Source organism: Heloderma suspectum, chromosome 10, assembly GCF_057233095.1.
Source record: "Heloderma suspectum isolate Gila_16-S chromosome 10, 16-S_ref, whole genome shotgun sequence".
NCBI lineage: Eukaryota > Metazoa > Chordata > Lepidosauria > Squamata > Helodermatidae > Heloderma > Heloderma suspectum.
In genome coordinates, this window is record NC_139467.1 from 11,115,666 (window position 1) to 11,259,844 (window position 144,179).

Below are 144,179 nucleotides of genomic sequence, written 5' to 3' on the forward strand. Positions count from 1 at the left end.
CCCAATAACAAAACTCAGCCATTAGGGGCGGGGGCGGAATTGTGAATAATTGTGCCTCTGAGCATGTGCAAACTGCCTCTGTTTTCGGGCGGGCGCGCACCCCGCCGGGTAATGAAACCAGAGCACCTGTAAGCTTAAATTCTCGCTCGCATTCTTCCCTAGTTCCCAATAGCTTCTCTCCCGCCTACTACCACGTTCCTTTCCTCTCCCCACTTTATAATGTCGGATTGTAAGCTCCTGGGGGCGGGGACCTGTATAATAAGGCATCCAAGGCAGATGGTATGTCTGCCAGGCAGTGTGCCCCAAAGCCTACCTTTTAAGAAATTAAGCCAGACTCTCTGGAGTTCAGTCCCCTGGAACATGTTTCCAGTTAGGGAGTTGAATCCTGGAATGTGTGAAGTAATGAAAAATAAACATCAGGTTCTCTGAGCATGTGTGAAGTGCCTTTCTCTCACTACCAAATAACCAGAGACTGTCTCTATCCATTCTGCATGTCAGAGATTCAATGTTCTTCACATATATTACCTCCAACATCTAATTTTGTATGCCTCCTTTCCACAAAAATGGCAGCTAAAGCAGTTTACAACACAGAAAAACAGAATAACAATAATAAAACAGTGACACATAGCAATATAGTTGTTGTTATTATCAGCATATCAAAACAGCTCAATTTTGAGCATCCAGTTTTGGTCAACCAAAATTATCAGAGGGCTGGAGTAACTCCCCTTACAAGGAAAAGTTAAAATATTTAGGGCAACCTCACTTAGAAAAAAAGATAAGTAGGGTTGAAGGGGAGACATGACAGAGGCATATAGAATGATGCACCATTACTTTTTTTAAAAAAAGAAAAACCAGGATCTCCTACATCACATCTAGTTGAGTTCTTCTACCATGTTCAGAGTGGCAATTCAGCTTCATAAGAACCCTGCAAGTTAGTTTAGACTGAGAGTCACTTGGTCCAGTCCAGGGAGCTTCATAGGCAAACAAGGGTTTTGAGTGCGATTCCAGCACATCAACACCTGCCCCACACCTTGCTTCTGGGTGGCTGCCCCATGGCTATACAATGTCCTTCCTTGCCAGTTTGCCAGAGCAGTGCTGAGAACAGGGGTGGGCAACTGTGGCCCTCAAGATGTTTTGTCTTTCAGCTCCCATAATCCCTCACCATGCTCGCTAGGGCTATGGGAGTTGTAGGCCAAAATATGGAGGGCTGCAAGTTGCCCATCCCTGCTCTAGAAGCAGTGGGTCATTTTTTGATGGCTGGGAGTTATAGTCAAAGTGCTGGTCAGAGAGAGGAATCCTATGGCTGCTAGACCACGGCTAGATGGCCATAGGATACCTGGTTTGCCGGGAACCGACCTCAGAGCCTGCACTGAGCTCCCCACACTTCCATGCTGCCTCCGAAGCAGCGCAGATTAGCCCCATCCTCCGCGTTCACAAGAGGAGTGCAGAGTAGCCGAAAAGTGGTGTTCTGAGAGGCGTTCTGGGGTGGGGAGGGCAGAAATGACTGTACGACACATCCAACGTGTCATACAGCAGCCTCCCCCCCTGCTCAGCCCTCCTGCAGCTAGACAGCCGCAATCAGTTGTCTAGCCAAAAATGCAGGGTAGGAAAAGCGTGGAGGGAATGATCCCCTCTGTACTTCTCCTCCCTGCATTGGATAGGTGGTCGCCTCTGAGTTCGGAGGCAGCCGCCTATCTGAATAGGATTGTACCCTTAACCTTTAAAGCCCTAAATGGCTTGCAATCATGTTATCTGAAGGATGTTCACTCATAGACTCCAGCTGTATATTAGGATCTGATTCAGGGCTTCTTGGGTACCTGCCATTAAGATCAGTTAGATTGGTGTGCTCAGCAGGTGCTGGCTCCAAAACTGTGGAACTCCCTTCCTATTGACTGACACCTCACCCATACAAGCATTCAGGCAAACCCTAAAAACCTTCCTCTCCATTGTTGCCTTTAACAGAGACTGTGATTTGAATGTACCTGTCACGCTACAGTTTGTCAAAATAGTCCTTATGCTTGTTAAAGTGGCTATTATATCTTTCAATTTTGCCTTTGCTCCTGTTTGTTCATTGCTTTGTGAGAGCATAGCCCTAAAAAGCAGCTAAGAAATAATTCAGATGAACAATACTTAAATTATACCAGTCCAGGGCAGAGTAACTGGCTCTATTTTTATTTGAGTGTGTGTGTAGCCTTCATATTTTTCCCAGCAGTTAAATGATCAAGAACGGTGAGAACTCAACCTATAACAGAGTTAAGGCACTTTCCATATAAGTTTTTACAGTTTAGAAAAAAAAGACACAATCAGGTTTTTAAAATGATGAGCTACATGAAGAGAAGATCTCCCCCTCTGCTGACATTAGAAGTTGGGGTCACCCAGTGAAATTGACGGCAGGAGATCTAGCGCAGATAAAAGAAACTACTTCTTCACACAGCACATCACTAATGTGTGGGATTCACTGTCACTCAAGAGGCGGGGACAGCCACAATCCTAGATGGCTCTATAAAAGGCTAATACACAAAACCATGTCTATTAGCCATGATAATTACTTGGGAACGCCATGTTCAAACATTGTATACCCCTGAATAATGGATATTGGAGACATGGTTGTGGCCACTCTAGGAAGCAGGATTCTGGACTGGATAGGCCAGGATGGACAACCTGGAACCCTCCAGATGTTGTCAAGCTGCAATACCCATCATCCCTAGCCAGCATAGTCAGTGGTGAAGGATGGTGGGAGTTGTGGCCCTCCTGATGTTGTTGAACTACAAGTGGCCCACCCCTGAGATAGTCCTTTGGTCTGATCTAGTAGGGCTCTCCTTATTTATTTTTATTACATTCTTATCCCATCCTTTCCCTTCAAAAAGATCAGGGGTGGGGAGCCATCCTCAGGCCCAGGGGCCAGATCTGACCCTCCTGGGGTGCCCCAGATGGCCACCCCCTCTCCCTGGCCCCGCCTCCTTCTCCCCAATTGCTTGGTGTGCCCACTTTTGTGCACTCCCCCCCCATATTAAAATGTTGAAATGGCTCTCCAAAGGCTTAGTTGCTGGCCATAAGAGGTGTAAACTACAATATGCTGGCATTTTTCTATTTTGTCCCCCCTTTGACCACTCCCACCAATGAAATATGCCTCCCAGAGCTTCTCCAAAAGTGAATTCGGCCCTCAGGCTGAAGGAGGTTCTCCATCCCTGGCATATGTGGCTCTCTTCCCTCCCCCACGCCCGATATCCTCACATTGAGCCTATTCGGTAAGTTAGGCCAAGTGCTGGCAACAGGCCCAAAGTCACCCTGGGAGTTTCATGGCTAAGTGGGGATTTGAACCTGGGTCTCGCCAGGCCTAGTCCCACCTAGCACAACGTGCTGTCGCTTCCACTGGTACTTTGTACCTCAAGGTGGAGTGGTGAAACGAGAGTGCCCCTGTGAACTTTAGAGGCGACAAAACAAATTTGGCTTGTGGCGTTAGAAAAACGGCCCTCTTATTAGGCAGAGTGTGGCGGCTGCCTGAAGTGGCTGGTGTGTGCATGCATGCATGTTGGGGGGGGCAGTAGACTCCACAGCCATTCCTCCCAAGTCCTCAGCCATTCCCCTCTGTTGGAGGACAGCTCCGAACTAGCCTTCAGATACAATGGAACTACCGTGGAGGATGTTGTCCTGTTAGCAGCAGTGTTGAAGCAAGATTCAATTGCCAGCCCAGCTGGCTTCTGTATGTGGAGTAGTGGAGGGGGCATTTTGTCCTTCGCCTGAGGCTCCAACATGTCTTGAGCTGGCCCTGGGACCAATGCCTCATTGTTGTTGTTTTTTAAGGGATGTTTGGTTCAGACCAATTATCTGTCTTGCTCCCTTATTTTAAGTGCATGAGGACAGGCTGCAGTTGCTCAGTGGTAATAGATACGTATTCTGCCCATGCCCAGAGGTACATTTGCTACATATCACTTCATCATTTCTTTAAAGAAGGGGCATAGGTGAAAGCAATGGTGTAAGTAGGTAATTTTAGGCCCTGGACATAATGATCATATGGGGAGGGGCAGGGGCACTTTAGACAGCCCTGTGTATTAAACAACTAACATTTATTTTCTCCCCACCTCCCACCCAACTGTCATTCCATATGTCAGGGTTCCACCTATGACCTGGACCCCCTGAGCAACTCCTTAAGGATCTCTTGCCTCCTTCAGAGTCCTACCTTCCTTCTTTTAAACTTCCGCTTCCCAATAATGTGGGGTTTAGGCTGTAGACATGGGGTGACTGACACACCAGACATTTGGGGTTTAACCACAATAGTTTACTGGTAAATTTAAAGCAAGCAATCACAACTAGAGGTATTTACACAATCGAGCCGAGTGATACGAAAGGCCTCAAAAGAAAAGTTGCAAAATGTAAGTTCATTTACCGTAGCTGTACTCCTCTAGGCTGCTTCTTCCTTTCTCCGACTCTGCTCTTACTGGCTCTCTTGCTTTCTTTTTGTACCCTTCTGCCTCACAACCTAAAGTATTGCTTCAAACCTGATTAAATGGTCTCTAGGCCTGACCTTTTTCCTTGACTCTGTAGGCCTCAAAGCTTCACACCATGCTTTACAATTGCTTCTAGATTCCCAATGTTATAACAGGGGTGCAGGCCAAATCCAGCCCTCTGATGTCCCCAAGACCATGCCCCCTTTCACCCACGGATCGCTTGGTGGTTTCCTGGCTTTTGTGCAGTTTTTTCCCTCTAAAAGGTTGAAAGTCCTCTCCTAAGGCTGTTACTGACAGGAAAAGCTTTAAGCTAAACTATACTGGCATTTTTGGTATGCTGCCCCTGCCCCTTTTGCCTTGTCCACTACTGGAATGCACCCCCACCGACCTACCCCCAAGAACTTCCCCAAACTGGAATTTGGCCTTGGGGCTGAAAGAAGTTCTGCCCCCTTGTGTTAAAACAAAACAGTCTGCCACCCGATTTAAAAAAAAATACAGATTTGCATTTTAAACTCACTTAAATCACAGCACCGTCATACAGGTATAAAATGGAGTTTGCGTCTTCTGCCCTCATCACCTAACACTCTCTAGGTCATCATTTGGGGACCTTGTGGGCTGCAGAACCCTGCAATTGGGCCCAACAGCCGGTGCTGGGTGGGAGACAAAGATCAAGGGAATGGACTCCTAAGTGGGTGTGGTTAAATTAAAGCAAGAGAGGTGATGCTTCAAGATCAGCCCCTGCAAGAGATCCCCCAACCCAACTACTTTCAATTGTTTTCTCTTGTTTTAAAATTGATCTGCCCTGCACCATTCAGAATAAAGCAGGTTACCCACTTAAATGTTTTTTTTTAAACCACACATACATATTTGCATAGAATGGGAACACTGCAAATCATTGCAAATCCTCCAGTTTCTGTCCCAGGGCTCTGCAGACAGTGGCAGTTTCCAAAGTCCGACTGGAAATCCCATTCATATAGGTTGCAACAGGAACAGAGGACAGTGTTTTGAGGGAGAAGAAAAGAAAGGTGCTGAGAGGTGGCAGCAAGGAAGCCAAGCAAGAAGAAAGGAATGGAGAAAACAACTTGAAAGGAAGGAAATGCTATCTCTGCTTCCCTGCCTCCACACAAGATTTTTTAAAAGCAGAGCCAGCAAAGAGATTAGCTACAGTCAATGTGTATCCAGGATACATAAGAGAAAGACAGATAGGACAGGATCTGCAGTAGAAAGAAGAGGCAAAGAAAGTTAAAGCAGGAGACTTTTATTGGTACTATCCAGGGCTGGCCCAAGAACTTTTTAAAAACCCCTCCACCTAGTTGAGTCTCTTATGGGGAACCCTTGGGCACTTTCCCCTGTGCTCAATCCCCTTGCACAGCAGTACAGCTAGGTTTGCTACCTGAGTGAACTCTTAACGAGGAGCCGCTACCAAGCTTAGCTCTTAGATTAGCATTCCTGTGTGGTACAGATGTTGTGTCAAGTGTGAATGTGACAACCTAGGAGGGCACGTTAGAACATCTACCACTGAGAGGCAGTGTTGGTATAGTGGGTCAGATTAAGACTGGAGGGATCCAGGTTCAAATCCCCACTCGGCCATGAACCTTGTTGGGTGATCTCAGGCCAGTTGCCACACGGGGTGTTGTGAAGATACAAGCAAGGAGAATCATGTTCTTTGCCCCGGGTGTCTTGAAAGGTGGGATAACATTGTAATGAACTGTAATTATGCAGCAACCCTCAAGTAAAATGGCTAGCCCGGCCAAACTCTGCTATTTTTGAGTTGGTATCCGTTAGAATACCAAAGTCCATCCTGTTTCAATAGGTGTTTGTCAGTTGATTAAATGGGGTTTTTAAAAAGTGTTTTGGACCTGCCAGTACGATATCTGAACTACTGCTTCTTATTGCGCTGCTCTTTTATTCCATGAGCGGTCATCTGTTTTGTCATTTGTATTTCACACTGTATTTTTATGATTTGCTGTTGTTGAGTGCAAGTTGAGTACAACCTTGAGTACAATTTGTAGGAAGGCACAAAATATCTAAAAAACAAAAAGATAAATTACCAGACCCAAACTTTTGAGTTGCAGAGATACTGGTTTAACATTTCAATACAGAATCTCTCAGAGGAGATAAATACAACACAGGGGAGTCACTTGTTTCATTTCTGGTCCCTTGTGAAAAAAACATATATATACACAGAGAGGGAGAGAGACAGAAGCATAGATAACAGCTTTAGAATGCAGAACATGCCAGCAGAGAGTGAAGGAATAGGTACATGTACTTAAAAAAAGAGATTAAGACAGGATGCAATAAGCATCTTCACATATTTTAAGAGTCTGGCATTTACAAAAATCTTTTCTCACTGCTGCTGCTGCTTTCACACATCCCTGCTCTATTCTTGCACACACTACTGTATCTGCAGGTGTGTTGGTAAAAATTGGGCAGTCAGACTCAGACCATAGACACTTCTCATAACACACAGTTAATCTATGGAATTCACTGCCACGAGGGTTACGAATTTCCACTGCCATAAATTAGATGGATAGGTCTGCCCAGCAGCTAAATGGCCCTCTGTTCGGAGACTCTGCTAGCATAAGTTTGAGAAACATTAGAGCTACAGGCAGCCCTGGATCCATTCTCATCTTCTTCGTAAATCACATGATCAAAAAGAAAGCACAAAGGTGGGCGTTCAGTCTTTGATGAAATGCAGGTTTGCCCTCATACCGTTCCTTAATTTCATTTTCCCCGTTTTCTTCTCTCATTCTTTTGTTTTATTCTATTAGCAACCTGATTCTTGTATCACTTAATTGTCCTCTCACTTGATTTTATATGTGATTTAGGATAGATTATCCTAAATTTTTAAGTGAATCTCTTCTTTGTTAATATTGTATCCTTATATCAAGAGATATGGATTCTTCAAGCACAGGGAGTAGCCAAGAGAATATAACACTGGAAGGACAGATCTGATTTGCAATTGTGGGTAGCTCATGTCTTCTTTGTCAACAATTGAATTGGGTTTAAGTAATTTTTTTGATATAGCGGTAAAGAAGAGGATTTTAAAGCAATCCAGTCTAGTTTCAATTAGTCATTTACTTTGTGAGAATACATTTCTATGCTTTTTAAAAATATACTATCAGGTATTAGGTTTGTATTCCTAGTTAATTCAGATATTGTTGCTTTCTATTTGTAATGAACTGAATTTGGTATTCGTAATTTCCCTCTCCCCTTTTTTCTTGCTTGCAAAACTTGAAATAAGTTTGATAGCATTTTTTTTAGTTTTTGTGAACCGCCCAGAGAGCTTCGGCTATTGGGCGGTATAGAAATGAAATAAATAAATAAAATAGTGTATGCCAGTGATTCTGTAATATTAGACATTCAGAAGGGCTCCTCCACCCCCATCCCCGAAAACATCTGCTAGGAATGTGAGGGGGGATTACTTTGTCTCAAGCCCCCCTCCAACTCCACCCCACACACACTGTACCAATTAATGATGTTTAAAAGAAAAATACAAGGAAATGAGATCCTTCCTCACACTGGCGTAACAACACTGAAAGACTCTATCAAAAAGCACAGGAGAAACTGCTCTGTGGTCCCAGGAGAACAGAATGCGCATATATGTGTGAATGAAGGCAGATGTTCTTTGATCTGCTGCACATTTAAGGGACTGAACCCTCACAGCTGATCTCTTCAGCACCATGGCCAGCTCCTTGGCCAGCAAAACACCAGAGATAAAGCGCTAAGAGCTCTACCAAGAGCAGCCCAGTGGCATCACCTGTGCCCTCCAGGACCTACCTGCACCCACCCTATGCATGATTGTGTGGAGATGGCAGGCGGGCATGAATAAGAGAAATGAGAAAAGACATCTGGTATGACGGCTGCAGGCATACCAAGAAAGGAGATGCAGCTGGGACTCATTTGCTTCAGTGGTCAAGTACAGGGAAGAAAACAGCCAAGTGGAAGGATGGGCTAAAAGAGAAACACCAAGGTGGAAGAAAAACCCTTGCTGGAGAAAGCCCTCAAACTGTGCAATACAATCTGTAACAAACTTTCCACAAGTCCTGAAGACATTTAGCTTATATTTTACAGGCAGGGAGGACATTTCCGGCTCTCAAGGCATTTTATTCCTCACTAGGTTCTCTATTTGTCTGAGGATCAAATTTTACTCACCCCTTCCTCTCATTATCCATTCCTTTGGTGCCTCCCACTTGGGGGGAAGGAGGACCTTTGGCCCCTCCCACAAAGGGAGGAATCTCTATTCCCTCACCCAGATTTTGTGACTCAAGAGATACTATTTTCCCCTCAGCTGTTCCCTTTCCAAATGACCAGGCTCTAAAAATATCAGTATGATGGCTAAAATTATGAGTACTAACGATAGCTAGAATGAAACCTCCACATTCAGAGATAGTGGAATACCCCTGATTATCAGATGCTGGAGGGAAGACACCAGGCGATGGTTATTCCCATTGTGTCCTGCTTGTGACATCCCCTGGGGTACCTGGCTGCCTGGTGTTGGAGACAGATAGCTGGGTCATAGAATCATAGAATAGTAGGGTTGGAAAGGGCCTACAAGGCCAACAAGTCCGACCCACTGCTCGATGCAGGAATCCAACTCAGAGCATCCCTGACAGATGGCTGTCCAGCCTCGTCTTGAATGCCTCCAGTGTGGGAGAGCCCACCGCCTCCCTAGGTAATTGACTCCCTAGGGTCAAGCAGATCTTTGGTCAAATTCAGCAAGGCAATTCTTGTGAACAGCCCCACCTACTGGACATAATGCAAAATTGCAACCGCCAACCAAAGAAAATTTGATAGAAGAACTAAGGGCCTATAAGAACTACACATAGTTGATTAATCAGTGGGGGGCAATTTTATTTGGTTAAGACAAGATTAAATGTCACATTTTATTTATTTAGAGCCTATTTCAGTTATCCTGTGAAAAAACAGGTAGTGAAAAGAAAATATTAAAGCTATTATTGCCTTCCAACAACGTGTCATAACTTTTGCTTATTACATTTTACGTTATCCTCAAAAAGACACCTTATATTGAGAGTTACATGGAAGTTTTAGGACTTGTTGCCCATTTCAGAAACATCTTAGTTGGTTAATCATATACATTTCTGTCAATGAAGTGAATCTACTTAGACTTCCAAATAAATAAAAATAAGGATTACGTTTTTCCAGATAAAATGCAACAGCTGTTTTAAAAGAGAGATTTCCTCCAGCATGAGGGAGATGGAGGAATGCCTCCATCTTCCAAGATTGTGCAATTTTATTACAAATAATTAAGATTGTTTTAATCTGCTTTCCAATTAATTAAGAACACCTTTCTAACGGAACAGAAAATTCTAATCAGATTAACCTAGCTGAATAATCAACTAAACATTGCTGCCATAGCAAACTTAATAGATCAGTTAAAGCAGAAGATTAAAAAGTACTTAAGGGTGCACTCCTATGCATGTTTAGACAGAAAAAATCCTACAACTCCCAGCATTCTCCATTCTGGCGGGGAATGCTAGGAGTTGTAGGACTTTTTCTGTCTAAACAGGGATAGGATTACACCCTAATTAGTTGACAGCCTTACACAGTATCCAGCCCTACTCAAACATCACTGTCATATCCTACCCATACTGGAATTTTCTCCTCCCCCAATACAAAAACAAATGACACTTCAAAAATCATGAGCACTTTGATTTCTGTTTAATTTTAATACGAAATAACAAAATGCTCCCACAGCCATGGGGATAAATTCAGTTAGCAAGAAACCAAATAAAAAGAAGCTGTTATGGGTCACAGGGGGGAAGTATCTGGGTGATGGGGGCCAACAGCAAACAGGAAGAGAATCCCACAGTGAAGAAACCCAGTCAAGAGGTATTTACAATCCAGACTGAACCCTAGCAGAGAAACAAAAAAACATTTAGCATTAGAGGGGACTCAGCTGTAGTGACCGCTGCCATTGGGCATTCATCAGGATTGGGGGGTTGCCCAAGTCATAAAACAAAAGCCTAGTTTCATACAGCTGAGTTGGAAAGAACAAGCCACCCCAGGGGAGATGGAGGATCAGAGCCCACAATGATGTGGAGTGCCCAAGCAGATAACACTGCTGCTCTGGTGAAGTGTGTGCGTAGGAAATGGCACCCAGCTCATCACAGAATCAGGGAAGAAAAAAATGATGCAACCACGTTCCAGAAATGGCCAAGATATGGACACCAGAGCACATGGATAAAAGCTAGGGGGCAGGAGTTGTTGCAGCTACACCAAGGCCTCATATGGGGGAGCCAGAGAGCAGCAGCTCCCAGTCCACATAGGGTGACCAGCTGCTCCTCCTTACTCCCCCCAGCCCAACTCAAACTCCCCCAATCTGGACATTCTCCACCTGGATGTTCTCGAAGTGAACACCCCCATCGGTTGGATAGATTTCAATGGTCTCCACCACTGGGATGGTCTCCATAATGGTAACTGTATTGCCATAGACCTGCTCACTAGATGCCGAGGAGGCCGATGATGTTGCTGCTGCTGCTGCCGCCGCTGCCGCAGCAGCAGCAGCAACAGCCTCTTCCATGACCTCTTTCTCATGCTGCAGGCGCTGCTGCTGATGCATTTTGCGGTGCTTCCAGAGGTTGGAGAAGGAGCGGTAGGCCTTGCCACAGGCGTCACAATGGTACGGGCGCTCCCCTGTGTGGATCCGCTTGTGCTCAGCCAGCCGCACAGCAATCGTAAACGCTTTCCCACACTCGTCACATTTAAAGGGCTTCTCCCCGGTGTGCAGGCGTCGGTGATCCTTGAGGTGGGTGGACTGCCGGAAGGCCTTCCCACAATCCGGACAAGGATAGGGACGCTCGCCGGTGTGGATGCGGCGGTGAACCTGCAGCGAAGTGTCTGTGCTGAACAGTTTCTTGCAGTCGCTGCACTCAAAGGCCTTGGGGCAGGTGGGGCGGCGTGGCCGAGGTGGGGGCGGTTCAAGCGCCGGAGGCTCTTCTTCCATGCCTTCAGGAACTTGGATGTCCCCGTGCAACCGTTCGTGGGCTCTAAGTTGCGCAGTCGAGCCAACCTTCTTGCCGCAGACAGAACACTCGAAGTGACGGCTCATTTTCCCACACTTGTGCTCCTTCAGCTGCTCAGCGGTAACAAAGGCAGCCCCACAGCCAGATGTGCAGCGATGGGGCTGTTGGCCAGTGTGGCTCAGCTGGTGGACCTCCAGCAGACGGCGAAGCAAAAAGGAACGGCCGCAGGTCTGGCACTTGTAGGGATACTCCCCCGTATGGTGGTAGCGGTGCATGAGCAGGCGGTAGGGCCTGTGGAAGACGCTGCCACACTCCTGACACTTGTAAGGGTAGTGACGGCTGTGCACCAGGAGATGCTGCTGCAGGGTGGATGACTGTGTGAAACACTTCTGGCAGATGTCGCAGCGGTAGGGCCGCTCGCCTGTGTGCGTCAAGCGGTGGCGCTGCAGGTTGGCTGGAGAGTTGAAACTCTTGCCACACTCCTTGCAGTGGTATGGCCTTTCCCCGGTGTGGGTCAAGAGGTGGTTGCGCATGTGGGACTTCTTCTTGAACATCTTGCCACAAGTCAGACATTTGTGGCGGCGCTCCATCTTGTGGGCAAAGCGCTGATGGCGCGACAGCTGCGTCTGCTTGGGGAAGGTCTTGTTACACATCGGGCACTGGAACACGCTAGGGTTTTGCTCAAGGGCATCAACTGTGATGGCGGTGTTGTCCACTGCGCAGATGATGGCCAAGGGAACCACTTCCTGCTGCTCCTCCGGCTGCTCTGGGGCTTCAGGGGGCTCCTCCTCGAGAGGCTGCTCCTCAGGAGAAGATGCGGGCAATTCATCGGTCTGTGCTGAATTGGCGCTGTGGGAGCGCCGATGGTAGAGGAACTTGGTCATGTTGATGAAGGTCTTCCCGCAAGTGCAGCGGTACAAGGGGTTTGAAGAGTGAGTGCGCCGGTGGGACAAGAGCACCGCCTCAGTGCCAAAGCCCAGGCCACAGTCCACACACAGGAAGCGCGACTCCCCGCTGTGCTCCTCCCGATGTTTCTCAAGCGCGGCTGGAGATGGCAACACCTTGCTGCAGAGCGGGCATTTGAAGGCACCCTGCCGGTGGCTCCTCATGTGCAGCTGGAGCTTGTGGGCTGAAGGGAACAGCTGGTCGCACTCAGTGCACAGGTGCTCCTTGGTGGCCTGCTTCACTTTGCGGGGTGGCTGCTCCCCAGGGTTGTTCTTCAGCTCATAGCTGTGATCAGTAGCTGTGACACTGGGGGGTGCTGGGGGGGGCATAGCCCCATTCTGCACACCCACCAAGCTTGGGGGCGTCAGCTCCTTTGGCTCTGCTGGGCAGGGTGCAGACAGCTCCCTGGGTCGGGTCCCTGGGGGTGGTTGTATCACCTGGTGCGTGGCCTGGTGCTCCAGGAAGTCTGCAGTCGACTGAAAGAGCTGGAGACACTCACCACATTCATAGAGCAGCAGCTGCACAGTTCCACCAGAATCTGCCCCATCCACTGGCTTACGATATGAATGCTCTAGGTTTACTAGCGCACGACTCTGAGGAGGAGCTGGTGGCTCCGGTGGCTTGCGGTGGGTCTGACGATGGGCAAGCCACACATCCTGACTAGTGAACAGGGCCTTACACTCTATGCACTCATAGTGGATCTGACTGGAGCTCAGAGGTTTCACCAAGGGTTCTGGCTCCTGGGTCACCATCTTGAGGTGCATCTCCTGGTGTTCCAGCAACTGACTTGGAGACATGAGGATCTGTCCACACTCCAAACACTGGTACTGGCTTTCCTGCACGGTCACGGTCTGATAGAGACCAGCCTCCCCGCCTGCCACCAGCCCAGCCTCTGCCAGCCCAACAACTTCATACTGCTGCTCTTGGGAGCACAGGTGGCTCTGCTGATGCACCAGGGCTTCCTCCAAGGTACTGAACTGCTGGCTGCACTCTGAGCAGACATAGCGATGCTCCACGTATAACAGTGTTTCTTCAGCTGATTCTGCCATCACGAAAGAAGGCTCTCAGCCAGCTGGGAAGAACAAGAGAGATAAAGACAAAATTAAGGAGCTGGATGGTCTAGAGTAGGGCTGCAGCATTTGGTTGATTAATCAGGTTAATGGATTAAAAATATTGCTTAAGTGCCCCCAAGTAATCAAGCAGGTTTTTTTTTTCAAGAAATACATTTTATTTTTCATACAGCTGCTTCTAAATCCGAGGCTTCCAGCTGGCTACTTAGAAGCATTCCTTCTTTGCTCACACAGGGGAAGGAACGCCTCTTCTGAGATGGTGCCTGCGGTGACACATGAATTCATCATTTTAAAACAAAGAAAAATGCTTCCTCCCTGACTTCAAAACTATTTTACATGCAAAATGATATATTTGATTAATCAATTAAGGTTCATTAATCAACTTAAGATTTCTATTGACTGACCCTATCCTAAAGTATGCCTGGTGATGAAGCAGGCAGGATACAAGTCACTTACAGGTTCCCACAGCAAGGAGCTGCAATGATAAGAACTAAACCTGTAAGCAGCACAGTCCAATGCAGGTTTACCTAGAAGTATATTCCACTGAGTTCTATAGAGCTTACTTCCAGGTAAGTGTATATAGGATTGCACCCTTCATCAGTATATCAGTCACCTACATACATACATACATACATTGATTGATTGATTGATTGATTGATTGTATTTCTTAGCCACCTTTCAGGGAAGAAGCCCTCCCAAGGGTGCTTACAGCAATGATTAATCAGTTGGGAACAGTTTCTGAAGTAGTGGGACTGAGAGTTAAGGAGCACATTTGGATAGTTTGGAAGGCTACTTGGGTCTTAGTGCATTACTGCAATAGGGGATGGAAAATAAAATATGTCCTTCTCTTGTAACAATGAGTGATAGAACCTATCCTGTAGATTTGGCAATACAACATCAGGAACACAGGAAGCTGCCTTACCCTAGGTCAAATGATATGTCCATCCAGTGATGTGCGGTGGAAAATTTTCCAAATCAGAAAATTTTCCAGCACATTATTTTTCCACAGAAAAAAATCAATTTCATAAGTGCATTAGGTAAAAAATGAATGGATGCCAATTGCAAATACAGGCAAGCTTGGCAATTTCAAAGTTATAATTAATGTTTTTCAGGTGATTATCCCTAGCATACATATATGTCATTGAAATTATTACATGTCTATCGTGCCCAGTAGCTAAAGCTCTCTGGATGGTTTACAAAATATTAAACACACAATATAAAACACAATATAAAAACCATTTACATACAGAAGTTTAAACCCTGAAAAATAAACATCCTAGGACCAGTTAAAAACCTTACTGTATGCTGTCAAATGCCTGGGAGTTTGCAAATTCTGAACCGTCTTCAAGGACAGTCCCACACAAATTGCATTGCAGTAATCTAACTTGGAGGTTACCAGAGTGTAGGCTACTGAGGCCAGGTTATTCCTGTCCACATAGGGGCATAACTGGCCCACCAGCTGGCAGAAGGCACTCCATGTCACTGAGGACACCTGAGCCTCAAATGACAAAGATGACTCCAGGAGAAACCCCAAGCTATGAACCTGCTCCTTCAGGGGGAGTGCAACCCCATTCTGAACAGTTTGAGCACCTTCCATATATGTCTCAGAGTTAAGCAGTGGCAACTTTGTAACAAGCAATGAACTAATAAATAATGACAGTGGAATGAAAGGCGCTCCCAGCAACCCTAGTGCAAGAGAGTTGAACTCTGATGAAATCGATGAGTGGTTGTCAATATATCATGCACATTTCTTTGGGTTCCTAAAATTAATTAAGTGTTTCAACAGTTATCAGTACCTTAGGGGGTGGGGGTTTCCCTTAAATTTAAACGATGTACAGGAAGTACATGCTCATGTCTTTAATTTTTTTACAAGCATTCAAAAAAAAAAAATTCCGCATAATATAACATTTAAATCGCATTATGCATGATTTTTTGTTCTCAAATATTTTTTCCTCAAATATTTCAGGTCAAATAGTTGTGATGTACTAGGACAAGAAATTAACATGATGTACTTCTTTAAAGCTTTGTTGTTTATTAAATATAATAAACATGCTAAATTAGATCTCTCAACTTGTAGCCCTCCAGATGTTTTGACCTATGGCTTCCATCAGCTCTAGCCAGCATAGCCAAAATTGAGGGGTGATGCGACTTGTAAGTCAAAACATCCGGAGGGCCACCAGTTGACCACGCCTGCCTAGGGCAACAGAACAGTTTCCGATGCAAACTGAGAATTTACCTATGCAAATTCGCCTATTCAAAATTCAGACGTTGCCACAAGATCACCATGTTGATCTAACCCAGTACTGTCTACTCTGATTGGCAGCATCTCTCCAGTGTCTCAGGCAGAGGATTCTCTCATCACCTGCTATCTGGTCTTTTCAACAGGAGATGTGAAGCTTTGACTTCTGGCCCCTCTCCCAATATATATAAGGTTAATATACACATGCCAGATATTAATAATAGATCAAAGTGGCTTAAGTCTGTAACACAAAACATGTGCAATTGCATATCCTTCACAACACTAAATCATCCCTACATTGGGGGAGGGGGGAAAGGAGGGGAGGGAGGGAATCAGTGTGGTTTATCCAAAACCATCCTATTAATCATACTACATTTGTTCCAATTTTGTCATTGCTTAACATGCGGAATCCTATTTCCTTTTGCCCAATCCTACAGAGTCCACCAGCAGGGATAACATTAATTTAAATCTAGGCTACCTGAACCACTAATTTAAATCATAATTTAAAATCACAAAGAAAAAAAGCCCAATGTACATAATCGATTTAAACCAAATTTAAAGGCCAGGGTCCAAACAATCATCATGGCTTCTGCAGAGGGAAATACTCCCTCAAATTTCAAAATTTGTTTTGTTTCACAGAGTGCCCCTGTCTACACACTTGCTAATAATGTGGTAGACATCTACTGGATTTCCAAAAACTTTGGCAATCCTTCCTGAGAGTCTTCCTGGCCATCACAGAATAAGACAACAGGTGCTCTTGTGGATTGGTAAGTGGCTAAAGAACAGGAAGCAGAAGGCAGGAATAAGGGAAGCAGGCAATGGGATACCCCAAGAATTTCTACTGAGATGGAAACTATTTAACTCGTTCATTAGTTAGGTGAAACCAGGGTAAGCACTGAAGTAGCAAAGTCTGGGGACAATGATGGGCATTTGACCTGTCAAAAACGTTTTGCTCAAATATTATGAAATAATGATGGGCAAAGCAATCCAGTGTCCACAGGAGAGTGTTCTAGGGATCAAAGGAATCCCAGCCTCCCAATGCTGTAGATCTGACTGGTCCCCAAGATCTCACTGTTCCCCCCACAGTCAGTGGCTGCTTTTTTGAGGTTGCAACAGCAACGTCTGAAGAGCTTGGGGAGAGGGGAAAGGGGGAAGGATAGTGGGCAGGGAGGGAGGAGAAGAGGCCAGGATCCACAAGCTAAAGCCAGGATCCACATGCTAAAGCCTCACTGTCACTCATCCCGCCCACAATATGGTAGTCAGCTAGGTAAGCCAAGAGGATTGTTCTACCTAAAACTGTAAAGAAAAAGAGGAACAGGAGGAATTTTCATCTTTTCTCCTCCCACCCTGCCTAGTGCCTGCCAACAGACCATAAGATACATAGAGGACTCTGATCTCGGAGAGGTCTGTCTATTGAGGCAAGCCCTTAGGATTGCACGCTTAAGTATTTTTAGGGTGCAATCCTATGCAATCCTAAGGACTGCAACCTTAAAGAATTAACTTATTTAGAATATGGAATACTTTATCAACAAGTTTGATATTTATCCTAATTTACAAATACTAGTTTACAAAAACAAACCATTATTCTGAAATGATCATTAATATTTTATCATGGCTTCATGGAATATCTGACCACTGTCAAATAACAGCCCAACTACAATATTTATTTATTTGGATAACTAATCCCATACCAACTAACCAAAGATCTCAAGATGGCTTACAATATATTTTTAAAAGGTAATTGGACGTGAAGAGTTCCTGACAGGGTTGGGCTTCCTCATCAAGGCTGCTGCAACTGCTGGCATTTCTCACAGCTTTTGGCTCTTGGTGACAGATGCACAAGGCACTGGGAGGCAAAGGTATATACAAGCCTCCCCACAGTCCTCAAAGGTTCGAGCTGCCAGTTCGTTGCTTAACATCTGGGGCATGGAGGTCTCAGAGGAAATAACCAGTCAACTGATCTGTATACAAACTGTACTTGAGGACAAAGTTAAGTTTTTCAGGGTAGTGAAAACTAAAGTGGATTGTGGAGAGCTCCAAAAGAATCTCTCTGAACTGGGTGAATGGGCAACAAAAGGCAAAAGAGATGTAAGTGATACATATGAAGGCAACAAAGCCAAACTTTTAATAACAAAGGGATTTCAAAAGCAATTTGTGATACAACATGGAATTTATCTGTTCAGAGAAATTTTTATTGGAGTAGCCCAAGTCACTTGGAGGATCCTAAGCTCTCGATCCTAATCTAAATATCCAAATAATTCCAAAAACAAGGGTGTTATTGGCAGACTGGTGCTTTTCCATAAGATGGAGTGTAAATCTCTATGCCATTGGATTGCCAGAGTAATAAATATTCATCATTTTCCCAAATGATAAAAGCAGTTCATGACCTGCTTTGTCATAGTTATAATACCTAAACTCAGGAAAGATCATTTCCCAGTATAGTACAGTCTTTTAGATAGGAAGACAGGCTTTAACTCAGCATGTATGATAGAGGGTGAGTGATTTAGGGTGCAATCCTATTGAGACAGACGGTCACCTCTGGCTTCCTCTGACATCAGAGGCAACCGCCTATCCAATGCAGGGCGGCTGAAGCATGGAGAGCGATTCCTTCTGTGCTCTGGCTGCCCTGCAGTTTTCCTTAGATGCCTGATTTCAGGCGTCTAAGCATGGCTTCAGGGAGGGGGTGGGAACGGGGCTGGAGCCCGCATAGGAAGCTCTCTAGAACAGCTTCCGCAGTCTCCTCCCTTCCCCTCCCCACCCCCAGGAACACCCCCTTTTCACCCCTCCATGTTATGAACATGGACAGGCACGGAGGAGAAGCCACCGCAGTTCTCTGCATCTCTCCACCCTGGCTATGAGGGGAGGGGAGCACGGTTTCCCAGCTATGAGCTCATAGTGCTGTCTACGAGCTCGGAGCTGGGAAACTGAAAAATCCTATCTCCCCCAGATGCTGTCTAGGGGACATAGGACTGCTCTCTTAGTTTTAAGAAATTACAAATGTAGGTTTTGCTTGTATTACATTCAGATTTCATTTTAAATCAGATTATTTTAAAGTGAAAAAACACTGATTAAAAACCATGCATATAGATCAATATTCTTTTTTTTTAAATCACTGTTTCTTTTCACCAGCTGTCTGAGGCTCTAACCGCATTTGCACTGGCTTCACGGTGGATCTGGTTTCTCTCACATACCTTCCAGATCTAAGGCCAGCGAACAGCCCCAGAAGGGCTTGCTGCCCTAGAACCACATCCAATCTGGCTTGCTTCAACATGCACCAGGTCTTGTAGAAGACGATCCTTTCACATCTCTGAAAACTTGGGAGTTTAAAAGACTATAAATAAACAGATAGCAGGCAAGGTTGTAGATAATTCATTCATCTCACTTTAAGACTTACACCTCTCACCCCACACTTCAGTTTCCTCATTATGAGGTTGAGGGGCCTCCTTATGGATTGGCAGCCCACCCCACCCAGAATCGGGGGATTCCTCCCTTCCCTTAAACCATCAATTTTTACACTATGGAGAAAGGCAACGACACCACACTTCTCTTCTCCTGTGCTGGAGAGCGGTTCTCCTTTCTCCTTCTTCACCTTTATGGGCTGCATGTGCTTCCCTACACTTCACTTCTAAAGCCAAGCCTCCCCTCCTTGCCCCCCCCCCACCCACCACAATAAAGAACCTTGCAGTACAGACTAGAGGTGTGCTGAAGCATGACTTCGTGAACCAGAGCTCACTTCCTCAGATGCATCTCCTGGACTCTTTCTACCACTGTATACCTGTACCTCCCTTTCGTCCCCTTCCCCTCTGCCCACCCATCCTCCTTTACAAAGGTGCACGTGTTCCACCTGACCCTGCCCTCCCCTTCGACTCCCCTCCCCTCCCTTCCCTCCCCTAGGGGTCTGACTTTCCAATCCGTGCATGAAGACTCCACTCCCCCCATACACACCTTTGCACGGGGGGGAGGAGTAGAGTCTCTCCCTTTCGCTTACCCGCCACACACTCCTCTCTCGCACTGATGGCTCTAAATTCCCCTCCCCCACCCTTGCCGGGAGGGTCGCTCGCTCTCCCTCCACCACACCCCTGCAGGGGGGGGTCTACTCTCTCTTCGCTTCCCCCCCCCCGCCTTGGGTTCCCCCCTGCACTAGGGGCGCTCTCCCCCAGGCCCCCTCCCCTCACCTTTTTTCTCCCTTCTGTCCCCCACAGCCCAGCCTTCTCTCTCACCCTCCTCCCAAAACAAACCGTCTCTCCATTGGATTACAGCGCCCAGCCAATCGAGAGGAGCCTTACTCAAACGCTCGCCCAATCGGCGCCCTCGTTCCTGCCTAAAGCGCGAGACTTTGCCCGAACCCTTCGGGATCCGTATAGGGCGATTTCATACTGACGTACGCGCCGAGGCCAAAGCGAGGCTGAGCCTGTCGCGTTAAGGAAGGGGCGGGACGGGAAAGAAAAGCGAGGGAACCGGCCGGCTGGGCTGTACCACCATGAGATTTAAAGGGGGGGAAGGAGGAGGGAGTGGGAATGGCAATGGCAATGGCAGGTAGGGGCTTAACGCGATATTGACGGGACCGCTGAGCGGACCCGAAATATTTCAGTGGCAGGTTACGGCAGGGGTGGGGAACCTGTAGGCCTCCAGATGTTGTTGGACTCCAACTTCCATTAGCCCCAGCCAGAATGGCCATTGTTCAGGGATACTGGGAGTTGTAATCGCAACGACACCTGAAGCCCCACAGGTTTCCCACCCCCGGGATAGATAGATAGGAAATATAAAATATGTGTTATAAAGCACTTTATAAACACCCAGCATCCCCATTTATTTGTACTGCTAAAGGAAATCAACCCTGAGTGCTCATTGGAAGGACAGATACTGAAGCTGAAGCTCCAATATTTTGGCCACCTAATGCGAAGAGAAAACTCCCTGGAAAAGACCCTGATGCTGGGAAAGACTGAAGGCAAAAGGAGAAGGGGACGGCAGAGGATGAGATGGCTAGATAGCATCACCGATGCAATGAAGATGGACTTGAGCACGCTCCGGGAGAGAGCGCAGGACAGGAAGGCCTGGCGTGCTATGGTCCATGGGGTCACGAAGAGTCGGACACGACTGAACAACTGAACAACAACAAATGTGCAATCCTATGCAAGTTTAGACAGAACAAAGCCCTACAACTCCTTTTCTGTCTAAACTTGCATGGGATTGTGTCCAAAGCATATTAGAACGTTTCTTCTGGCACTATAGACCTGTGAGAATAGGGCACACAGCAGCATCACGGAAGCTCTGTGGGACTTGGAACACTTATTTCTGAGAAAATGTGTAGGAATGGGTTGCATGAGAGGGCCAGTGTGGTGTTAGTGGCTTGAGTTCTTTCCTCGCCAGAAAAATCAGCACTAAGCAAGTCACTCTCTTGTCAGTTTAACCTACCTCTCAGGGTTACTGAGAGGCTTTCACTTATAGTCATGATGGCTAAATGGAACCCCCAATATTCAGAGGGCAAGAGTATCTCTGAATACGAGTCATGGGAAGGGACAGCTTATGCCCAGCTTGGAAGCTTCCAGAAGCATCTGTCTGCCCAGTGTTGGGAACAGGCTACTATAGAGGGACCTTTGGTCTGAACCAGCAGGCTCTTGCTTTCTCAAACTACCGCTCTGAACTTTTAGCAAGAAAGGTGGGATACAGATGAGAAAGAATAATGATGTTTTATTTGATTATAATAAACTGGACTAGACTTGAATGACAGCAACCTTTGGCTGAAGTATGGTTTGAATCCACCATACCTGAGAACTCATCCTTTTATGTTCCATCATGACCTGGAAAGTCAACCAAGGTGACTCTTAAATAAATCTGTGTGCCCTGTTCAATATATGTGTCTACAACTCTGTCTCAGACTGTAGGGCTGCCAACTTCTGAACTGGCCCCCTGAAATTGTCCCTTTCGCTGCTAACATTTATCAGCAAGTGACCATATCTAGCCACCGTGCCACAGAAAAGGCTTCGCAGGCTGATTTCTACATATGAACTTCTGTGAAAGCCTCAGGAGCAAATCAACCTCATTTTTTTTATCAGCCTGGTCAACAACCTAGATCAGACTGTGATCCACTGGTGATCTACAAGTTCTATGCAGGAGCTCCGTGGAAAGGTTGCAAAACAATCCAGAATATCCGTGCTTAGCCTTGCACTCAATTAACTTTTTCAGATGATAGCACTCCAGGCCATTTTGACCAGCTTGGATTCTTGAATAGGCTAGCAAGGTCCTGGCATAGGGCAGTGATGGAGTCTACTAATTCTTCCCTAAAAAAATTACCAGTTAAAGAGATCATTCTCAACAGCCTGGCCTAGGCCCTTGATTTTCATAATATGGTGTTGGTTTTGACTGTGATGCTGGTGCTAAAGAATTTTTTTCTTATTAAAATATGAGTTGCCTATGTGCTTTGATTAGTAGAACAAAAGAAATGAAGTGGACTACCAAGACCCACATACATTTTTAAGTGGTCCACACCCAAAAAGAACCATTGACCTAGACTAAACCAAGCTGATGATCCATAACATCTACATTCTGAGAAGATAGAGGCCGGCAGGTCAGTGAAGATCACCTCAGGCTTCTGCTCCAACTGGACTGCCCCTCCCTACCTCTGCAGGGCTTTCGAGGATCAACTCCCCTGTGAGAAGGATCCTTATGAGTTGTTATTTATAATATTGTTTTATTATGGTTTTTATTAATGTACTGTTGTTTTACTTGTGAGCCACCTTGGTAGGATTTTATCCTGAAAGGCAGTATATAAACAAGTGTAATTTTTTAAAATGTTAATTGACTCCCTTCCTACAAATCTGTCTTTGAACCCCACTTTTTCTGTGCTGTGAAGGCTTTGGCTTTAGTCCTTATTCCCAACAGAAATGAAGCCTAAATATGCAGAATTTTCTCCATCTGTTCTCTCTCCTGCCACTGCTGTTCCCCCAACACACACACCACACAGCCCAGTAGTCCTTAGTCCCCAGCTGATGTATGAAGCCAGACTGTGCATCCCTTCAAGGCATCTGGCAGTTGGAGCTCTGGGTTCTTTCTAGCAGCTTTTAAAAATAACTATCCAAGGATGGCAAGGGTACACAGAGAGCTGAACAGGGGTCTGCATCTCAACTGTGAAATATCCTTTCCTGGAGACTCACCAAGGCCCGTGTTTTCAAGGAAGAGAATTGCCACCTTTGGGAGGGTGCTTCCAGATTGTGCAATTGCACTGCCTCATTTATGGATTTTTATCTTGGGTGCTGGGGGAACAGGACATCCAGATGTCATTATCTTCCATTTGTACCCCTCCAATGTTTTCCCACTGCTGCTTCTGTTTCTGTCCAGAAAAATATCTGTTACAAAATAAAAGACAGAATAGCTGCACAATGCCTTTTGATTTGTAGCACTAAGAGCTCTCCATCTGGAAGCAGCCCTAGTAACCAAGGTGCTGGGTAGGTTTGGTTGACCATATAGACAGACTAGGCAACTGCTGGGGTGGAACAAATCAAGAGGCATCCATCGTATCAGCAGAGTAACGGAAGCTTTTAGAGGCAAGAAGCCTTCAGAAAATGGAACAAAAAGGAGGGAACAGAAAGGAGCACAAACGGTGGCAAAAGAAATGCAAGCAGAAATGCAAGATGCAAAAAAGGGGAGGGGAAGAATTTGAAACAATCAAATCAACAACCAAAATTATTTGAATTAATCAGAAATGCGAAACCAGTTAGGGAGACAGTTGGATCGTTGGATGAGAGCCAGTGTGGTGTAGTGGCTAGAGTGCTGGACTGGGACTTGGGAGATCTGGGTTCTAGTCCCCAGTCGGCCATGGAAGCTCACTGGGTGACTTTGGGCCAGTAACAGACCCTCAGCCCATCCCACCTAACAGGATTGTTGTTGAGAGGATAAAATGGAGGAGGAGGAGGACTATGTACGTCACCTTGAGTTCCTTGGAGGACAAAAGGCGGGATATAAATGTAATAAATAAATAAATAAATAAATGACAAGCAAGTAAAATATGTGCTAAAAGAGGATAAAGAAATTGCAGAAAAGCTGAATGAATGATTTGTGTTTTTCTCCACTGTAGGAGATGTAGGGCAAGTAGCCATGCCCAAACTGACTTTTTGAAGAACGGTGTCTGAAGAACTGAGGCAGAGTGGTGACACATGAGATGAAGTTAGTGACAATTTAAAAATTAACAATTCACCAAGTTCAGATGGTATTAACCCAGAAACTCATAGAGAACTCAAATGTGAAATTTCATAGGGAAGTCAAGTGTGAAATTTGTGATAGTCTAACAAAAAGTATGTAATGTCCTTAAGATCAGCATCCATACCAAAGGACTAGAAAGTAGGCAATGCAACATCAAATTTGTAAAAGGAGGATCCAGAATATTATAGGCTGGTTAGTTTAACATCTGTTCCAGCTACATTGTGGGAAAGCACTATCGATCGATCGGAGGATTGTATATATATACAATCCTCCAGTGTGTGTGTGTGTGTGTGTGTGTGTGTCTGTGCCATAGCTTCAAGACTGTGAAACTTAAACAACTGAAACCTGGCATGCATTCGCATCAAGATACAGCTTATTTTAAAGGGAAAATGTGGCCTTTTGCCACTGCACTGATGAAATTTGGCAGCAGCAATTGGGGGGGGCACAAGGCAGGCCAGGGGTGCATGCTGCCGAAGTGTTGCCCAGGTCCTAAAGGATCTCTCCAAACTGGGGAAAAGGGCAACAAAATGGCACAACGTGTATGAAGTTATGCACACTGGGGCAAAAAAAATCCTCATTTCACATTACACTGATTGGGTCTGAGCTGACAGTGACTGACCAGGAAAGGGATCTTGGTGTAGTGGTGGGCAGCTTGATGAGAACATTGACCTAATGTGCAACAGCTGTGAAAAGGCAAATTCCACATTAGGGATCAAAAATAAAACTGCCAAAATTGTAATGCTTTTATCCCAGAGCCTTTCTACATGAGGATTTTATTGTGCACTCATGATTCCTCACTCATGGTAGTTTGTGGGTCCTTTACGCAATGTCATCATCCTCTAGGGTCTCTCCCATGTTTTGCAATCCTAATCACAGGTTTTTCCTAATGAGGGAAGTCTGGTATATCCTGAATGGCACCATGAAACCCCCCATGTAATTGTGCAATTCCACTATACCATAGCACCATCTAGTGGTTGTATAATGAAACATATAGAAAGACAGAGAAAGAAACCATCCAGAAAAAAGGCATGTGTAAAGGAGCCAGTCTTAATCCTGCAAAGAATCTGGAAGCAGAAACCTCAGTAAAGGTGCAGGTTCAAAGCCTCATGTAGAAATGCCACCAGTCTATGGTGTAAGCACACTGGGTGTGCTTCCAGACAAGGCTTGTATTCTGCATTGCTCTGCCCCATTCATGGATATTTACTGGTGATGGAGATGTCATTGTGTTCGATGTGTAACCCTCCTGTTTGTTTTCCCACTCCTTCAATCTTTTGTCTGGAAGCACCTTAGAAATACTGTGTTCAGTTCTGGTCGCCTCTCGAAAAAGTGCTGGAAAAGGTGCAGAAAAGGTCAACCAAAATGATCAGTGGACTGGAGCAACTCCCATATGAGGAACGGTTACATTTGGGGCTTTTTAGTTTAGAAAGACAACAAGTAGATGGGGTGGGGGCATGACAGAGGTTTATAAAATTATGTATGGTGTGGAGAAAGTAGATAGAGGTATGATTTTCTCTAGGTCAACAGTAGGCATGGTCTGGCTGGCACCCGTCAAGGGTCTACACCCCAGCTGTGGCCCACTGACAAGAGCCCCTTGGCATTGCTGTCTCTCTTCACCATCGCAACCTGCTTGTTCGCCTGCCTCTCACTCTGGCCCAGACAACAATGTTGCTGAGAAGGAGGATCAATAGATGCTGCTGCCTACTTGCCTGCTGGCTCTCCGCCTGCCAAGCAAGCAAGTGGTAGCAATGAGGAGAAAGAGCAATAGTAGCTGGGGACAATGGTAGTGAGAAGGCAGGTTCACTGAGGGAGGGGTCCATTGAGTGCGTCTTGTCCAAGGGCCCTCAAAAACCCAAAGCCAGCACTATCTTTCTCCCTGTCTCATAAGACTAGAACTCGGGGTCATCCAATAAGGCTGAATGGTGGGAGATTCAGGACAGACAAAAGGAAGTACTTCTTCACACAGACCATAGTTAAACTATGGAATTTGCATCCACAAGATATGGTGATGGCAGTTTTAAAAGAGGATTCGACAAATTCATGGCAGATAAGGCTACCAATAGCTACTAGTCATCATGGCTATCGTCATCATCATGGCGATCACTCGTGACAGAGTAAGATTGTCTTCCAAGAGTAGAGTTTTAGCAGTGGGTTTGCAGGTGGCTGTAAAGGCCGATTCTGGATCCACACAGCCTCCCACAGCGAGGACATAGATTTCCAGGTGGAAGGCGATAACGGTGAGGGTTTGCTTGATGTGCCTTCCGTTGAGCTCGTTTCTCCCTTTCGCCCTGTACTCGTGCTTCTTCAAAGTCCATAGCGCCTTTAATATAGGCTGACCTCCATCACGGCTATACGCTACCCCCAGGAAGATTGGCAGAATATCAGTTGCCAAAGAACAGTGGGAGAGAGATGTTGCGCCCCTCTCCTGCTTGTGAGCTTCTCAGAGGCATCTGAGTGGCCACTGTGGGAAACAGAATACTAGACTAAATAGGCCTTTGGTCTGATCCAGCAGGGATCTTCTTATGTTCTTGTACCAGAAATAAGCAATATGTGAGTTTCAGCTCTTACCCTGCACAGCCAGTTCCCTGTGCAAACTCAGATATCATCTTAGACACCGCAAGAGGTTCCAGTCTGAGCCACATTCTCACTTTTCATGGAAACACACCTGCCCTGGAGTTTGCAAAAAACAACCACCTTCTGACCAGCCCTATTCACTACAGCTACATGACAGGTAGACATTCTGTGGATGCAGCTTTCCTCATCCACCACTGCCTCTCTATATTAGATAAAGCTGTTCCTGTTCATTCTTTGCACAGAAGCCCTGCCTGTAAAAAGGTACATCCTAACCATACATGGCTTATGGTGGTGTTTCCAGACTTGCAGCAACTAGCATTGCCAATCATTGCTCTATCCCTGAAAACAACATGCAGTTGCAACTTGCAATTGACTTTCCACACTTTAGCGGGCAAAGTGCTTTTTCTCTGTGCAGTTCCCATTATGGTCCATCACACTAGTGGGTGTGACATAGCTGTGTGGCAGGAAAAGGTCTGCTCACCTGAACCCGTGACTTTTTAATCAATTCAAATGTTAAATTGGTGCTAACACATTTTTTTTATGTAGGTGCTACTGCACAAATCTTTCATGGTTTAAAGATAGGCAGAAAAAGTGCTTTAGCTTTCGTGTATTGATTGGGGGAAAACACACTTCTTAAATTGTGCCAACTGGAAAGGCAGCATGGTTTTTAAAATAAAATTTTAAAATTTGCACTACATGCATTCATGCCAAATATTTCTATTTAAAACAAAATAGGTGAAAAGGTATTTTAAGTTTAAAAGACTGAATTAAAAACAACAGCACACATGCTAATAAAATAGTGCCAACCAGAACAGTGATAGTGAAGGTGTGCCAAAGTGTAAATGCCCAGCAATAGGTTCATCCTCTCACTGCGCACATCAAAACCATGCCTCAGAAAAATTGGAAGAGTATCACTAAGAATTATCTTCGCCTGTGGTGATTGCACTACTCAGTACTGTGACTACTGTTTCATTTTTTGCAAAAAGTTTAATTTTCTGCAGTCTGAAGGAAGATGGAGGAAGCATGAGGAAAACACAGGATGACAATGATTTGCTGATGTCACATAGATGCCTCATAAAAAATGAGCAAACCAAGCATTGCAATTCTACACTAAAATTCCTAGTGTGGAAGTACCATAAGACTTTATTTTGATTTAGATTTCAGGTAGTTTTGATAGCTAGGGATAGGGTGCATACAGGTTGAGATTGAAGGTGCTTCCAGGTGAGGCTTTTTCAGACCATCACCATGTCTCATTCACAGAATTTTATGGGGGCTCCAGATGACATCTTCCACTTGAAATCCTTCTGCATTTTCCCAACGCTTCTTCCATCTTTTTTCTTAAGAAAATCCATTAAGGAGAAAAAGATGGCACAGTTGCACAATGCCTTGTCATTGGTAGTGCTAGGAGCCCTCCATCTAGAAGCACCCCAAGACATTTACACAACCAGTTTGATTTGCCCCCAAACCAACTGAAATTATTGCAAACATCATTGTATCAATTTGTCTATTCTTCAGTTTCAGTTTGTGACCTTAACATTGTGTGGAAGAGAGAACTTCAGCCGCCAATATTTTTTCTTTCTTTCTGTGCAGGTATTAAAGTGGACAAGTTCCAGCTTGAATACATTTTAACTTAGCTTTCAAGGATGTAAACATTTAATGGGTAAAATTTATTTGCACTAGAAATGTTAAAGAGTCTACATAATGTTCAGGAACAAAGCACATTCCTATATTTTCCTTCCATGATGGCATTTAAAATGCATCAGGTATTGATAAACAGTAAGAATTTGCTGATGCACAGTGCAACTTAATTTATCTGAATAGCCTCTGGATTGCAGAAAATGTATGGATAATTACACATTCAGCTAAATGAGATGCCATTTATGTAGGATTGCACTGGCACTAAGCTGCAAAGAAAGGAACATTAATTCAGAAACGTAGTTTGTGATAGCGATGGGGGGATTCCATAATCTTTCCAAAAGGTAGAGAACATCTAATGGCCACATTCTTCTCCTGCAGACTCTGACTAAGCAAAGTGATAGCTTTTATTGGGTTGCAACTAATGTTCAAACTGTTGAGAGGATGACACCAAGCATTAGCTGTGTTGTTTCTGTTTCTTTCCATCTGCATACCTGTCATTCTTCTTTTTTAAAAAGAATACTGAAATCGTTTTGAAGGTGCGGGCCAAAATTTAAAACAGATGAAGTGCTCTCCCTAGAGGGAGGGACAACCATAATTTTCTCCCTTCCTTATAGAAATTAGAGATATGCGAACACCCTGTCTGGTACTCAGTCTCGTAACTGAGGGTTGACATTTGACAAAAGGCAAAACAAAACATGGTCAAATATTGGTCAATTAATTAATTAATGCATTAATAAAGAGAGGATCATCCAATTTACAAATGACTTGTCTTCTAGGATGGTGTTGGCAAATGGCTAAGATTGTGGTCTACTGGTAGACCACCAACAAATTTCTGGTGGATGTCGCTATGCCTAATGATTGTTGGAATTCTTGCAAAGGATGCTGAGTGGGTGAACCTTGACCAGATCTAGCCAGGGTCAGCCCCACCATGCAGCAGAGTGAAGTCATCTGCTTCTGGAGCACCAAGAGTGGGTAGATGAAGGCACGAATTTGTGTCTGAATAGTGCAGCAAGGTTTTTTATTAGTGTTAGCGGAAGGCATAACCATTTGGGATCCTCTTCAAGCAGCAAAATATCGTGGGCCAGCACTAGATCTGACCAGAAACTTCTTATATTCTTAAGCAAGAGCGCATACTCAGCATCACTTAACACTGATTAGGTATGCTGACTCTAAAGAGAACTTGAGCCTTTCTGCACGAGGCATTTATTGTGCACTCGTAAGTCCTCACTCACTGCAGTTTGCAGGTGCTTTACACAATATCGTCATCCTCTAGGACCTCCCCCATGCTTTGTAACCATTACAGCATTTTTTTTTTCCTAATGAGGAAAGTCTGGTATTTCTATGAATGGCAGCATGAGACCCTGGTGTATTTCTGCAATTCCACTATAACATAGCGTCACCTAGTGGTTGTGTAATGGAACATATAGAAAGCAGAGAAAGAAGGAAAGGAAAGGTTCCTCCTGTGCAAGCATCGGGTCATTACTGACCCCTAGAGAGACGCCACTTTCGCTGGCGTTTTCATGGCAGACTATAGCGGGGTGGTTTGCCATTGCGTTCCCCAGTCGTGACTACCTTTCCCCAGCAAGCTGGGTACTCATTGTACCGACCTCGGAAGGATGGAGGGCTGAGTCGACCTGAGCTGGCTACCCGAGACCCAGCTTCAGCTGGGATTGAACTCAGGTCATGGGGAGAGTTTCGGTTGCAATACTGCCGCCTATCACTCTGCATCACACGAGAGAAAGAAACCTCCCAGAAAAAAACATATGTAAACAAGCCGATCTCAATCCCACAGAGAATCTGGAAACAGAAGCCTCGGTAAAGTGGCGTGTTAAAATCCTCACATAGAGAAGCCCCTTGAGTACATGGTCTTGCTTTGTAAACTTAAAACACCTTGGTAGCACGGGCATCTGCAGTGGAGGCAACAGGGCAGTTCCCCCCGGATGAGCCGTAATCTCCTGGATTCCCAGCTTTCAGTTTTTTAAAAGGCGAGTCTCTAGCCCTTGTAGAACCCAGATAAGAGACAAAAGGCTCCTTCACACCGGGCTATTATCCTGCCTGCTATCAAGATGGCTCCTTCACGGAAGTTTGTGAGCTCTTTACATGATGCAGTGACCCTGCCGTGACCCTCCTGCACTAAATGCCCTTTGTTCCGTTTTTAAATAGATCGCAGATAATGAACACAAATTACCCCGTTGTGTTCCACTTTAGTTTCCTCCATCAAAAGACTTAAAGCGGGAAGATTACCTGGGGAGGTGGTGGGCTCTCCCACACTGGAGGCCTTTAAGACGAGGCTGGACAGCCATTTGTCAGGGATGCTCTGACTTGGATTCCTGCATTGAGCAGGGGGTTGGACTCGATGGCCTTGTAGGCCCCTTCCAACCCTACTATTCTATGATTCTATGATTCTATAAGAAGAGGAACAAAATCAATGAAAGATAATGGAAGACTCAGATACGGGGAGAAGGAGGGGAGAAGGGGAGGGGGAAAAGGGAGTCAGTTGTGATCCTGCATTTAAAACGGAAACAGAAAGCCCCGTTTTAAATGCAGGATTTTAGGCTGGTGTAGAAATGCCCAAAATGTCAGGCACTATTCCTCCCATTTGTTTCCTACTCCCATGTTTCAGTGTTTTTAGCCAATGAATGAAGTCATAGCTGACTGACATTTAGGAAAGCACAGCTAGCTGTACAGACAACATGGTTAAAGATTGAGTAGCTGTGTTTGGGAACTGGCAGTGGTATGTCTACTCCCCAAAACCAAAATGCAACTGCAAATGCAGAAGTTCACGATCTTCTTAACACAAGTCGTCATACCAAAAACATTATTTTTCCCCTGAGTTTATAAACATTTAAGAAGTTAAGATGCCAGTGAAGAATCTACCATTATTATACATATACTGCGGGGGGGGGGGGGAGCTGTGGCTAAGAGAGTGTTGGTTACACCAGCCCTGCAAAGTAGCCCAGTGTTTTAATCAAGGCTAGCCAACTGGCAGCCAACAAGCCAGATGCTACTCCTGAAGCAATTTTATCTGGCTCTTGGCCTCATTGAGGGAGCTTCCAGATGAGGTTTTTATTGTGAAATTGCCCTGCCGCATTCACAGAATTTTACTAGTAAGGCTTACTCTTGTGTTTTTTCTTTCCACAGAGAATCTGTTAAGGAGGTAAACAGAGAATAGCTGCACAACATTTTTTAATTGGCAGTGCTAGCAGCCCTCCATCTGGAAGCACCCAAGTTGATAAATAATTAATCATTAAGCCCCCCCCTCTCCCCACCACACTGAACAGGAAACAATTAAAGGAACAGAAGACACTTAATTAAAGGCACAGTAGCCCTTCGAAGCCTCAATATCACTTTGCCAGTGCATAGTGCAAAGGTGATGATGCTACAGTTGCATTTTGCTGCAAAAAACAATAACCACAAATCAGGTTTAAAAAACACAGAAAAGACTGAAATGCAATGATTTGACAACATCTGGATTCTTCACAGGAAGTTGAGAGAGTGATCAAAGGATGACATTTCCTGTGGAAAGTGCTGGTGTGAAAGCAAGGGTCACCTTGAACATCAAGCCCAAGATAACATGGATACCACAGTGACTTGGATAACTAAAAATACTGTATGTCACCTAAAATAGGGATGGCCAGCCTCTCTACATTTAGAATCCCCTGTGCTCTCCAGAGAGTAGTCACAGGGCAGGAAGTGTATCTTGATCAAAAGCTGATTACCCCACAGATGGTCAGGCTCTGTAATAAATTGGCAACATCTAGTATGATAGGTTTTACATTAATGGAGCATGTGTGCTGAGACCTAGCCAGAGCATTACATACCAAATCCAAGAGAAATCCAAAACTGAAGTGTCAAGTTTCTTTCTTACAAATGGAAAACATGTTTATTTTCCTTACCAGTGAAACTGTGGGCAGACCTTTGAAAAAGAATCCACCACACACACACACTGATTTAAATTTGGGGTGCTTCTAGATGGAGGCCTCTACTGCTGCTAACAGCCAAAAGTCATTGTGCAGCTATTCTATCTTTTGTTCCTTAACAGATTTCTGTTAAGAAACAGACAGAAGAAGGAACTGTGGGAATAATATGGGAGGACTACACACGGAAGGCAATATTGTCTGGACACCTCCCTGCCCTAAAATTCAGTGAACGAGGCAGTACAATTGCACAATAAAAGCCTAGTCTGGAAGCACCCCTGGTGGGGCTGCCAGGGGCCAGACAAAATTGCTTCAGGAGCAGCATCTAGCTTGTAGGCTGCCAGTTGGCTAGCCTCGATTAAAACATCCGATCTGGACATCACTTTGTGCTGCACCCCTAGTACACTGAATGTCAGCAAACAACTCAGGACCCCTAAGTAGTGTACATTTGGAGCCCCATACAGTTTTTTTTCTTTTGTTCTCTGAGACAGAGATTGCTTTCCCCACCACTCCCAACTGCAGACAAGGGGAAAAGAGCAGGCTGGGCAGTTAATTCCTCTCCAGCAAGAGAAGGGCTTGAACAAGACTATCCACCCATGTGCATCTGTAGTGGCTGTTGGAACCAATGGTCTCTACAGGCAGAGGAAGACTTCTGTAGCTGTGGCTCCCCCATTCATTAATAGGACATCCAATACTTTGTTTAGCTAATGCTGAACAATTAAGCTAGAATGGTCCATGATCAGCTGTAACACAAGAATCTGACTGGAGATAACTTCCCACTCCTTATGGTCGAACACACACACTACATTGTTAGTCAGACTGAGATTTTTTTCAACACCTTTGATTCCTTAGAATCAAGAGTTTCCCTTTTGTCACATAATCCACAGCCGCTTTGCCACCATTTAGCCACCATGACAGACTTTTGATTCCCTTTCAACTCATCTTTGGTTGCAAGATTTTTATTTTTATTTTGTTTTTGTTTTTTTAATTTAAAAAAAAAGACAGGGAAAAAAAACACAAAACCACGACAGAACCAAATAAAAGAACAAATTAAAAAATCACTCAGAATATTTGTTACATTATCATCATCATCATCATTTTTTTTCAAGTCACTTCTAAGCCCCACAGTTACAAATAAATTAACGAGACAGGATCAGACCCCGGAAGATTAAAAATTAAAAAAAATTGAATACTAGGAACTAACTACCTTTGGCAAAGTTATCACACGATTTTTCCACTGCTCCTGGGTCGGCTACAGCAACAGGCCAGTCATGTTGGGGTGGTGGTGGTAAGTCAGGGCTGGTGCAGCATCCCCCATGCAAAGGCCAGCCCATTTGACCCACTCTTCCGGGACTACCAAACTGTGACAGAAACCCTCCCTGGTGTAGGAGTATCATATGAGATCCCCTTTTCTCATGACCCAGATACAGGCCAAAGAAAGCACCCAGGAGGAGAAGTCAGAAGGGAGAGAAACTGCTGAGCCTTAAGTGAGATCTATGGTCAAGATTTCCAAAGGATGTTTGTGTTGATGTGGAACAATGCCCAAATGTGACTTTCTTTGACACTGGCATGCTCTTGCACTGTAGCTGTAGTACAGATGTCCTGCAATTTAGACTGGTGTAAAAAGTGTCCATTACATTACAGCAGAATCCCCTTTATGTAAACAAGGCCTGTCAAGCTTCATCCAGCCCCCAGTGACACTCTCTGACTTCTCCATGGGTCCAGTCTTCTGCCCTTTACCGAACCACTAAAGTCTCTTTTTCCAAGATGATAGTGGAAAAAATCCCCATGGCATAGAAGGAATCTATAAATTTAAGGGAAGGGATCATATTTCCGGGGACCAGGGCTATCCTACTGATTTCCCTCCATTGGGGTGAAAGAGGATGCTGCGCCTGATCCCCACCGCCCCAAACAGACCCGTCCGGCACACACCCTTAATAAAGCTTTTCTATTTGGTTTATCATTAAAGTATATGAGGTATATGGCGGGCTATCTCCAAAGAGCCTTGTGGTGGATGTCTTGGCACTATAAGGGGAGGGAGGAGCTCTAACTTGCCCCTTCTCCCTTGTGCCCTCCCAACCCTGGGTCAGGCACCGGCACGGAGGCGTGTGAGCAAATATTTGGTTTTACAGCTGTACTTTAAAGCTTGTTTCCGTCCTCTTTCTAAAACTCCTAGGAGTGGAGGAGATTGGCGGAACAGAGACGCAACTGTTTTTCAAAGAGAGCGACGTAGCATCTTCCAACACTTGTTTCTCTTATCGGCCACTTGGGGAAATATGTGGACCAGAAAGGGAAAGTCAGTTATGGACAATGAACCATTCTGCCACATAAAATCAGTGGCCAAATTAGAACTGAGTACCAGGCAGTTTTGTTCTGGACCAATCAACGCCAACATTTCCCTTCTCAAGCCAAGAATAGCTTAGCTCTTCATCTAGTCCTGAAGAAACTCTTATGAAATACAGTCGCCAATTTTGGAGGGGGGGAAAGGTGGGGTGGCCCCTGTGGCTTGTCCGCAATTGCAAAATTCACAACCTCCCATATCTCCAACCATAAAGCTGGAGACAGATAATTGCTTTTAAGAGCTGGAAGTGATTTGAAACAGACATTGCTTCCCCTGGTGTTCACCCACCTACTTCTTTTGTTCCACTGTCACTTCTGGTCAAATAGTTGGCTGGTATTTGAAAGCAAAAGGAGGAATGAGTGCCCACACCACCACCCGCCATTGCTCATTCAAACTACTTTCAACTCTCTGTAGAAACAAGTGCCCGTCTCCAGCTTATCTTTCCTACTTCCCATCTTCTTTGCTTGCCCTATAAATCTTGACTGTTCCCTTCCATGCCATTCACCCACCACTCAGCTCCGCACATGGAGATAGGGTCATTTTTGGTCTAGAATCAATTTTTTTTAAAAAAACACGTTTTGGTTTTTGTTTCTTTTTTTTGTTGATTTTTGTTTAGTTTTTTTTTCCTTTTTTATCTTTTTTTGTTGCAAACCTTTAGCGTTTGTTTTTTTGTCTTTTTTTAATACAGTAAGAAGCGATAAAGCGGAACATAGAATTTTCTCTATAAAAAAAAATAGAAGATACCCCCCAAAAGAAGTTATTTTAAAAAAAGAAAATAAAAAGAAAGAATAACAAATATCACTAAAACAGTTACATTCCACCTAGTAACACGTTCAGTAGCACATGAGAGAGAGAGAGAGAAAGAGAAATTGGACTTCCCAAATGTTTTTCTTTTTCAGATGTCCACCATAATAGCATGACTGGAATCTTAAAATTGACGGATAATCACTTGCCGGTTCTCTCTCACTCACGCACATAATGGGATGAAAAACCTTTTTTTTTCAAGTCAGTCTTCTAAAACTAGGTGTTTCCTGTTTTTTTGTTTGTTTCATTTTTGGAAAGTTTCACAGTATTTTTTTCTTTTGTTATCTCAAACCCACCTGAACGCTATAACACAGCAAAAGCAGGAGATAAAATGAGGTTGAGGTTTTTTTCCTTTAAGAAAGGTTTCAAAGTCCTTTTTTGTTTGCTTGTTTATCTTTTTTTCACTCTGTCCTTTTGTTTGGTTTTTTGTTTTCTACCAGATCGCAGTATGCCATGGCTAACTTCCTTCTCTGCAACAGCAAGACTTTGGTTCGCAGGAGTTGAAAATAAAAGACAAACATTCAAAGAGCCCCCAAAACAGCAACTAAAACCCCTCAAACACTTTAAACAAACAAAACAAAACCAACCAGTTAAAAAAAGGAAATCAACGAAAACATGTACAAAGAAAGTTTAAAAACAAAAATAAAAAGAGCGTTTCGAGAAGCCATTTTTAAAGCTTTCCAGACTTCTGGGAGGAAGTTTCAGGATCCTCTGTTCTCACCCTCCCATTTCCGTTGATTTGGTTTATTTATTTATTTTTGTCTCTTTGCCATTTATAAAATCTTGGCTTCTCAACGCAACTTTCCATGAGGTATTTTTTTCAGGACAGAGAAAGACGGTTGAGCCATTTGTCTAACCAGAGAAAGTAAAGATTTCCCCTTTATTCCCACATGTTTTTATCCTTTCTTCTTCGATTAAAGTTTTTTTGTTTTAGCTTTCTTTGTTCGCTTGGTTGGTTCTTTTTGGTTAAAAGTTTTTCTCTCGCCTCCGAGTCTCTATGATATCCACATAAAAGGGGGGATTTTTATCCCTCTTCTGTGGTTTTATGTTATTTTTATTCCCCAATGGTCTTCATTTTGTTGTTTTCTGTAGTGATGTCTATCAATTTTTGGTTTTTCCTGGAAAATGTAAAGAATGCTGAAATTCCCGTTTTTTTTGTTTTGGTTTTTGTCAGGCACTGGAATATGAGTATTTTTTTTTCAGAACACAGATATAAAAATAATAATAATAATAAAAATTACATATCCCCTGTTTTTAAAAAAAATAACCCCTGATACTAACCCCAGGCAGAAATCAATTAAAAAGAAGAAAAAATATATAGCTAAGTTCAATAGAAAAATTAAAGCTGGCAAAGAAAACGTTCAAGCTGATATAACAAAATGTACATGTTTAGTGCTGCCCATCCTGAAAGAGCTGAAGACTGAGACTTTCAATAAGGCCTCTTGTCCTGCAAAGAGATGAGTATTTACACTTTGTACTCTCCAAGTAGCCCAGCTGATACTAGTAAGGTTACTCCTAATGGATGAAATTCATTAATTCCTCCCTGGAGTAGTAGGGTGGGGTCAGGTAGACAGACAGAGGCCGGCAAAGCAGGGTCCTCCATTAGCGTTTGATGGACTAGATTTGTGGCAAATCAAAATCACAGGCAGGTACTCAGGCAGGGAAATTCTGTAAACTGGTTCCCTCCCCACTCACCCCATTTCAAGCCACAGATGGCTAACATGGGCATGCATTGGTAAGCAAGCTAATCAACTGAAGTTATGGTCTACAAACTTTTGTGGAGCTCATTGCAAGGCTGTGTCAAATGCCAACTCCACCCCGCCACCCCCCGCAAACAGGTGCAAGCAGAGGAGCAAAAATTCATTGCAGGACCTCAATTAGGAAACCAAATTCCATAATGGAAACTTGGTGCCTAATTCCCATTACTGCCTTTGAAAATCCTAGCCTTCATATCTAATGAGAATCCCCATAAAATTATAAAGCTTCTTATTTGTTTCATTTTTTAAAAAAAAATCAAAAAGGGGGGAAATACATTTGAAAAGGGGAATAAAATAAGTTGTATAATACGATCCTGAATTAAACCAATCCACCCCCTCCTTGTCTAACCCCTTCTGGATCCCAAAGAAAAAGAATAAATAAGAATAAATAAAATAGTTTTGAAAGACATTCAACCAGACACAGAAGTTAGAAAAGTCTGTAAAAAGCTTTGGGTGAAGCTAGGACTGGTGATTTTTGGTGTGAGATTCGTTTTCCCCTTAAGGATTTTAAAGGTGTCTTTTTTTTCTTTTTCTTTTTTTCTTTTTCTACAAAAAAACCCTATCCCCATTTATTTGTTTCCTTTCTGGAACTGTCCAGGAAACCAGCAGATGAAAAATAAAGAGAAATCATCAAAATATTTAAAATAAACCACTGATAGTCACCTTTTGCAAGGTGTTTTGTTCTGAACATTGGAGGGGGAAAAGAAAAAAGGAAAAAAAACCAACGCCACAAGTTTGGGGAATTCTTTTTGGTTTCTTCCTTTGTCCCTTTTTGCTTTGCTTGTTTGGTTGCTTTGGGTTATTTTTGGTTGGTTTTTCGTTTGGCTGTTGCTGACATTTCTTTGTTTGATTTTTTTTTTGGTTTCACTTGTCGGTTTGTACGTCCACTCCTTGCCACCCCCACCATGCCAGGAAAGGCAGTGAGGAGGCTCCTCAGCCCTCATTCTGTCTTGGCATCCGGCTCGGTGGATCCGGGACCAGCCTGCCCCAGAGTCTGCACCACATCACTGGAGGAGCTGCATGAGGAGCAGGAGGAGGAGGAAGAGGAGGAGGAAGAGGAGGAGGTCAGGGTGGGGGACTTGCTGGGCATGGAGGCCGCCACTGCAGCGGCCGCTGATACCAGCCCCACACCTCCTGGGGCAGCACTCAGCAAGGGCAGGCCTGCATGGTTGAGGAAGAGCGGCGAGGTCACGATGCTCTGGCTTCCAGTCGTACCTGCACTGGTACCCAACACCAAGTTACCACTGGCATCAAGACTGGTAATCGGCAGGCTTCCACCACTGGCCAATGCTACATTGGGAGAGAAAAACACTGGTTAGGGTACCTTTGCACTGGCTTGTTGCCATTGGCCTCCTGGCCAAAGTTCAACTAACCTAGAGGAACTGCATGGCACTGTGGCTCCCCTCTCGGGGCATCATCTCACATTAGACCATTCCTATATTCTCGGAGACCTTCATCAGCCCCCCCCCCCCCGCATCCCACATCAAAATGGCAGCAGCACGTGGTGCAGACACAGCCATCATTGAAATGACATCTCCCCACCCACAGCTTCACATCACCATCTCCCTCCCCCAGCATATTTCACACAGAATTGACACACGATGTACAGAGAGAGAGAGAGAGGGTAAAGAAGGAATGATTAGCAGGCATGATGTGAAAGATGCATGTTATGGAGCATGATGCCTTCTACTATAAGTAGACTAAGGATGGGATGGAGACGAGTCCTCAAGAGGAATGAGAGTAGATTCCTGGGGGCTCCACTGACGTGCTGTACTTTCATGCGTCTGCACTACATTTGCACAGCAGCGCAACAGCAGCAGTCTGACATACATCCTCAGCCAGACACAAACACATTTCATGCTGGGAGGGGCCTGCGGAGGCCCTACTTATTTTCTTTAGGCCAAGCCTGCATGTGGAGAAGGGCCACAGCTCTGTGCTAGTGTCTACAGAGGGTCCCAGGCTCAATTCCCTGCATCTCCACTTAAAAGGATCTCAAGTTAATGGGGTTGGAAAGACCTGTACTTGCTTCCTTGGAGAGCTGTGGCCAAAGCGGACAGTACATGGCTAGATGGACCAGTGGTGTGGCTTTGTACAAGCCAGCTTTATCTGTTCAGTCTGTGACCTGTCAAGCTGAACACCAGCACACCAGTCATGCACTGTGGCTTGACAATCCTATTTTTGTCAAGGAATTGATTACTTTGTTATTATTAGCAGAGGCACAGATGGAAATAGCCCCAAATTGGAAAATGGCTTCTGGCTATGGCACAGACAATTGGATCTCACAGATCTGGCATCTAGCTCTGGCTGAAAGACTGACATATCAAAACAGACTGGCGAGAGGAATTGTTAAGCAGGATTGTTTCCTTGAGATTTGGCCTCCATTTATATATTAACGAATAAGTTGGGAACTTGTACCCTTGGCCAACTCACCTATCATTCTGGAAAGACATTCTTTCATAATTTGTTAAGTAATCACACCAGGGCAAAAAGGAAAAGGTCAAACTTGAAGATGATGATACAGTCAGACCACCCAAACATAAGTTGTATTGGAGTAGTTAATTTGTCATGTTTATTGGATTTGTTATAATAAAAAACAAATGAAAACAATTATTTTTTAAAATTCCATTTTTGTAGTCCCAAACAAGCATTAAAACTAGGAGGTTTACTGAGCCCCTTGTGAGTTACAGTAGTTGTCTAATGGACTGCGCTCAGCGTGGTGGGTGAGAATTTCATTTTAGTGCATTTTTGGTAAGAATTTACCAAAATTCACAAACTTCTTCGTATTTGGGACAGAAAGAACTTCAGATTAAAAAAAAAACTGAATGTGGGAGAAAGCAAAACTGACAGATTTGCTCATTCCAGTCCAGGGCTTCGAATGCTCAGCTCCTAAAATTCTGGGTACGAATCCCTGTGTGTTCAGCCATGTCTGTGTTGCTGAATTAAGGCTGCCACCTCTTTTTTCTGACAGGATCCTCATCTTTAACAGGTACACAGTAGGCAGGTACAACATGGATCTTACCATGCTGAGAATAGCTGAGCCTCAAGTAGCCTTGTCCGCATGGGCAGAGGTGATGACATTTCCTAATCTGGTGAGCTAAAAAAGTGGGTTCCTTGCATCTCCCCATGACAAGGGAGAGCCATAGATCAACAGCAGAGCACATGCTTTGCATAGAGAAGGACCCAGGTTCTGCCCCTGGCATCCTCAGTTAAAGCAGCAGTGTTGAACCTCTTTCAGCCCAAGGGTGAAATTCAATTCTGGGGAAGCTTCCAGGAGCTGAAATACCAAAATACCAGCATAGTTTAGCTTAAAGCTCTTACTGCCAGTAACTATAAGCCTTTGGAGAGGCATTTCAAAAAGAGAAGTGGTGCAAATGTCCTCAATTTTCATAATCATGCATGCTGCACATCTTAGTTTTTCTTGGCACAGAATTTAGATTTTTATTTTTTAAGCATGCACACGGTCCTGCTCAAAGGCCCTCTCTTCTAAGGCTTCTATTTCAAAGTATTCCAGGGGCTAATCTCCACCTCAGATTAAGCCTGCCTACATTTGCACATAATTATTTGTATTCTTACTCACAAGCTTTTCTGCACACCCATTCATTTAAGCAGAAACCCTTATAGTAGGGCTGCCACATTTAGTTGGTTATTAGAAAACTATCTGAATACAAGTACTTCTGCAAACTCCAGGTGCAAAGTGCCATCTTAGAAAAGGCACTCTATTCTGTGTGTGAGAGAGAAGGCAGAATGCCTCTTTTAAGATTATGCCTGCTGCAGTATGTGTGGGCATCATCCAAAAACAAAGAAAGTATGCTTTTTTTCTTTAAAAGAATTTTTCTCATATGCCAATGTATGCAGATTTAACTGAGTCATAGGCTAACTCTCATATGGGAAATCAATTAAGGTTTCTTCCAGTCAGGTGATAGCTCTAGTTTATAGCCAGGGATATGAGCACTCACAGAACTACTCACATCCTCACGTTGGCTGCTCCAGGCATTCAGCAAACACTCCCATTTTGTGCACACCATGAACAGTCTCAGAAACCTCACATGCATTCCCTTGCCAATGCACACAGACAAGATGGCTTCTATGCAGACACACTTGCTCTCTTACGCAAACAGGCCAGTGGAGTGAATGGCAGCAATGACATCATGTCTGGTCTTCTTTTTCACAAACCTTGTATGGTGGCCAGCGGGTTGGTGGCCATTAGCGCTGGGTTTAACCCTGCATTCACCCCTAGCACTGTGCTTCTGAAATCAAACCAGATGCAGCAGGTTAAAGGGGGGGGGGGCAATCTACAGTGGAAAACATAAGAGTGGACCCCCATCTCCACTCTCAGATGTGTCCAGGATTGTAGCAATAGGATGCCGCTTAAAATACCCTCAGGGACATCAGTCTACATGGATTCCACTATCTCCTGTGAGTTCTAATTCCCTTACCATTTTGGTTATGTAATGCTGCTTGCATGAACAGGTCCCCCAAAGCCCCCTCCCTCTTACTGTGTGGAACTAGCCAGGATCAGACCTCTCTTTCCACAGTCCAACCCAGCGAGGAACCTGGCCCCACACAAAGACCTTCTGTTCCCCTGCCACTTACCCTGTACTGGGATTCAGGCCTTGCAAGCTGATAGCTGGGTGAGTGCTGCTCTGGGGGCTGGGATTTGTGCTGTTGCTTGGGGGTGGCGTGACCGAGTTGAGGGTGGTGCCGCCTGCTCCTACCGCTGTCCGACTGGGGGTCAGGGAGCAGACTGTTGGGGACAAGGTAGTAACTGCCCAAGAGAAAAGCACAGGAGGTTATGTAGGCCTGGTCAGGGGTCGACAAATTATGGTAGCCAGGCACTATTTGAAGTTTCCACCAAGCCTAACTCTCCCCCAGATAGAGGACTCAAGGGAAGGGCATTATCTCTAACATCATGCTGAACTTTGGAGGCACTCAAAAGAGTGCGACTGTGCCCTGCTTCTGAGTGCCCCTGAAGCTCAGCAGGAAATCAGAGGTGAGACCCAACCCTCTCTTATTTTGTGCTGGGCTGGGTAATTAAAGTTATGGCATCCAGTGGGAGGCACATCAGCAGTAGCAAAGAGCTGCAGGTTGGATGGCTTTGCATTGGTCCTGTGCTGATGTGCAACTGGCCAGTGCAATTGGTATTTTGATGGAACACTGGCAGTGCATCAGTGCGCAAACAAACCCAGGGATCTAGGCTGCAGAATACACTATGATTGGCACAGTTCCTGTGTCTGTATCTCCCAAAGCATTGCACGGTGCATTAGAAGTGCTAGATCATCACAATTTTGAGGGAATTTCCCAATGGGAGGGACAGCTGGCAGGAGCAAAAGAGGAAAATGCAACCCTCTTGTGCTCTTTTTGGCTCCACCAGCACTGACTTTCTTGCTTCAAAGTGCTCCTATGCAGTTAGGTGCTGCAGGGCTAAAAGGAGCACACAAGAGGGTTGCACTCCACTCCCTCGAAGTACCTTTCCACTGGGAAATGGGAGATTAGCCCAGTATCTTTGGTTGGAAGTGGGCCCGTCAGTGGGCTTCAGCAGGTGTGCAACTAGGCTTACTGCTGGTGGGTCTACTCAGAATCTCTCTTCTTCCTGTATCAGATCAATAGGAACATGAACATAAGAATGTAAGGCCATCTAGGTGCGGCAGACCAAGGTCCATCTAGTCAGCACTATTTTCCTAACAGCTGTCATCCAGACGCCTTTGGAAGCTCACAAGCCAGGCATTAAACCGATGGCCATCCTGCATCATTTGTTCCCAGTATGGCATTCACAGTTATGCTGCCTCTGTATGTCGGGGCTCCATTTATAATAATCATACACAGACCTATCCTCCACAAAATCATCTGATGCTTTCCAAAGCCAACTAAGCTAGTACAATCACCACATCTTGTGATGGTGAATTCTGGGTGTGCATGAAGCACCTAGCTGCACATAACTAAAGATGTCACAAGCATTCAAACAGGAGCTGTCAAAAAAGTGAGCGCCGTGGTTTGGATGCCTGCAAAGAGGATTGAGGCCAACGGCACTCTGTTAACAACCTGCTGCAATCAAGACCCTGCTTGCTTCTATCGTGACAGCAACCACCACCGCTCTTCCCCCCGTCTCAATTCCTTGGGGAGGGGAAGGAGGCAAGCAGCAGTGGTCATTCTGGAGATCCCAGTAGAGCACCTTTTCATACCAGGGATGGGAAAAAACAGGTTCACCACCCCTGGTGGCAATGATGCAAATAACAGGATTTTCTCATTGTAATCCTGGGGTCTCCAATTTGGTGCCCATGGGTGCCAATAGACACCTCTCTTGGTGTCCACTGGGCTCCCTTGCCCCTCCTGATTTTTATTTTATTTCTTAAGGTGTTTTTTTTTTAAATGGAAGACTGGGTTGCTGCAAAGCAAAGTCCTGCCATCCAGTGCCATCTTTATTTGGGTTCAAAAGAGTGGTTTTGTGTTTTGGAGTTGAGCCTCCACCTCTGCCTCGTACTTCGGTTCCTGGGCAAGTTACTTTTCTTCTCGTCTCAACAGTTTGCCTTCTAGGAAATGAGTGCTCTGTGACCAGCCATGCCCACCATGGCAGCTGTTTTATGAACAGGCAAGGTGCCCCCATGGCAGCCATTTTGTGAGTGCACCCATGAAACTCCCAAAATTCCAAATGCGTCCAGTGACTGAAAAAGTTGGGGACCTCTGTAAGTCCCTGTCCCATTCCCCATGCGAAAACATGCTCTGGCAGGGATCCAGACCCCCTGCTGCCTCCTCTGCCATTGCCACCTCCTTTCTGTGGCCCTGTGGATAAATTGTTCAGTTGGGGCAGCAGATACTTCAAATGTCTGCCAGTCTTTTGCAAGTGCCAAACTGGGTGCTCAAAATGTTCAACTTTTGCATCAAATGTCAGGATGTTCCTGCATTCCTACACATAACCCAGGACCCCAGTTTTCTGTAGTTCTAACAAGCTCAGTATCTTCAGCTCTCAGAATCCCATTGGTCCATTGTGCTAAAAGAAGGCAAAGGAAAGAGGGCCTTGGGAAGAGGGGAGCATGTGGTTGAAAGACAACTACCTGTTGTGCTCAGACTACTGGAAGCCTGGGAGAGGGGCAGACTTGTGCCGGTGCCTGGGCTGGTCACCTGGGGAAATGCAGCAGGAAAAAAGACTGTCACAGACTGTCACAATGGACAGAACCAAAGAAAGAGTTTTCTCGCCTGACCCAGGTATATAATCTATTGGGGATCATATCCAAGAGCAGTGGGGGGGGGTGCAAGTGTGTATATATACACACACACACACACACACACACACACACCACCGGTGGGCAGGGAAGGCTTTTGAAAGCATAATATAGGGATTGTTAAGCACAAATGCTTTAACTTGAGCAGTAGGAATGCACCATAAAGGGAGTTGTACAGAGGGGATAAGGAAAGAAGGAATGTATCACATGGGATAGTGGGAGCAAGGGGGAACTGAGAAAGTTTGTACCATATATGGGATTTATCAAGAGGAGAAATAAGTAGATATGTAAATTCAACCATACTGGAGCTGCAGTAAGTGAAGAAAAGGTAGACAGGCACAGTTTTGTATGAAGCCTAGGTAAGTATGCATAAATGTAAAGGTTATATCAAGGAAGGAAAATAGGAGGTCATGTACTGGGGGTGGGTGGGAGTAAATTAAGCATGGATCATTAGCAGGTTGTAGCAGGGTTGCGAAGAAAGGTGTACAGGGATGCACAAAGCGAGGATATAAGCAGGGGGGGAAATTGCAGGCACGTTCCATAAGGGAGTTTTGCGGGGGGGGGGGGTAATGTAGCACATGAAAGGTTTAAAAGAGGAAATCTGAGATAGGCACCGCTTACGATAAGGGGCTGTAGCAATGTGTGTGTTGTGGTGGCGGGGGGCGGGGAGAGATAAGATGTGTAGGTCTGTACCAAATGAGGGTTGTAGCCTGGAGGCTTGCCCTGGGCAGGCAACATGGGAGCAGAGCTGCAAGGGTTGATCCGCTTCTCCTTCTGGCGGCGGTTGCAGAACCAGACGCGAATCACCTCCTTCTCCATGTTCAGTTGCTCAGCGATAAGTAGGATCTCCTCTGAGGTAGGCTTCTGGTTCTGCAGTTAGGGGGCAGGGGTGGAAATGTAGGGAGGACAGGGTGGTGTGACAATATACATAAACTGGAGCAAGTGATGGCACAGAGCCCATTAGGAACAAAGAGGCACAGAAGGATGTGGGAGTCTGTTTTATTCATTCCAAAGAATGTTAAATTTCTTCTCAGACTATCATTCAAATCTGAGATAGAGCAGGCGGAACTTGAGAGAACCAGAAGCACAGAGTTGCTGTCACAGGATGTCGTCATGATGTGCATTTCCCTGCCTCTGCCACCGACAGACAATGATGTGAGGGTTAAGCTGACCAATCAATTAAAATCAAGACTGTTTGTACACCAGGCTAAAATCCCACAACTTTACCAGGGCTTTCTGTTTCCATTTGAAATGCAGGATCACGACAGGCTCCTTTTACACACATTTCCCTTCCGCACCCACTTTCTCCCCTTATCTGTGTGTTCTATATATTTCATTATACAGCCACTAGACGGCGCTGTGGTCTAGTGCCCCTTATTACGGGATTTCCTCATTTCATGAGGGAACTCAACATGCTGTAATTTGATGGCTCATTATCTCCAATCTTTTTAAAAAATGGGATAACGTGCATTTGGCACAGGAGACACTCTGGAGGTTGACGACATCATGTAAAGGACCCACAAACATCTTTGAATAACCAATCTCAATAGCAGGATGAAAGCCCGGTGTGGAGAAGCCCCAAGAGAATTAAAGGGAGTGAGAAAACCTAAAAACCCACAGTGAATCAGCTAAAACCAAATGGGAGAGAAGTCATCTTGGAATTTTGGGACACCTGGGTTTCAGCTGTAGCTCAGCCAAAGACTTTCTAAAAGGCCATGGGCAAGTCTCTCTCAGTGTTAGTTTCCCTTTCCTGTAAAATGGGAGTAAGTGTTAGGGACCACCTGGGCTAGTACTAGGAACCTTCGACTCTCTGGGAAGCTGCCCCATGCAGTAACCTACCAGAGCTGCAGTTTAGAGATCTTTTTCCGGAAATGAAGAATTCTTGGGCTCTGGATTGGCCCTGCCCATCCAGGCTGACCATTATGCCCTCTTAGGCAGAAAGCCCTATAAAGGGCTTCTGGTTTGGGCTGGGACTTGATCTGAGCAACAGTGGCCTTTGTGGCTCTGGTATGTTCTTAGGTTCTAACTCCCTGGCACAACGCCTGGCTCCCCTCTGATTGCTGCCTATGGCCCAGCCCTGACAGTAAAGCCTAAACTACACATTATATTAAATATGTAGCATGCAGCAGATCCTCACCATTTTGCTTATTAAATATGTAAGCATGCTGGCCCCTGATCCTGATCAAGACCACCGCACATCAGAAGGGGAGGTGTAAACCTTCCCACCCAACCACTTTTTAACCCCAAATTCATTGCTTCCCCTCCACCTTGGGGTGGGGTGGGGGGAGTAAAAGAAAAGAAAAAACCTCCATTGGCACTAACAAAGGGTTTTTCCTTTTTTTTTTTTTTAAGTCCTTGTGGGTGGGAGTGGATGGGGGGGAGATTTAAACTTCCCCATCCTGCATGTGGTGGACCCAATCACAATCGGGGGCCTGTAAGCTTACACTAAGGTAAACAAAATGGTGACGATCAACTGCATGCTATGTATTTAATGTAGCATATAGTTTAGCCCGAAGAGTGACCTTTTCTCATCAGTTTTTTGCCAGGATGAACGGAGATAAGGAAAAGTTGTTGAAAGCTGTAGCCCTAGAAAAGGTTATTAAATCTCAATGAACAAATTTTAAAGTTACTTAATTATGTATTTGTTTATATGTCACACTCTTCTTCCAAAGGAACTCAGGGTGGTTTATACATGAGCTTATCTGTTTTTATCCTCACAACAGCCCTGTGAGGTGGGCTAGGCTGAGAGATAGTGACAAGCATAAGGTCACGCAATGAATTTCATGTACGACTAGGAATATGAAGCTTGGCTTTCCCCTATCTAAATCCAACGCTCTAACTAATACACTACAGTGTATGTCACTCTGTCTTGAAGCATCAAATAAAGTGACATGTTTTAAACATTATTTAAATTTGTTCAGCATCCAATTGCATGTCTGGGGGAGGGGAAGGGGAGTTGGTGTTGCTCTGGAGGTACATTGGGATTTCAGAATAGGGTACTAGGGAGTGCCTCACCGCGAGAAAGCTTTTTTCCAATGCGAAGCGGACATTGGTCTCAATGCTGGTCCGTTTCTTGCGGCGCCGGCCTGGCAGCCCATCAAAGCCCAGGTTAGGACTGCTTAGCTGGTTGGGACTGGGAAGCGTGGAGTCCACAGACATTGTCTCTGTAACAAGGCAGGAAGCATTTACTCACCTCCCGCACATCACCCTCATACCTCCCCATAGCAACCATCATCTTATGGCTCGACCCACTTTCACTTTCTTCCATTCTTCCTCAGTTTCTACCCATTTGCTCATCTCAAGAAGTAGCACCATTCCTCCATTCCATCTCATTGTAGCTTTAGAAGGTTCCCACTTGATTGACATTTAAGCAACCTGTGCATTAGTTGTTTCCCAGCTAAAACAATCAAACAAACCATTCAAGTTCTATCTCAGTGGCAAAGGGCAATTTTAAAGTTGTATGCATATATATTGATGAAGAAATAAGATGAAGAGCTTCCAGTGCCTGCCCCACTAGGAAGCAGTGGGAATCTGAAGAACCTCAAGCCATAAAGTGAACTTTCCTCAAGGCCTGAAGTGAGCGTTCTCTCCCTCAACCCTTGGACACTTTGGCCAGGCCCCTATCCTCCCATGAGCTTCCTGTTCAGTCCTATTTGGCTCCCCCCACACTGTTTTTAATCAGGCCTCAGTAAGAACCACCCTCAGACCAGGGAACCAGTCTCTTCTCTTACACTCACCCTGGCTCCCACAATGACCTCCCTGAGGCCTGTTCAATCCTCCATCTTTCCCCTCCACCACCCCAACAGGTCCTTAGCTTCTTCAGCAGGAAATATCCTCAAAAATTTAACCCCACTTTTTCTCTTACCTCCAGTCCCATTCACAATCCCATACAACCCCACCTCCCACAAGAGCCCTGTTTTCTTTCCCCTTTGCCCCCTCAAACACGCCTTAGCCCCTTCACAGCCTGGCCCTCCTTCAGCAGGCCTCAGCTTCTTCCCTCTCCCTCTGCTTCTCTTACCAGCGTCATTGAGCCATTTCTCCAGCAGAGGTTTGAGCTTGCACATGTTCTTGAAACTGAGGTTGAGTGCCTCAAAGCGTGAGATGGTTGTCTGGCTGAAGTCATTCCCATAAAGCTTCCCCATGGCCAACCCCACATCACCCTGTGGAGGACATAGGCAGAGGTGTGGGGGGGAAGCTGTTACTGATTCCATGCCAACCTAGAATTTTAGGCTGAGTGCAGCATTCAATGCCCCGAGGACCTCAGCTTTCATTTAACCAAATTTTCTAACTTTTCAGGCTCTGAAACTTGAAACTGTGTTGACCACAATGGGCGCAATCTCAGGATATGTACAAATGTGCATATAAACACAAGGCATTCCCCCTGCCTACATTCTTTAAATTACATACATGCTAGCCACTTCAGCAAATGTGGATTTCCTCATCAATTTGAATCCATCTGCCCTTTTTGTTTTGTTTAAGGTGCTGCTTATAAAATTATACACTTAAGAACCATATGGCGCCTGATGTTTACAACCAATAGCTTTCACCTGAGAAACTACTCCACGAAGGAGAGAGAAGCTTGCTTTATGACGTTACAGGCACTCAAGGGGGGATCTTCATGACAACGGAATGAGAAGCATGTTGGAGTATTACCCGGATTTTCATGGAATCTGCTTTGGTCCACCAGGGACTCACGAAGCAGGATAAGCTGAGTGTACTGTACCTTTAAAATCTGTTTTTCAGGGGTCACACAGCACTTGAAAGGAACATACTCTGGGGTGGGGGGAGGTGGGGGGAGGTGGGGGGAGTAGAACTGAATGTCATCAAATTGGCAGGGGCTGCTCAACCAATGAGAGAGGCTTGTTTCCCACCACTGTCCAGGCTCCCCCGTGCTACTACATTATTATTTATAGTGAGCAACTACTTTTCCCCATGTGTACAGATTTCGCTGAAGAAGCCAAAATCCCCAGTTCTCCAGTGCAGCATCCGAAGGCTCCCCATGAGAGCTTCCCCCCACCCCAATTTTGCCCCTTTCCAGCAATCTACCGCAGAATTATTGCTTCCACTCCATTTGCCCCTATGTGCACACTTTTGCTTTGAGAAGCCAAAATCCCCGATTCTCAAGTGCCACATCTGAAGGCTCCCACTGAGAGAAGCTCGGGCCCTCAATTTTGCCCCATTCCAGAACTCTGCCCTGGAGTTATTGCTTCCAACCCCCCTTTCTCCTTCTCCCTGCTCGCAACCCCCCCCAAAGATCATTACTGCTCACAGCCTACCATCTGCAAACTCACATGATGGAGGGACCCAGGCTAAGAGATTTCATTTCTACCACAGACTTTACATAACAACAGAGAAGGGACTTTACATAACTTTACTGCAGAGAAACTACAGAAAGAAGCACAGAATTGCAACAGGAGAAGCAAAACAGCGCTTTAGGGCAAGTTACTAAAGTTAGCCTTTAACCCTTTCACTGCAGGAGAGCCAGATTTCTTACATCTAAGTAAACATGCACAGTAGGGGGGATATGTTAAAGATTAAAAGCAGGCTACCTAAGATGAATGAGTATTCCCACTACTGTGGTAATGTGAGGGGTCGCTGCTGTGCTCCTAGGGATTTTCTCAATGGGAAAACTACTTTCAATGGGGAATCAAGAGGGAATGGGGTGTCCCACCCCCTTGACCATGTCACTGCCAGGCCACAGAGGTACATCCAGGATTTAATATGGCGGGGGGGGGGGGACACATGGCACACTGTGGTAAAACCACTAGAGAGCTGCTGTCAGTAAAAAAAGTTGGAGTAAAAGCATTTTCAGAAAATGCAGCTTTTCAAGAGGGAAACGGCTGGTTGGCAGCGGAGGGGTGACGACGTTATCTGTTGTGAAGGAATTCAGACTGCTAACTTCGCACTAAATTGCTCGTGAAGACAGCCCCCAGTCAATCAGGGCTCTACATAGCCCTTTTTATGTCAAAATGCTAGAGCCTGCCCCATCACCCCAGCCTCGAGATTGATCCTAATGAGAAAATTGCATGTGTGACAATACACAAGGTGAGTGCACATTCCAAAGCAGATCAGTTCATGGTGTCACATACATTTAGACTCTCCAATATCTGAGAAGGAACTAAGTTTTCTAGTGCTCAGGAGGCAGGGCATAGCTTGCTTCCCTTGTCCAAGACAGGTAGAAACAGCATAAATCAGGCAAAATAAGATCATATATTCATATTTTCTTATTTTGCACAATTCAAGCAGGACACAGAATTAAATTTTTCTTGGCATAGAATTGTGATTATCTTCTTCTCCCAGTCAGGAGAAGGACATCTGCAGTGTTTAGTTTCACTTTCCACAAATCCTGGCTTGTTGTTACGTACAAACCAGAAATTGTGGTTTAAAACAAGTTCTAGTTAGTGAAATAAGCCAACTTCATAACCCATGGTTTTAAATTGGTTTGTTTAGAAACCAGCTAGAGTTCATTTTAAACTGCAGTCCCTGGTTCATATGCAATAATAAGGCAGGCTTCATGAAAAGTGATGCTACAGAAGATCTTCTCCTGGGAAGCATGCAAGCTTGAGGCTTTGCTTGGAGTTGTTCCAGCTCATGAACACAGAGCTAAACCACAGTTTAGCATTATGTTCCAACCAGCCCAGTGTCTCTATTTGGAAGTAAGACTAGCTCTGAAGTTTTCATCAGCTGTGAAATGTTCCCCCCTCTTCCAGCACTTTTTTGCGGTGGGCTGTATAAAGGGACAAAAGTATTTGCTCATTCAGAGCAAAGGCAGGAACAACAGTCTGCTCTGAATTGGCTTTGGTGACATCACCAAGTAGCCAAATCCAGTTGACACTGTCACTGTAGCCAAATTTGATTGACTCAGATTACATTCCTAGGAAGAAGACAACACAGTTGGGTGTTGTATTTTTAAAAAGGAGCTGAGGCAATGGACTAGCAAAAAAAGAAAAAAAAAAAGAGCAAGGAATTTTTTCCAAGGACTATTTCAGCCTCACTCTCTGACACTACTTTCATGCTGAAAATGTTCACAGAAGAACATTCACTTCATCCCAAATGGAAACTAGTATTCCACTCTTCCACTCTGGCCTTGTCCGAACCAAATATCCATGCCTGTACCTGTGTGAAGCCCAGCTTGATACGACGCTGCTTGAAGGTGCGGGCAAACTGCTCCAGCTCCTCCAGGTCACTGGGCTCCTCGGGGTGTGACGGGGTCTCCAGGCATTTGGGCGGCTGCGAGTGAGCGAGGTGGGACTCGGGGAGGCCAGGCCGAGTCACTTGCTGGGGAGCAGGAAGAAGCCACAGAACTGGTGATTCAAGAGGCACAGAAGCACCAAAAACAATCCAAAGTATAATGTATGAACAAGACCTAGGTGGAACAACCTAGCAACCTTACCACTCAGCATATACTTGATACCCACGTGGCACTGCCTAACCAAGTGGGGTCACTTTTCACCAGAGTTTTCATCAACTGCAAAAAGCACTCCTTTTTTTCGGGGTGGGGGGAGCGGCAAAAAGGGATGGAAGTGTTTGCTTATTCAGAACAAGGGAAGAAATTGTTCTGAACTGGTTTGGGGTCATCCTGTATTAGTGGTCAAAGTAAGCCAAGTAAAGGAGTCAGGCCTTAACAGTAATTGCTCTCGAACTTCGGACCTTCTACCTGAAGGTGCTAGGGAAACCCCCATCTTTACTGGGATTTTGGAAAGGGTGTAAAACTTTCCTTTCTTGGCAGACATTTGGATCTTTTATTTTGTGGATGTTTGGGGAGCCTGAATTGCTTTTAGATTATTTTGTTTCAAGTGCATTTAATTATAATTGCATTGTTTATTTGCTGTAAGCCACTTTTAAAGGAGGAAGAATGAGGCCACAAGATGACAGCCAACAAAACCTACAAGAGTTTTTTTCCTCTTCACATCACTGAACATTTTACACACAGGACCTCTCCCTTTCCCACTCACCTGTGCTGGGAGTCCTGCACGAGGCTGGTTCGGCAGGAGGCTCCCTGGGTTTTGCTGAGGTAGCTGAAAGAGATTTGGTGTCGGAAGCAGCCCTATGGGGAAGAGAGGAAACAAACAGCTCAGCAAAGGCCAAGCATCACATTGGCCACGGTGTGCAAAGTTACAGCCCAGTTTCTGAACAAACTCATGATAGAAATCATATTTTAGCCACTGGTGTATCATTGTTCAGACTCCTAAAATTCTCTGTTGTTGTTGTGTTAAAAAAAGCAAAGCAAGTTCTTAGTCCTCATGGGCTGAAGGGAAAATAACATGTGTAGCTGCAGCTTCTGCTGAAAAAATGGACACAAAAAGGAAGCCTAGCTGGACAGTGTAGTGGTTAGAGAGTGGGGCTTTTCTACTCCATACAGCAATTTTCCTTCCCTAGCAGACTGCCCAGTCCATCATTCTAACCTAAGAGAACACAATAACTGGCACCATTTGGTAAAAAGGTGGAATGCAAATTAAATAAACAAATAAATAACACTTTATGCTAAGGACCAATCTGCATTAGCATTTCTTCCTGGGATTGTAACATCTGGCTCACACATGGAACCCATGATGCATACACCAATCTGTTTGTCCTGTCGCTATTTCTCCCTTAATATTCCATTGTTTCCCAAACTACTTTTATTATTATTTTTTTCTGGTGCTTGTGGTTTCCATGGGCTACAAAGAAATGTGTGTTTGACTTTAGCAGTATTACAACTGTTACTGGTAGGAGTAGCTTTTAACGTTTTCCCCCAGCTTCTCCACACACCCCATGTCTTTCTTCTTCTCCTCCTTTCATTCCCTGCTCTTTCCTCCCATTGGTTTTAATGGGATGTGCAGGCCAGAAAAACAAAAACAAAACAAAAACACAAAAACAACTGCAGGGAGAGGGCAGCAGCAGCAGTGGAGGTGGGTGCCCTCAGGAAAGGACAAGGTGAGGGGCTGTTTTGCAAGAGCAAGTGAGAAAGGAAGAGGACAGTGGGGGTTGGTGGGGAGCCCTCACCAGATGGCATGCCAAAGGCACAAGCAGAGGAGGAGGAGGAGGCTGAAGAAGCTCAAAGGTAGCCGGAGGAGGAGGAGGAAAGTGAGTGAGTGGCACTTGTCCACTCTACTAGCGTCTGCCCAGAAAGGGAGAGGACGGCAATGCCAGCAGCAATGGCATCATGACCTGCCCACCTTCTCCCCCCGCCATCAATTTCTCCTTCTCCTCTATGATTTTTTGTTTTTTTGACTGTGCAAGTACACAGGAGCAGAACTGAGAATTACCACGCAACTTATTTTTAAGCCTCCATTACAGCACACCATCAGAGGTGTGCATGCAGTCAGCAGGTTCATGTACAAAATAAGGCTTCTATCTTGTGCTTGCTCTGCAAGCACAAATGGCAGAACACACAAGACCTTTCCAAGTCCTCCTACCTCTCCTGCAATTGCATCTGTGTGTGGTGTTCAATTGCATTATAAACATGGTGGATACTCTACTGTATTCAAGGCAAAAATGCATTTTTTAAAAATACAGCACTGCCTGACATAGGAAAAGGGCTCTAGCGCAGACCCTCCAAAACTGGCACAGACAGATTCATGGGTACCCTTAATCCCAGAAAAGTGGGGAATGACTGTGGTTACTTTGTAGTGAGGGAAATGTACTCTACAAATGCTCAGATACTCTCATTATTTTTTAAGCTACCAGGACTCAAAGCACTTTCTTGTAGATTCTGTGATAAGCAGTGCAGGGAAAGGAGGATGCTAGCTCACACCAAGTTCTGTAGAAGTCTGCTGCCCAAGCCTTACAGCGGACATGGGGGACTTCATTTGGGTGCATGGCCGAATGACCACACACCCAGCCTTCCACAGGCTGAATGGTATCAAGTGGCATGACTAGAGCTCCTTCAGCCAGTGCTTTGGTTGGGAACCCCACTTTGCTGCGTATGGGCTTTCCCTGGCCAGGGAAAGCACCTGCGCGCAGCGAAAGCCACTTTGGCCAGCACAGACTTGCCTGCCCCACACCTTCCCCCACTGGGAAGGATGCAGGATGGGCGAAGCCAAGTCGGCTCAGTCCCCTGCGCTCCTAGCCAGGGAAAGCCTGGGCAGGGTGAAGCAATCGGCTTGATGCCTGGCTTTGTGCTTTCTCCTCCATTCAGTGCCTCAGCTGGGGAAGCACTTCATGTGCCACTTGTCCTCCCAATTGGGAGTACAAGTGGCGTGCTAAGGGGTGCCCCTAAGGAAACAAAGGGAATCACTCCTGTTATCTCCCATCAGAGATAACAACAGGGATTCCTCTACCTGCCTTCTCCTCAAGCCTTTGGTAGCCTCCAGGGAGGGGGCTCAGGGAGGGGGCAAGCACAGGGAGCCCAAGCCTCCACGGGCCAGATGGGGCACCTCTACACACTGGATTAGGCCCACGAGCTGGAGGTTCCTCATCCCTGCTTTTGAGCAAGCTCTTAAGGTGCTTCCATACTAGGTGGTTATTGTGTGTTTACTGTGAAATCGCCACACTTGGCTTGCTCACTTGGCATCTACATGACATTATCATATCATTGTATTCCTGTGTTTTCCCCATGCTTCCTCTGTCTTATTTAGACCACAGAAAATCTAACTTTTTTAAAAGAATGGAACAGCAGCACAATCTTCACAGACATAAATTGCCTTAGAACTGCTCTATCTTATTTACGAGCCATAGTTTTGACGTGCACAGTGACGCTTCAAGCAGGTGGTTGTAACACCATTTAGGCACACCTTCACATTTAATCACTGAGTTTATTTTAAATATATATTTTAATTAGCACTAAAACACTTTTTCAGCTATATATTTTAAAAAATGTATTAAAAGAGTCACACAATAGCACTTACATTAAAGAGCATTATAGCACTAATTTAAAAAAATAATTAAAAAAATTCACTGTCTTTCTGGCTACTGCCATTTTAGCAACTTGCTTTGTTTTATTTTTCTGATCTGTGGATTTGCCCTAAAACATATGACTATCATTTTTTGTGTCATGAAAGTAGCTGGGCGTAAACAAATAAGCACTTTCATGAAAACTAAATGATTAGACTTCTAAAAAAAATGAAATGATTTTTAGGCTGCATTTAAGGGTAGAATGCTCTCAGAGCAGCACACTTGACCAAAAGATTGATAAAAATAAATGATTAAAAATGGCTGCTCAGGGGAATTGCCACACACCCACAGCAGCCATGTCAAGCCCACTAATTTGGATGGAACATAACAGGATATATATAACAAAAGTGCTATATCTACCAAAGTGCAGGAAATCAATCCCAATTCCACTTGTAGTTTACAGTGAAAGTGCAATGACTGGGTTATGCTAGGACCTGCCTGCCTGGAAACATCCTGAGCTAGGGAGAAGCAACCTGAGGCCTACATGCTCCCTCACAACACAAACCCTTCTTACCTTGCTGTCCCTGCTGGGCCTGTGGCAGCAGGAACTGTGCAGGCGGCTGGAGGTGGTGCCCTGGGACGAGGACTAACTGCTGGAGCTGGAGCAGCTGTTGAATGTCCTAGAGTAGAAAAGGGAGGGGAAAGAGAGAGAGAGAGAGTGTGTGTGTGTGTGTATGTATGTATGTATGTATATATATATATATATATATATATATATATATATATATGTGTGTGTGTGTGTGTGTGTATGTGTATGTATGTATGTATGTATATATATGATTTTATTATCATGGCTTTCCCCAGAGAATCCTGGAAACTGGTCTGGCGAGGGTGCTGAAAATTCTCTCTCACAGAACTACAGGCCCAAGGTCTCCCCCGGGGAGTGTGACAATGACTATACATTGATCTATACATTGACAGTACACTTTAAACTGATAGTACAGATAAGTCTTATGCCATAGGCCATATTAGCACAAACTGTTAATTCATCTTAAACAACCCTTAGCACACTTTAAGTCCTACCCAGTTCTCAAAGCGAAAAGGAACAGGGGTATGGACCCTACTGTGTGGTGACCCTGTAGTGCTGCACGACCAGGCCCCATTCTGACCAGGCACGGGCAAGCTGGGCCTCTCATACCAAGCCCTTACCTGTGCAGTGAGCTGGATTGGCTGTGACAGGGCAAGCTGCGGGGTCTGGGGCTGGTTCTGTGGTGTCGGCAGCTCAGCCCCAGGTTGCTGAGAGGAAGCGGCAGCAGCAGCGGCATTGGACTGCTGCACAGCGGCTGCCAGGAGCTGCGCTTGGGCCTGCTGCAGAAGCAGCTGCTGTTGGGCGGGCATCAGGGCCGTAAGCTGGGTTGGGGGAGTGCAGAAAAGAGGCATACCAAAGGTGGCAAGGCAGGCAAGGAGGAGTCAGCCAAGTAAAAGGGGGATGGTGGTAAGAAAAGGGAAGGAAAAAGAGACAACAAAGAGGAATAAATCAGGCAGAGAGAAAGAAGAGGCAGGTTAGTTGGGTCCTTTCCCCTCCTCGTAAGCAGAGGCGCTAGAGCCCCCAGCAAGCACAGAGCCAAGCAACTACTTTCTAGACAGAAGGTCCTGTGCTTATCATTCACACAGAACAGGAAGAATTTCATTAAATGGAAAAGCAGAGGGTTGCATTGTTTTTCACATTATGGAGGTTCAGGGAAAGGAAAAGCTACACCTGTTGAATTTCTCCTTGTCCGCTGGAAAAGACACAGGAGGAATGGAGAGGACTGCCGATAAGAGGGAAGTATCGACAGAGTTTTACAAGGGCAATGCAGCGTGGGAATTTAGACCCAGCTCAAGCACACCCCCACAAGCAACTCTTATATTGGGTGGTGAGAAATACCCACATCCCTCCTCAGTCCTCCATCCACCACAAAGGTGGCTGGACATTCAGAAGAGAGATGAGGGGTAGGGCTTCAAAATCACCCATTTCCTCTTCCTCCTCCTTCAGCGCCCACCTCAGAGCTCCAGGGACTCAGAAAGAAGTCCTTCTGGCTGCCTTCCACCTGCCATCTTCCTATCCACCTTCTACTTCTCTTCCCTATCAGTCCTAGAGGTTGAAATAAAATAGGTTCTCCAAAGGACATAAAATGTCCTACTTCCTGTTCCTTTACTTTCTTGGCTCAGCCACTGCATCAGACCAGAGCCTGGCATAAATATAGTACCCTTGACATACAGGAACAAAATTACCATGTTTATGCCATCAAACGTCAAATGTTTTTTTTATCTCAGGCAGGCTTATTATCCTGAAATAATAAAGAATATCAAAAAGTTTCAACCACACTCCTTTGCAGCTATCTTGAGCCACTGGCAGGTTTTCACACATGACATCTTTAAGAGTACACCCAAGATTTTTTCCACAAGTGTACACCTAAAAATATAACGTGTGAATGCCACAAACCACAGTTTGCAAACGTATTTAGCGTACAGGCATGCTCATCAAGAGCCTCGTGTGGCACAGAGTGGTAGGCGGCAGTACTGCAACCGAAACTCTCCCCACAACCTGAGTTCGATCCCAGGGGAAGCTGGGTCCCAGGTAGCTGGCTCAGGTCGACTCAGCCTTCCATCCTTCCGAGATCGGTAAAATGAGTACCCAGCTCGCTGGGGGAAAGGTAGTCACGACTGGGGAAGGCAATGACAAACCACCCCGCTATAGTCTGCCATGAAAACACCAGCAAAAGCGGCATCCCTCTAGGAGTCAGCAACGTCTCAGTGCTTGCACAGGAGGAACCTTTCCTTTCCTTTCATGCTCATCAAATAGACTCTCCATTATTACACTTGCAAACCCAGGTTTGTTGCTGCATAATATATGAAATGGCCCTATAGAAATGGAGAAGCGGCCCACTGGAGATAATAACCCTACTGTGGACATCATGAAATTTGGATCAGGAGCCACTGATCTCACCAGCAGGAGTTGTGGTCTCACTCCTCTATTTCTTTCAGCCTCCTGATTCAATGCTCCTTGAGGTCATGGAAGCAGCCTTCGTGTCGTTTGCATCAACCTCACCCCACCCCACCCCAAGAGCTGCTTCTGCCGAGCCAAGGAAACTGTGCCCTGCCCCTGGGACCTCCTCCACTTACCCCAGCTAGCTGGCTGCCAGCTAACATAAGTTGGGCCTGGGGTAGGTGTGGCTGCTGAGCCGGGGGAGCCGGGGCTGGGGCCGGAGCTGGAGGCATTTCTGTGGGGTCTTCAGCTTTGATCTGGAGGGAGAAAGCAAGATGGAAGAAAATCACCACACTTCTCTTACCAACTCTGTATGACAGACATCCTTCTGCTTCTGTCGTCGCGCTCTTCCTTGGCCCAACCTGGGTTACTTCAGACACAAACTTGATGGCTCCCTGCTCCCAGGTTTTGCTTTCTTTCTAGTGCCCCTAATCTCCCACTCTCTCACCTGCAGAAAATAACCATGTCTAAGCCAGCAACCCACTAAAAGAAAAAGCACAGCAGCAGTAAAGGTTGCCTTCACAAGGCAGGCTGAGGTGCTCATGGAGAGAAGTATCAGGTTTTAAGGGTACTCTTGAAGAATTCAGAGAGAGGACAGTGGCTCAATGGAGCTGAAGAACATTGGGCAAAATTGTGTACACTGCGCATTAAGCAAAAATTTAAAGTTCCAAACCAAGGCAAACCAAATTCTGCAACCTGAATACATTATGCTAAATAAGCACCTCTGCACCTGTTTAATTAATTTTGCTGCTGCAAACCACTTGGAAGGACAGAGAACAATGCAAGACACCAAAATCCCGCCCACTGACCACTGGAAGTTGATGCTATCTCTCCGACGCATTGCTGCTTGGCTTCCTGTTTTGCTGCCGGGCCTGGGGCTCAGGGAATTCCCCCCCACCCCTCACAGCCAACATTGATTCATGAGTTCCTACCACATAGATAACCAAAGTGCAAGGCAGCCCACAGTCCTGCCCCACCCTACCACCCAGCCGTTTTCTTTTTGTATATATTATTCTGATCTTTTCCTCAGGCTTACTGCATGACCAACCCAATCAGTTGTTCAGGCAGCAATGTTTGAGGGTTTCCACACTGAAGCAGTTTGCAATCCAAGAGGTGCAAACCAGGATCCTTTGCAATGTTGCAGAGGGTGCAATTTTTGGATCTTGCCAAAAGCTAAACTGTTAAAATTATCTGATGCTTCTTTCAACATCTGAAAAAGGCACATATTGTGGTTTTGGCAATATGCAAATTTTTTCCAGTTTAATCTGTTTATCAAAAGTAGGTGAAATATTTTTTAACACTTTACAGCTCCAGGCTCTGGACAAAATAGGTTTTACAGGTTTCTCTCATGCTTCCAAACACAGAAAAAATCTGTTTGACCAGAAATATTGCAGGACAGTTTTAAAAAATGACATGTTGAATGTCTCCGTCATACTGCCTCCAAGTCTCTAAAAAGCTATTGTCTGTACATAGCCTCAGATCATCCAGATCAGATGTACATTGGGCCTCTCATTGGAAGCATGCTGAGAGCACAAGGCACTGATAGTTTCAAAGCTAAACAGGTATCAGCTTGGGCAGTGCCTCGCTGGGGAATTGGCCTGAGAGATCTGTACAAGCCACTTTCCAAAGGAAGAGTGGGATATAAATGTAATAATTTTTGTTTTAAAAAGCACTCCACTGCACTGCACAAATCAGACTCTCCCTTAGAGACGGAAATGCCATCTCTCATCTGCAGCCACCATAGCAGAGTCGGACTCTAGGGCAGGGATGGAGAACCTCTTTCAGCAGCATTTAATTCTTTCCAAGGAGTGAATTAAATTTTGGAGAAGCTCTCAGGGGCACATTCCAGTGGTTGGGGCAAAAATAAGGCAAAAGAGTTGGGGCAAAAATAATTTTAAAAAATTAAATACTAGCATATTGTTGCTTAAAGCTCTTAATGCCAGCAACTAAACCTAAGGAGAGGCTTTTCAGTCTTTCAGAATGGGGGAAAATACACAAAAGCCAGGAAACCACCAAATGACCAATGGTGGGGGGAAAGCATGTGAGGCCAGAGAAAGGGGCGTGGCCATCTGAGGTACCCAGGAGGGACACATTTGGCCCATGGGCCTTAGGTTCCCCAACCCTGCTCTAGGGGAACAGAGGTTAGAAAGAACGTAAAAACACATTGATAAATAACTCCGTGTATGTGTATTTGATGAGGGATGAGGCTGAACACTTTCTGCTTCATATGGGCACTGCATTATTGCCAGCATTGTATAGTGGTTAGTGTTGGACTAGGAGCCCCCACCCCCATCTTCCCTGGGATTACTTAAGGTCTGTGTGCCCTGAGGGAAGGCAGAAGAGAAGCAGCCTAGGCCAGTTAGCTTGTGCCATCAGCTCCTGAAGGGACCATCAACATCCTGAGAGGACTGTTAAGGCAGCCCCACCCTCACCTTCCCTGGGGCTATTTAAATCCCTTGTGCCTGGAGGGAAGGCACAAATGAGGAAATCCAGGCCAGGAAGTTCATGCCATCAGCTCCTGAAAAGACCTCTCTTAGGAGAGCCTAAGAGAACTATATTCTGGTGTTTGGGGGTTGCTATTTATTTATTACATTTCTATACCACCCCATAGCCAAAGCTCTCTGGGAGGTTTACAGAAGTTAACCGCCCAGAGGTTAACCTCCTGTTGTTTATGGTAAACCTCTAAACCTGCTGTTATTTTTTGGTAACATCTTTTTGTTTGTTTCAATATTAAAAAATTGTAAACTGACTTGGGTGCCTTGGCTGAAAGGCAGTACGGAAAGAAGGAAGGAAGGAAGGAAGGAAGGAAGGAAGGAAGGAAGGAAGGAAGGACAGACAGACAGACAGACAGTCAGACAGACAGGACCCAGATTCAAATAGCTGTTCAGCCATGGAACTCCCTGGATAACCTTGGGCCTCTATCTCATAGCTTCACGTACCCCACTGGGTTGTTGTCAGAATAAAATTGAGGGTGGGGGAAGAACCATGTATGTCACCTGGGTTCCTTCAAGGAAGCAAATGCAGTAAGTAACTAATATAACAAAGAGCCTTGTGACACCTTAAAGGCTAACAAATTTTTTAAGGCAGTGTCCACAAATGCTTATGCCATAATAAATTTGCTACTCTTTAAGGTGTCACAAGACTCTTCATTGTTTTTGCTGCAACAGACTAAGATGGCTGCCCCTCTGGAAATTAAGGGTGCAGTCCTATGGGTTGCACCCTCAATGATCGTAACCCCCCAAATTCGCAGGCTTACAAGCATCCAATGCAGGCAGGAGGAGCAGCAGAGATTATCTTCACCTCCCCTTCCTCCTGTCCTGCAGTTTTCGCTAGACAGGCTTTTTTGCCCATCTAGCTGGGGTGCTTTGTAGCTGGAGGGAAGGAGGCTGGAGAGGTCTCGGGATAATTCATATCCTGGCCTCTCTAGTCTCTTCCCATCCCCACCCATCGAAACGCCCCCTTTTCCCCTTCTCCGAGATTGACCGTCCAACCTCGGAGAGCAGCCGGTGCTGTTCTTTCTGCACCAGGAGCGAGGGGGTATGGGGTCGGAGCTCTGATGATTCCCCCCTCTGAGGTCGGAGCACTGTCTCCGGCCTAGGATTGGGAAATCTGAAATATCCTATGGCCCCTCAGATGCTGTCTAGGGGCTATAGGATTGCTCCATAAGTAATATAAGCCACCAAGATGCCTCCACTACTCTCCAATTATCTTGCTTACCTTGGTGCCGGTGCTGGTTGGGGATGGGGAGAACGGGGAAGGTTTGCTCTGCTGGGTCTGTGAGGGACAAACAGAGAAAGGACATCAGCCTGGACAGACTGAGGGCATGCCCCACTTTCTGATACAATGACTTCCCTGCCCCCACTTTATAACCCATGCCTCTGCCCAACATTTCTCACCTGGTGGTTTGTGTCAGGTCCATTTCTTTCCGTATCTTGAACAAAAGAAGAAAAAATCATCACAAAGCCTCCATGCAAAGATAGCCTCAAGAATCCCAATTCCCAGTTTGCACTGAACCCTCTTTCCCAGGCCCACATTCCCCAAGGGATCCCAGAATCCAAATCAAACCTGCTGTTTCTTCCCCTCCCCACAGGTCTTGAGACTTCCTCTGCTGCTTGTGGTAGCTTGCAGGACTTCAATCCTAGCCATGAGGTTTCTTATGAAAGGGGCAGGACAGACTTCAGGCTTGTGAGATCTACTTCGCTTTTCATTAGAGACCTGAGGTTCACCAGCCAGAGCAGGGTGAAAAATAGTGGCTCAGAAAAGAGAATTAAGGAACAAGGCACCTCTGAACACATGCTTAGCCTAGGAATTTGTTTTCAGTGCCAGAACTGGAGCTCACAAAAGAATCCTTTTGCACATGCATCTACTCCTGTTTTTCCCAAAGCTTTCTTGGGGCTTCTTCACAGAGAGCTTTTATTCTGCTACTGAGATGGCTCTCTCACGGACGTTTGCGGGCAATTTAGAATACGCCATTACTCTACAGGATGTCTTCTGCCATTTATCCTGTGTTTTCCCCAAATGCAAAAAAATTGGTATTTTTCCCAGCCCATGGAACAGGAGTGCAATGACCTCCCCATGAAATTCTCCCATAGCAGAAGAAACCGGCTGTGGGCAGTCGTTTTCAGTTGTTGGGGGTGCAGTCAGGATGACGAAGGCATTGAGAATGGGCTGCGGGACTGCAGGGCGTGTTGCACTCGGGAGATCCTGAGTGGGGTTGCACGGAAGGAGACCCAGCAGATTTGACAGGCATGAGGGCTTGTGCTCTCTCCCTTCCTTGCAAGAAGGGGAGGGCACATGGTTTGAGGGCAAATCCTGCCTCCACTCAAGTCTTGCATAGGAAAGAAAGATCTGCATCCAACTCTCCCTGCCCCCACCAGCGATTATCCCCTTTGCTTCAAGGTGACCCCCCTTGTCAAACTGCCCAAAGCGTGGCCACAGCACAGCACACCGCCTGCTTGGCAACAGCAGCACCAGACGGCACCAAAGAAGTGCATTGCTCTCAAACCACGTGCCTGCCATGTAAATACTTGAGCACATTTCTTGATTGGAGGGAGAAGAGGGTAAAATGCCTCCCTGCAACGAAGGGAGACAGATCTGATCCCCCACCCCACCAAGCTCAGAATCAACATCCTCTGTTGATGTACATTAACAACTGAAAACGACTGCCCGCACCCCATTAAGTTCAGCTTACTCCCAAGTAAGTGTGCTAAGGGTTGCAGACTTAAAGTGTGTCAGTCCCCATCCACCAGTAATGTGCAAGGAGAAGAAAAGGGGCAGGAACCAGGGAGGAATTATTGCTACACGCCAAGCAGCATCACCACCCCCATGAGACAGAAAGAAACAAAAAATAATGCAACGGGGAACAGCCATCTAAAGAGAACGACCCAGTCCTGCAATGATACCAGATGGGGAAAGAACTGGCACTGATGTGGAATTCTCTGCCCGTGTGATGGAGCCCCTGATTTCAGAAGCCTGACGGGGGCGGGGACGCTTTTGTTGTCTCTATTGTTCAACCATTGGGAGTTGGAAACCCTTGCTTATCTACTGCAAATCACCCAGAGATCTACCAGGAGATCCTGGTCTACCTTCTGCCTGCCCCTGTTTTATGGTACTGCACGTACACGTACATGAGGGCAAGTGCATTGTCATAAGGACAAGACCTCAAAGGTGCCCAGAAAATGGTGTATTGCCCAATGCATTTAGAACTAAAACGCTGTCTCAGGAACAAATCTAAGAACCTAAGAACAAGATACACGTACAAACCTTGCTATTATTAGTTTTGATGGGTTTTTTTTAAAGTACTGGTATGTTTTTAAAGAAACAGGATTTAATTTCATTAACAGCTCTTTAAAACTGACTTGTTCTAATATATAGGCTTTTCTATTTTGTATCTAATATTCATGTTCATTTCCGTATTACAGTAAGTTTTTAGGATACAAGTTTTTATTCTGAATGGTTAATGGGTTGTATGTGTACTTTGTTTTATGCAATAAAAATTCTTCTGTGCAACTTTGAAGTCTCCATTTGTCTGGCATTTGGTGCCTTCCCTCCTTTACTCTAAGTCAGCCTTTCCCAACCTGATGCCCTCCAGATGTGTTGGACTGTAGCCCCAGTCAACATGACCATTGGTCCATTTCCCTCTGCTGTGTTCCTTCTCCCCTAAAACAAACACCTTTTCAGGACTCTTTACTGCTTCTTTTCTCAGTCCCAAGGGAACCCTCTCTCCCATTCTTCATCACACCTCATTTGTTCCCCTCTCATACTAGGACTGATTGCAATGGCACTAAAAAGTGAGTTATCACCTGCATATTTATTGCATAATATAGTTTATTGGGCATAAATACTTGTTTATAAATTGCTGAATACTGGGAAACATTCTCATGTCTATGAAAGCCAGTTTCCAAGTTCTGTCTCTTTGAGCTTTTCTACATGAGGCTGTCAATCTGAGGACTACACGAGGAGCCTTTCCTTTCCCGTTTCTCTGTTACATAACCTCTAGGTGGTACCATGGTATAGCAGAATAGCACAAATACACAGGGGAAACCATGCTTTCTTTCTCTTTCACAATTAAATGCTGCATTTTCCCTGCTCTAAAAAAAACTCTCGGAAAGTACTGGTTACACACAAAAACGAAACTGGAGGGTCATGTCGTTGTCTAAATAAACCATAAACAACCATGAGTGCATGATAAAATGCCTCATGTAGAAAAGCCTTTGACACATTCTAGCAGGACCAAGGAATGGAACTTGGGGCAGGGCAATGCAATGCAAATGAAAGTGGGGCCCGGTCCCCCAGGGCTCATCTTAAGTTCCATGGGACACAGAAAACAGGCCACAAAGTGGGCACAGGTGATAGAGGAAGGGACCAAAGTCTGCACTGGGATCACTTCAGGGTTCACTGTCACATCACTGTGCTCTTGCTTTTCACCCTCCGCCTACTGCTCAAAGGTCATAATCTATTTAATGAATAAACTAATCCCCCTCCCTTCCCACCAGATGTTGCTACCTGTGTGCTCCTCTTGCAGCTCCAGCCGTGCCTTCTCCAGCTCCAGGGGCTTAGACATTCTTACTTCTACGAAAGGGAGAGAAAAGGGGGGAAAGAAAGATGGGGGTGAGTGCTGAGCCAGACTGTGAAGGTACACCAAGTGGCAGGGCAGAAATTAATGTGCTTAGGTTCTAGATGTTCCACAAGTGCCCTACATTCAACGTTATGTGATTGTATTAGATATCAATATAGCAGGATTTTAAAACTGTGTAAAATTTGAAAATAAAGGCCTAGTATGTGTCAGTAATCTTAGTGCCTTTCTACTGTGTTGGCCAGAACACTGAAAGGTAGTTTATTTTTAGTGAGCAAGTGGGGAGAATACTGCCTGAATGTTTTTCCACATTATCTTCCACAATTAAAAAAGGATAGTTACTTACTTTTTTTTCATGAAAGCTGAACTATTAGGAGAAGGGGCCTGAGGGGGCCAAGGCCACATGGCCCACTTGCCCTTCCTGCCCTGCCCCATGGTTACATCCCTGCTTGGAGCACAAGGTTCCTGACTCCTTGTTTGTCCCTCCACCCTCTCACAGAAGACACTTACCTGAAGTTGAATGTTTTAACCTCTGACATTACAACAGATCTTAAACAATACTACATACTGCCTAAATGCAAATGGACAATCAGTGGATGGGTAGATAGGCAGAAGGGAAACAATAGACAACAGAGTGGTAAAGACATGGCAGTTCCTTTCATGTTAAGCACCAGACAGGCCGCTTAACAAGATCAGCCTCGGATGGCCTTCTCTCTGTCCCATCAGCCAGGACAGCTAGACTGGTGGGGACGAGGGAGACGGCCTTTTCTGCAGTGGCCCCCAGTCTGTGGAACTCCCTCCCTAGGGAACTCCGTCATGCCCCCTCTTTAATGAGCTTCCGTCGTGCATTAAAAACGTGGTTGTTCAGGCAGGCATTTGGGGTGGGTTAGGGTATTTTAGAAAATGTTTTTATTGTAGAATTCTATTGTTTTATTGTATGTTGTACATCGCCCAGAGTGGCCGGGTGACCAGCCAGATGGGCGATTAATAAATTAAATAATTAATAAATAAATAAAATTGTGTGTACAGAAGGAGGAATTACCTGGTGTATGATTCACACGGCCTCGAAAATCTCATTAAAAAAATAACTACGATGTGTCTAGCCCTTACGGTTGGCGAGGTATCTGAGATATGTTTAGAAATTTGACAGTAATGCCTGCAAGAATTTCAGTGTTGAGGGAGGCAGAGTTCTGTTTTTCAGCCATCTCTCTCCCACACAATTTTCAGTCACATTCTCCTACATCGCCAGACTCCACTACCCGCTCTCAATGAGAGCTGAACTACTCGTGATGCAGTGCGATTCCATTTAAACATGGAAACTGTCCCAATCAAGTGGAAAGATGGGAATGAGGGGCCCACTTTTCAAAGTAAAAGAAGCCTGTGGGTGAAGAGACCCTTTCCACTCCAGCTTGTGATATACTTCCTCCCAAATTCTCTCCCCTCATGCTTTTTCTCCTCAGTCATGCTCCAGTACTAGAAGTGAGTCTGGATGAGGAGAAAAAGCAATTGGTGAAAAGCTGCGGAGAGAGAACTTGGGGGCAGGGGCAGGGATAGTTCTGTGCTCATCAACTCAGACCCTCCTCCCCAAATAACCCCACTTTCTATGTGATGGGTGGTTCTGTGTTTAAAGATATGGAGCTGCCACCATTACACATAGTTTGGCCCTTATCAAAAGAAAGTCATTTGTCACACAGCACATAATTAATTCCAGAAATTTGCTACCATGGAATGAGGTAATGGCGGTGGATTTAGATGACTTTAAATGAGGATTAGACAAATCCATAGAGAAGAAGGGTCACTTCTCTCAGGGCCTATTGCCTGTGATAGTTAAATGCAGCCTCTATGTTCAGGGGCAGTATGCCACTGAAGACAGTTGCTGAAGAGGCAACGGTAGGGTAAGGCTGTTGCTTCCATGCTGTGTTTGTGGACTTTCCTGAAGCCTCTGGGTGGGTAGACTTAGGCTTTCTTCACACGGAGCTTTTATCCTGCAAATGAGATTGCTCCCTCACGGAAGTTTGCAGGCTCCCTCACGGAAGTTTGCAGGCTCTTTACATGACATCATGATCCTCAAGGGTTTCTCCTGCACTACATGTCCTTTGTTCCATTTTTAAATAGTTTGTAGATAATGAGCTATCAAATTACCCCGTTGTGTTCCGCTTGAGTTCCCTCCATGAAAAGAGGGAAAGGGGCAAGAAGAGGAGTGAGATCAATGAAGGATAATGGAAGACTCAGCTACAGGGAGAAGGAGGAGGAAAGGGGAGGGGGGTTGTGATCCTGCATTTAAAACAGAAGCAGAAAGCCCCGTTTTAAATGCAGGATTTAATCTGGTGTAGAGATGCCCTAAATGGAACTTTGCTTTGACACTTCTGGGCTCTGCTTATGTTCTCACAACATCTTTTGACATGACAGAAAACCCACATTGGGAAAATTAATCTCGCATTCCCACCTCTGTGCCTTCTGCCACGCTGACTCCATGTATAGAACCAGCCCCAGTTCAAGACAAGATGAAGGATCTACTTTAGATGACAAAGATAAAAAAGGCAAAAGAGAAGAGGCTCTAAGATGGGCGTGGACCAGAGGGTGTGTATCTTTTCCAGGAAAGTATGTTAACCAATCATTAGTTCAGCAACTATTAGCCATGATAGTTAAATGGGGCCTCCATGTCCACAGGAAGTATATCTCTGGATACCAGATACTGGAGGTCAAACAACAGGAGAGGACTGTACCTTCACAACCTGCTTGTGGGGTTCTCAGTAGTATCTGGCTGGCTACTACTGGAAACAGAATGCTGGATTAGATGGGATCTTTGGCCCAGATCAGCACAACTCTTTTTTATGATTGGTCTGGATAGAATTAGGCCAGTCTTCCCCAACCTGGCGCCCTCCAGATGTGCTGGACTGCAACTCCCATAATTCCCAGCCAGCGTGTTAGCTGTGAATTTTTATGGAAATTGCAGTCCATCCCATCTGGAGTGTACCATGTTAAGGAAGGCTGAATTAATCAGCATTTGGATAGGTGCACCTTGCACATTTTTTTAAAGTCCCATCCAAGATTATTGTTTTACTGTGCAATAAATGCTCAGTTGTTACCTGGCTGTTTCGATTTCTCAAGGTTGTGCATCCACCATGCTGAAATCAAATTTTCCCCAGCAATAAATCACAACTGTTTCTAATTATTTCTCTCTCTCTCTGTACAAGTTAGTATGTTTATTGCTATTTGGAATGTCAAGTATTTGTCATTGATGATTCAGTAGTACCACAAGCTTCTATAGGCCAGTGCCTATGATATCATCAGACTACTTCACCATTTTCCTACATCAATGCCCTGCTATTTAGTAATCTCCTCACCATCACCACCACTGTTTTTTTTTCTTTTTGTATGACACAATCCGTTTAAGTGTTGGAACCTCCTGAAAAATTTGCTATCACCAGCAAACCTGGCCACCTCACTGTTCACCCTAACTCCAGATCACTTTTCATTAATAGGAGGCCCAAGTACAAGGTTTTCTCCCCGCATTTAGTATAGGTCTGGTTCCAAACATATGGGGCAGCATGTGCAAGAACACACACACACACGCCATTGCCCACACCCCAGCTTCACAGCATGGTAATAGGATATTGCACCACTAACGCTAAATCCTGGCCAGCATGACTTTAATTAAGAACAGCTATTTTCTGTGAAGCATTGTATGGAAAGGCCCTGTGTTTCTGACCCAGACTAAGCCTGTTTTCCCTAGTAGATCAAAATAGAAAGTGAAACAGACAGCCCTATATCACCACCACCCTGTTTCTCCAGGTTGTGGGGCACGGAGAAGAAATAACAAAACCTTTAACAGATTCTTAAAACCACAGCCATTCATTCCAGCCCCTGGTCCTCAAGATCCCCAACAAATCAATATACTTAATCCAGACCATAGTGAATGTGCTGCCAGTAGGGGATACGGTCAGACAAGACACACCGCTATAATGTGTCTATGTGGTGGTAGGGGCATGATTTGGTGAAAAATGGGGGGAGTCAGAGGGTGGGGTTTCATTACAGTATCACACCCCCACCCCCAGTTTTTTATCCCATAATGCTAACACTGCCAGTATTTTAGCCTGAAGGAGGGAAGATCCTCTTCCTAATATTATCAGGCCCTAACGGCACAACACGACTGGAACTATTTCAGGCATGGCTGGGCCTACATAATATGTTAACTGAAAGTGACTGAAGCAAATTCTCCCCTCGCCACCATGCTCCGTGATGGAAAGCTTTAGTGAGCAGATTTCCACTGCTTTCTGCTCTCTGTGCTGCCCTAGAAACTGCCTGACAGAAAAGGAAAGACCACTGGCCGCTTTTGGCCCAGTTCTGCCCCAGTCTGGCCCTCCATCTCCCACCTCAACCAGCCCAACCCTCTATGGTTGGGAAGGGGAAAAGAGGGTTGCCTTCCTCTAAGCTGCTGCCTCCATTTTCCCCAAGTTCAGAGCTTTATCATGGGCTGTTCCTCTCTAATTTGCATAAATGTAATGAGTCACATTATAATAAAGGAGATGGTGCCCTGTTGAACTGAGCTAGACCTCAGTGTGGCACTGGAGGGGGGGGGGGAAATTGGGGTCACCCCCTAGTTCAGTACACACATTGAGTGAATAAGATAACCGTTCATAATCTACCACAGCATGTATGTAACAGTTGTAACTACACATTAAACCAGCAACAGATGCTCATTTTATCACCTTTCATATAGTAAAATTCTCCTTACCATTTGACAAGACAATATACAAATGGATGCACTTTTTCAGGGATGTACAGGTGCTCTATGTCATCCCGTTAAAGGCTGAGGAAAACTATATGTCTGCCCCTGGTCAGAAATGTGGAGAACCAGCCAGGGAGAGGGGGCAAAAAACCCTCAGCATTTGACAGGATGGTCTAGACAGCCACCCGTGCAGATGACCAAACTAGGCAAGCTCTCTCACCAGGGGTTGTATGCATGATCCTGCATCTTAGTGGAAAGGTGCATTTTATTCTATCACACTTCAGGTGCAAACAGGTGGGTAAATATGTCTGTAATCATCTAGGCAACTGGCTTACCAAGAGGTTACTTGTACATCATGGTAGATGGTCATCTGCACTGAGCCATTCACCCAATGCAAGTCAGAGTCCCCACTTGGTCTGTAGGCATGCACTGAAATCCACCCTTTCACTTAAAGTTGCTATTTATTTTTGTCCTGGCAAGGCACTTTACACATTTAACACTTAGACAACACTGCTGCTTCCATCATCACTGTACTTCCATACTACGATAGGCTAAATCTATTGAATTCCTGTCTACTATGCACTTATTAAAGACACAGAGGGAGGAAAGAAAGAAAGAAAGAAAGAAAGAAAGAAAGAAAGAAAGAAAGAAAGAAAGTTGCAACCCCTTTAGGGAAATACTGAGGCAGCCACCCACTTCATTCCTCCAGCCAACTCATACACACGAAGTTTCCCCAACTAAGCAACTGTCCCTAGAGGATCGCCCCACCTCTACTTCCTATCCTGTCCTCTGGCAGCCTCCAAAATGTCCCATACTGACAGAAAGAAGAGCATTCAGCATAAAAAGTGGGACCTGCAGTTGCAGTATGATGCTCTTGTTCAGGGTTCCAGCCAGCTAGGTCCTCTTCCAGGACACTCAGTTCCATTCCCCCTGCCCCCAGCAGTCATCTAGCTTGCTTAAAAATTGGACTGTTTGGGGTTTCCCCCACCCCAGGTGTTTTATCTAAAGGTTTTTTTGTACTTCTGCAAATTTTGGGGTCCCCCCAAGCTTGCTGACACCTCCCTCTTATCCACAGATAGTGCCACTTTGGCAACAGAAAGACCAGCATTTGGAGAATTGAGTTTGCTCTTAGTAAAACGGGCTTAACGAATATATGCAATAAGATTGGTCTCCTGTTTTACTGGCCCAGACAAGCAGATATCAAGTGGGTGAAGGTTTTGCCTGGCATGGCGATGAAATGATGGGCATGAGTTCACCTGCTTTGTTTATGATAGTCCACTGTTAAAGGCACAGAAGTAATGCCAGGGGAGAAAGGTGACAATCCTAGAAATAGCAGGACCGATATAAATGGCACTCCTTGGTGCCAACACCCCACAATAAGGGGAGTGATCATGAGGATGATAGCAGCTGGAAACAGATCAGAAATTTCTATACCCTCTGATCAAAAATAATGGGGAGGCAGTATGTATGTGTGAGTAAGAGGCAGTCAAGTTGGTTTTGAGAAAGAATAGAATCTAAAAAGGATTTTTCACAAGTGACACTAAAAACCCCTTTTAGGCTCCAGTGTGTCACTTCTGAATATTGTGGACACAATACCAAAAATAGAAGAGAGCTATTTTCAAATTAAATACACCTTCCCATTAGCACATTTTTAGATCTTTGAAGTGCTGCTGGCTTTTACTCTGTTTTTCACTCTGGTTTTATTCTGTTTTTAATTTAGGATTTTTATATTATGTTTTACTATGTTAATGTATTTTATGGTTTTAAGTTTCAGTTTGTGAACCGACGAAACATCTTTCGCTATTGGGTGGTATAGAAATGTAATAACATACACATAAATGTTAAAGTCTTCAAATTATAATCTGAATCATCCTAGCCTGAAAGCAGTGGGATGCATTCCAAGGTGCTTTAGAGCAGGGCTACGGTGCCTGCAGGCACCAACATACCCTTCCAGACACTTTTTCTTGCTGCCTGCAGAGGGGCCCTACCCCTCCCACTTTATTTTTTTTGCACATTTTCTTACCAGCAGTTGAAGTTGGGTAGTCACAACATGTGACATCAATATTGTACTGGAGGCACTGGTTGCCAGGGCATTTCCTGACCCAATTAAAAGTACTGGTATTGATATTTAAAGCCCCAAATGGTTTAGGGCCAGTTTGTTTGAAGGATCACATTCACTTGTCCCAAACTGCCCGTTCTTTGAGGTCAGCTTCTGAGGCCCCACTCATGGGGTTCTTCCGGACACAAGGATCCTAGCACTCACAGTTAGAAGACATTGTGTAGCTATTCAGTCTTTTCATTCTTAAGGGATTCTCTGCCGTAAGAAAAATGACAGAAGTGGTGGGAAAACACGGGAAGATTACAAGTAGATGGCAATGATATCTCCCCCCCACCCTGTAAAATTCTGTGAATGAGGCAGAGAGATGGCACAATAAAAGACTCATCTGAAAGCACTCATGGGCCTGCCAGTGAGATTAATTATTTCATGAAGGATAAGGCCTTCTCAGTGGTGGTCCCATACTTCTAGGATTCTAGTTCAACTGAAATACACATGGTCTCACCATTACAAGCTTTTAAGAAGTCTTTAAAGACCTAGGATCTTTACAAATCCATTTCTTAAAAGGATACTATCATGCCGCTGGTTTGCTTTGGTACTGAAATAATTTCAAACAATTTTTATTGGTTCTAATGTTATTCTACTGGGCAGTATGCTATTGTTATTGATACAGCTGTTCTAGTGCTATTTTATTGTTAATTTCACCATTGTTTTACGGCAATTGTGATTTAATTGAGGTGTTGATTGTATTTTTATATGTTGGGAACCACCTTGTGAGGGCTTGGCTGTAAATATAGCTTAAAAATATCTTAAATAAATAAAGGATTGGGACTCACAAGTAGGCTGCAACCTGACGTAAAGGTGGTGAGACCACTGTCACTGCCACTTTTTCTGTTTCTAAAGTTTTTTCTAGGAGGAGAGCCAGGGAAAGAAAAACATGCAGACAGAGAGAAATGGGAACTAGCATAAAGTGATAGGGGAACAGAGACAGAGAGAGAAGGAGAAAAACAGCTAAACAGGGGGAAGAAAAATGTACAGATGGTAGAAAATGAAAGAGTAGGTCTCGTGTTGTCATTCACAACTAAAAGTGGGTCCTGAGTCTGAACAAGTTCAAGACTACAGCTTTAACAAACTAAGGCTGCCACTTTTGTTCTTGGCCCTGCTCCTCTGCCTTTAACAGCAGCCTAGCATACAGGACCCCTTCATGGATCACTGCCTTGTTGTGGTGAAGGGGCTTGCGTAACTCAGTGAAGCCATAAGCTATGCCATGCAGGACCACCCAAGACGGACAGGTCATGGTGGAGAGTTCTGACAAAATGTGGTCCACTGGAGAAGGAAATGGCAACCCACTCCAGTATTCTTGCCAAGAAAACCCCATGGAACGTATCACAAGGCTAAAAGAGATGACGCTGGAAGATGAGCCCCTCAGGTCGGAAGGTGTCCAATATACTACTGGGGAAGAGCAGAGGGAATTTCCAAGTAGCGCCAGAAAGAGTGAAGCGGCTGGGCCAAAGCCGAAAGGACACTCAGCTGTGGATGTGTCTGGTGGTGAAAAGAAAATCCGATGCTGTAAAGGACAATATTATTTAGGAACCTGGAATGTAAGATCAATGAATCAAAGTAAGCATGAACTTGAGCACACTCCGGGAGAGAGCAGAGGACAGGAAGGCCTGGCGTACTATGGTCCGTGGGGTCACAAAGAGTCAGACTCGACTTAATGACTGAACAACAAAGCATACAGGAAGGTAGGAAGTAAAGTCTTTCCCATCATTTCTCTCCACACCAGGAAAAGCTTCACCAGCTGAATGTCTGAGTCTCAGGTGGCTGTAATAAAGGCAGAGGAGCAGGGCCGAGTTGCCAAGTCCAGACCCCGAGAAGGCTCCTGGGCATTCAGGGTTGAGTAGACTTTCGCAAAGTGTGGCTTTGCTCATGGCGGAACTTCACAGGTTGGAAAAACCACGCCTGGTGGCATTTTCTTTTGCTGAGGTTCAGGAAATCTCTCTCAGGGGGAGCTGGCAACTATTATAGCAGGGCCCAAGAGGCTGGTTTCCCAGCGTCTCCCCCCGCCCTCCAAACTGCTAGCCACCCTTTGCCAGCTTTCACTTCTGCTTCCCGCTTCCCTTTCACATTTTTAGATGTTTTAAAAACAGCCTCCAATTTACTGAAACCCCAGCTAAAAACAGAAGCCCAGAAACCATTTGGCTGCTCCGGGCAGCGCTCCTCCTACCCACAGCAATCAGCTCTTGTTGTCCTCCTTTTGCTCTTAATGGCATCCTGGGTAGGTGAAAGTTGGGATCAAACAGCTAGTGTGGCCAGATGCAAAGGATGGCAGGGCTCCTATATCTTTTAATAGTTTCACAGCATTTTTTTCACTCTTGCATGCCAAACTGTGCAGGCCAAAATACTCTCTTCCAAACAACTATCAAAAGTAGAACAGCCCTGTCTTCCTTTGCATTCGGCCACCCCAGAGGACAGGAAGGGTGCTTCCAGTTGGAGGACTATTCTGTCTTTTCTTCCTTAACGGATTTTTTTGGTGCAAGATAGAAGATGTGATAGGAAAACGTGGGAGTGGGGATTACCAATTGAAGACAATGACATCTGGGTTCTCGGTAAAATTCTGTGAATGGGGAAAGGTGATTACGTGACCAAAGCCTCATCTCAAAGCACCCAAATGAACTTGATGCAATGCTCGCAACCGACTAGGGCTGCTAAGTGACCAGAGTGTGGCCTGCTCCTATGCCTTTAAAAGCACCTTGATCTACAAAAATCATTACGTGAAACTTTTCACAGCAGGGAGGTAAAGATCATTCACATGTGAAGCTGCTGCTATAGCACAGCTATAGCAGCTAGCTGAAAAGCTGGTAACCTTAGCCAGCATTCCTAGTTAGGTTACCACCTTTTTTCTCACAGGGCTCCTGTGACTTGAACAGCTAAGTGACATGCAGAAATTCATTGGGTGTTTCCCCACCCCCGAATATTTCTATGCTGGAAAAAACTTTCCTGTTGAATTTCTGCCCGGCAAGCTGCTCTTTCGCACAGGAGACCTGCTAAGAGAAAAGCCAAGGTGTCCCTTCCTCTCCATACCTCTCAAAGCACTCTAATCTTTGTAAACCGCCCAGAGCACTTTGGTTGTCGGGTGGTATAGAAATGTAATAAATGAAATGATCCGCAGGTGCCACCAGGTGTCTGCTGCTCATCCCCCATCCCATCCTTCACTCTGACCTCACACCTACTGGAATTTCCTTCCTCCACCCCTATCCTCTCCATTCCCCATTGCACTGAACACCGCACAAGACAGGCAGGGCTGGAGACATAGTTTTTAGAAATGCTGAAGGTGGGGTGCAACACAGGTATGACTGCTTTTGGTGTATGCCTTGCTGTTCTACACCTGCCTCATGTCAAATGGGCTCTGCAGTTTGTGATACACCACCAAGACCTTCAAAACAGAAATAACAGTGGGATGAGTGTGGGCACCATGGTCAGCAGTGCCTCTAGCATACAATGTAACTGTCTGTCTCCAGCCTAAGACGGATCCAACAACCTACTGTTAGGGTTGCTCTGGCAGGAAGGGAATCTCCCAGATGAAAATGGCAATGTGTACAGGAGAGAGAGCTGGAAAGAAAGCAGCAGAAGGAAGGAAAGCAAAGAGTGCCCAAATCATGGCCCTGGGCCAGCACACCCACTGTCACTTACCTGTTGCCCACAGGCCCGAGTTCACCATGGCTACGGTTCTTCTGAAGAAGGAGAGAGGACATTGGACAGGCCTGCCTGCCACCGACAGACAGTGCCTGTTCCAGAGAGGGGAAGAGCGGGTGGCGGGACAAGGAAGGGCCTCTGAGCTGGGGCAGGTTGGGGGGAGTCCCCTGGCTCTTGAGAAGCAAGAACACTGAATGAGACAGGAAGCAGCTGGGAGGAAGAAGCCATGACAGGGCGTGTGTGGGGGAGTGAAGAACACTGCAAGGACTGGCACACAACAAACACATGTGGCTGTACAGGGCTGTTATCTGAAATTACCCTCGCACCCACAGGGGGCCCACCCTTATATCTGCTGGGCCAAGGGCCCTGACTCACGCACGCCTGGGCACCCTACCTAGATGTGGCATGAGGGGTTTGTACAAAATGCACCCACCACATATACATGTGCTGTGTGTCGCATAACTGGGTGTGAGCACAGATAAACTTTCTCTTGCATTTTCCACAAAGCATTTAAATACGATTGGTACCCGTTGTAGCCTTTCTGGCATGCTAGCTGAAAGATCTACCTATCTATCTACCTATCTATCTAAACTATTTATAAGTCGCTTTTCAGAGTAAATGCTCCCAAAGTGGCGTACAAAACAGCAACATTTATTCCACTCCTGAAAACACACACACTGTATTCTGGAATTCCAGTGTGGAGTGCTTCACTTCATGATACTGCCTACACCTTAATCAGCTTGTCAGGCTCCATAGAGCCTCATCAGACAACTCTGCCACCCTTTCCAGCTTCACCAGTCAACCAATCCCTGCAGGCAAGTCCAGGCTGTCCTGTCCCCTCCACACCTCTCAGTGAGCTGTAGTCCTTATGGGCATGGACTGTTGCTCAGCCAGGGAAAGGGGCATGGCCCTCTGGGGTACCCTAGAAGGCTGAATTGGCAGCCCAGGAGGGCCAGATTTTGCCACCAGGCCAGAGGTACAAGATCCTCAATTTAGCATGACATCCTCCATCTCTCATTGCATGTTGTTCCTGAGCTGCAGAAGCACATGTTCGAATGTGGGAAAGGGAAATAGCAACCCCTTGGTTGTTGCAAGAAAAGTGCTGTCCGTGGTGGCTACCTAGGGACTCCAGATGGTAAGGCAAGACCCACCTTGGGTGGTTCCAGATGAGGCTTTTATTGTGCAATTGCCTTGCCTCATTCATGGACTTTACAGGAGGTCCATAAAGTCATCGTCTTCCTCTTGTAACCCTCCTGTTTTTTCCCACTGCTTCTTCCATCTTTTTTCTTTCCACAAAGGATGCTTCCAGATGGCCAATTCCTAGCACGACCAATCACAAGGTGCTGTGCAGCTGTTCCGTTTTTTCCTCTTTAACACATTTTGGGGATAAGAAAAAAGATGGAAGAAGCAGTGGGAAAACACAGGAGGGTGACAAATGGAAGACGATGTCATCTGGACACACACAAGTAAAATTCCGTGAATGAGGAAGGTCTACTGCACAATAAAGCCTCATCTGGAAGCAGCCAAAAAAATCTGTTAAGGAGGGAAAGACAGAATAGCTGCAGAATGTCTTTTGATTAGTGCTAAGAGCTGTCCATCTGGAGGCATAATTAGGCTCTTTACAGCAATACCTCTTTGTATAGGGGTACAGAGAAAAGGCACAGGTAACTTCTCAGGGTCTAGACCAGAGATGCAGAACCTCTTTCAGCCTAAGGGCTGAATTCAATTTTACAGAAGCTCTCAGGGGCCACATCCCAATGGTGGGTGGGGTCAAATGCAAAACAGGGCAGGGCCAAATGCAAAGTGGGGGGGCTGAAATACCGACATATTTTAGCTTAAAGCTCTTCCTGCCAGTAACTGAGCCTTAGGAGAGGCATTTCAACCTTTTAGAGTGGGGAAAACCTGTGAAAAAGCTGGAAAACCACCAAATGTTTGGGAGAAATTGGGTAAAGCCATGGAAAGGGTGCGTGGCCATCTAGGGAACCCAAGAGGGCCAGATCTGGATAGTGAGCCTAAGGTTCTGCACGGTCTAGACCTCGCAACCCTAATCTCACCCCACTTCTTAGAAGAAACTTCCTAGTGATGGTTTTCTTAATTGAACAGAATATCTTCATTCCAGGGGAGCCACACAGTTCACTGTGGATGAGCCAAGATGGAACCAATTCTGTTAGGACTGAGAGGCACATACTTAACCTGGATTAGTTACCCCTGAAGAGATATGCATCAACTTTGTGTCTGTACAGCTAGGGTGGTTACAGAGCAGTGAACCCTGGCAGCCTTCCTCAAATACCAGGTATTAGAGGCCTGGCTGTGGCTAACTGTTGGTGAGAGAAAGGCTCTCTACTCATGCTCAGATACACTTTTTTTTTATTACTTCATGAACTGTATGGCTGACCTAAAGCATCCAAAACAGATTCTGGGGCTAAGCCCTCATAAGCCCCGAATCTTTAAAGCCTGCAAGAAGATAGTAGGTGCTTCCAGACGGAGATTCTACCTCCACTACCAATCAACCTCCACTATCAAACAAAAGACGTCACACAGCTATTTTGTCATTCCCTCCTTAATGGATTTTCTGAAATAAGAAAAGAGACAAAAGAAGACACTGTGAAGGGCTACCAGTGGAAAAGGATGTTGTCTGGACCACCTGTAAAATTCCACGAGGAGGCAGGGTGATTTCCTGTTGCTGGGTGCTTCCAAAGCTTTTTCTGGAAGCACCCAGACAGCTGCTGGATGTTAGTCTGCATTTTTGTCTACTCACCACTGGAGGGAAGCAGAGGGCCACTAATTCTCACACTCACCTGTGGCAATGTGGCCACTACAGTCTAGCGACAACACAGTTGCACCAGAAGACTCTCACACTCAATGCCCATCACATTCACCCGCGTCACACACACACACACGCAGGCATCTGTACATCCACTAAATACTACTACTCACAGTATCACGCATTTATATCGGGGAGCCAGGAATACACAGTCAGAGGGTTTTGTGGCTGAACACATTAAAGATGGACCCACGTAATGCAACAAGCCCTTATGGGAACAGCCAAGTAGTATATATCGCCAAGGCCAGCAACCAGGGCTGCCAGAGGGCCACCGTGGGATGGGTGCTGGAGGGCAAAGGCCAGACTCACAGTCACATATTCTACCTATCCACACCCCACTTTTGTCCCTGGGGTCGGCAACTGGAAGGCCAGATTTCACCCAGGGGCCGCTAGTTGTTGGCCCTAAAATATGTGAAGAAGCAATCATACACACACAGTAAGTGTGGAGAGGGAAAGAACACCACCATACATGCCCTTGCAGGCACATCTGCAATCCATGTCTATAACAAATGTTCAGAATAAAAATTTACCAAGATACACAGTAACTTACAACCCACCTTGCACACCTTTCTTCTCAATTAAAAAAAAACTTAGGTCGTTCAGAAAATCATGCACACCTCCAGTCATGCACACTCCTATTCATGCAACCCCGATTCCCCTGGACCAGATTCACAGGATCCAGGGGAGTTACAAACACACACATATGACTACTTGTGTAAGTTTACAGAGTCCTGGGACTGGAATTGGTGAGGGTTATGGGTAGGAAAGCAAGAAAAGGGGGGTAGGAACCACACACACACTCGCATGCACACTATTGGCACCTTACCAAAGCTAGTAGAACGTAACTTAATGGAATGCAAAATACATGGTCTGCAAGCAGAAGATCTCAGGTCCAATGCCCAACATCTCCAGTTAAATGATCTCAGGGTTACAAGGCTGGGAAAGGTCTCTCTTGGGTACTTTGAGAGCCGCTGCCAGCCACAGTGGGCAATGCTGGGCTAGATGGGACTCCTTCAGCTTCATATGTGTATATATTCAGTTAGTGGGGCCCAGCAGCTTGGGGGTTGCAGTTGGGAGACGGGTTAAAGCAAGTGATTCATTTTGTAGCCTCAAGCAAGTGATTCAGCCTCAGTCCCTTATCTGTAGAATGGGAATAGCAGTACCCTACCTCACAGAGTTTTTGTGAACACTGAACACACACACACATGCGCGCGCACACAAAAAGCCGCAAAACAGTTTCGTACATTTAAAAGTGCTACATAGTTCCTGATCAGCTTAACCCTGAGAAATGAAGCCAGTGCCAGCCTGATTTTGAGAAAGCAGGGTAACTTTTAAGAAACAAGGTTAGATTTGAGCAGCACAGTCCTAAACATGTTTATCTGGAAGAAAGTCCTACTGAGTTTAATGGGACTTGTTTCTTAGTCAGGATGCTTAGGGTTGCAGCATAAGCAACCCAGTTCTCTGATGCTACTTTGAGAGAACCAAGCATTGGAGGCAGAGTCTAATTCTGGGAGAGACAGTTCCAGAATTAATTTTAAAATTAGGCTTTGCAGCAGATGTGCAGCTCAGGCTTGTTGCATCCTTAGCTGCGGAGTGGAAATAAGATTAGCAGCAGCTGCTGGGCACTGGAGTGCCAGTGCATGGAGATGGGATACCAGAAGGATGTTAGCCGTAGGCTTGAGTATCAAAGTTACAGGCCAAGGCTGTGAGATGTGCACCAGTTTGATAATGCAATCCCAGGCTGACTTTCCTTTAACCCAAGGTTGAGCTTAGGCAGGCATGGCTCTGGGTGCCTCTGAGCATGTGCAGAGTGCATCTCTACACACCTTGCCATCACAGATCTAGGATTAGGTCCCCAGACTTCCAAGTCAGAAGGTACGGCTACCAGGCCACTTTTGAATACTGGAGGCTCTTTCTCTTGGGCTCGGGCCAGCAGGAGAGCTACAAGTTGAAACTGCAAGACATAAGCAGAGCTATGGTGGTGTGGCAGGGAGAGCTCCATTAAGGAACCAGCCATGCTCCCTCCCCCCACACACTCATATGCACACCCTGGTGCTGTCTACAAGGAACCTGTGGCTCGAATAGCAATGGGCCTGCAGGTCAGCAGCAAGGGGCAGGAGCTGAGCCACCCTGCCCGGTCCCTGTCTCCCTGTTCCCGCGGCTGGCTGAGGCGGGCGGTAATGAGAGGAGACGGCCGGTGTCGCGGGCGCTCCCCCGGGGCTGTGGTTATTGTATGTGACGCGCCGGCTCCATCGCGCTGCTCATATTTCTCCCCCGATCAATACTTTTGACTCCCTACAAGACAATAATCGCTTGTCCGCGGCCGCCAGTCGATCAAATACATTATTAGAGTGCACTCCCGGGGGAGCAAGGAGCAGGGCGGGCGGGGGAGGGGAGCAGCAGGCGGGGGGAATGTAGAGGGAATGTGGCAGGTTGTGGGGGGGATGATGGCAGAAGGCAGGACAAGTCTGTGGTGGGGTGGGGGAGAAGAGAGGGAATCTATTGCTCACTACTATCTAGTTCTTCCCTTGCCTATAAGGAAAAGTGGCTACTTCCACGAGAATGTTCGCAGGTACACATCACGGCCCATAACCTCATTCCGGGACTAGACAGTAAGGAGTAGGAGTAGATCTGTGGTACAGAGTTGTGCAAAACTTCCTTGAGAAGTTTTGGTAGCTGAGTTGAAACTTCCAGCTTTCCCAGAATTTCTCAGGCATTTCACCTGAGGAGAAGCCTCCATATTTCCAAGCTTCACATTTCACTTTTGATGAAGTCCACTGACAAATTCGGTATGCGCAAAAGTCCCTTGAGAAATTTCACCCATCTCATCAAAATCTTCCAACTTCCCTCAGATATTTCATCTTGCAGGAACACAGACATTTGCTTCAGCTGAGATTTTGGTGGCAACTCTAGTCAACGGCTATGTTTGGACGTCATGCTAAACTAGCATGAGAAGAATAAGCCAGAGTGAGCCTCAGGCTAGCATGTTCTTCCCTCTCCTCCAGGATAATCACAAGGAGTGTGGAAGTTCCTGCATCCATCTTAGATTAAGTGCAGTTTAGCATGCCATCCAGACTCTAAAACTGTGGTTAATCTTCACTATGGTTTGTTGAAATGACCCAACTTTGCAAACCATGGTTTGAAGTTAGCATGTTTCCACTAATCATAGTTAAACTTCACCACAGTTTGTTGGGTTCAGGCTCTGCAGATGCTTTGTATGCAGAAGGTCTCAGGTTCAATCCCCGGCATCTTTAGTGAAAAGGATCCCAGGTAGCAGTACTGGCAAAGACCCTTTACCTAAAAACCTACAAAGCTGCTGCTCAGCTGTACAGTACTGGGTTAGAGGGACAATTAAGAAGATGGCTCAGTGTAAGGCAGCTTCTTGAGTCCATATATATTTAAATTAGCAGATGGCAAAAGGCTTTTAGCATTCCACTGAGCAGAACACAATACAGGTTAGCAACATACTGAGCCCAAGCACTGGCCCACCTACCTACCTCAGTACTGTAGAGGCTCTCCAGGGCTTCAGATGGGGCGGTGTCTTTCTCAGCCCCACCTAAAGATGCTTGGGATTCAACCAGGGACCTTTTGCATGCAAAGCACGTGCTCTACCGCTGAACTACAGCCCCTCCCTAAGGGCATTCAAACAACTAGTTGAGTTTAAGCAGGAGCCCCATTTCATTGAGGTGACATTTGTGTCTTTACCTATTTTAACATTTTTTCAGGCCAGTTCACACAACCCCTTTACAATGTTGTGGTTGTCATTCAAATATTCAAAACGGCAGCCACCAGCACAAGAAGCCCTGTGGGGAAATTTGCCCACAATGGCTTCTCGTTATGTACGAACCAGGCCAGACTGTTCCCCATAGTGGCCAGCCAGATGCCCATGAGAAGCCCACAAGAAGAACATGAGGGCAATAGCCTTCATCCACTGTTGTTCCCCAGAAATTATTCTTCCATTGATCCTGGAGGTTGTATGCCTGTACGAATATATTTTTTTAAAAATAGTATACAGCCATCATGACTAGTAGCCATTAATAGACTTATCCACGAATTTGTCTAATCCCCTTTTAAAGCCATCTAAGTTGTTGACCATCAGTACATCTTGTGGCAGTGGGCCAGTTCACACAACACCACAGCCCATCGGAGGTTAACTTACCAGCGTGCCAGCTGCCATTATGAATATGCAAGCCCCAGCTGGGAGTTGTCAGGGCTTGTGTTGTCCAAACCCAGGTGGCAGAGGTTGAGGATTAAACCACTCTCGCGTAACCCTGAGACAGACTATGGGTTGTGCAAGGCTTAACTAATCCATGGTGGGCTGTTGTGTCATCTGAACCAGGTCATAGGATCCGTAGTTTAACTAGGGGCTTTGTAAAGAAGTAATTCCTTTTGTCTGCCTGAATCTACAACAGTTCAGCTTCACTGGATGGCCCTGGGTTCTAGTATAGTAAGAGAGGGAGAAAACCTTCTCTCTATCCACTTTCTCTGCACTGTGCATAATGTTATACACCTTTATCATGTCCTCCCCTCCACCCCCACTTACCTTTTTTCTAAACAAAAACCCCTCAAATGCTCATCTCGTAGGGGAGTTGTTCTAGCCCCCTGATTATTATGGTTGTCCTTTTCTGCAACTTTTTGGTTTGTGCGAATACACTGGCAGGGGCAGAAACCAGGCTTCAGCCAATAAGAAGACCATGGTCTTGAAAGGTAGCTAAGAAATATATTACATAAATAAAAATAAAATATTATGTTCTGCTCGAAATGTGGGTTTAGCTCTAGCGTTTGCCAAGCTCAGCCCAATATGTGCCCATACCAATGTGGCTGTGTAAGACCTCAACCTAAGAGCAACATGATTAAGGGCAGTCATCCTGGATCATACATCATAGAGAGATTTTTTTTTCTTTGGGCCTTGCCATTCTTGCCACATTGGTACCTAGTGGCGATGTGCTCAGCATGGCAGATCCTCCCACAGGAATGCAAAAGCAGCTCTCCAGGGTTTCAGGCAAGAGTTTTTCTAGCTCTACCTGGAAATGCTGGGGATCGAACCTGGGACCTTCTGCATGTAAAGCACATGGTCTGCCACTGAACTATGCCCCCACCCCTGGTCAGTCTAGTCCAACATTCTGTTTTCACTGGCAACCAACCCAATGACTCTGGGCCCTCACAAGGAGGTCATGAAGGTGATGTTTGTCTCTGGCATCTGGTGTGATACTTCAGTGACAAATACATAACATGGCAACAGTGGCACCTTGTGAGTACCAAGTGTTTCTGTGTATGATGACATATCCACAAAGCAGAGACCAGCCCACATTAGAGGAGTCAACTCACCACTTTGTCAAGCCACAATGCACCAAGCTGGTTGGTGCCACCAAGGTGCTAGGTGCTGCACGGGACACAAGGATGATACAGCAGTTATAAGCCAGAAGGCTTATAGAGAAAGGTGAAGCAAAAGAACTTGGTTTGATGAAAGAGAGGCAAGGATAAGGATAAGAGAGACTTAACCAGGAGGAGAACATGCAAGAAAAGGGGAAGCCTTTACTGTCCAGGGAAGATGCTGTGGAACTGAGTTTTGAGGAGGATGTGGAAAATGACAGGAGAGCCACGTGGATAGTTCAAAAGGGGGAAACGATCACAACATGGGAGAAGAGAAAACAACTGGCAGAATCACCTCCATTTTATAGACCACAGAGCTTTAAGAGGGTATTACTTCGGGATCCGTTCCTGTGAAGAAAAACTCTTGGGCTGGGGAGGGATCTGAAGAGAAACGTAACCCCATGCTTCCATGTTACAAGACTGGGAATTTGCGTATGCTCAGTACCCTTCGGGATTCATTCAAGGCTTTGTGAGGCTGGCTTTTCATACCAGAGAGCTTCAGCTATTGGGCGGTACAGAAATGTAATAAATAAATAAATAAATAAATACTGCTGTATATGCACTCTGTGCAAGTGAGTAACAAAATGGACTATTGGCAGAAAGAAAGCAGCAGGGATGATTCCAAAGGCACATCTATTCAAGTGCATCAGATTTGTGGGTAAATGTGTAAATGAGAGGTTGCAGCACATCTACAGGAGTATTAACTTGCCTAAGTCACACCTGGAAAAAAAAAGAAAAAGGAAAGGTTCCTCCTGTGCAAGCACCGGGTCAATACTGACCCCTAGAGGGACGCCGCTTACGCTGGCGTTTTAATGGCAGACTACAGCGGGGTGGTTTGCCATTGCCTTCCCCAGTCGTGACTACCTTTCCCCCAGCAAGCTGGGTACTCATTTTACCGACCTCGGAAGGATGGAGGGCTGAGTCGACCTGAGCCGGCTACCCGAGACCCGGCTTCCGCTGGGATCAAACTCAGGTCATGGGGAGAGTTTCAGTTGCAATACTGCCACCTACCACTCTGCACTGGGCACACTAATTAATGTGACCCTTTCCAGTTTATTGTGTATATGCAGTGAAATCCACCCAGATTTACATTATGCGACATAATGCCCAAGTTGGTCAATGGTGTAAACAGGTCTCCGAATTGCAAACTGACATGTTCTTGTCCCACCCACTTTGGGCAGGCTGCTCAATCTACAGCCACACCAAAGCAATCTTGTGGTGCATAAGGGATGTCATCATGTAAAAACAAGCCAGATATGGTTGTATGAACTAGTCACGACCAAGCACCCTATAGAGGACAGTTTGCATTCCCCTATTCTCCAACTACACCAAATACCTGCAGAAACTGTGTACTCAGTCGTGAGCATTCTGAGGATCTTAATGCTCACCTTTTTAAAAATGCAAGTTTCTGGACTTTATTACTGCAAAGATAGGCCTGAAAGTACTTAAAGGAACCTCAGAAGTGCCAAGGTGGGGCTGACTAGGATTTCCAGTGGTCAGGGGATAAAGCAGACAAGGATGAGACTGTGATGTGTGTGTTTGTGTTGCATGATGTATGAGCATAGCTGGAAGGATAACATTATCCAGGTTTGCACGTATATTCATGGCTCTCAGCATTTATATTCTCATTCTGGCCATGTGGATTTTTGTCCTTCCTTCGCTTTTTTCACACTCATTTGCATCTTCCGACACACATGTGCACACACACACACACTCGTGTGTCCACATACTAGTTGCGCTTTTACATTCATCTCTGTCTCCTATTGCAATAGCAAATAAAACTTCTTTTCCTTAAATTTTGACTTGTATATGCCTTTTACACCTGTGTCATACCTGCCCTGAGTCAAATAAACCTCTCCATTGTATGCACACTCAAACAACCTGAGCTTCCTCAACACACTCAGGATTACAAGGTGCTAGAGTGCCTGATTTCCCAGAGCACCCAGATCCTGACCAACCCCAGCCTCTCTGTACATAGGGGAATGATGTATGCAGAGAAGTCAGTAGCAGTGGGGATGGTTTTTAAAAAAGGTGTCGCAGGGAGGGTGGGTGTGTTTTGTGATGCTCCCCTCTTTTGCTTCTGTGCCTGGGGTATTCTTTCCTTTGCTGTCTACTTTGGTTCATCTCTTTTCTTCTTTTAAAATACTCCTTATCTCTTTTTTTCTTTCTGCCTTAATATTTTTTCTGTGTCATCTTTATACATTAAAAAAGAGCAAAGGAAGGAGCCATCAACTTTCAGTGTTTGTACAAATGACATGTTTTGTATATTTCTATTTCTCCCCTGCCCCCTTCCCTTCGGTATCTTGTCAATAATTACACTGTAAGCATTTGTCTCCTTTTCCCTTTCTGTGAAGTACTTTGTCTATTTTAAGCACTATAGGAATAAATACTCATTGCAGACTCCACAGAGAAGCAAATTCTAAGGATACATTTGCACCCGCGATGGCGGGGTGCACGGGGGTGGGTGATAGTCTGATACTGTTACAAAGCTTGGAACCCTTGTTTCAGGGTGCTTCCAGATGGATGGCTCTCAGCACTGCTAATTAGAAAGCATTGTGCTGCTATTTTGGCTTTTCTTCTTAATGGATTTTCAGCAGCAAGGAAAAAGATGGAAGAAGTGGTGGAAAATATGGGAGGGTTGCTAGTGGAAGATGATGGCATCTGGACCACCTGTAAAATTCTGTGAATGAGACAGGGTGATGGTGGGATAAAAACCTTATCTGGAAGCACCCTCTATGTCTAGGCTCAGTAATATAGATTGATTCTGAGCATGCACAAAGTACCTTTTCCCACACCAATAAATAAACCACAGCCCCTTCAAAACATTTGTGATTAGAGAGCAGGGCTTCCAACTCAGAGCCCTTGTACCCAGTCCTAGATATGAACCACACTGAGCACATCCCATCCCCAGTCACAGGATCCCCACAATGATCACATGCTGAAACCCAGGTAGTCCACACATTGAGTTGGGAAGAATCATGGGCTCAGTGCACATGGCAAATTCCACACAGCAGAAATCTGTGTAAACCCTCATGCATCATGGTCGCACTTTCTCCTTGCATTGCCTCCTATCCTTTCTGTTGTGCACCAATGCTGCATCCATCTGCACAAACCCTGCATGGCACATCTCTTTTTCAAAAGTGGCAAAGTATCCCTCCTTGTTCTGGCAAGCTCTTGTGCTACAGTTTAGATATTTGTGGTTTAAAAATCAATGCAGGTGTTATTTGTGAGTAAATGCTCCAGGCTGCTCTGTCAAGCAGCAGCCTGGGGTGCTTACTGTTGAGTAGATCCACTACTGGGGAAGTTTCCAGCTGATCTTGGGATACAGGAAGGTCCCATATGAATGTGTGCTACAAAGAATGTGAAACTTTATTTAGGTGGAGGTTAAAATTGACCACAAAAGACCACGTAAATTGAATGTGTGCATGCATGAGCACAAGTCTTTTGTGCTCATGGCTATACAAATGAGGGCACTTTGATAATATTTAGGCATTCTGTCATGTCATTAAAGTATCATCAAGCACAACTGACATGTGTCTGCATGGGTAAGAGAGAGAATCAGAGGGAGACACACACTCCTTGTGAGAGAACGTTTGCCTGGTACCAGGCAAGTGTAAAAGTGGGTTTTGAAGATACACAGGCAGCGTGGGGGGAATGAAAGCAAGGCTTCACATGCACACATAAAAAATTACAAGGCACAAGAGTGTGAGATGAAGAATATATTCATGTACATGTATTATTTTAATGTATTCATGGAGTGGGTATCAAAATGGGTGGGTACACACCTTGATGAATGTAGACATATGAGAATATGGGTGGATGTCACAATGCATATGCCTACATTGAAAGCATAAGTGTGCATTCACACAACTGCTTTCCACATCATATGTGATGTGGGAAGCCAAACAGAGTTGATTTTGCTACATGACAACAGGCGAGTTTGCGGAATTCTTGCAACACACATTGCAACTCACTAGGATCAAGCCATGCCTGGAACCTTTTTGAGGATGAAGGGAGATGTATCAGGAGCTGCACTAGAAAAATTACACCGTCTTTTCATCCTGTCCAGACTTAACCATGTCACAAATTAGTTGGAAATGGTTGTATTGGCCCACATCATGTATCACTTTGTGAGAGAGTAGCTATAGAACACGGGCCTTCTTCTCTATATGTACAAGGTGTACAATTCCACACTCATGTCCCTAAATGTACTTTCATGAAACTTCCTTTTCTAATGCCTTGGAAAGTCACAAGGCATTAGAAAGCTTCATACTCACAAAGCTTCATACTCCTCCATAAGCCGAACTTGGGAAACACGGCATGATCCAGCACCTGAATCACAATGCGGAGACTAACACAATAAACCTTCAGTCAAACTACATATAATTCTCGCCCAGGATGTGATTTGTACAGGACAACACACCCCATATACAGTGGGATAGAAGGCACACATTCCCAGTCTTTTCCTCAATCTTAATTAATTGGGGATTATTTTCAGACCCTAATTCCGTCTTCACAATCCCTGATGAGAATCACATTTGACCCGTAAGCAACGGTAAAAACGGTAAAAAAGAAATCCCATTCTTTTTCCCACTCTTTAATAGCCCTGGCTGGAAGTATGGAAGGATGATTAATATGTGTTAAACAGTAACTAATCCACGTTAAGGGATCTGAAGTATGCCCTCTATATAAGGGGAATTTGAGAAACATGAGGTGTGTGTGGGGGTGGAACCTTCCAATGAACAATGGTCCTCCTCAATGAACTACAGAGAAAAGCAAGGATGGGGACAGTGGGCAGAAAGAAAGAGGGAGAGAGGAATAGGAGACACTGGAATCTGCAGTGAGATATTATTTTGGAGGGATAAAACTGAAGCAGAGATGATAAATAGGATTAATATGATGGGGCGTGGGGAACCAGCCCCCAAGCTGCAGCATCCCTTTCCCATCCCCCAGTGGTTGCGCTTGGGGGGGGGGGGGCATCCGTCAGCCCAAGCGCCTGACAATGAAAATGGTTTCAAGCCACGGCTGCCGATCGATACCGTGCAGGGGGAGGGAGGGGGGCTGCTAGCTACGGCAGGGCCAGGTCTCTCGCTCACTCGCTGGCTCTCACCCTCCCCCCCACCTTTTCCACCCGACGATTTCTCCCTTCTCCTCGCTTCAGACGCATTTCATTTTCTTTCCTATTCCATTCCCTGGTTTCTGCGTTGCAGCAGACTTGGGGGGGGGGGTGGAATGGGGGGGCAGGTGACATCCCCACCCTGTCTAGTCTCTCTTTCTGTCACGATTTCGCAGTTCTCAGCATGCCTTGCCAAAGCTATAATAGTAATAATAATTTTTTTTAAAGCAATAACAGCAGCAAAACCTGGGGGAACAGCTGGACTTCTTCCCTCCCCCGCCCATTAAATTAAAACCCAGAGTCAAGAGCCAAGAGATAACCAAAACCGTTCTCTCTAGCCTCCAGTAGCCATTGACAAAGAGACAGGTACCAGTGCCACCAGAACTGTACAGGTGGAGGAAGGCACCCTGCCAAGGTCACGTGAATACAATGGCTGAACTGAAAGCAGTACTAGAAGTCCTAATTCCTATCTCTCTCTCGCTAAGCCCCACGTGGCCCCACAAACACATGGGTTTAACTAGCCCACTTTTGCCCCTTTTGCTCTCCTAGGGTTGGGAACAGCCCCCCCCCCCCCGCAAGTCAAGAGCTAGCCCATTTATTGAAAGAAGCGGGATCACTTGACCCAGCCCTGCAGGGGAGTCGTGGCAAAGAAACAACTGTGTGGGGCAACCCCTTGGTGCCAGGCCATTTTTGCCAGCTTGAGGAAAAGAAGGCAACAGAGCCAGCCTGTACCATTGAGGCAGAGTGGGGCAGTCAGCTCACCAGTCGAATTTTTTAGTTTGGGTAGCATTAAAAAACATGGCTCGTTGTTTAATTTATAATTACATCTAACCATAGGGGAAGAAGGGGTACCATTTGGATTTTCAACCTTAGGCACCAAAATATTTTAGCAACTACATGAGAAGGTTGCTTAATCACCTTTAAGGAGCTGAAAGGGAGAGAGGGCAGTTAGGTGGGAAGGAGGGGGGACACAAGGCCAAACCCTTGTCTTCGGTGGAGAAACACCTAAGCCAAGCCCTGTCTTGCAGCCCTACCCTGCTTACCACACTCCTGTCCACAAATCCACTTTCTCAATAGTCTGTTGCCAACCCTTCTCCCCTTAATTTTTTTCCCATCTTCCCACCTGTCTCTCTCTCTCTCTCTTTTTTCCAAATTCCACCTCATGCTTCATTTTTTCCTCAAAGCTTTTCTCCATCCTCCCCAGGCTCATTTTCACTTGACTCTTCCCTAGCCATCTTCATGAAACAATAGCCAGTCCTCAAACTCTCCTTCTGCCCTGTCCAACTAATGCAGGGGTGGGCAACTGCAGGAGGTCCACGGGCCATTTCCCCCCTGGACCCCCCACCCCAGGCTGCACTGAGAGGGGGAGGAAATCCCCCCAATCGCTGGTTTGCTGCTGAAATTTAGCAACATACCATTCCATAGCACTCTGTAGTACTAAAACGGACAAATGTAGCTTGTTTGCAAGTGAAATTTGTCCATTTTGGCACTCCGTAGTGGCTATGGAACGCTAAAATGGACTAACTGAGTGTATTGCCTACCCCTGAACAAGTGTATTGTTGTACATTGCATGTTTGTCCTCACAACAACCCTGTGAGGCCGGTTAGACTCAGAGACAGCGGCTTGCCCAAGGCCATTCCAGTAAGTTTCAGGGCTGAATGAGGATCTGAACGTTGGTTTCCCATATCCAAAGCCACTGCACCATATCAAGTCTACAGTAGATTGAAAGCTCTGTTCTGTACAGGATACAGGGTGGTACCCACAGCAGTACCAGTATTCGTGCCAGTATCTCACCCTGCTTTTATCCCACCTGGCCTTATACCTCTCCCCAAAATAATGTTGCAATCCAAATGCCAGTGCTGTTCTCAACAATGGAACCCACAAGTAGAACATGAGATGAGAGAAGAAATAGCTTCCTCCCATTTGTCTTTCGTGGGTTCAGGTCCTACCTTCACCATGGACTCCTGGCGTGATCTCAGACAAACAACTCTCCTCTCAGTTTCACTCCTTATCTGTAAAATGGGAATAGCAGCAATTCACCCCACAGGTGAATTGTGGAGATAATGAATGCAGCAAAGTACTTTACAAATCAAATTAGTATAGCATACTAAACTTTCTTTCACCTTCTCAGCTTCCTTTTGGGGGCCTTTCTTTTCCAGGCCTGAGGTAAAATGTAGCAGTAAATGGAAGATGGAGACTTCGGACTGACAGACAAAGGAGGCGGGTCCCTGTAATTGCCACTTCTAAGGTGTTGGTTCCCCTCAGTTCAGCCTTCCAGGGCTGGCTCAAGACATTTTGGCACATGAGGTGGGAAATCCAAATGGCACCCTTGATACACATTAATTAACATGGGGCCACAACCTACTGGGGAGTTTGCCAGCACAGACTCATCAAAATGAATGGGAGCTGTGCAAGAGCTCTACTCTGCCCTTGCATTTTATTTCTGCTCGATTTATGTAGGAGAACATCCTAGGAGATTGTGGCCCCAGGACAAATTTCTCTGTCTTCCATTCTGCCACCTTCAGTGGCATCCCAAATCCTCTACTTGAGGCAGCCACTTGTCAGAGCTACCCCTGCAGCCCTGCACCTCCCACATTCTCCCCCTTCTATGAACCCTGTCCTGGGTATTGCCCATAGACACACATACCACAAAGTACTCAAGGAGATGCATAGTGTTGCACAGAAATGTATCTGTGATTGAACCATTTTGCAAGGACACTCCAATTTGGAGAGTGGGCGGGTTACACAATGCAACAAAGCAGCTACTCATAAGGGGCCACGTCAGTCTACCTGTGACTACTTCTACCTCACGATCCAGTGAAGATTTGTAGTCCATGCAAAGACAAGTACCAGAAAGTGATTCACCAAGGTGCTGGCCCACACAAGCTTCCTGCAACTGGGCCTCATGCTTCCTCCCTCATACAATTTACCCGATTGCCAGACCTGTCCGTCAAGCCCGCATTGGCTGCTAGGAGCCATGCTGCGAGGTGGGGACGCTGCACCCTCAGGGGGTCAGGAGTAGGGTCGGGGGGGTCACAGCAATGTCCCCTTCTACAACAAAGGGGGTAGTCCTATCTCACCCACACCCCATCCTGCCAGAAGAGGGTGATTTCTGATGTCTCGGTATTGGAGGAAGGGGGCAGGGAAGGCCACCACACTTCTGCTCTAACCACTAGAACACCAGACTTTCCTTCAGGAAACTATCTAGAGTGAACTCTGGCCTGTGTCAGACAGAGCCTCTGGATCCAACAGCATCACAGAAGCTAAGAAAACTCAGGTATTATCAGTGATGCCACAGGAAAGAAATATTGCACCTCTGATTAGGAGAAAAGGAATACAATCCTCTTGTGCTTGCATCTAAGTTTGCCATTTTTTCCTGGCTCTGCTCCCATCCCTCTAATACCTGACACATAGCATTTGAAACTCAGCCTAACACTTATCTCCATGACAGGTAAAGCTTTACCTGCTAAATGTATCAGACTGGTATTAAAGGCATAGGAACACCACCAGAAAAAAGGTGGCAATCTTACTCATATCCGTTTCCCCATTCCAGTGAGCCAGCCACTTCCCTCTGACCTGGACCTGCAATCAAAGCCTATCTCCCTGAATTTGGTACATCCCATTCCCTGGAATTTCCAAGCCAACCAGTTGCCTCTAATACCAGATCCACAGCCTTCAGAGAAACTGATAAATATTGGACTGGTAACTGACAAAGTGTAGGGAGAAGAGGAGAGGGGTCAGAGGCTGGGCTTTCAGGGAAGGGGATTATTATGTTATGCCCACTCCCTCCTGCTCCAACTTCTCTCCTGTCAGTCTTTTTTTCTTAGGCTGCCATAGTAGCTGCACCCCCATCACTCCTGCTGGCGGCCAGGCCCTGTCCTTCTACAGCAGGCTCTAAGTTGCTAGTAATTAAAACCCTGTTAAACTTCATTAAGCAGCTCCACTTCCGACCTCATTAAATGATGATGAGGGGAGAGAGAGACAGAGCAAGGGAGAGTAAAATGTGATCGTTCACTAAACCTCAGCTCAATCTTTCAGTTCTCTGCAGATGTTCTCTCTCTCTCTCTCATATATTCCCCTCTTAATACAGGAGCTAGGAACGCACAAGATATAACCTCATTGTGTAATGGAAATAGGATTAAGTGAGATGGTGGACAAGCTTCACACAAGAATGCAGTATCGTTTTTAATAATATGCTGTAGTTTAGAACAGGCATGGACAGACTTCAGGCTTGCAGCATTTACTAGACCCCTAAGGCTTCCCAACCAAAGCCAGGTACAAAATAGTGGCTCAGGGGGCAGAACCAATAAATTACCAATAGCACCCTACACTGGGATGACCTGCATATACGAGTATAAAACTACAACTGAGTTACTAAAGATCAGAGATGCTAACAGCCTAACTTTGAAGTGTGTGTGTGCGCGCACGCGCGGAGATGCAGGTGGGGGGGGTAGTTTTTTTGTTTTTGCTATTATTAAACAATTGGGGTCAGAAGCCCTTGCCGATTTACGGCACATCAGAGTAAGCTACCAGTAGATCCTAATCTACCTTCTGACTTCCCCTGGTTTATAATATCTCCATAAGAGCTTTTCTGAACTCCAGAATTCTACATCAGCCTTCCCCAACCTGGTGCCTTCCAGATATGTTGGACTACAACTCCCATCATCCCATCAGCATTGCCAATGGCCATTCTGTCTGGAAATGATAGGAGCTGTACCAGCCATCAGGCTGGGGAAGGCTGTTTAATATAACGGAGGGCACCAGGTTGTGGGAAGGCCTTTCTGCATAATGGCTCTCCCATCCCCAACATACAAGCCCCAAAATGTCACAGCTCTAACATTCAAATCATGGAACGTCTCTATATTTCAGATGTCAAAATTCTAAATTAAGGATAGACAACTGGTGGCCTGCAAGTTTAATACAACCCCTGATGCTTTCCATTCAGCCGCCTTTGCCTACGCAAAAAGAGTCAGTGGCCCTTTAGGTACCACTGCATAACTCAAAATAGGTCTCCTTAAAAAAAAAAAAAAAAATCACACACCAGGTTTTCAGACACAAACCCTTTGGAATCCAACATGTCAAGGTTCTAAGTCTTCTGTCCAAAGAAATGTGCAAAAGCTTACTTTTGCAGCTATAAAACCTTTGCAGCATCTATGCAATGGTTTCTGTGGCACCTTCAATGCTCTAGGAACATAGGAAGCTGCCTTGTACTGAGTCAGGCCTACCATTACTGGTCCATCTAGCTCAGTTTTGTTGACAGTGACTGGCAGCGGCTCCGCAGGGTTTCGGGCAGGGTTTTTTTCCAACCCTACCTGTGTATACTAGGGATCGAACCTGGGACCTTCTGCATGCAAAGCATGTGCTTTACCACTGAATCATGACCTCTCTATCCATCTTGTATCCTGCCCTTCCTCCAAAGGGTGGTTTACATGAGATTCTTCCATTCTGTCCTCACAACAACCCTATCAGATGAGTTAGGCAGGGAGATAGTGACTGGCCCAAGCTTACCCAATGTGGTTCATGGCTGAGCAGGGATTTAAACCTTGATCTCCCCAGGCCAAGTCCAATACTCTAATCGCTACACGACTCTCTCTGCTTCTACACACCCATTTCCCTGATCTTTAAAATACGTCACAGCCCAATGTGTGCCCTTTGTTTGATAGTCTGGCACCACTTGTAGCATAAAAATATAAGGACAGCAAGCCAGATGAGCTACCTGGCTGTGTTAGGCTTTAGACTGAAATTCCAGGCACATTTAACTTGGACATCTGTGAAATGAAACCAGCAGAGAGTACTTCAAAGTGAAAGAATCTAAAACTGAGGTATTCATAAAAATGTTTAGGCCCCACACCCATTCTAGGCTTCCACCACTTTTGCCATTTAACTTTGCCATTTAATTGCATCTCTGAGGAAATCTTGTCCCACTCCTACACGACTAGACATTAAGCAACAACTGCATTCACACTTCAGGCAAAACAGAACCAGTTCATGGGGTGGGGTGGCAAAGAAGTTACACAGATGGATGAGGTTCCTTACCTCAATGATTCAGCCACAAAACCTTCCCTCTTCACAGCCCAGCTACAGAACTTTCTAACCTCCAACATAACCCAGGGATATTTCCTGCCCACATTTTGAGTGTTTGCTGGTCTTTCACTTTCACCACACACACCCCTGCCTTCTTCCTTATGAGCCTGCCCATAAGATTGTCTTCAAATACTTTGCTCTGGGTACTTCAGAGGTTAGACAGATGGTGACCATGGATAGGGCCTTGGGCACAGTGGCTTCCTGATAGTGGAGTGCCCTCCTCAGAAGTATCAATTCAGAAGGGAATTAAAAACTGTTTTCTTTGCTTGGACTTTTGATGAATAATATTCTTCTCCGTTTGCTGTCAAATGGCTTGTTTCAGTTAAGCTTTTGTGGGATTTTATGGTAGATTGTTTTAATTTCTGTAAGCTGCCTTGAGGGTCTGGTTATGATAGAAAGGTCCAGGAAATAAATGTTTTAAATGCATGACTAAATAAATCCTCGCTATTTCAGTCTCAGATACAAAGTCTTGGTTTCTCTTCCACAAGTTTGTATGTTCCTCCATCACCGATGCAATGAATATGAACTTGAGCACACTCTGGGAGAGAGCGGAGGACAGGAAGGCCTGGCGTGCTACGGCCCATGGGGCCATGAAGAGTCAGACACGACTTAACGACTGAACAACAACCACCACTGTAGCTACTGAGAAGTTTCTCCCTTTCCTCACTAACTTCTAGTGCTTCTTCCCTCCATCACACCTGAGCCCTCCATCTTGCTTCCCCTCTCCAAGTTTTTGTAAATCTCTGAGCACAGAAGTGTGTGTGTGTGAGAGAGTGAGTGAGTGTGTGAGTGAGTGAGTGAGTGAGTGACAGAGAGAGAGAGAGAGTGTGTGTAATAGGTAAGGGCACAATCCTAGTCATGTTTAGACAGAAAAAAGGACTTTTCTTGTCTAAACATGCATAGGTTTGTGCCCTAAGGGGCTTTGTGTTTCGATGTGGCACACCACATCAATGGGAGAATCAGGGGGTAAACAGAGGGGGTGCCCCTTTTGTGTTCTTAGAGGCCAACTAGGAAGTGAGGGGGGGAGAAATGAGCTAAAAGCAGTAGGAGGCTTTTGCAAGGAAGAATTGGTGGGCACAAGAAAACCTAAATACTCCCTGTGCACCAATTCGCCCCTGTGCACCAATTCACCCCTACCCCTGTAGTAGTGTTACAAGGCAAACATGAGCATGTAGTTCTGCCAAAAGGCTGCAATCCTATCCACATTTACTTAAGAATAAGTTCCGCTATACTCAGTGGACTTGGCCCTGAGTAAACACACAGGACTGGGCTAGAAGTTACTATGGAGGTTCCAGAACAGAAAAGCTGTTCCTTTTCGCTTACCTGCAGAGTGGCCCATTATACTAAGTGCACCATTTACACTACGGCATGCTTTATAATAGGCTCTACAAGCTGAATTCTCCAAAGTGTTCCATTCCCATTTGGTCACAATGTTGAGATACTGGGCAACTTGGTATGATGGAAAATTATATTCACTCATCATTAATGTGGGACTTTTAGCAAGCAAAGCACTTAGCTATCTTCATCTTGTCCACGCTCATGATGCTGATTGTGGGATAGGTTGCTATTGCTCACATTTCACAGATGCGCAACTGCGACTTTGCGCATGATGTGAGAGTGGGGACAGAAGACATCGTCTCCCACTCTGAGCTTCTTGAAGGGAGAGCAGCATACAGAAGTAGGGTGCTTCTAGACAAGGCTTTTAGTGTGCAATCACCCTGCCTCATTGGCAAAATTTTACTGGGGGCGGGGGGAGTCCACAACATTGTCTTCCATGTGTAACCCACCTGTGTTTTTCCACTGCTTCTTGCATCTTTTTCCTTACCAGAAAAAAATTTGTTAAGGAGGAAAAGACAGAACAGCTACACAATTCCCATTCTGGCCTCATCCATCAGCCAGGGGAATAAGGGCCACTGGGAGATTGCTTCCCCCTGCCTCCCGGGAAGAATATTATGGCAAGAGGGACACCAACCTGGCCCTATACATTGGCCAGAAAAGGAACAGCTGCAGGGAGTTTGCTTTGTGCTTCCCTGCCAGAAAGAACACCAATTAGAACTGAGACCCACCAATCGGCTGGAGAAAGTGCTGCTGCTCCATGGCTTGTTTTCCTCTTCCCTCCCCATTCCTTTTTCCTTTTGTACCATGTCTACTAGATTGTGAGCCTGTGGACAGGGAAGGTCTTACCCTTCAATATCTGCACAGTACTTAGAACATTTTATGCACTTTATAAGTGTTAAATAATAAAAATAATAACAAAGTGAGCAAGAAACAGAACCCAGAATGGAGCTGTGCGCATAGAGGCAGTCTTGATTCTTAATGACTAGGGTTACCAGGAGCAGAGATCACATCATGCTCTTTTCCAGCTGAGTCCTTGATTTTCCAAACCACCCACCTTACTTTCTTCAACAGACCTGCCATTTAATCCAACAGGGCAAATAAACTGCTGTATTTGGGGACACTTTTAAGTTGAGGGCAAAACCTGCCATTCTTCCCAGGCTCTGGGTGGTCTGGCCCATACTGACAGAGATCCACAGTACAAAGAGAGGCACTACATCCCCCCATGTGTCCTTGCAATATACAAGTCCTCCCTCCCTTCAGACATACACACACACTGTAAAAAAAACAAACCCAAGCACAATTTTATCTACTGGACTACACTGTCCCTGACTTAAGATCTAAACAGAGATACCTTAAAAATTATAAACCAGCCTTCCCCAACCTGGTGCCTTCCAGATGTGTTAGACTACAACTCCCAGAATCCCCCAGTCAGCAAAGCTGGGAGTTGTAGTCCAACACATCCGGAGGATACCAGGTTGGGGAAGGCTGTGATAAACTACATACCTCAAAAACTGTTTGACTAAGCAATCCATACTCATCCCTACAGTCCCTCTCAGTAGTGATGTGTAAATCCTGCAGGAGACATTCTGTTGCCAATTCCTTCCTTCAAGCCCAAGTCATGGATTTTCACAGAAAATCTACCTGCCTCTTCCTGTTTTGGCTGTTTCCATGTACACAACCATTCCTTCACATGCCCACTTCAGTTAAAGCCTGCAAGTTTCTGCAAATGTCTACACTTGCAGGTACGGTGGATCATGGGCTTCGTAGTCTCAAGACTAAGCACTTTGCTGTTTGTGCACATGGTATTTCACTGTGATATAACTAGGGATGTCAGAGAATTCTATCATGGATCTCGGTGAGGCCGAATGCCAGTGCATTCGGCCCCCCGAAATCCGTGGTGGAACGAAGCCCCCCGCCCCCCCGCCCTGCGATAGGCACGCAAAATGGGACACTTACCTGCTGCCGTTAGCACTGCTTTGCGAATGGTGGCCGCAGCCGCCATTCGCTTCTTCACGATAGCCGTGATAGGCTACGTAAGTATTTACGCAGCCTATCACGGCAAAAAAAAGGGAACGCAAATGGCGGCGGCTACAGCGGCTGCCATTTGCGTTCCCTTTTTTTTTGGCCGTGATAGCCTATTGGACCTTGTACTTTAAAGATGGTATTCTTGCAGCCGCAAATAGCTGCCCAATAGCCATTCGCATACATGCTCAGCCCAAAAGACCCAGCCCACAGTATATGGTCCCTTTACCACAATGCTCAAGGAGACAACCCATATGTCCATGCTTGGCCTGCAAGCATCTGTACAAAAGAGTAGCAACATGTTGGTACAAGCTAACTCACAACAGCCCTTAATCTGTTGCCATGTAGCCTTAGCAAACTTCCATTTCCTATAGAGCATTGCCTCTAGCAGGGTTTATTCACACAATCTCACACTTCAATCCATGCAGGCTTTTGTTGCTGTTGTCTTTTAAATCTACTGCATGGAGAACCAATTGTATGAATCAGCCATTGGGGCACAAACACCCACCATGGCATGCAGTGAGCTGCATGGAAGTCCAAACATCTTATCATGCATATACCGGCAACATGTGCTTGTAGTGGATGATTCATGCAATTTGCATCTGTATGAATCATGCACCCCAAGACACAATTACAAATATTTGTGAGCCATACAGAAGTGAGCCAATGATCCATAAGAATCTCTCTGTATCTATATGAAAACTAGTTTCCAAAATTCTGTCACACTCTGGTGTGACCACAAAACCCAAGCCGGGGTTATGCACCGTAGAGTCAAACTCAGTTCTAAATGGCTACCTCCCACTGGGTTCTGTGGGATAGAAGTAAACGGGCTTTCACTCCTATGGGGAAAAGCAAAGAACTGCATTTTGGGACAATTCTGCACCTTTTCATTACAATACCCTTGCAAGATAGGCCAGTATTATTATCCCACATCTTACAGTTTTATTGGTGGGGGCAAGGGTACATGAAGCTGAGAGGTACTGGCTTGTCTATATCCACTAAGTGAGAGTGGCTGCTCAACACAGTCATTCGTATGCCGTCCTCCCTGCCACTCTCCCCATTCGTTCACACGCTAGCCTAGTGACAGCTCTCATGGCCACTGTTCACATTAGTACAGCAGCCATTTTACCTTCGCAACGAGAATTAACCTACCCTGTGTCCAGCATGTGGCAGAACTAGAGAGAGCAAGAACATGGGAGATAGGGACAGGGGAGGAGTCTGGGGAATTAAAACACCCATGCTTTGGTGAAGGAGATTCATCATGCAGAACAGGGAGAAGACAGCAGAAAATTGGAGAGGGTAGTTGGATGGGAAACCCAGACCCAGGGGTTGGAGATCAGAAAGGGTTCCTCACACTGGGAAAGGTGTGTGGTCAGCAAAGCATAACACAGTAGGGAAGATTCAGGGTGGAGGAAAATTTAGGTGCAGGCAAACACCTGCTCTTGGTGATTCTTGGGTGAACCACCACCCTGAACCAAGTTACATACAAGCAGTTACTGCACTGTAGTTTCCTACTCACTCAGCCAACTTTTGCGGCTCTCATGCAAAATTTCAACAATAAGGAATACTCTGGGGCTGGGTGCAGGACTTTCCTGTGTGTTCTCAAATGGGGGCATGCCTCCCTTAAACAGAAGGGTCTCTAGAAGCCTTTATTTCTAGCAGCAAGGGGTGGGGGGTGGAAGAGCAATGAAATGAATCCAATGGGAGGGGGACATTAAAGAAGAAAGAGGACATGGAAGGAGAGAACCCAGTAGAGAGGAAAGTAATACAGGCGGCTGAAGTCTAGGGTAGCAGGAAGCTTTTGGCAAACAGAAGACATGGGGGATAAGGGAAGAACAAGGGAAGGTACTGGGGACATGGAGAGAGGAAGGATATGTGCAGTAAGGAAGGTGGATGGGATGGAAAACACAGGATAGAAAGGGATTAGGGATGAGCAACTTAGAGAAACAGGTCTAATGGGTTGTGGAAAGTGCAAGTGCACCTTCTCTGCCATTGGCCTATACCTTGGGGCAACACATTTTTAGTGACATCAGCTCCAGATATATATGTGTGGTAGCTGCAAGGTGCATCCACCTCACACAGGGACTCCGGGAGGAAGAGACAAAAAAGGATGTGGATGGACGAAGGTGGCAGAGAGCAAAAGCAAGAGAGGGAAAGAGGCAGGCAGAGGCTAAGGGTCGGGAGGGTGGAAAAGCTCGCTCTTTAAGAGGTTTTACATCCTGCCCTCACCACCACCCCCCACTCCACACACACGCGCGCGCGCGCGCGCACGCTTCAGCACTGACCCCCACACACATTACCAATGGCCAGTCCCTTGGGAAGCCTGTCCTCCTCTCCCCCCACCCCAATCCTGCTGACCCTGGCGCGTGGCTGTGCCCGGAGGCTCGGCTGGAACAAAGGGCCCAGAGCTCGGCCAATCAGGGTGTGCAGCTCTCCTGCCGCTGACCTTTTTATGATTATTATTTAAGGGAAAAAGCAGAGGCGAGGCGAGGGGAGGCGAGGGGAGGAGGCAGCAAAGAGAGGCGGAGGGGAGCGGGGAGGAGGAACGGAGCTTTGCAAAGAAGAGCCGGCCTTCCTGCAGCCACTGTATGGAAATGCCCCCACATGCACACATCACCTCCCATCCCCCTGTCCAGGCTTCTCATGATTCCAGATTGTCTGGGTTCAGCTAGGGCATGACCCAGCAGGGGCCCCTCCATGTCTGCCACTGCAGTAAGGGGCCATTCCCTGTGATCTGGACACACAGTCTCCCCACTCGAGAGGTGTGGAAAATGGCGTGTGTATTCACCCCACCCCCGACCCCCAAATGCCCTTGTAGAGGGAAGCAACTATCAAGTCCAACCCATGGCCGTCACCTGCCTGATACAGAATCACTGACATGTCCTATCAGTGATTGCTCCAGGTGTCCAACTCAACCCACATCTCATCTCCGACAGTGAGCAGTTTGCGCAAAGCTACAGGGCCTTTAGGGAATGCCTTACCCTCTGTTCTTCATCCCCAGAAGTCAGAGATTTAGGGGTACAGTAGCAGTATATAGCCATGGCTTTTTTTCCTCAGTACAAATTTTGACATGTTTATGCAGTTTGTACATCCCAACCAAACTAGTTAGTGTTGTCTATGCATTTACCTACCCCATTCTCTTTTAACCCAGTTATCTGGTGGCAGGCAGTCATTCACCCCCCAACACACATCATAATGACATGTGCCATGAACTTGTACCAATAGTTGTGCACGGTTACGCATAAAACATCCTTGTGCACAAATACAATGAACACAAGAACCCAGAGATTGTGGATCTGAGAGTCTAGGGTTCTAAGCTCACCTCCACGACAGACTCCTTGACCAAGTTAAATGTAAACATTTATCAGGAGGAAGACATCATGAATTTGCAGTCTTGTGTATGCTTTACCATACGATGAGATTACGACTCACCAGCTTCTGGCCAACCCAATGACCCATGATCTCTTGGTTCAAGACACTTCTGGTTTGACTCAACACATATCAAAGTTGTATCACTGCATTCACACAAGGCCTATCACCAGGTCAAAAAGGTCAAATGTTTGGTGGTGTCATCATGTGCCCACTACATGAAAATGGCTGCATGAATCAACCATTACTGCCACATCCTTGAACAAGCCATTGTCTGTCTGTTTTGGTGTACAGATTCTCTGTATGAAATGGAAATAATAGCAACCTTTCATATAAGACGTTAGGTGAAGATTGTAAAACATTTTGCAAAGTGTTACATTATTTAAAAAATACATTTTAGTTCAAAATAATATACATTCATAGAATTTCTCCTTATTTTTGGAAAGTTTGTCCTTCAAATTCACAAAGGTTTCATACTCATGGAGGGCTTAGTTTGCTATTAGCAAATGTATTACTTGCCAGTGTCAACTGGGTATATGGGAATTCAAGATATAACTTGTGCTCAGATTTTTTGACAGGTGCCTGCTTTGATTTTAATCAGCCCTCAAAGCAAACTAAATGAGCTCCCAGCTACCAAAGCAATGTAACCCAAATAAAAGTTTAGCCAAATAAAAGATTCAGAGCTGAAGTTCTCCATGGGTTTGAATTCAAATCCCAACAGCCATAAATAGGAATGGATGCTCAAGTCTGAAACTGTGAATCTGAGATATACACAGTGTTGGTTTGGGGAGGATGCAGGGGGTGGGGTGTGGTGGGTTGGGGTGGGGTGGGGTGGGGTGGAAACGACTGGAAACAAGTTACAGAGCCTCCCTAAATTTTGCCATCCTGCAATACGTATAGGAATTAAAAAAAAAAAAATCAGAGCAGCCTTCATCCTTCCCAAATTCTCTCTCATCTTTTGCTGAGAGAGAATGTTACAAATGTTACAAACACTGGTGCCTCCTGTTTGAAGAGCAGTTTTGCCTAACTCAAAAGCTTGCTAACTTACCTTGTCTTCAAACCTGGCCCAATAAAGGTATTATCTACATAATTATGGATCTTTAAAGTTTCAAAACACAACATTAAAAACTAGATGCAACACACTTAAGGGCATCTTTATATGTCGCCTTTTTGTCTAATTTTTTTTATGTTTTCTGGAAGATAGAGACACTTATATCAAATACACAGTCCATCCAACATGGGTTTTTCATCTGAGTTATAGACATGTAAAATGCAAACAAACAAAACCCACCCCATTTCAGTGTCATATGCAAAAGCAACTTAAATCAGATATCTAAGCATTTTAAACTGACCGCAAGACACTCATGGAAACGCAACCTTGTGTAGAGATACCAATAGCAAACCCCTGCAAAAACACATCCACACATTGTAATACAGGGAGGCATGGCATAACAAACATACAGCCATAAGATACCTATCCAGCCATCTGGGCCTTTGCCTCACACTGAATACCACAAGTATCAGGCCCAGAAAAATACCTTGTGCACACCAGACCCTAACAATTGATATTATTGTATTCATGTATTTATTGCATTTCTATACGGCCCAATAGCCAAAGCTCTCTTATTAATACCTCAAACTTTGATAGTTGCGCATTATAATTTGATTTTTTTTCATTGGTACATACAATAACGAGCGTTTGTGCAAAAGGTACCACAACTGTGACGCACCAAGACATAGCCAGGGTCCGCACACACCACTCACTACAACAACTTTAGTGCAAAACCTGACTGGTTTTGTGACACCCCATTTCCAGCTCTAGAATCGAAGACACCAAGGACATAGACACTCTCTCTCTCACTCACTCACGCACATACACACACACACACTCAGTTCTCTGGCCAGAGAGAGAGAGCATGAGGGGGTGGAGGTGGGGGCAGTTACTACAGGCAGGAAAATCGATTTCTGCCTCTGAACAAGCTTTGCTTCCCAGATCTCCGGGTTCATTAGCACGGACTGGGCTTGACACCAATACAATTTCCACACTGTGCTGGCTGCAGCAGAGCTGGTGGGGGAGGGGTACACATATAGGGCCAGCTCTGCAAAGCCACCTCTCTGAACCCTCGCCTCTGCCAGCCATGGAACGGGGTCGGAGCAGATTCTAAAATCGCCTCCTGTTGTTGATGTTTTCCTTCCGGCCACCCGCCCCCCAACACACACACACACACACACACACACACATCTTGCCTTTGCACTTTCTCTAGGGTTCTTGCCCTCACTACCCACTAACAGTCCAGTGCCCGCATTCTCTTCATGCCTGGACACTTGCCCATTCTGGCTACTCCTACATTTCAATTGTCAGGGCTGTGAGGAAAGACAACTCTCACAACGTCTAGTGGGTTAGAGTAGGAGAAGCAGTCACTAGGATGCCTGGGTTCCCTTCCTAACTCTGGCGAGGGGGACGGGGAAGAATGGGAAGGAGAATAATGAAGTCTAGCAGTCTGTGGTTATTGCTAACTAGTTCATTAATAAATAAGCACCCACTTCCCTCCCCGCACCCACATCACCACCATCCCAGGTCTTACATGTATTTCCCCAGCAGGCCCTATACAGTCAACCACCTCATAATTTTCAGAGACAGAAGATAAATTTTCTCCAAGGTCACCTAGAAAAGCCCTTCACAGACCTCAGAAGCCCCAGCTCCAAAACACCCCCACCCCTTTTTAATTTCTGCTCTAACCACTAGATGCCAATGCACCCACTCTCTCCTGAAGTACCATTCTTTCACATAAACACATCACCACTTATATTTTGAGCTCAGTGGTTGAACAGTTGAGAGGTGCAGTCCAAAAGTCTATCTTTTAGATGCACCCAGACATTATGGTGGGGGGAGCAGAACGGAAGGGGGGGGCATGACAGAACAAAATAGCTTGACAGAAGGAAACAGAGGAACTTTATATCTTATTCTGAGAGCAAATTACAACTGGGTTCGGAAGGGAATGCTTCAAAACTGATGGGGGGGGAGCAGTGAGATGCAAAACAGATCCCAATTCGGGGGGGGGGAAGTAAGGTCCCCTTAAAACACAGTCCAGTTCCTGTCAAAACACATGGTGGACAGAGAATGTGAACCGTTCACAATTCTAGAATTTTACTTAGAAGTAATTCGGGGATGGGTGGGTGAGAGAGATCAACATAGGCTGACAGGAAGAATTTAATCAAACTCAAACACAAGATTATTATTAGGAGCATTTGGTTAGATGCAGGGTACATGGGTGATAATTGCAGGATGTGGGGGAGAAAATCTGAAACTTAAATCAGATATTATTGGGGTATACAACATGATTGGAGTAACCAATTACCGGGGCTGAACCTGAAACTTAAACAGGATATTATTGGGGAGCATTTGATGAGAATCAGCAGCTATGGGGGGCTACTCATAATTTGAGACAAACAGAAAGAATTGGGTGAGACTGGAAAAGAGGGGGTGATATTTGGGAACACCTTTCCAGACTGCCAAAGGATCTCACAGGTGCCTTCCTTCCATCCCACCCCTTATCCCCTAATTCCCGCTGGGCCATAAAAATCCTCCCCCACCCAACCCACCCGGCCTGCACCTAACCCTAACCCTTGGTTTCTGTTTCCAATATCCTGAAGCAATTGGGGGAACATTTGCAGGTGGACCCTCAAGGAGGAATAATAATAAAATAGCTGGATGATTGGGGCAGGGAGAAGGAATCAGTCCTTTCCCCCCAGCCAGCAAAAATAAAAGTTGGGGCTCTCTTTTTTTTTTCTTTGCTCTTTCTTTCCTTTTTGCCCAGCCTTTTTCAACCGGCGTCTGGGTTGTTTGCTCTGCCGGATCTCTTTTGCCTCCTTTCCCTGCTACCAACCACCCCCTCCGTCCCCCACCCCCTCCGTCTATCGACCGCAGGATGCCGGCGCCGGAGGTTCGATACGGAGCAGTGACACTCCGGATCAATACCGCATGAATAAAAACCCCGCTCGCCCATCTCCTCTTTCTTCCTCGCCCTCTTTCCCCTTTTTCTCCCCTCCTTTCTCTTTCCCCCTATCGGTTCTCTCTCTCTCTCTCTCTCTCTCTCTGCCCGATTGCAAGAGTTGGTGGCATCTCTCTCTCTCTCTCTCTCTCTGTTTTTTTTTCTTTTTCTTTCCTCCCCCTTTTCTTTCTTTTCTTTCTCTTCCCCTCTTCTTACCGTTTGCAGAGCGCAGGGCGAGCGGCGATTTGAGGCGCCATCCGTTCTCCGGGCCGGCGGATCTTTGGAACACCAGTGGGATGAACATGTCGGGGACCTGTGAGTGACACTCCGCATAACCCCACGGAGGGAAAAAAATATAAATATATATATATATATATAAAAGGGTGGGTGGGTGGGTGAGTGAAGAGAAAGCGGTGTCGGGGGGGGGGGGGAGACACACGCTGGACAGGTGACGACCGACCGAAAATGACAATCAACGAAGGGTGGGGGGAGTGGAAATCGGACAGATCTCTCTCTTCTCCCCCCCCAACACTGCTCCGCTTTCTGCACTTACACACGTGCGTGCATGGGTGTGTGCACAGACAAGTGTGCGTGTGTGTGTGCGTGTTGCAAGGACGCGCGGGGTTCGTCAAGATAGCCGGACAGCGTGCATCATTTTAAGGCTTTTACAGTGGGGGAGAATGTGTGCATGCAAGTGTGCGTGTGCGTGCGTGTGCAACACACCGATCCCCCCCCACAGCGCCTGTATGTTCCTCTTGCCCCTTTTCACTAGATCAATACCCCCCTTTAGCTCCGTCCGAATTTCTTCTTTGTACCCCCCTCCTCGCCGTGCCCCCCTTTTCCATCACACACACACACGCACAGAGCCTCCGATTCCCACTTTATTGTCTTCTCCGTTATCTCTCTCTCTTCCACCTCCCTCTCTCCTTCCAACCACCCCGCTTTGACAGATGACATCCAAGCAAGCGACCTGCCGTCCCTCGCAATCCCCCCCGCGGGGGGCTCCGCTTCCAACATCCCCCCCCTTTTCTTTCTTCACTCTTTGCACAAGTACAGTCCACCCAGACAAAAGCAATTATTCCTTAGGTACAAGCTTAGTGTGGGTGTTGAAAGGGGGAGGGGGAAAAGAAAGGGGGGGGATGGATGAATTATTGACACCCCCCAAGCAAATAATCATTCCTTGCCTCCCCTTCTTTTTCAAAAATTAACACACACCTGACACCTTCCACAGCAACAACTCCTCTTTTCAAGGGCTAAAAATAAAACCCTTAATCAGCTTGTTAATGCTTTCCCTCCCCTCTCCCCTCACTTAAATTAACACACACACCCCAAACCAGGCACTCAGTGATCGCAGCCCCTTCCAGGTTTATTATTAGGAGAGAGATTTACACGGATAATCACTGCAAGACACTGTAATAATAAAGGGGTGACCTTCCCACCCACCCCCCAAAAACAGCCCACGGGATACATAATTAGGCTGGGCGTGCTTCTGCAATAACTCTTCTCCTCCACCGACTTCTTCCCACCAGGCTGCTTCTCTCCCACTTTCGTTTTCCTGGGGATGCACCTGTCTGCTCAGGGTTCATGCCCTCGTCTCTCTTTTAATAGCTACTATAAAGGTTTGCGGGGGGTGGGGGGAGAGAGAAAGCGACCCTGCGCTGGTTTTCCATGATCTAGAGATATCACTTTGTCCACTGACTCAGGATAATGTCCTGCTTCTCCACGCCCCAGGCCCCGTTCGCCCAATGATCGACTTGGCACATTTTTTAAAAAATGCACATGCATTCAAATGTTGCTTCGCTAGACGAAGGAGTTTGTTTCGAGGAGTTGGTTTCCTTTTTGTTTCCTTCCTCTCTTCCCTACCGCCCCTACCCCACCCCTGGTGAGCATCAAGCCACAGTAGGAGCTGAGAGCCAAGTGTGATTCCAAATTGGCAGGATGGTGCAGTCCCAAGAATGGGGAAAGGCAATCATTTCAAAGATAGTTCATCGAAGTGGTTTGAAAGAAGCTTCCTGTCCTTCCTGCACACGCCTGTATTTCGCCTCTGGTCAAAAAGATGTGGCAGGATTTTGAAACAACACAGGAAAAACCTGCTAAACCTGTTTAACAGAAAGGAGAGCAAGATCCCTCTTTCAAACAGACTTCAATTTTGGGGAGTGAGGGGTAGGGTCCATCTTCCTGCTCCACTGAAGACTAGTTGGTACCTCTTCCTTGTGCTACTTTCCCCCACCCCCAGCCTTCTGGTTTAGTGCTGCTGAGTTAAATCAAGCATGGGAAAATCTGTAGTGTGGACATGCCATGATTCAGCTAGGGCAAGCCAAGTGCCAATACTTGAGTCTTGACAATAGCCTCCCCTCCAATATAGCAGGATATTTTTGCTTTTCTTTCCCTCACCCCACCCCATTTGCTCCCTTGGATATAGATGGACTCTATCTCCCCCCCCCCCCAGCCCCTTATTACTGTATTATGATCTTGCAAGTCCTGTTCAACTGCATTTCAAACAAGTGGGCCAAAAGGAGAGCAACAGCAGATGCCATTATCTGTATCCCATTTGCACTCCCTTTTCATGTATCATTTGATTCCCCCCCCCCCATTTTTTTTCTCAACACAGCTCTGGAATCATGGAGGGAGAAAAAAGTAGCTAGAGGAGGGACACAAAGATAGAAATGTATGGAGAGAGTGGTGTGGAAGATAGACAGACAGACAATATATGAAAGAAAGAGAGAGAGAAAGGGTTGTAGGTGGACAGAGAAAGGGATGGAAATGTATTAGTGAGAGGGAGAGAGGTATATATGGTGTAATATAGATAGATATCAGATTGATGGAGGGGCAAATAGATGAATATGTATAGGGAGAGAGGGAGATAGAAAGAGAGGAAAAAAGTCAGTGTTGATGGGATATAAGGAGTGCAATTATTTGATTCAGTACCACAGTGTTGAGGTCAGAAATTAACTGCTGCTAGCATTAAAGTAGAGGTGTTAATATGTTCTCTCTCTCTCTCTGCCCCACCCCTTCTCTCCCTGTCTCTAGGTCGCTAGAAGATGAAATGTACAACACAGATGCACATACCCCAGATCCGTTCTATTAGATGCTCCCCAATATTATAACAAAAGCCAAACTGGAGGTGATGGGTGTTTTGGATAGTGTTTGATCTCATCCAACGAAATTCTCTTTCTGGAGTGACGCTGAGAAGGGGGTAGATGTACACGCCATTTCAGCCTTCAGTGGAAAAAGGAAGGTCTGTATGTGCTAATAATAAACCACCGTAGGAAAGAGGAGATAAGTTAATCACAAATCCACCCATCCAAAGAAGCAAAGCAGAGTCACTGAATAGGACTTGGTCCATTTCCACGAGAGCCACTTCAACCAGTAATTGCATTGCCCACATCTGTAATTCGAATGTAAAACCCTCATAAACTACCTTGAAAATTACACTTCCCCACTTCCTAATCTACAGGAACAAAATTCAAAGTGTCTCTCCCCAGATGAAAGGGTGCTCTTAGTGGCACCTGTGAAAATTTCAACCCAAACAAAACAGAAGAACCACACTGTTCTTTAAAAAGTGTGCAGCATGGACGTGTCTTTTCCAGTCTCCACACTTTCTGCACTAGTACCTACTGGGGGTGGAGGTGGAAAGGATTGTTTCAAAGTGATTTCCTATTATATTGCAACCTGCCCCAAATCATTGGGAATTGGGTGATATAAAAATCAAAATAATCATCCTAAATACAGAACTAATATCAACTGTCATTGCTGCCAAAAGTGTTTATTATTCCATGTATTTCAATTTATACCAAAAGTAGAAAGGAGTCAGGGAGGGAGGGACAGAATTGGAGGTGGGAGGGAAGAGGGTATAAGGAATAATGGGTACACAAAGGTGGGCTTTATCTATATAAGCTGGAATACAAAGAGCCACTTTAGATGAGCTCAAAGGCTTGTGTGTGCCAAACTCAGATTTTGGATTATTTTTTTCTTTGAACAACAGACCCTTGTCCTTCATACTGTATCAGAAACTGCTTTGGAAACACTCCTCAGTTTCAAAAATGGCATCTTTTGAGAAAAGTATGCCAAAATCCTCTTGGTTGAGAGGAACCGATTGTGCAGTACTTTGGATCCTGGCCTTAATTTCTCTCTGCAGACACAGATCATACAGATGTCTGTATGTTTTAAATAATCAAGTTTTTATAACAACTCTTTGTGCATTTTAAATAATCTTTTGTGCATTCTAACCAGAATTTAAGAGAATTGGCAGGGGGGGTTCTATGCAATTAATTAACACACAGGTAAAAACCGCAGATAGCGGACTGGCATTGAGCATTCCCATTTGCATTACACAAGATAGATGGGAAGGCACATCCTATCCACACCATGCCATCCTGGTGTGGATCTGAGCACCACTGATGCACTGCAACATGCCTCCCAATCCAATAACAGGAACTGCGCTTGCAGATTTGATTGCTGGCATCCACTATGCAGCAACTTTGTTGCACAAACGGATGCTGATCCACAAAGGGAATCTGCTGTAGATCTCTTTTCCTGGGTTGGATATACAGTATCACATCCTTTGAATTAATTAATCCAGAAGAAGTACCACTATCTACTCAGGTGCGAAAGAATCATCACTATACATACATATACACACCCTTTTTGCCACTCTAACCATGTGGATCCTGTGTACAAAAGGTTAGTTAAAATAAGTTAAAAGAAGTCAATCTGTATTAAATATTCTTAAGAAAGCAACCTAATTATCTTGCACTGTACAAAATCTGTTATTTGGCAGTTCTATAAAGTGGTGTGGCTTTTGCATGTATTAAGATACTTTCTCAGCTTTTAATTCTAAATGAAGAAAGGAATATGTAATATCTCTTCCCCTGCCATATCATATCTGTCCACCTTTTAAACATTCATCAGAAGAAGATGCACAATTTAAGCCTTTCCTCTTGTACAACCTAGCATCCACATTACAACCTGGACCTGCTTTCAAAGAACTAAAAGGATCTAAAGGACTACATCAAGGCTTGTAAACTCAATGCAACAGAAATGAGGATTTGAAAGAAAATTCAAAAAGTGATCTAACAGGGTGGTTAATGGATTACCCGAAAAAACTGAGAAATCTGGAATTAATCTTCTTGTTCCTATTCTCCATTCCAGACTGTATTAAAATATTGCCAGTTCTTCTTGATATTTAAATGCTGTTTGCTAATTTAGAGGCAACGGTGGGAAAAATTTAGGAGGAGACGGTAATATTTTTAAAGAGAAAAATGTAAGCAGAAATGGCTCTCCTCCAGAAAGTAAAAAGAGGGAATCAAAGCAACAAGGAGAGAAGAATGGAAGATGGACTTTCTTTGTTGCTGCCGAACACTCACTGGGATGTCTTCAATGAATGTGGATGGTGAGGGGGTGGGTATCATGCTTTGGCTATTTTCCCCTTTATATTATTTTAAGGTGTAGTGGAGAAACCTATAAAGCTTTTTACCCTTAATACCCCATTTCCTATTGAAGGAAAGGCAGGGAAGTGGAGATATTTTGCAAAAAGACTGCTGCAGTGGGAGAATAGCAAAGATGCACAGGGGTGGCGGTGGTCCTTATGGAAGATATGGAAGAGAAAACATTTTGGGTAAGCCTTTATCAATAGGGGGCAGAGCCTCTGTGTTCTACTTTGCTTTATTCCACTCATGGGCATTGAGATCACCTGGCCTTTGGAGCAATCCTTTACATTTTTTTGCAAAGACATCATCCTGAATCTTCCCACCTTTCTCTTGTGGGGCAAAGAGCTGGGCAGAGGGTTGACGACATTCAGGGAAATTCCATTGCAGTTATCTGTGTCCTTAACACAATGAAAACAGTATGGTTTGTTGCTTCACACACACAAAATGTTCAACGGAACAATAAAGGCAATTTCACCCCCCTCCCAAAAAAGTAACGGGAGACTGTCACTTATTTCAAAGTATCACAGAATCAATGGGCCCCGTTAAGAAAAACAGACAGCATACACAGACAAGAATCAGATACACAGCTATGTTCCAACTAGTCTTTCCGGCCATGGATTAGAGGCAAACAGAGGATCTCAGAGACCAAATCCATTTTTCCCTGCCACTCTGTAGAAACTCGGTCAGTGTAGACATTTGGCTCAAATGTATAAAAATCTGTTCCTGATCCCTGCTCTTCTATTTGAAGTACTAGCAGCATGCAATAGTGTAAATGTATGAATAAAATCTCATGTCACACTATCAAAGAGAGCAATATCTATATGGGATGATGATTAGGATGATATGTTATTCGCATAGCACTTCTAATGTGTTTCACACTCTTTGGCCAGCAGGGAAAGAAGGACTGGTGTGTCAGGCAGGAGGAAAAACTGCCACATTTTCCACTGCTGAAGCATCAAGCTACTGTTCAGTTTCAAAAGAGGCTTGCCTCTTTGGTAGTGAGCATGACTGCTACAAAACCAGTGAACCACTGCCTATGTGTGGGGCCCATCTCCTGCATGCCTGTTTTTCAATCCCAACCATTAGCTTTTTCATCTTCACACATTAATAACCCCAGAAGAGTAAATATTACAATTATCATTTTACAGACATAGTAATCTCTCCAAGGCCAACCAAGGCATTCATGGATAGGCACCACCATCAACATTTTACATGCCTGGGTAACCATACTTCCAAGATTTTTCCACCCTTCATTATGTGTGCCTAAAATACTACTGATCCCACCACCTACACATGCTCTGCCGCTGACACAGGTTAAGGTCCCTTGGGAGAACACAGTCAAGACTACCAAATGTCACAAAAGTGTCCCTAGTTTCATTCAGACCTCACGAGGATGCTCATAAACCATCCCTGCCCATCAGTTTGCACAGCAAATGAGATGGTACCAAAGAAGGAACTATGGGATTCCACTTTCAGGATCACATAACCAATCACTGAGTGGCTAGGTTGGAGTCTAACTTCTATCTACCCACAAGGCATTGAGGCCCACCTGGCACCAACATTATTTTTTTGGTGCCAGGTCAAGACTTTTCTCTTTTCCCAGACATTTGGCAGTGATTTAATTGATCTTGGATTTGTTTTATGGTCTGGCTGATTGCTCAAAGTTGTTTTTAGATATATGTTGTCTTTGTGTATACTGTCTGTTTTTATATTGTACTTTGAATGTTCTTACCTTTGTAAACTGCCCAGAGAGCTTCGACTATGGGGTGATATAGAAATGTCATTATTATTATTATTATTAATAATAATAATTGTGTCAACGCATTGACCACCTGGGCCAGATTGGTTATATTAGCATTCTGGACTCTGTGCTCTAAAATCTAAGCACTGCTCCCCTCCCCAAGTTCAGGGTGCTTCCTGATGGAGTCTCCTAGTGCTACCAATGAGAAGGCATTGTGCTGCTATTCCACCTTTTCTTTCTTAATGGATTTTCTACAGTAAGAGAAAAGATGGAAGAAGCTGTGAGAAAATACAGGAGGATTACAAGTTGAAGACGACGACATCTGGATTCTGTGAATGAGGCTAGGCAATGACTCCATAAAAGCCTCATCTGGAAGCACCCTCATATGTCCTCATGCCTAAGCAATCACTATCCTAAAACTAAAACACCTATTCCAGTTACTATTGTTAGCCATTTAGGACAAAACTAGATGCTGTGTCGCACATGTGTTAGTACATCTCCCGACTGCATGCATATATAGCTTACAGATGCATATATATATATATATATATATATATATAGCTTACAGAAGCTGCACGGGAGGGGGAATCAATGGGGCTGATATTAGCCAAAATAAGAGAGAATGGTTGCCCCTGCCCCCGCCCCTGCTAGTGCTGATTCCCCAATGCGAATCAAACACACACACACACACACACACCATCTGCTACTGGGGCTGCAGAGGGGGAAATATACAGGCACTTATATTGTGCTTCTGTATTTCCCCCTCCATAGTTAAAAGCACCTCTGGTGAAGACAGATGATTTGGTCTGGGACTGTGGTGCAGGGTAAAGGCTTAGAACCCTTAGGTTCTAAGGCTTAGGAGAAGAGAAGGAAATTACATTGGGAGATCCAGTCTCTGTTCTCCCATGTTATTAATGCCCACATGTACAGGAGTACTCTTAATGATTGCAAGAAAAAGTTGAATGACATATACATCTCTAGAGGCAGCCCCTAGGGAGAGGAGTGTGTATGCAGAGGTCATCCCTGATGCCATAGAGAGTTCTGGAAGCCTGGTGGCCTGGGTGTGTGTGTAGTATTCATATAGTCATACATACCCCAAGATCCCAGTGTATTTACTTCACTATGGTAGCTTCCTTTCTTTCTCATTCACACTCTTTTGATATTTTCACATGTAAAACTTCAGACATATCCACACTACAAACATGGGTTTTATACCAGTTTAGCCATTATGGCTTCCCCCACAGAATCCTGTTAATTGTGCTTTCGTGAGGGGATTGAGAATTTCCCATCAGAGATCCCTAGCACCATTAAAGAAGTACAATTCCCAGGGGACATGAAAAGGCACTAAAACTAGTTTACATCTAGTGTGGTATGGGGTTGACTTAGGGCACTTAGGATGGCTCCTACTGCTACCAATCAATAGGCAGTGTGCAGCTATTTTTCCCTCCTAAATACAATTTCTATGGTAAGGTAACATTTGGAAGAAGAGATGGGAAACACAGGAGGGTTACAAATGAGTGCTTCCAGATGATGCTTTTATTGTGCCATTGCCCTGCCTCATTCACAGAATTTTTCAGGCCGGCTACACAATGTCGTCTTCCCCTTGTAACCCTCCTACATTTTCCCACCACTTCTGTCTTATAGCAGGAAATCTCATGAGGAAGAAAAGGCAGAATAGCTGCATGATGCTTTCTAATGGTTAGCGGTAGGACTCCTCCATCTGGAAGCCCATTGTCGTCTGGACACCCCCCCCCCCCCATAAAATTCTGTGAATGAGTCAGGGCAATTGCAAAATAAAAGCCTTCAGAAGCATCTTTAATGAGTTTATACTTAAAATGGTCTACAATGCGAATGTAAAACCTACATTGTCTGTATGTGATGCTGATTTTCCTTCCACATTCTATCCTGCATTAGTGAGATTTGTGGTGTAACTACAGGTTACATGCATACACGGGTAACAAAAGCCTGACAACTGCTTTTCCTAGGAAAACAGCAGCTCTAGGGCAGGGCAATTTGTTTGGGGAGAAGTGCAGAAGAGTGCCTAACCCCTTCCCTGCCTGCCACTTCTCTGATCCAAATCATACACCCTTCCTTGCCCCCCCTCGAGAAGATCAAGAAGCATATTTACCCTCACAAACACATCTATAACCTGGGGGGTGGGGTGAGGTGGAATAATATGGAGTGAAGAAGTAACAGGCTGAGAAAGGAGTAAGCATACAATGAACACCAGATGCTTCTCTGCCCAAAATCTCCCCCTCCTGACACTGCTTTTCCCTAGAAAAAGCTGCCATCCAACTTTTGGTATATATCCATGTGTGTAACATGTAGTTTCACCCTTCCATGTGGCACAAGTATAATGAGTCAAGAGTCATTGTGTTTTTTGGTGTCTCCTAGTGTGTCTTTGTATCTTGGGGAGACTCAACAGGCACCCTCCCAGTCACATACCCTAGAAATAGACTTTGCAGAAAGACTGACCTTTCAGGCAGAAGTGGCAGCTGTAGTACATTCACTCCAGTCCAGTCCAGAACCTGAGGAGAGAAAAGAGGGAGTCAGAAAGCAGAGCCAGCTGGAGAAAGTAAAAGCCTAGGATGACAACTGCACCCTCACTGGCATACATCAAGGGAGCTGTACAACAGCAGCATTTCTGCATGCATTGCATAACTGGGACATGATGAAGGGAGTCTGCATGTAAAAATGACTTTTTATTGCATGCTCAACAGGGCTACCTGTATGTATCCTAGTACTAGAGGCAGACAATAGCTTTTAAGAGAGTTGAAGGGGTATTATAAAACTAACTTTGTCCCAGTGGTGCACATGCTCATTATTTTTTCCCACTGTCATCCCTAGTCAAACAGGTTCTGCAGGTTTTTGAAATGCTTCAAAACCCTTAAGACCTGTTTGATCACAGATAATAACGGAAGAGAAAATGAGTGAACATACCACAGGTAACAATGGCTCTTTTGTGCAATCATAAACAATCATATTCAGATTAGGTAAATTATTAAACGTGCTAACTTCCTTCACCTGCAATGGGAAACCTATTATCTTCACAAAATTCATGGTCACATACTGGCTCTGTGGCTTGGTTTTGAGCTCCCTTGTACTGAGTTTTCAACCCATTGCATGCTGTCTCTGCCACAGGCCCAAATTACCCACAAGTCACCCATTTATGGGTAAGACCATCGCTCAGTGGTAGAGCACATGCTTTTCATTCAGAAGGTCCCAGTTTCAATCTCTGGCATCCCCACGTAGGGCTAGAAAAATTACTTCCTGAAACCCTGGAGAGCCATTGCTGCCAGTCAGTGTTGACAATACTGGGCTAGATAGACCAATGATCTGACTCAGTATAAGGCAGCTTCCTATGTGTAAACCTGAGTCTGCCCCACCATATATAAATCTCCACATATGAAAGGCACAACGTCATACCTGGATGACTTACACGCATCTCCCCTAAAATGATCCCTGCACAATGGTACTGTCTAGGGGCACGTAATGATGGGGCTGGCCCTGACAGGGCTGGTTACCAAGGCAACTTGCTTCGTCTGCATATTCCACAGGTAGTGAACCTTTCTGGCAAACATGCAGGCCGAGCTCCAGGTCTGAAGGGGCTCCCTGGGGCAAAGTAACCTTTGGTGGACCCCGTCTCTATCCATGGGTCCTAGTGAGCTTCCCTAGAGGTGAAGCTCACTAGCTATACCCTAGTGCTGGGTATAGCTGCCATTTTCATTTCTCACAGTGCCCCGCAGCAAAGCAGCACTGGCACTGTATGATTTTTGAATGGCAGCAAGACTTAAAGGGGGGCAAGGCAGATATCAGCAGTGGGTTCTGCCAGGGAGTGGTGGCGGGGGGGGGGGGCTGGCAGCTGCCCTAGAATGCTGGGTGTTGACACCAGCCCTGCAAGTATGCCAGTTGTCAAGATACATTATGCAGCCTTCCCCTTCCCCGCCCTGCAAGGCCTTAAAGTGATTCTGCGTCTAGCTTATTGAGCTGGGGAGCACATAGCAGCTCAGTGCTGAATGGGAAAGGTGGAGCACAGGCCAACTCTCTGCCAGCCGTAGCCAGGCCGTCCTGCTTTTATCTATGAGGTCCTGGAGGCTGTGCCATTTAGCACCTATACCACCAATTGGCAATTCATGGCCTTTGCCAGGCCAAGTACGTACCAGGGAACAAAAATCCAGATGCCCCAGTTGTCACTGGCACCTAAGGTATTGGGCCTGGTGACTGGCACCTGGCAGAAGTCAAAAAGCAGGTTCCTCTTCATCAGTGGCACCTAGACAACCTTGCTAGCTCCAAAGATATCCTCCCCACAATTGAACAACTGAATTATGCACAATGCAAAGATAGGCACTCTCATAGTGAGAGGTTGTAGAGTGATACAAATTATGTGATCCACAAAGCGGCCTCTTCCAAAACTGTGTTTATCCTCGTACTAGAGAAACCTTATGAAGAAAAACCTTTTATGTCAAAACTAAAAATCCATGTGAATCTTTCAGGATTGATCCTTGAGAAGGTTAAGCAGAAATGTAGTCCTATGGATCTTTCCTGGAAAATACACATAGATGGTCAATTCGGATGAAACATTTCCTCTGGGTATTTTTTCATAGGAAAGATCTCAAAGCATTCCAGTGGAGGGAAAAAAAGTTGTGTCAAAAAAACCTGGCCCTGTGTCTCACTGTGCACTGGCAAGAGAATCTACAAGGGCTCTTGCAAACACCCTGGTCACTCCAAAAGGCCCCACCCAGGATCCAAACCACAGCTACTCTCTTAGGACCAAACAGTCCACTTCTAGAGCACCGGTCCTAGCTCTTAGCTTGTGGTGTTTCTGCTAGAACCCACCAAAGCCCACTCCCATTTTGATCCCAGAATCCAGGTGCCCTGGTTCTCAGCCCCCTCCCTCAGAATTGACAAAAAATGCCCCCCCCCCGCTCCTTGCCCCCACCGCCAGCTATGGAGCGTACCCACAGTTGTTCCTGCTAATCAGCCGATGTCATCTGTGGAGTAAAGTCTTTGCTTAAAGAGATTTAGGGCAGGAATCAATAGGAAATTTAAAAATCAATGCGGTTAGTATGAGAAAATCAATGGCGTTTAATCGGCCTGCCGATCCCCAGTCACAACAATTAGAAGGCTGGGATGTTCTACATCCCGCTACACGCCATTAGCGTCAATATTTGTGTAAGTGATGGCAGGGGGCAGGCGGGGGGGGGAAGGGGGGAACCCCAGTCTGGCATTAAAGCACTTGAGAGCTAGAGGAAGCATGTGGGTGGGGGTGGGGGATCCCAGCATCTTCTGCTCACTATTTCCCTTTGGGAAGGGGCTCAGCTACTTGCTTTCCTCATTTTTCCTCACAGAGTTGTTAGCGTGAGCTTCCTCTTATTGCCTTCTAGGGATACAGAGAACGAGGTTCAGGGTTCTATTCCTACCTCCAGGTATAAACTAGGACTGTACTAGTTATGGCTAGAAGTGTCAAGAATGAGGACTCCCAGAGTCTGTTTCTTCAGCTCTAAGAGAAGCAGGCAGACTTTGTAGTTAGATGAGGGAGAAGGGTTGGCCTACCAAAAACTGACCACAGGGGACTGACTAGGACAGCACTACACTGGGGATCGTGCTTGTGCCACAGCAACAGATGTAAGGGACTCCACCACCACCCTACTTCCCCCATGCCCCCTTGTACGTGTCCAGAAACAGCAGGGATTGAAGGAAGGGGTGAGGCAAGGAAATTGCAGCAACTCTGGAAGGGGTGTAGGTAGTAATGAACTGGATGAACAAGGTATCAGGACCAAGGCGAGTAGGAGCACAATGCAAAGTTCCCAGTGAGGTGTGATTGGCACAGCTGTGAGAAGGGGGGTATAATAACAGGGCCGGTCAGCTCACTAGGTAGAGGAAGGCAGTCTAGCTTATTACATGGCAGATACTGGGGCACCACTAAAGGGCAGCAAATTTTCAGTCGTTCAGTTTCTTATTATATTTTTACCTCCATGGGGGACACCATTTAAATGTTAGGCCTTTAGGCACATAAATGTCTTGGGCCTTCTCTTGGGGAAAAGATGAAGAAGGCTCTAGGATGTCAGGTCCAGGAGTTCTGGGAGACAGTGCTGAAGTGGGGGCAGGCATTTTAATACTTTGCCTCAAGCTGTGCTTGTGAAGGAGAAGTAAAGTCCCGCTGCTGTTCCTACCATTTCTGGGAGACATATGATGCCTAGAGGTTAGAGATTGTAAACTGGGCATTTTTAATCCCTCAACTGTAGCAGTAATAAGACCTGATGCCTCTTCTTAGCTTCCCAGCCTGGCTTCTAAGTGCGGCAGAGTAGATGTGGTTGGGACAGGAAGGCAGGCCCGCAGTGAGGAGCTGACAGAGAGTTCGCTCCCGGGAGCCGGATCAATGTGTCAGTGCGGGGGTCGCTGGGAATCCCCCCAAAAATCAATGTGCTGGTGTTTCCGGGCTGTGGCCGCCTAGATTAGCCTGGTACAGAGCTGACAGGGGCACTAATCAGGCTGTCAATAACCCTGACCCTGGGCAATTAACCTATCGACAGGAACGGGGGCAAGGGGAAATACATGGGCTGTGGGGTAGAAGGTACAGGAAAAGACCCCTGTGCAGGGAAAACAGGGGTGGGAAGAACATGTGAAAAACAGACACTGCATCCTCAACTCCCCACCCTGTTGCCATATACTTAACTCACTGCCGAAGGCCCCACCAATGGGAAGCCCACATCTAATGTGCTTGTTTTAACTGCATGCCATTAATAATGCTTGCGTACAACTCTTCCACAACTCTGGCATTACAGCCTATCATGGCCTGTACACTTGTTCCACATTCTTCTTCTGAAGGTGTTACTCTAAAACTTAATTCAACTTACAGATATCACTAGACATGAATTATGCCTCCCAATTTTCAATCCTTTACTATTTATGTCCCATTTAAAATCTTATACTTTCAATCCTGAGGACTAGAAACTCTTTTTAAAAAATGAAACCTGAGATTCTGAGGATTTTAGTGTGTGTCAAATGTGTTGTACAGCAGCACCCAAAAGAACATGAGCATTCTACAGATCAATCTGATATTGCCCACTCTGGTTATACGGCCTGAGAGTATAATGACTGTACAGCCTAGCTGAATACTTCTGGGAACTTCTGAAAGAACAGAGGGAGAATATACCCTGAGGACTATTCAGTTTTAGGCCTGAATAGCTTAGGGCTTCACTGAATTGGGAGCCCCAGGACTGGAAGTGGTTTTCGAAACTTATCCCATTCCCATCACACAGTATGTCTCAAGGCCCAAACAGCCAGAAAGAATTAAGCCTGCAGAGTGAAGACTAGATGGGCCTGAGTGACCATATAGCTTGAGTGCAGGATGAATATATTTGCATGTTGAAGTGGGTACGTGAAGCAAAGGAGCAAATATACAGAAAGAGACCACGGGCAGTATCCAATATTGCTGCTGTGTTCCCGCTGATTCTGTTGCACTCAAGGGACTCACTACTTGTGTAACAAGAACTATACTTCCAGCAGTAACCCTAGAAACAAGCTGAAATGCTCATTTTCGGAATGGGACAGGTCAGCGTGACTCCCTTTTGCAAGCTCCACTGACTTGCCCCATTCTGGAAAGAAATATAAGAACTGAACTGGGCCAGACAGAAGTTTCCAGTCAGTTCATGACTGATTTTAACCCACTTGTGTCTTAATACTGGCCTCAGAGTATAGGCCTCGGGTTGCTGGTTACAACCTACTACAGTTGGCCTCTAATGCACCTGGATTAACCTCACATATACTCACCTTGCCTTTAAATCAAATCTGCAAATAAAACCACAAGTGTTTACTAATCCACTTTCCCCCAGCTATCTCTGCTAGTTGTTTGTGGCACACTGACAACCTCAGGAAAAAGTACAGCTCCCTACGTGTTTACAAAATCTTTACTCCTCAGTCACCTGCAGGTAATTTTTAACTCACCACACACAACCATGCAAGTAGCTACTTGCAAGCCAGTTTTATCCCATCCTAAAATTTATCTGAGTGTTACTCTTTCAGATAACCTAAATATCCCTGCTAGTTGGCAACCTTGCCACAAACATACTTCCAGGAGATCCAAACGTCCTAATCTCACTCTTACATCTGAGTTGGAATGCATCCTGATACAAACATCAGATACCACCCGAAGTCTCACCTTTAGACATACCCAAATCCTGGCCTCAAATACAATTTGATCACACTCAAATGCAGCTTCTTCTGCATTTTCACTGCTTGTGTGCCATATTCAGTGTGCAACTGCTGTCTATTGGGCTTTTTTGAGTAGAGAGCTTCGGCTATTGGGCGGTATAGAAATGAAATGAATGAATAAATAAATAAATAATAGGTGGTGTATGGGGGAGGCAGTGAATGTTAGGTTATCGTCATCTGCAGCAATTCTGGTGCCTGTTTTAAGCAATCTTGTTCATTGTGTGTAGTGCACATGGTGTAGGACAGTACAGGCATAATCCACTTTGGAAAATTTAAACACTTAAAAAAAAGAAGGTATCACTGTGTACTGCTGGATTGTGCTGGCGGAGCGCATGTTCGAGTGGTATAGTGTGTACACTAGTTTGGATGTCCATATGGCTTGTAATGTATAGGGTGTTGTGGGGGTCATGTTTGCCCTAGTTCCCATTGTGTTGGCCTGCATGCCCCTCCTCCCCCCACCCCCACCCTGTGACCCCATAAATATGAATTCGAAACCATCCTAGTAAAGGTCACAAGGGCAGAGAAGGAATAATGGCTTGAGGACATGATTGGTGATTGGGCTCTGGTGTTTCCACCAGCAGCAAAATATGCCAGGGTCTAAGGAGGGAGGGAAGAAAACTGGAACCGAATCAGTGGCAGACAACCAGGGATACCCAGGCAGACAGAACGTCACAGCATACTAGCAGAAAGATGCACATCTCCTGAGAAATGCAGACAGGCTGGCACCAACACAAAAACAGAGAAATTCATCCATGTTGCAAAGTGTACAATGGGAAGCAATAAAACCCTTGGCCGAGGAGAGTATTAGGGGATGTATTCCCACCCCTCCAGAATAGGAAATAAATATATGGGATTCGTGATTTTGTTCCTCTGTTTTTAATTTTTTCTTAGCTGGAGACAGACAATAATTGTTCGTTTTTTAAGAATTGAAAAAGATTTGAGAGAGGCATCTCTTCCCATGGTGCCCACACATATTTGTTTTGTCCTACTGTTGCTGCTGGTTAAACAGGGTTGGCCAGGTCTTTAAACAATACAAAAACCTGCCAAACCTGTTTGCCAGTGATGAAATTACACAGCACGAGGAGCAATCTTTCTTCCAAAGTGCTTTCAACTCTCTGGAAAAAGTAATACACAATTCTCTGTCTCCAGTTTTAGAGTATCAAGCAAGGGGAACGATAAAATAGGACACGTCTTGACGCACCTGGAGCTGATACAGTTGACTTACATTTGAGAGCACTCACAATTTGGATAAGGATGAGAAAACTTTCTTGCCAGATCAGACCAAGGCCCATCTGGATGCTGGGGACAAAATCAAGAACAAATACGTTCATATCTTGCTTGCGGGTTTCCAGAGGCATCTGGCTGGCCGTTTCTGGACTAGATGGACAGTTAGTCTGATCCAGCAGGACTCTTTGTATATAGCAGAGACAGATAGGAACAGAGTACTAGTAAAGCATTATGGGAACCACATACTCAGCAGTGCACTTATGAGTTCCTGTATGGGAGTTCTATGGGAGTTTTATGGGAGTTCTATGGTGGAGTGTGGAAGCATATTATGTTGTTGTTGTTGTTAATATTATTATTATTATTATTATTATTATTATTAAATTACATTTATATCCTGCCTGTTTTCCACTTGCAAGGAACCTAAGGCAGTTTACATGATCCTCCTCCTCTCCATTTAATCTTCACAACAACCCTCTGAGGTAGGTTAGGCTGAGAGTTGGTGACTGGCCAAAAGTCACCCAGTGAGCTTCATGGCTAAGTGGGGACTAGAACTCAGGTCTTCTGAGTCCCAGTCCAGCACTCTAACCACTACATCACACTGGCTCTCCGATGTAATCAGCTTCAACACGGGTGTGAATCCACCTTCCAACAAGACACATTTTAAAAACTAGATTCCTGCATATTCAAAAAGAACAGTGTGCTCTTTCACTGCTGCATCATTTTGAGACAGGCTAAAATGTACTTTTAGTGATACATGTGAAAATGGCATCGATGTGCACAACCACGTGTGTGTGTGTGTGTGCAGTTTGTCCAAAAGTGTCCATAGTGTCTGAAGCATTTTTCGGAAGATGTGCCAAAACGTACAAGATGTGCCAAAACGTTGTATTAACATTTGCAAATTTGCATTTGTGTATTCAAAGGTGACTATTACATGCATCATGGCCCATTTCGGACTGCATCTGCCACTCTCCTACTTTCCTACTGCAGAAGAGAGGACACAACTCATACTAAAGCTATCAGGAAAAGACAAAAGAGGTCAGGGGAGGGGGAATCTGCCCCATCTTTAGACATACACATCCCATCCTCAGACATCCTTAAGGGAAGAAAGAAGCATCATCCATAACCTTCTCTTCCTCCCTCCCTCCTCATCCTTCCTTTACTGCCAAACTGCTGGACCTGAATAAATGGGGATGGGGGGGAACTGAAGAACTGCACAGCCCACCATCTCCAGTCGGGAATTGCTGAACCTGTGAAAATCTGCTTCAGAAATCCGGTTAGCAGAATCCAGTTACAGCCCAACTGCATCAGGAGAGTAGAAGGGTTGGGCTTGGGGAGGGGAAGAGTGGAGTGGAAGCAAGAGGATTCTGTGCTCTGGGAAAGGACAGGGGCCACAGGAGGAGTGGTTAGAGCAGGGACTAGGGTATACAAGTCAGGCGTTCGCAGCCTTTGTGTGTCTGTCTGATCAAATGTTTAGGGTCTTTCTGGAAGCTAGATAGAGTGGAAATAGCCCTAGCATAAGCCTATTATGAATTCCCATCCTGCAAGTTTTCTGATCACTTTTTCACAGTTATTCTCACTGTCCTTGGAATGTAATCTCTCTAGAAGAGATGTTTGCCACTATTCAGATTAATTAATTTATATACAAAGCAGAAACAGAAAACACACACACAATTTAAACTATGGCCATAAAGTTGTCCATTCTTCTGTAGCAAAGGAGGACTCATGTGTTGCTGGATTTCCCCTCTGAGGTTAAAAATGAAGAAGATAATCTACACCAGAGGAGACATGGTGCACTTGTCTATTAGTTTATCTCACATGTGGAATGTTAAGGGGAAGATTCTCTTTTCAACTTTTGGGGGAGAAGGAAGCGTTGCTGAATGAATTCGTGGTTACTTCATTGGCTTATTTTAAGTAAAAGCTGTCTGGCCATAAGAAAATGTATAAGAAAGTAGAAAAGTATACTTTTTTTTTAAGCAAGTTAAAAAAAGGCAAACAAGCAAGAGAGATGTACAACATGGAACACAAGAGGGGGAGAAAAGAGAGAGAGGGATTAAGAATGGGAGAAAAATAAAAAGAAAATGTTCACATCAGACCCAATCTTGCAAGCATTGCTCTATTTTCCTTCTTGCCAAACCCCTGAGGGTTTCAAAGCTAGTGTTTCTGCAAGGGAATCTTCTATCAGGGGCAGTAGGATAGGGGCTAATTATGAAATAAAACTAATTAATCACTGCAAACCACAAGGCTGGCCCAGCGGGGCACTAAAGAGATGGCTTTTTTTCCCTTCCTCGGGGCACAGAAATTATTTGCTGCCGATGAATTATTTAATGATGTGGTGTTCATTATGTATTATTGATCAGGAAGGATGGTTATTGTCGCCAAGATAGCCCAAGCTCCTACCTATCCTCAGATTCACTGTCACGGACAAGGACCTGGTCTTGTAAGCCTTTACTCCTCCCTCTATATCTCCATTGTTTAGGCAGACCCCCCAAATCTGCAGTTCTCATCTGATTTAACACTTCAGGCTCTGAACACTTGAATTCTATTACCAATCAGTGTGGCTTGAGGTTGATCCTTATTCCAAGCTGCTGTACCCATCCATGTTCCTCTTTTCTTTTTTCATGGCCTTATCTTGATTTATTTAAAACATTTATATGTGGCCTTTCAAAAGTACAGGGCAGCTGACATAAAAAAAAAATGCTGGGAAAGAAATGCTTCTGCATTGTGTTGCCTTTGGGCTGGTCTTGCTTACCATTTTCAGAAAAAACACAACATTTTAGGCACTGGTGTAGGCTTGACCCTAAGCCATTACCAGGTCCATGGGTCGTGTCATACCTGCCCCACAAACTCCCATGACTTGTGCTGTTTGTGGGACAACTGAGAAGCCCGCTCCCATGGGGAACCTTCTTACCCCAAGGCACCACCCCAGTTTTCCTGGGGGCTGTTCTGCAAAGCGACAGAGAAAGGTCTTGCCTACATTGCCAGGGGACCGCTTTTTAGAGCCATTGATTGACTCTGGAAATGAAGCAAGTTATTTCCCATTTTTTCTGGAAATGACTCAATTCATTTCAAAGGCTATCCAAGTTAAATGCAGGCAACTCACCCACCTATCAGCAATAGGGGCCCACCCGAAATTGGCCAGTTCTCCATCAGTGAGCTACATTCTTCCCATATCTGGCTCATGCCCTAATCCAGAGCACTGCAGTTCCAGAAAGCATAACCACCTCTCTCTTTCCATAGAACATAGCAGATGTCTTTCATTTCAGACACCACAAGGGCATCCCATTCCTGAAATTTTGGCAGCACAGCTCAACAGTGCGGTACATCCATGGGGCTAAAATGTGGCAGGGCTAAAATGGGGCACTGCTGAGGTACACACACAAAAAGTATGCATCTGTTCATTTCCCCTGTGCTTCTTTCAGTCCTTACATGTCTACACCACAGCAGCAAGAATTTCCTAGCATCCCTTACTGCAGTGTTGCAGCACCAAAAGCCAAACAAATGAGAAAAAGTTCAGATATCATTTGTTCAGACCTTGAATGCAGTCTATTTGTCAGGTTGCCAACTTTTCCACAGGCCTTTCTTCTGTGCCCTTAAACAGCAGCCACATACACAGATATTAATCAGGACAGATTAATGCCAGACAAAAGAGGGTACTTTTTCGCACTGGGGCATAATTAACTTACAGAATTCAGTACCACGAGATATGGTGATGGCCACTAATGTAGATGGCGTTTAAAAGGGTGTTAGACAAATTCATGAAGGACAGGTCTGTCAGTGGCTCTTAGCCAGGACTGCTGAATGCATCCTCAATGCTCAGAGGCAGTACCTCTAGGTACCAGATGCTGAGGACAAACAGGGGAGGGGTGTTGGTTTTATGTCTTGCTTCTGAGTTTCCCCAACGCCATCTGGCTGACTGCTTCTGGACACAAAATACTGGACTGGATGGAAAAAGCTTTAAGAACATAAGAAGGTATCTTATAGAGAGTCAAACAATTCGTCCATCCAGCCCAGTATTGCTAACCCTGACTGGCAGTGGCTCTTCAAGGTTTCAGGCAGGATTTCTTCCTAGCCCTACCTGGAGTTGCCAGGGCTTAAACCTGGGACCTTCTGCCTGCAAACCATGTGAGTTACAGCCCCTCCCCTCAGCCCCTCAATTCACATCAGGCTACTGCTAGAAGCACAGCAGCTGGGTCAGTTAAAAAGCTGGCAACCTTTACATGTTTGTTGCATGCAAAGCTTCTGCAACCATATTAGAGCTGGGTGTTCTATGGGTAGGGTTGTGCTCGGTCAGAAGCTGTGCTGGCTCCAAGTTTTGGGGGGCCCTTGGGCAAGACACCGTCAATGGGCCGCCTCCCTCTATGACTTTGCCTTCTCATTGCCATTGTCACTAGCTGCTATGGTTCCTCCTCCTCTTTCTCATCACTGCTACCACTTGCTTGCTTGACACCAGCCCTGATCAGGGGTTCCACAATAGAGAGAGCCAGTGAGCAAATAGGCAGAAGCATCTACTGCTCCTCCTTTCACCATCACCATTGTCTGGGTCAGAGCAAGAAGCAGGTAACCAAGCAGACTGCAATGGTGTAAAGGAGGAGCAACTCCAGGTGGCTCTTGCCATTGGGACCCTGCTGGGGTGTGGGCCCTTGGCAAGTGTCCGACCATGCCTAACCTTGACACCAGCCCTGCTCAGGGGTTCTACAATAAAAGCACTGGGCAGTTCTGCACTGATTCTTGCCTTGATTTGCAAGAGTTTACTGCACATTCAAGCCTGGCACTGGATCCACTAGTGTGCCAATGACAACAATATGCATAGATTGGGGAAAAGTCTCCACTGTGCTTTTTGTACAGGAGAATCTAAGCAGTAGTAGAGAATATGCCATACTGAAGTTATGAAAGCCCTAAACATCAGTTGTCGTGGACAGAGGAAACAAATGCCTATATCAGGAAAATGTCTGTGACAATGTGGCTCCACCCTTGGCGGAAGTGGAATTTAAGGAATGGACACCATTAAGGATGTTTTAAACAAGCCCCTTCCCAATTCTGTGTTTGTGTTTTCTTTCCCTTCTTTGTTGAGTGAAACTGAAAAATCTCATATGTGCCTTAGCAGTTGCTGGATCAACATGATCCCAGCCTTACCTAGTGTCAGAGCAGCAGCAAAATAAAATGGGACAGGGGAAAGTCTGGGGCCCCAGTTGCCAACCCAGAAGCAGAATAAGGATGGGGAGGGAGTGGCGGCTGTGGCAACCAGCTTCAGTGGCAGGCCATACTTAGATGAAAGATCTCGGCTTGCTATCCTCCATTCCCTCTCGACATGGCCTTCCAGCAAACCTCACTGCGGTTCTCACTAGAGCTACCCTAAGGCAGTGGTTTGCAAACCCCGGCACTCCTTGGAGGTTTATCAGAGGTTCCTTGGTATGAAGACCAGTACTGGTGGCAGTGGAGGCTGGTGGCTCCAATTTCGGTGGGACTGTAAATCCACTCTGGGTTTCAATCAGAACCAGCCAAAACTCTAAAGGAGCTATCCAAGGTGCTGGACCTATTTTGGGGAAAGGGCTCAGGACCTTGGATGGCTCCTTTAGAGTTATAGCCGGTTCTGACTGAAATGGATCCACATGGATTCACAGCCCCACTGAAATCAGAACCACCAGCCACCACTGACTGGTGGACAAGCTGCCCTAAAAATAGCTAGTCTGCGCCTACTGATCTTCCGCTGAGATCCATCATTGCAGGGCAGCATTGGGTAAGTTCTTTGCTGCAGTCTCCATTGATGTGGGGCAACAATGAGGGCCAACATGGCCTGAATGTGCACCCAAGAACATTTCTTAGAGACCTCCTCAGCATGCAGGAGCTCCATGGCAAGCTTCTCAGCAGACATCCCTGAAGTTATAAAGATTGAAAACCACCGTTTAGAAAACTGCTTTTTCGACAGGGCTGGTGATCTGGCAAATTATGAACAAGCCCCTCCTGGTGATGCAGGGGAACATTCATTTAGTCTCCTTGAAGGCAAGTTACCATGTCCTTTCCAGAGACATAGAAAATGAGGATCTCCTTTCGCAGCTATGGGTTTATTTCCCACCTATGTATATATGGACAGAGGCTCTTTGCTTTTAATAGCTGGAAGACCTGATAACACCAACCTAAGGGGCATTCAAAAAGATCAATACTACTATTTATCACTCCTACATTGCCTTTTAGTGTACGATGTGTTCAACTGCTCTTAGCACTCTGTAATTCTGAAATAATTATTCCAGAGTAATGATCAAGCCCCTGATTCGATACTCACCATTTCTAACAAAGTTTAGAATTGTCACTCAGCGCATAAGCATACACTGAAAACATGGGGTGGGGTGCAGGGGAGACCCACTTTTTAACAAACCTGGCTGAGTGTACAGAAGCATAATTAGAAGTATATTAAGGTATATCTCATAACTGCTTTTGTCCTCCTGGGCAGATTGTGATGTTTAGAATGGCCCTTTTCAAAACCTATATTTTTCAAATTCTTTTACCCAGTGCCACAGAATGGATGGAGTAGTGACTGCTCAGTATGAAGGCAAAGCAAAGGAGAAACAGCAGTAGTTCAGTCCTCACTGCAAATGGTTGTGTGAACAGTAGAGAAGTGGCCACTGAAGTTAATACAAGATAAAGTAATTGGTGTATGGGAAGGTAGGTGTGGGCACACCCTTACATACTTAATAGCCTCTTTGCAACTGACTAAATCACTTCCACCAACCTGATGCCCTCCAGATGTTGGACTACAAGTAGGGAAGTATGAATTGTGTAAAATCCGTTCCATCTGTCTTTCGCAGATTGTCAGGCACCTTTTGTTCCATCGTCTGCCCATCGGTGGAATCAGATTATTTTTAATCGTTTCCGAATTTGTGCAATGTGAAAATAAGCAAATACCCCCCCAAATGCGCATTTTCACACTTTAGCCTGTGGGGGAAATGCACATTTTTGGCTGTTTAAAAAAAAAGGTGTATTTTTCTTCACAAAATTCAGGAAAGTTAGAAAACCAGTCCAAATGTCTGTGGAATCTGCCCGACAGGGGGAAAGCCGGTCTGCTGCAGAATCCGTGCATCAGATTCATACAAATCTGAACTCATTTGGTTCCATTACTGATTTCTCCGACATCCCTAATTACAACTCCTGCCAGCTAGGAAAGATGGGAGTGGTAGTCCAACACACCTGAAGGACACATCAGGGTGGGGGAGACTGGCCTAAATCATTTACATTTTCAAAATGTTTTCCAGGCAGAGAGCCCTGGTGTTGCTCAGAAGTTCCTAACAGGTTCCTCCATCTAAAGATCAGTAATGGCAGACAGGTGTCCCTGAGAGGCAAATTGTTCGCCAATGTCTATCTTCCCCTGCTACATGCAGCTGCAGAATAGCATTGGATATGCTCTAGGTCACTCCATCCGTTCAGGTGACACAGCAGTGAGGTCCCAAAAAGGCCTGGCCAACAGCCTGTGTAAACTATGTGCCATAAAACATGACCCAGAATCCTCTGGAATGCTCCAATATTTTGCAGTACATCTAAGGTGATTCCTCTACAAATGGTTTGCTGTAGAGAGAGGTTCCTCAAGGCCTGAAAACTATTGTTCTTCTAAGTCATAAGGTTATATTCCATACAGCAGCCTTTTAACATGCCAGTGCAGTGTTGTGGTTAGAGTGTCACGTAGAGCCAAGGAGTGTCGAGTTCAGATCCCTGCTCAGCCACAAAATTTGCTGGATGACTCTGAGCCAGTCAATATCTCTAACCATATCCTACCTCACAAGGTTGTTCTGTATCCCTGCCCTAAGCTCTCCAGAGGAAGTATGGGATGAAAATGTAATAGACAGACAGACAGATGACAGACAGACAGAGAGACAGACAGATAGATTTAATTATTGATGTTTTAACATCTTAACTTGGACCAAACCCCCTTGCCTCGCCTTACACTTTAAGGTGGCAGTCATGCCCATATATAGTGAGGGAGTAAGCCTCACTGAACTCAGTGCGACTTACTTCTGAGTAGACATGACTAGGATTGCACTCTAAATCCCCTTTGAAATGTTCCTGAAAAGTTTGCAGGATCAAGCCTCAGGCTCCATTTTGTTTTTATTAAGGGGTAAAATGAGAGACAGATAATACAGGAGCAGGCGAAATGTCCAAGTTAGTTCCTTTTCTCTGCTACAGGCTTCATGCCTGACCTTGGGCAAGTCCCTTAGGATGCATCGACATGGTGGGTTAATGTACAGCGTGGTTTTTAAAAACTTGCAAGCCAAGAGGTGTCAGCTACATGTGTTAATCAATCTGTTCATGTAGCAAGATGTTTAAATATATGTTTAAACATATGTTTCATTTAGCCAACCCCCTCACAAAGGGGAGGAAGGAGCCCAGTTAGCAGACATGTTCAAAGCATACAGCGGTCAGCTATTAACTAACCAAACTTGAGAGTTGCCTGTCAGAACCAAACTCTTTTGTTATATACCAGTGTTTTCCAACTTGGTGCCCTCCAGAGATTTTGGACTGCAACTCTGATCATCCCCAGTCAGCTGGTTGCTGTCCAACACATTTCGAGGGCATGAGGCTAGGGAAGACTAGTATATCTTCATAAAATCAACTGTAACTCAGGGTTCACCAGAGGCATTTTCATACCTGGAACTAACCCCCAAAAGCAACGTGCCTCTTTCACTCTTTTTTTGTAAAAAATACACTGAACACAGCAGATTAAGTTCAGTGAAATTTTGCAATTATATCCTTTGCTCCAGAGAGAAAAAGGCCCATCTGGTGTAGACAGGAGCATCCTGGGAACAGGATGTATTCTAGTAACATGTACATCAACAAAACAATCTGGGAGGAGAGATATACACTTCTGCACCTCTACACCCAGGTAGAGGGTGCTGTTGCATTTGTGTCCTGAGTTCCTTCCTGGTCGACAGCTGGTTGGCAACTGTGTGAACAGAATGCTGGACTAGATGGACCCTTGGTCTGATTCAGCAGGGCTTTTCTTATGTTATGTTCTTTTAAACAGAGCCCATATTCTCCTCCTAGCTTTTATTATATATGCTAGACTTCAGCTAGTTTAACAGTAATTCCTTTTTTGCAGGGAACTGCATTCACTCATGGTTACAAGCATACTATAGTTTGCACATACCCTTTTGGAGGTAAGTGATCTGTAGTGTTCAGGTATACATCTACATCCAGCCAGAAATCTAGAGGGCTACATTCTCACTATGTGGCTAGATGCTACAAACTCCCATATGTGCATATGCTCCAACTAACCCTATTTACTAGGGACAGCCCCTATTTACTAGTGTTTGGCCCCACCTTTGGGGGGATTATGATGATGCTTTTAAGCAAAAGTTGTTCATGTACACACATATCCCATTCCCTGGATAATAACTTATCCAGATAGTTAAATGTTGTTGCTGAATTGTGGCTATTCGATAATAAGTACAACTACATCCATTTCAAGATCAAACACTCCATTATAAGTTTTATTAAAAAAGGAGATTGTTATAGCTGCTTTGCTACTACACCTGCTTTAGAAACCACTGCAGGACAGGCTATTGCACAGCAAATAAATACAGTGTGCAGCAGTTAGAGAAGATTCTTTTGCAATTGCCATGTTCCGACATCATGCTAAACCACAGGGCAGAATCCAATGGGGCACTTATGCCCTGCTGATTCTCTTGCTCTCTGCTGATTCCATTGCGCAAGCAGGACCTACCACTTGCGCAACTGAAACAAGGGTTTGTTTCTGGTTGCCCCCGAAGCGCTAAATCTTCGTTTCACAAGCAGTGGGCACTGCTTGCAGATGGGAGTCGGCTGGGCGCAAGAGAATAGGAGTGGGTATAACTACCCTGTTGGATTCTGCCCATAGTTTAGCAAGAACAAGTTGCTAAAATAAACAATGTGAGAGCAAGTCACAGTGAGCCTCACACTTGTGCACAGCTGCAAGTAGTTCAGATTCATTCACTTCTACTTTAGATTAACTACAGCTTGTTGTGTTGTCCAACCCCAACAATATTTTAACAAGCCATCTTCAGACATGAGTTATGAAGTTGGTTTGTTTAAACAAACCATCGTTAACATTAACTATACTTGTAGCCTTCAGACAATGCATGTAAAGAGAGGTCCCCAACCCTTCTGGGCCAGTGGGCACATTTGGAATTCTGAGGGAATGTCGTAGGTGCTCTCACAAAATGGCTGCAAGGGAGGGGCTTGCTTATTCATAAAATGGCTGCCAGTCACAAAACACTCATTTTCCAGAAGGCAAACTCGTGAGGCTCAGAGAAAAGTAACTTGCCCAAGAACCTAAGTATGAGGCAAAGGTGAGGTCCGAGCTCCAAAATACAAAAACACTCTTTTGGACCCAAAGAAAGATGACTCTGGGGGACAGGACTTCATTTTGGAGCATGCTAGCATCCCAGTTAATTTCTTTTTAATTACACAAAACTTAAGAAATAAAATAAAAATCAGGAGGGACAGGGACTCTGACAGCCACCAACAGAGGTGTCTGTGGGTAAATCGATGCTTGCAGGCACCACGCTGAAGACCCCAGCACTAAACTGTGGTTAACTGAAATTAGAAGCAAAAATATCTGAACTTATCACAGCCACACCAGAGAAGGGGAGGGGTCTACGCAAACCCAAGGACTGCTGCAGCTCATTCTTGTCTGAACACAGCCAGTGTGAAATCATGGAGGGGTATGTGTGCCAGTGATCCTTGAGTGTGAAAATAGGTGTGTTCCTATTTTCATCTGTGAAATGTTAGAAGTTATGCATGAGCACCACAGTAAGTTTACAAGTGGTGATGACAGTGTATAAAGTTGTAGACAACCCAATGAGAAAAAGAAAGGAGGTAAAAGAAAGCCAGTTTCTCAACTGGGCATGGCCTGACAAGTTTTGGCAGTCTAGGAAACAATGAAAGTCATGTTTCTTTCTCCTCCAAACACAAACCTTGACCCACACACCTTCCCTACAGTGTTGCCACACACTATTTTCTGTGCTTGCAGTCACACAGGTTACTGCTGAGAGACCCTAACCAAGCCCAAATAATCCCACATTGCAATACCGTATGCACAGCATTTCTGTTTTTCAGTCTGTGCAGGTTACCAGCATATTTTTAATTTCCTCATAAGTACGAACATAGCCATCTTTTTTCTCTCTAATAGAGTAGCTCTACCTTTAACAGCTATGTAAGATGCAGAAATTCAAGAGATACACCTTTTTGTGACATGACAATGCAGAAATGGGGTCTGCCCCTGTTGAGTTTCTGCCTCTCAGGAGCCGTTAAAGACACAACGCCTCTGTCAAGAAAAAAGATAGCAATGCTAAACATGGCTGCTGTTCCCGGCATGTGATAAAGGGACTACTGAGTATTTTAAATGGAGCCCAATGCACACTCACAATATAAAGGTAAGAATGACACTATGAACAGAATACCTTTAATATATGTGGTTGATCCACTACAGACATGTCTAACCCATCTTCCGAGACTCTGTCCTTCCCATAAACACCAGGATACTGCCACTACAAACCCTTTCTCTCTTGTACTCCTTACTGTTGTCTATATTCCTCTGCCTATAGACAACTTCTCCATGTCCTAGTCATATTCCAATTGCTGGGATCTTAATTTGCCACTGCATTTAGGAGGGTTGCCTTTCTCCTTATACTGTCTCACCCACTCTGCTTCACCTTTGCTCTTCCAGGTGGTAGTTTTCTGAAATAAGGGACTTCCATTATGGAGAACGAAGCTGTAATGTTCCAGAAAAAGGAAAAATCTTTTAATATAACCAGTGCCCCTTAAAATAAAGGGCAAATGAAGAACCCTAGTATTTATTTTTGTTTATTGCATTTCTATACCGCCCTTTACCCAAAGCCCTCTGGGTGGTTTACAAAACAAAGGTAAAACCATAAAATACAATAACATAGTAAAATATAATATAGGACCATAAGTTTAAAACAGAATAGTAACCCCAAATTGTGCTAGCCCTGCTGGACTTTTACAAAAGAAACCACTCCTTTACTGCAATTTAGCTAGCCTGGAATAACTACCACCTGTTTCCACATTCAAAATCTCCAACACAGGTTACACTCTTGGTTACACACTCCTAAACAGGCACCGAAAAGTGTGGGAAGAATTCTCCTTTTTATGATTTGGTATCCTGACTGTCAGCACAACATAAGACTAAAACGTGCCAACAGATCTGTGCTAAACTGAATATGCCATGTATATGTTTGCACATGATCCCACTGGGCCCTCACCACCACCACCACCTGCCTGACAAGAAAACAAATCAAAGGTGTTTTCTTGCCCTGAAGCACTTTGGAAAACCACTAGATAAATACTCAGCATCATTATTATGAACTTTAATTACGAAGACCTGGGCTAAAATTGGTGTATACTCAAAACCACTTAACACTAATTACCACTAAAACCTTTTAACAAGAGCCATACTCATGATCAGTGTGGTTAAAAAGTGGTAAAAGTGGGTTTTTTGACCCTCTAAAAAACATCTTTATGGGTAGAGTTCTAATCCATGGCAGAGATTAAAAATACAAAGCACAGTGGTATTAACCGGTCTGGATTAATTAGCATGAAGTATACAGGTTTGAACAAGCAAAGAAGGATACTGTTTCACCACACAGACACACCCTATAGGAATCAGAGGTAGATTTTTAAAAACTGGTGTTTTTTGTCATGAGACATTAAGCTTTCATTCTAAGATTCTAATGAGTTCTAATTTTTTTATTTGTTGTCTCCTCTTTTTGATTTTTAAAAAAAGATATATAGATTTTAAAAGATATATGTCTCCCTCCATTCTGGTACTTTAATTATTGGCCCTTCCTTTTCCCAACTGAATAACAAGGATGAAAATGTTTAGGAGATATTGAGTGACAGAAAGGATAAAAAACATTAATTCCCAAAATAACTTATCATTTGCTACACTTTGTTTAACTGATGCAAACACAACATTTAAGATACGGAATTATTTTGTGGAGGGAAATAAAAAAGACAAAATATTATTAGTAATAATAGCACATACAATTGTTTTTCAAGAAAACATATTTTGCAACAGGCAAAATTTAACAAGCTTTAAAATGGGGGTGATTTCATTTCATTACAAATCAAAATATTTCAATATCCAACACTGTATCCTAGTGTTTTTTTTTAATCCTGGCATTCCTATGCTATGTAGAATGAACTACATACACATTGACCCTATTAATTCTTTCAGAGGTAAAAGAAAGCTTTTTTCCTGTTTCCAAGATCTTGTAGACATACTGAAGCCAGTCTAGAGTCCATATTAAAAATAGGGAGCGTGGGGAAAATTACAAGGAGATTAGATTTTACACTGGGATATAATTCACTCCTACTCACCAAGTGATCTACACAATCAGATTTGGAACGTAATGTTAAATCTCAACTCTCTACAAAGACCACTGGTCTAGGTAGATATACAAGGGCCACTACTGTGTGAACAAAGCAAAACAGGTTTCTTTTTAGACTGACCCAGGAACCCAATTAAGTTGAATACTTGGATTTAGGCTGAGCTAGTCCTATTAACTACAACGCAACTAAACTGACACAATCCTGCTTTACCTGGACTGCTTATGTGGGTAGGTTTAAATGGGTCTTTGATGCAACGTACTTTTACTCCAGCTTGTCAACAAAGCTATCAGGAACACAGCCGAGTCAATGGACAAAGTTGCACAACCCATGAATGTGTGACTGGCCATTTTTATGTCTGACCAGGATTGTATTTGGAAGATGAATGGGCCATGTCACCACAAACCTTACAAAAATGCGTCGCACAATGTTGTGTCCAGCTGTGATCAGGGCCCACAGAGAAGTGTTCACATGACCCCATTCACTATGAGCAAAAAGCCCTCATTGCACACAAGATGTCAATTAGACGATTGTTAGGCCTCAGGACTGTAAAAAATCATATCACCTCTGGTCTTAAGATTTGGTAGTCTAAACTGTCAAAAAAGGGCAAGGGGAAAAGTGCTTTACAGATCCAAATTAAGCATAAGTTTCAGCATAGAGTCTTTGCCAAAATACACACACACACACCTTGTTGTAGTACAATTATGTTTTCTCAACATAGAGTACAACAATCCTGTTTGCTTCCTGCGCTGGATTCCATTAATGTTCATCATTGTTCAGAACATGGAGGATGTTTCCTTCCTGCGATATGAGGTGGATGTGGCTGTCTTCACAGCTGTGGAGAAATTTAACATACTGGTTGTTGCCCAGCATGAGGAACCAAATGGTGGTGCTCTCTCTAAAGCAGCAGACTGTGGTGTGGACTGGGATTATTGGGATGGGGATGGTATCTACCCTGCCTAGACAAAGGAGAATGCAGAGCCCAAAAGTATGGGTCCCTTGAATTTACCTAAAACCATATCAAAATTGTAACAAGACTCTCATGCATCTAAATTTCACATCAGTCACACTTCCACTAAACTGGAATGGTGAGTTTCAATCTTTAATCTGGTCCTCACCACTTCTCATCCCATTTTCTGATCACCCCCATGTCCCCTCATTCTCTGCTGTGTACTGAAACCACTGGACCCACCTCAAAAACAGAAGTCAGAAGTTTCCCTCTCGCATTGACGGCTCATATCTGTGGAACAATTAGCACATTAATCCAACCATATCGGATAGAAAAGATAGATAATCCAACTTTTAAGATTCATTTGAGATAAGATTGTTATGATTTTAAGTGAAGAATAAAATAATTCATACCTTCTGAGGCACTTTTTAATTGTGAAATTCTATTTGAGGGCTGAGGTATACATATATACCTCTTTATAGAAACCTCGATCTCCTTGCACATCTGGTATTTAGCAGGTGCCCACATTTCCAAATAAATCAGACTCATGCCAATATGGAAATAGAAAACGATAGAATCACCCCAAAAATCTTTAACTGTAGTAAACGCTATTGAAAGGAATAATTATTACACTTTGAAGAATATAAAGAGATCGCCTTAAAACTGTACGATATGCAGCTTTTGTTATAAATTTACATCTATTTTACCAATTGACTTACTATATCTATATATTTACAAACATATGCAGCTGTTACAGTTATTTATATATATATTTCAAAGAGGGATGATAAGAAGTGATTTAGCTGATCCAAGAGATCCCCACCCTCTGCAGTATCCTGTATCTATTGTATATGAAAGTATTATTTGGAATAAGGATAACTGATTATGGGTTTTACTTAATTTGGCAGATGACAATAGACAGAACAAAAAAAGGAAAAGTGAAAAGACAGAATTATTCATATTATACCTCAATTTGACAGGAAACGGAAAGTCTTTCTTAATTATATAATTTGTTTGCATCTAAAAATGTCTATGCAAATCTATGCAAACATATTTAGAAACAGAGCTATTATTTATGGCCCACGGCTTCATTCCCATTAGGGCTTCTTTTAAAACCTGCTGCCAGTGGGCCCGATCGGCTGTTTCACAATAGTCCTTTTACACTGCATAAGTGCTTTGAAGGGCTCTTGGTGTAATGGAAAATGAAGGACACATTGTAGTGATGTATATTATTTATAGGTTTGTAAATCGATCCCTTTATATTTATTGAACAGTATTCTGGAGATAGATACTGGATATTATTGATACGGATGAATGTACTTAGTGACTGATCCTGTTATTGATAGATCCATTTACAGATGTTTAAAACAAAAGACACTTTCAAATGTAGAATTATATGCAGAGCTAACTGAGTTTTTAAAATTATTTTTGAATCACTGATCTTTACTATAGGTGTGTTGATCCCAGGCATGGCACCTGTTATTTAGGACAGGTGTGTATATTTGCATAAAATCTCAAAAATAATATTGATAAGGATAGACAAACCAAGACACTACAAACAGATCTTTAACTGTGAGATACACACACACACACGCGCGCACACACACACACGCGCGCACACACACAAACATACATACATACATACCTAGAGTTCCAAAAGGTTCTGGTTAAAATTGTGCAACACATAGGTTCAATATATCTTGATATTTCTAATTACAAATCAATCTACTGTTTATGGATTAACCATATCTATATATTTACAGGGAAATCCATCTTTTTCTAGCTAAATTTCAGAAACTTTCTAACAGGAATCATTTATAACTACCCTTATAGATTTTCAAAGAGATCGTTACATTTATAGTTGGAAGGTACAGACTTGAAAATAAATCTTCAATGGGGAGATTGTGTTTTAGAAAGACTGATAATTAAATTGATTGCCTCCCATTTAACATGCATTGATTTGTAAATTGATCTCTTAGTTACACAATTACACAGATAGCACAATAGGTAAATTGTACACCAGTAATAAGAATGACGATGAATTTCTACTAATTGTTATTGGGGCCTGCTCTTTGCTTTAAAGATGTGTGGCTGCTTTTGTATCTTTTTCCTTCTATATTTCTATCTATAGAGATTCTGTAATTTTGATTCTTTCTTTTAAAAATTCCAACTGTTCAGGAGGCTCAAGGTGAACGAAGGAACAATCCTTTTATTTGCCTGATACTCTGATTTCTTCCTTTCTCGGGTCCTTCTATTCTTCTTGGGCTAGAGTGTGGGGCTGTTGAGCTTATGATAAAGCGAACAGATCCCTGATTCCAAATACGTTTTCCCTCTCTGCCTGTACTACAGATCCTCACACTAGCCACATCACTGGCCTTCTGACCACCCTCCCCCAGAGAAAAATATGGTAAAGGTGTGCTTGGGGGTGGGGTGGGAAGCATCTAATTCCCACTGAAACTGACACCAAAGTGGGGCAAGGGGGGGGGAATGGAGTGTTTGATGGCCGAAGGGTATGACTGCTTTATCCCCCCCCCCCCCAGCCGCCTTTCCTCCCCTCCCCAGGTGACATTCATGGAATAAATGACCTGGACGCTTTGTCGGGTGAGATGGAGCTGGCGGTCAGTTTCTTGACCAGGAAATGGCTGCTCTCACATAGCACTGTAGAACTGTGGATCAGTATTCTCCATTAATGCGTCACCCCTCACAACTGGGAGTAGGGTGCCCTGCACCCCACAAAGCTAAATTAAAGGCTGGTTTCTGATTTAATAAAAGAAAAATGTTTATGGGTTGTTTTTTAAAGGATCACTATGCTGTTAAATCCCACATTCTGGATTTTAGGAAAAAGAAAAAGGCGGTACCTTCCCTTTCCAACAGAAATATGACTTCAAGAAGGAGGCTTAAGGGCAAAAGATTGTTTGGACAAAGGGGACTAGTGCACTGAAATAGTGGGAATGGAATTTGGAGGGATTTTGGCAAGAGAAGAAGAGAATGGCTAAAGTAGGCACAGAAGGAGAGAAATGTGTGATAGTAAGAGGAGAAAAAGGATGAAAAAAGAATGCAATGAACATTAGGGGGAAAGTAGAAAGACATTTAAAAAGGAAATAAATAGAAGGCAAAGAAGTACAGCAAAAGAGCTTAGAATAAAAAAGAATGCATGAAACATAAAAGGAAGAGGTGTGTAGCGGTTGAAGAAAGTATAGGGATGTATACACGGATGGTCAGAGAAAGGGAGACAAAATATATGCATATATAATTAAAAGTCCTAATATTGGGCAAAGGAAAAATAGGACCTTATAAGAGGTCAAAATCTTGTCAATCTGACATACATCCCCAGACATACAGGTCTACTGAGCAGGCACTGAGAAGCTCAAAGAGTGGTCTGTGACAGGGCTGAAATGTAGGGAAAGGTGGCAGTGAGGGACACCCTACAACAAACTGGTAAACAGGACGCTTGGGGAAATCACAGGCCAGGCCCTAGAAGGGCTTCAGCACTGGACTGGACCTATCCAGTAGGGTGAGCTGTAGAGGAAGATAAGGGGCAGAGACACTGCAGTATTGAAAGGGTTACCGAGGCACACACATACAAATGCACATACACACACCAGGCAGCAATAAAAAAGGTCACTGCAGAGAAATGAGGTCTCACTTGACAACAGCAGATGCACACCCATCAGAAAGACATGGACGGACACACACACACACACACAAGCAAGCACACCCACAGAACACACAACAACACTTCCCTAGGCAGAACCCCATCCACCTCCACATGTAGCACTGTTTAAAAAAAAAAGGAGACACAGCTACACTAATTCACAAAAGATACACTGAAATCACAAGGGGCGGATGTACACAAAACACTTAAGATGTGAACACCATAAAAAGTATACCGATTCCCTACCATTTTTCTATAGCCAGGTTCTCACAACATAAAATATTTATTACCTGTTCTCCATCAACCATCAAGTCATACTTACCATGAGGATGGCTGAAAAGCTTAAATTCCACCCCTACCTCCACCCCTGCCTCACCTTTTCAGTATCTGCTTAAAGGTAGAATCTGGATTCTAAAACAGATTAGCGACTGTGAGAACCTGCAGTGATTCCATTTATTCTATATCAACTAACATGGGAGTATAAAGAGGTAATCTTTTATATGTGGCTCCCAATCAGTCCTGCCCTAACCACTAGGCCTAATTCCAGTTATCACAAAGTCAGGACTCCTATCCTTCTCAGACACTATGTATCTCCCATTCCCCTCACAGAAACTGACATAAAACTGAATATTCTAGCCCTTAGCTTCCTCCTCAACTCCAGTCAGAGGATTACCACCCCAAAATGTGTTGTAGCTACTCCAGGTTAATCAACCCAGATTATCAGGATGTGGTTTTGCATGTGCAGAGTCAGTGTCGGGGGGGGGGGGGTATCAAAGTGAGGCTTAATAAAGTTATGTGGGATCCAACCTCTATATAGTCTTCAGCACTAGGCCGAAGTAGAGGCTGGCTGGGGGCATCTTCTGTCATTTATGGGATTGGTAAAAGGAGTATTTTCTATGACACACAACCTACAACTAGAAGGGAAGACCTATTCTTAGAATTCAGAGACGAGGCAATCTAGGCAGGAATACTGGAGAGAATTTGGCTAAAGGCCTTGTTACAAGAGGGACCTTCCCAATTACCTCAACAGACGCACACATGACCACATACAACAAGGGGACTGGATAATGTATTGCCTCTACCCCTTAATACACTTTAAGCACCCTTTTGTACACACTCAGGGCGCATACCCAAGATCACTTAATGCAGATTAATTACCCCTTCGTGCCCTTTAATCACACTGTTGTACTCACAATCGGAGTGATAAAGGGCTGGATTTTTTCCCACCCTTTCAATCCATGTTTAGAGATGAAGTGAGGATTCTAATCCACACTAGTGAACCATGGGGCATTAGTTCTTCTAGATTAATTAATATGCAGTACAAGGGTTTGAATTTGTATATATGACATCTGGGCAGTAAAAGAGTGCTAAAAGGGCAGAGTTCTTTTCAGAGTTTGACTTCATCTTTGTATATGTAGTGACAATTCTGACCTGCTTGTAAGGACTAAACCAGGGGAATGGAAATGTTCCCAGATTAATCAATCTGGAGTAAAAATGCACTCCTCTGTATTCACTCAAAGAACCACATTGGCCCACACAACTGTAATTGCAACCCAGAGACATGCGCACTTAAGGAACAGAAGAGGATACAGGAAAATGTACCCTCTCATAGATGACAAACAGATGGATTAATACACACCCATGGGGGCAATTTCAATACCTACAGGGATATGGACACACATAAAATATCACAATTACACAAAGACCTAGATATTTAAAATGAAAGGCTGTTGTCACCCAACAATGCTATGGGTTGGGAACAGGTTGCTACAAAACTCTTTGGGGCTATCAGGTTTTTGCAGAATTTACTCCAGAGTAATTTCCACTAGTCTCTATGTCACAGAAGTATCCATGATAAAGACGTGCTTACTTCTAGTTGAATTATTTACAACCACTGTTTATAAATAGACTTGCAACTACACAAGAAAAATGTAGCACTATTGTAATTTAGCAACCAAGGGCTAAAAATGTAATGTCTGAAATTAACACACTAACAAAGAACAGGGGGAGGTCAACGTCAAATAGTGTAGCGTTAGGAGCGTCACCACAGCAGTGCCCACCTGTCAGGACCCTCTCAACACCGAGTCTTTCTTCAGGAGGTGTCTTAGCAACATATACACGGTGGTCTCCATTTCCCCACGGTAACATCCTATAGGTGCCCAGCCCATGACACACACACCCATAAGTACTTCCCTCCATAGCAAAGTCCAAATAGTAATTTCTATTACCCTGGAAGAACTCCAAGTAACTAAGGATAAGTTAGGAAATCCCAATGCAAACAGAGACATGCCAAGGCAAAGCCAGGGTCTGGGACAGATGCATGGGAACAGCAGAGGTACACATATACCCCAACTCTCATCACTCTCTAATGCAAAGACTGAAGAACTAAAAACAGCACCAGAGTGTTGCCAAACCTGGGATGCCCCAATAGAGAGAATATACAGTTTGACCTGGGGGAGGGGTATCACATGAAGCGTGAATTGGGGGGGGATGAATCTGGATTTGGGGTGCAGGAAACCTGAAGGTAACAGCCACACCCCTAGATCCATTCTTCTTCATCCTGTTCTTAGAGAGGTGTGCATCCTGCTCTCTCCCTCACCCCACACACACAAACACATCAAACACCCCCCTTCAGATTTTGTCTCTCTCAATTCTGTTGCCTCTATCTACCCCTTGTCAGTCTGCCCCACCAGTTTGGTACCATTCCCCCTTCCTCCTGCTCCTGATATCCAACCACCTCCTTTCTCTTTATTACCTGACTCTCCTCTCCTGCCCCGCACCACTCCCCCAGATCAATCTGTTCTCACCTTCCCCTAATATGGTCACCTTCTCACTCCCCCCCCCAGCCCCCAAAACACAGCCCGGTCAAAATGTGACCTCTTCACCCATCCACCACTACCCCAGGTCTCCCCTGGCCCCTTCCAGATCCTGGTAATATCTCCCCCTCCTAACAATAGCTGCCATGGGCTGCTAATAATTATTAATAACGTTCTTCCTTTCCTCCCTCTTCTCCACCCCCACCCCCTCCACGGACAAAAGAAGAGTCCAGTTCTCGCTGTATGTATATGCCTCCCCACCTCGCTTCGGCCATTGCACCTTCCCCCCCTCCCTTTCCTCCCAGTTCCCTCCCCATCGGCTCTCCGGACAACCCAAACCATTTCAGCTTCCTTTTTCCATTATGTAACTTGTGTTTATTAAGAGAGTAAATCCACATACACACTCATACCCCAATAAAAATAGCCAGCTCCAGTGTATCAAAGCAACCCCCAATAACGCACAGTGCTAACCCGGTCTTCGGGGTGGGGGAGAATCCAAATATCGCAACACATTTACCGAGCAATAAATGCCCGCTTTGCAAAATCATAAACGCCGGAGACACAACCACCCCATTTCCTCAGGTTCCTTCTATCTATTCCTCCTTTTTCTCCCCTCCCTTCTTTCTTCCATCGCCAGAGCATCAAAAGCCGAGCCACCGCCACCGAAAGCAAAGAGACAACTATAGAAAATCCTGTACAGCTTTCACCCCCGTCTTCTGATTTTATTTTTATCCATGCAACAATTCTTTTTAGAAAAAAAACACCTTCGTTTAATGCACAAAGCCATTTGTAAAAGGAAAGAACAGCCAGCAAATACAATTTTTACCATTGCAAAAACACCTCCTCTTTGCAAAGAATAAAAATGCCTTTTAAAAGCACGTCTATGCATTTCTTGCATTTTATTTAGTTTTTTAAATTGTATTTTTATATATACATATCTCCGTTTTTTCCCCTCTTTGCTATTTTTTGTCCCTTTCCTTAAAGGCTGAGCCACAGACACGACCGAAAAAAAATGCCAGAGAGAGAAAAAAGAAAGCTCTCTTGGAAGGAACAATTGCAGCTGCTGTGTTGAGAGACGGAGAGAGAGAAAGGAATAGACTGCCTTGTGCGTGCGTGCGTGTG

General features: G+C 45.0%; 2 protein-coding genes and 1 long non-coding RNA gene across 8 annotated transcripts; 1 reads left to right on the forward strand and 2 right to left on the reverse strand.

Moving 5' to 3' along the window:
- Positions 1-4,974: 4,974 nt before the first annotated feature.
- On the reverse strand, positions 4,975-20,029 carry ZNF574 (zinc finger protein 574). Of its 5 annotated transcripts, none has more exons than XM_084815085.1 (3): positions 19,975-20,029; positions 18,880-19,019; positions 4,975-13,451 (listed from the first exon to the last, which is right to left on the reverse strand). In XM_084815085.1, exon 3 carries the CDS (start codon positions 13,426-13,428, stop codon positions 10,777-10,779), a length of 2,652 nt encoding a protein of 883 aa, XP_084671211.1. In that variant the 5' UTR covers positions 13,429-13,451; positions 18,880-19,019; positions 19,975-20,029; the 3' UTR covers positions 4,975-10,776. The 5 variants fall into 5 exon arrangements, with proteins under 5 accessions (XP_084671211.1, XP_084671209.1, XP_084671207.1 ...); XM_084815083.1 differs by lacking the exon at positions 19,975-20,029 and adding an exon at positions 19,864-19,904 and having other exon boundaries at positions 18,880-19,002; XM_084815081.1 differs by lacking the exon at positions 19,975-20,029 and adding an exon at positions 19,864-19,904.
- A 12,976-nt stretch (positions 20,030-33,005) lies between these two features.
- Positions 33,006-75,688, reverse strand: POU2F2 (POU class 2 homeobox 2). 2 transcript variants are annotated; one of them, XM_084815088.1, is made up of 16 exons: positions 75,532-75,632; positions 64,981-65,046; positions 61,872-61,906; positions 61,693-61,749; positions 58,113-58,232; positions 56,157-56,357; positions 55,522-55,627; positions 52,088-52,179; positions 51,249-51,410; positions 48,151-48,292; positions 47,148-47,296; positions 44,826-45,002; positions 43,965-44,031; positions 41,509-41,680; positions 41,089-41,162; positions 33,006-38,205 (listed from the first exon to the last, which is right to left on the reverse strand). In XM_084815088.1, exons 1-16 carry the CDS (start codon positions 75,557-75,559, stop codon positions 37,856-37,858), a joined length of 1,998 nt encoding a protein of 665 aa, XP_084671214.1. In that variant the 5' UTR covers positions 75,560-75,632; the 3' UTR covers positions 33,006-37,855. The 2 variants fall into 2 exon arrangements, with proteins under 2 accessions (XP_084671214.1, XP_084671215.1); XM_084815089.1 differs by lacking the exon at positions 41,089-41,162 and having other exon boundaries at positions 75,532-75,688.
- Positions 75,689-105,624: 29,936 nt separating this feature from the next.
- Positions 105,625-111,881, forward strand: LOC146337677 (uncharacterized). Its single transcript, XR_014785054.1, has 3 exons — positions 105,625-105,967; positions 108,683-108,890; positions 110,606-111,881. It is a non-coding gene; the product is annotated as an uncharacterized LOC146337677 (long non-coding RNA).
- Positions 111,882-144,179: the final 32,298 nt, after the last annotated feature.

Coding starts and splice junctions, on each gene's coding strand:
- POU2F2 (XM_084815088.1), bottom strand. CDS start 75,559: ATGGTGAACTCGGGCCTGTGGGCAACAG. Junction 47,297..48,150: donor GAAATGGCTCAATGACGCTG/GTAAGAGAAGCA, acceptor GCCTTGTTACAG/AGACAATGTCTGTGGACTCC. Junction 41,163..41,508: donor GGCCTGAATCCCAGTACAGG/GTAAGTGGCAGG, acceptor GTTTGATTTCAG/AAGCACAGTGCTAGGGGTGA.
- ZNF574 (XM_084815085.1), bottom strand. CDS start 13,428: ATGGCAGAATCAGCTGAAGAAACACTGTTATACGTGGAGCATCGCTAT.